This window comes from Camelus ferus, chromosome 15 (genome assembly GCF_009834535.1).
Source record: "Camelus ferus isolate YT-003-E chromosome 15, BCGSAC_Cfer_1.0, whole genome shotgun sequence".
NCBI lineage: Eukaryota > Metazoa > Chordata > Mammalia > Artiodactyla > Camelidae > Camelus > Camelus ferus.
This window is the reverse complement of record NC_045710.1, coordinates 44,835,615-44,979,793: the sequence shown is the minus strand read 5'-3', so window position 1 is coordinate 44,979,793 and position 144,179 is coordinate 44,835,615. Positions and strand designations below refer to the sequence as shown.

Below are 144,179 nucleotides of genomic sequence, written 5' to 3'. Positions count from 1 at the left end.
TCCCAGTTCTCATACTTCTTTGGGCCTTCGCGGTGGTAATGACCCCCAACCCAATGTTACCAGCCCTAGGCAACACCAATCCTTTACGGTTTCCTCGCCAACCCTTGTAAATAACGCCTTTATTAAACACTCCTCAGGGCACCCAATTTGAATGTAGCATCTGTTTCCTGTTAAGATCTCAACTGATAGAGGTTCCAAAAATCAACTGCGTGCTTCTTGCTATCTGGTTTTCTCCATGTACTAGTACATTCCGCTCAGCTCTATCAGCAAACACTCATGGCTTCACAGAAGCAAGCTGGCTGGGAAGATGTTTGCTCAAACTGGCCCAGTATGAGGTGAGGGTGGTGGGGGGCAGAAGGGAAGCAAGAGAGTGTCCTGCCTCAACGCTAGTAAGCACACGGCATAAACACCTAGTGAGGAAGATGCCTAACTTGGTATCCACCTTCCCAGCATGAAGCTGGGGTCTGACCTTCCATTAAGCAAGGAAGTTTTCCTTCTCTGATAACATTGGTTTCTTTGGCTAAGGATGCTTTGTTTTGAGTTATATTTTATTGTACAACCACAAAATAATAATCAAAAAGTTCTTTAGGTGAGGATGCCATTGCTCTGCTTTAACTGCACATTTAATTTACCCAAATTAATGCAGCAGAAGCAGAGTGGAGGTGGAATCTTCTTTCTATGTCATTTATGTCTTTTAATATTGATAAGCTCTTGAAAAGCAAGGGTTACTGAGCATTTCAAGCTGTGTTCCTCTTTCAGCCTTTCGTGTGGGGTTAGGGAAAGTGGGTGGACGCAGTAGGAGTATTTTATTTTTATGACAGTTTACCCTCTCTGAACACACTAATGGGGAAAAGTTCATTTTTAATTTTCTAAAAAGGAGATTAAAAGGGTCTCAAGTGATCTGAAGCTTTCTCTCACCTCTAAAAAAATATCTTTCCACAACTCTCTGGTGCATATTATCTTGTCTACTTGGGATCTACTTTTAAAGCAGGTTCCCCACCAGGCAGATTCAACAGCAGTCTAAGGTACAAATGCCTGATATCCTACTTAAGACACAAACGGAAAAACACAGCATCTGAACTTACTTTTTTGTTTTTTTTTTTTCCCTCTCCCTCATCCCCTTAAAAAAGGGTATACTGGTTTCTTCATTTCTCAGTCTTTTGGCAGCAGCCATTTAAAAGAAAGAATCACGCGGTAATTATTAATTTTGCATGGGATCAACTCTGGCCTCAGCTTTCATATGAGATGCAGTTACATGAAAAACAGACTGTGTTAATTTCATCCCCTCTGTGGTTGCTTGGCAACAAGGCCTTGTTCCAGATCATCTCTTCTTCTTGGCCTGGAGTGATCTCTTTAGGGCGTCGCTTATGCTAAGGCAATCATCACCCTGTTGCTGTCCCTTCTGAATGTGTCCCTGTGGTCCCGATGTTTGGTGGCTTTGCTCCAGTCATACTGGCTGGGGTCTCTAAAAGCCCTGAGCTTGTCAGCACAGAGAATGAACTATGCTCGAGGAATTTAAGATTTAAACAGTAGAGTTAGACAGGAAAGAGAGGGAGCATGAACAATGTCTAAAGCGAGGCTAGAGGACAGTGGGGCAGAGATGGGGTAAATACTAAAGGGATAAATACTAATGCACACGGGGTTTCTTCTGGGGGGATGAAATTGTTCTGGAATTGTGATAGTTGCATAACTGTGACTATACTAAAAACCACTGAAATGTATGCTTTAAAGGGTGAATTTTATGGCATAAAAATTATAAGTCAATTTAAAAAATAGAATGAAAAAAAGCAATGGGTAATGCCTTTAAAAATGTAATGAGAGATTCCATTTACCCTTACTCGTATGCTCTTTATTCATTTACCCCAATAGTAACATCTTGCATAACTATAGTGATGTATCACAACCAGGAAGATGACTTTAGTACAATCCACAAAGCTTATTTCAATTCCACCAGCTTTACATGCACTCGTGTGTGTGCATGCATATGTAATTCTATGCAATTTTATCATATGTGTATGTTTGTGTAATTACCACCACAGTCAACATACAGAATTATTTCATCATCACAAGGATCCTTCCTGCTCCCTGTTTGTACTCGTGCCCCCCCCATCCCTAAACCCTAGCAAACACTAATCTATTCTCCATCTCTATAATTTTGTTATTTAAAAATTTTAATATAAATTGCTATATGTTATATAAAATGTTACATAAATGTAATATTTTGAGTTTGGATTTTTCCTAGTCAACATAATTTGAGATCCATCTAGGTTGTTGTGTGTATCAATAGTTCATTCCTTTTATTTATTTTAAAATTTTTTGGTAATGCAGTACTATTTTATTTATTCTGTCCATTAATAGCTAATACTTAAGAACATTTACAATATTAATAGAACTAAATCTAAGAGAAGTTCAACTTACTTTTTTTTAAATCTCAATACTGGTCATTAATAAAAAAAGACAGTGAAAATAACTGTCAAAACTATTATTTCAAAGACATAAATAATAAACAATAAGCTCATACTGTATAGCACAGGGAACCATATTCAATATCTTGTAACCTATGGTGAAGAAGAATATGAGAATGAATGTACGTATGTTCCTATGTGACTGAAGTATTGTGCTGTACACCAGAAATTGACACAACATTGTAAACCGACAGTACTTCAATAAAAATGTATGGAAAACAGTGAAAAAAGAATGTGGCAATGAATATATGTATGTTCATGCATAACTGAAAAATTGTGCTCTACACTGGAATTTGACACAAAATTGTAAAATGCCTGTAACTCAATAAAAATATGTTTAAAAAAGAAATGTGGTAAAAATAAAAAGATACAATTTGCAAAAAAAAATAAATACCTGGTGTTAGTATGTCTACATATAACTCAGTTTCAAGTGTAAAGTTCTTTGGCTGCAAGAAAGAACAACTTGGTTTAGTTCACCCAGAGGAGTATTTCTTAATGCTGGAATGACTTCTCTTGGTATTTCTTCCACTGTTGATTGTTGGCATAGTTATCCGTGACTGTATGGACTCCAAATAAGAGTACATAGCTGATTACTGCAGCCAATTACCATAGAAATAGGAAGTGGACAGATAATGCAACTGCCCAATATTTTTGAGGCCAAAAGCTTAAGCCTGAGGAGTTTAGCTAAGATTCAGGAATAAAAGCCCACAGGAGATAGAGTGTGAGGCCAGATTGGGAGCTTAAGAAGAAAGCCATAAATCGCTCTTTCTGGCAACGATGATGGTGAATTTTCCACCATTTTCCTAGCGGCTTTAGACAATCTCAGAACTGAGTCTGGGGCACAAGCCTCGCACAGGGAGTGGGGCAGAGAGGAAAAACCAAAGGAAAGGCCAAGGGGCAATGGTAGCCCCAACCCCAGGCGCAGGTACACTGGGACCCTCTCCAGGGAGGCAGAGGGACCACGCCCACTCCTTTTATTTCGAAATAAATATTTATTTTTAGAACAGTTTCAAGTTTATGGAATTATTGTGAAGATAGTACAGAGTTCTCACATACTCCACATCTTCTTTGCCTTATCATTAGCGTTTCATATTAGTACATCTGTCACAATTAATAGACCAATCTGGGATACATTCTTATTAACTGAAGTCCATCTTTGAGACTTCCTCAGTTTTCCCCTAACATCCTTCTCCTGTATCAGGAGCCCATCCAGGATACCATACCACTTTCACAGTTTTATCTCCTTAGGCTCCTCTTGGCTGTGGCTGTTCCCCAGAAACTTTCTTGTTTTTTGATGTCCCTTAAGAATTTTTTTGAGTCCTGGTCTGATATTCTTTGGTGAGGTATCTGTTGAGATCTAACATCACACTTAGTAGTGAGAAATTGGATGCTTTCCCCCTATAATTAGGAACAAGGCAAGGATGTTCTCTCACCACTCCTATTCAACACTGTACTGACATTCCTAACTAGTGCATTTAGGCAAGAAAAGGAAATAAAAGGTATAGAGATTAGAAAGGAAGAAACAAACTCTATTCACAGAAGACATGAAAATCCCAAAGAACTGACAAAAAACCCTCCTGGAACTAAAAAGTGAGTAAAGCAAAGTCTCAGGATACAGTGTTAATATACAAAGTCAATTGCTTTCCTATATACCAGCAATGAACTATTCGAACTTGAAATATCAAAAAGCAATTCCACTTACAAAGGCACCCAATAAGTGAAATACTTAGGAATAAGGCTAATAAAACATGCACAGGACGATATGGGGAAAATTAGAAAACTCTGATTCAAAGATCTAAATAAATAGAAATATTCCATTTTCATGGATTAGAAGACTCAATGTTGTTAAGATGTCAATTCTTCCCAACTTAATCTGTGGATTTGATATAATCAAAATCAAAATCTCAGCAAGTTATTTTGTAGATTATGACAAACTGATTCTAAAGTTTATATATAAGGGCAAAGGACCTAGAACAGCCAACATAATACTGAGGAAAAAGAACAAAGTTGCAAGACTCACACTACCTAATTTCAAGACTAACTATGGTATGAGTCTTTAATAATCAAGACAACATGGTATTTATGAAAGAATAGACATGTATGTAGATCAATGAAATAGACTAAAGAGTCCAAAAATGGACCCACACAAATATACCCAACTGATCTTTGGCAAAGGGGCAGACATGATTCAATGGAGAAAGGATAGTCTCTTCAATAAATGATGATTGAACAAATGGTGATGGATGCCCATATGCAAAAAACCATGAACCTAGACACAGACCTTATTATACCTTATACAAAAAGTAATTCAAGATGTACTACAGACTAAGTAAAATGCAAAACTACAAAACTTCTTGAAGAAAACATAGGGGAAAATTCACATGACCTTGGGTCTGATAATGAGTTTTCAACTAAAACGTCAGTTGCATGATCCAGGAAAGAAATATTAATAAGTTTGACCTTATTAAAACTAAAAATGTCTTCTTTGCAAAAGACATCATTAAAATAATGAAAAGGCAAGCCAAAGACTTGGAGAAAATACTTGCAAAACACATATCTGATACAGGATTTGTATATAAACTATACAAAGAACAGTTAGAACTCAACAATAAGAAAATAAACAACCCAGTTTAAGAGTGAACAAAAGATCTGAACAGATACCTCACCACAGAAGATCTACAAATGGTTAATAAGCACATGAAAAGATTCTCAACATCATTTGTCATTAGAGAATTGCAAATTACAACAATGTGATACCACTACCAACCTATGAGAATGGCTCAAAAGAAAAAAAGAAAACCCAAAACTAAATACCAACTGCGGGGGAGGACAAGGACTTTTGTGGGTGCTCTTTGTCAAATTGGGGAAATTCCCCTCTATTCTCAGTTTGCTGAGTTTTTATCATGAATGGCTGTTGAAATTTTAAGTGTAGATTCATATGTAGGTATAAGAAGGAATACAGAGAGATCCACATATTTTTTACTCAGGTTCCCCCAATGCTAACAGCTCACAAAGCAATATTACAACAAGAATATTGGCAGTAATACAATCCACCAATCTTATTTAGATTTCTTTAGTTTAACTTGTACTCGTGTGTGTGTGTGTGTGTGTGTGTGTGTGTGTGTGTTTATACAATTTAATCTCATGATTAGGTTTGAATATCCACCACCACAGTCAAAATACAGAATTACATAACCACAGGATTTCTCTTATTACCTTTCATAACCACACTCATCTTCATCCTGTTCCTTCTCCTTACAACCCTAATCCTTGGCAACCACTAATTTGGTCTCTATTTCTAAAATGTTGTTATTTTAAGGATGTCCTATAAATGGAATCATACAGGGTGTATCTTTTTGGATGGACTTTCATCAATAGTTCATTCATTTTTATTGCTGTATGGTATTCTATGGTATAGAAGCACCAAAGTTTGTTTAATCATTACCTGCTATTGAAGGACATCTGGGTTATTTCTGCTTTTTGGCTATTATTAGTAAAACTGCTATAAACATTCATGTACAGGTTTTTGTGTGACCATAAGATTTTATTACTCTGGGATAAATGTCCAAGTAATACAATTGCTGGGTCACATGGTAAGTATGTGTTTAGATTTGTAAGAAACTGCCAAACTGCTTTCCAGAGTGGCTGTACCATTTTACTTTCTGACCAGCAGTGTATGAGTGATTCAGTGTTTCTGCATCTTTGCCAGCATTGGGTGCTATCCCCAATTTTGCTTTAGCCATTCTGATAGATGTATACATACTTTTTTTTTGAAAAGCCATGAATGTCTTAAAACAATTGAGCCAACACTAACCAGCTAATGCTCCCTGTATGCCTAACTCCAAGTTAGGCTTTTTGAGTGTGGTGGAGACTCAGCTCCTGCATACCAGGGACAGTAGAGGCAAGACCATAGCATCAGAGGAAGCCAGTTACCCAAAGTCACCCCTAATGGGCTCACCAGTAATTATGTGTGTTGGATGACAAACCCTGAGCCCCTAATAGGAACCCGTGTCAGTGAAATCTCTGTGGCTCTCAGAGGGAAAAAAAACCCCACATCACTGTCTAGATGCAGCAGAGGCTCAGAGTTGGCTGTTTGAAACTCCAGGTAAAAGAAATGGCATTTACCCTCTGGATCTGCAAAAGAGGGTTCAGATTTTGCCTGTGCTTTGCAAAGAAATAGGACAAAGCAACGAAGTCCTACCTGTGGCAAAAAGGGACTGATTTTCAACCTGAGAGAGCACCTATCCCTTTCTAGTAGATTCCATTAAGGAAGATTCCTAGATTGTCATCCAAGTTCAGTTCTCTCATTTTCCTCAACTTCTGTCTATTGTATCAAGCTTAGGGCATAAAGACAGTTGTGAATATTAATTAAACCATGTTATTGTACAGTTATTGGATCTCATTTATCTAAGGAGTAGAGGGCCTTGATGTACCAAAAATATTTGGCTTTAAAAAAAACAACTCTTTAGACAAAGGTCAGTTTTGTCTGGAATGACACAGATCACTGTGCTCTGGACCTCACAGAGGCCTAATGCTATCAGGGGAGTTTCCGTCCTTCCCAGCATACCTGTCTCCATCACTCCCCTTCCTGCCCTTCACCCCAGGGGACATCTATTGTCCACACTCTGGTCTAATTTTTCAAAAAAGTATTTATTTATACCCCACCCTATACCAAAAAACCTTTGAAGAAATTTTAAAATTAAAATATTTTCTTATGCAAAACAGAACAACAAAAAGGAAAACAGAACTAAAATTAGTTAAAAGGAAGCAGAAAAATAGATGTGGCCAAATTAGTATTTATCACCCACAATTTTTATATTTTGCTTTACGGAATGCTCTTGGCTTCTAATACTCAAGTGCAATAACACTTTAAGAAAGCCATCATTCGGCTTTTCCCATATAACCTCTTCAAAGTTTTAGGTTCAATTTATACACCCATATTTTCCATTTCACCATTTTGTTCTTCAATTACTGAGCTTTTAGTGGCTTATCCACTTAAATAAATATCTTAAGAAGGATTTTTTCCAATAGTCTAAGACTCCAGCTGATGTTATTAACCCTTCTAGAAAACTCAACAGATAGCCTCTCTGTTGCTCTCATGGCAAGCATTATTCATCTTGAAAACTTTCTGATGATAACTAGCGAAGATGTGATAAAGCCAGTTTCTCAACAGAGAAAAATAAGCTGATGAATAGATATACACTGCTGTTAATATATGCTACCTGAGATCAGGCGTCTTGTCTCTCTTGTCCATTCATGTGCCTCATACAGTGCCTGAGACAGAGCAGGGACTCAGATATTTACTGAAAACTGTTGAGTGCTGTCTCTGAGCAGGATACTCTTTATAGACATTCTGGGAATATGCAGAAATAAAGGATTCTGGGGTTCATGACTGGCACCCCCCCACAAACCCACCCAAGGCCTATCATGGGCGAATAGTAGTGACAGTTTCAACTTCCTATTCCTAGGTCGTTCAGAAGCCCCAAGATTCCCTTTGTGGTTCCCATCTTCTCTGGAGGCCGTGGAAACCCTGCACAAGCCCACCATATGGAACTGGGAGGGGCATGTCCACTGAAAAGCCTTGGCTACTTGAATGTAGAGATATCTTAGCATGTAGTCACCCCCATAACCATCAACCTCTGGGAATGGCCACAGTGACACCATTTCACGAAGGAAACACAGTAGCAAGAAGTCATGTGTGAAATGACCTCTTGGATCCTTTAAGTTTTATGGTTGTGGTTATCCCAATGCCATGACAAGGCTGCCTCAAACTGAGATGAGATCTCCCAAGCCACAGGCTTTACTGTCCCTCTGGGCCCTGTTAAAGCTGCCTCCTGACTTCCCAGCTGCTGTCCTATCATCTTTTCCAAATACTTAAGTGCCCATTAGTTTCTAGTGCTTCTCAGATGCTGTAGCACTTTCTGTCTGGCTCCTGCCCTCTTAGACAAAAGGCAAATGTTCAGGGTGAGAGAACCAACTGAAAGACCAACTAATAAGTAAATTATATGAGATACACACATTCCATGCTCCAAAACTCTAATCTGAGAATAAAATCACCACTCAGTTTAACCAGACCATATTTCTCTTTTGATAAATACACTAACAGAGGACAGCAGGTATCTCATTCTTGGCACTATTTGCATTTTGGTTCCAAATAAGTTTTTGTTGGTGCTGCCCTGGGCTGTAGGATCTTTAGTAGCATCCCTGGCCTCTGTTCACTAGAATTTGGTAGCAGCTGCCCCCCAAATTCTCCAAATGTTTCCAAATGGCCCTATTGCAAACCACTGGAGCAGAGTAGGCAACACAATTCGAAATCCAGCCTACAAAAAAAGCTAATGAACACATCAGCACAAGGCCAATGAAATTTGTCCTTAAAAATAAGCAAAATGTCAGTAATTGGTGACTCTTGCAGCTTTCTGCAACTTAAAAATTTTTTCCAAATAAAAAGTTTTAAAAAATATTTTACTTATTCATTATTTTATTATTTGATTATTTTATTTTGGTGGGGAAGGGAGGTAATTAGGCTTATTTATTTTTAGAGGAGGTGCTGAGGATTGAACCCAGGACCCTGTGCATGCTAAGCATGTGCTCTACCACTTAGGCTATACCCTTCCCCTCAAATAAAAAGTTTTTAAATAAGTGTGAAAGAGAGAGCTTGGATTCAAGCTTGATTTTTTTTTAAGCTTTATTGAAGTATAATTCATATACCATACTATTCACCCCTTTAAAGAGTAAAAGTCAATGTCTTTAGTATGTTCACAGGTTTGTGCAACCATCACCAAAATCTAATTGTAGACAGTTTCATTCTCCCCCAAAAGAAATCCTATGCCCATTAGCAGTCACCCAGGTTGCCTCCAGGTAACCAGGCAACCACTTATTTACTTTGTCTCTATAGATTAACCTATTCTGGACATTTTACATAAATATAATTGTAAATTATTACATTTACATTACATTTATTAAAATGTAAATGTAATACGTGGTCTTTCATGGGTGACTTCTTTCATTTAGAATGTTTTCAAGGTTCATCCACGTTGTAGTGTGTATCAGTCATTCCTTTTTATTGCTGAAAAACAGTTTTTGGTGAGTGTATATTTTCATTTCCCTTGAGTATATATTTAGGATCAGAATTACTTGGTCATATGGTAAATCTATGTTTGCGATTTTGAAGTTTCAAAAGTGACTGCACCATTTTACATTCCCACTAGCAATGTATAAGGGTTCCAGTTTCTCTGCATCCTCCCCCACACTTGTTATTGTCTGGCTTTTGGTTATAGGTATCCTACCTCACTGCAGTTTTGATTTGCATTTCTCTAATGACTCATAATGTTGAGCATCTTCTCATGCACTTATTAGCCATCTGTAACTCTCCTCTGGACAAATGTCTATTTAAATCCTCTCCAATTTTTAAAAAATTAAGCTTTCTATTTTTAGGTAATTGTAGATTCACATATAGCTGTAAGAAATAATATAGAGAGATCCAAGAATCCTTTACTCAATTTTCCCCATGCAACATCTTGCAAAACTACAGTATAATATCATAGTCAATACTGACATTGAATCCAGAAACAGAACACTTCCATCACCACTAGGATCCCTCATGTTGCCCTTTTATAACCACACCCACCTCCCTCCTGCCCCGACCCCTCCTTATCCCTGGCAACCACTGATCTCTTCTTCACTTCTATAATTTTGCCATTTAGAGAATGTTATGTAAATAAAATAATACAGTATATAACCTTTTGGGATTGGTTTTTTCCACTCGGCATAATTCTCTGGAGATTCATCCAGGTTATTTTATGGTCAATAGTTTCTTTTTATTGCTGAGGAGTTTTCTATCATATGGATGTACCAGTTTAACTATTCACCGGTTGAGGGACATTTGCATTGTTTCTAGTTTTGAGCTACTATAAATAAAGCTGCTATAAACACATGTGTACAGGTTTTGGTCTGAACATATATCTTCACTTCTCTGGGATAAATGCCCAGTATTGCAATTGCTGGGCTGTATGGTAGTCGTATGTTTAGGTTTTTAAGAAACTGCCAAACTGATTTCCAGAGTGGCTGTACCACTTGACATTCCCTCTGACAATGTATGAGTGATCCGTGTCTCCTCCGAGTGACGGCTGGGTGGGGAAGGGAGACCCGGCCCTCCCTGCTGCGCTTGCCCGCTATAGAGCTTTTGCAACAAGAGCTGTGGGAGGAGGGTGAGAAAACTAGCAGCCTGTCCCTCCTGGGGTTAAACTGTGATCCTGGACTGGGAGATTCTGGGGAGGAGGCCCTGTCTCCCTGGCTGTACTTGTCTGGAGCATAATGCCTGAGGTAGAACTTCTAGAACATGAAGCGGGGAGAAGGGATAAAAGAGCCTGTCCATGTCCCAAATGCCAGAGCCCCTTCCTGTTCTTACTGGGATTTCTTCACTTGCAGTATGTCCTTAGGACAATTCTCAGAGATTCATTTCCCCCATATTGTTATTTGCCAGGGATAAGCTCTGCCCAGCTCCTTACCCTGCCATTCTGGAGGCCCCAGCCCCTCAACCTTGATTCTTGGTATTTCCAAGAATCTGATAGAGGGAAGAATCTCCCATCTTGCCCCCAAATTCTAAATTCCCAGAACAGTGCACCATCCCAGATCCTCCCCGGGCTGATGACACTGGAAGTGCTGTCGCCTCCCTGGGGTCTCAGACACCTCCTGGGCTCGCTGAGGAGCACTGCCCAGGTAACTTGGGGCTGGCCTGCCTTGACAAGGAGAATATAGCTTTCTCTCTCTCTCCCTCTTTTTTTTCTAAAGGAGATTGGCTGTGTCTCCACACATTACACTAAAGTAATATAAAATGGATTCATGCTAGACTGAAGCTAGTATAAGGATTTTACACTAAAAATACTGCCAATTCTAGGAGCATGTCTTGATGCACTCAGCTGAGTGGCTTATTAAGCTGGTCACTGATAGAGGAATCAGCATATCAGGCCAAAGAGGGCAGGGACAAGCTTTTTTCTTTCTTTTTTTAATGGATAATACAGTAACATGGTTCACAGAATGACATATAGTAGGAAGTCTTCCAGCCATTCCTATCCCTCTGCCACCCAGTTCTTTCTTCCAACAGGCCATCCATGAAACTAGTTTCTTTTACATCTTCCCAGGTTCATTTTATAAAAGCAACTCTGGACATATATTTTATTTTTCTCAGACAACCTGGGTTTAAATCCCAGTTTTGTCACTCTCAAAACAAGCTGTGTCACCATGGATAAGTAACTTCACCTCTCAGCCTCAGATTCCTCATCTAAAACATGGGAGTAACGGTACCTACTTTACAAGGTTAAGGTAAGTATTTAGTAAGATTGTGTTTAATGGTGCTCTCTAAATAGAAAAGTGCTATACCAACACTGGCTGTTGCTCTAATGGGAGCAGCAACTAAGTACCAGCAGTGAGGTAGAGATTGGCTGTACTTAGCAGGTGCTCGGAGATCAGGAGTCAGTGGTGCCGGGGAAGCACCTGAAGCTGATTGGGGAGAGAGCACATGGGCCACAGGGAAACTCCAGCATGGCTGAAGTAGGCAAGAAATAGGGTCTGACTGGTTTGCAAGGTAAGAACTTTGGGAAGTTAGTGACACCCAAAAGCCACCCTATCGCCCATGTACTGAAGGCAGCCAGCAGGGTTCGAAGTCAGCTGTGGCCCTGATAAAGAGAGTGCCTTCCCCTGGGACGAAGCCAACTTTTGGACCAGTGACAAGCCTGGGTTTAATCCAAAAAAGACTTGGGCAGGTTAGGGTCTTCCAAAGACCATCCAGAAGGACCTGTTTCAAAGATCATCCAGAATGCAATTTATAACAAGGTTAACCCAGGACATATGACACAGGCTCAGGCCAGGAATAAGAAAATTAGGACCCAAATTGAGTTAAGTTTCCATCTGTTTCCAACTTTTTCCTTTTTGGTAGAATGTGTGCAGTAGCAGGGAAAGCAAGAGAAACCAGGAGGTCATGGCAAGGAGTCCAAAAAATGTCTTAGGTCTTCCTCTATCTGGGTTACCACATTGGAAATGTTCTACAGGGAGTCTGTCCTAGGTTCTCATTGTCCCTTCAAACCAACTTCAAAGGATCATAGGGGTGGTGGAGTGAGGGAGATACCAACAGTCTCTGAATAGGATGTGATGGACAAATCTCTGCCCAGGAGAGGTGAGAGAGGTGCGTACAGCAGAAGACAGCTGGGAGGCAGGTGGAGAAGAAGCCAGTTGAGAGACTGCAGTTCCCATTGCTCTTCATCTGTTTTTGGAGGATTTCTACATGCAACAGGATGAACAGTTGCCTGCCATGCTGAGGGCTACCTCTCAGGCCACAGACTGCAGCTTCAGCAAGCCTCTCACCAGGTCTGGCTGAGGCAGGAGGTCTGGCAACTGCCTGAGGTTCGTTAAGGGCTGAGTGAGCACCAAGTCAGACCCCACAGACCAGTAGTACTGACTAAGCCCTCTGCAGTCTTGAGTTTGCTTGTAACAAGAGCTGGGTGTTCACGTCGCAGCCCAGATCAACTCTGGTTGCTGGGGCTGAGGAGTCTGGTCGCTACCACTCTAGCCTCAGCAGCACTTTCCAAGATAGGACCAAAATTCCCCATCGTGAGCTCTGGTATGTTCCAGAAGCCCGTTTCTCACTCTCGCTTCAGTTCCCACTCTGCTGTCTCTGGTTCTCTGAGACTGATGAAACAAGGAACTGAGAAAGAAACAGGAGGCTTTAAAGGGACTGCATCTGTGGAGGACTAAAGGGTGAAAAGGAGGCAGATGGGAGAGTTTTTTAAAAAGGATTTTATCTTTTTGTTATAGTTTGCCTTTTAATAATTGTTTGATTTAAACAAACAAAAAAAAAACTGTCTCTGCCTTCTTTTTTCTCCCAACTTTTTATTATGAAAAGTTTCATTTCTTCAGTAGCCCAAAAGAAGAAGAAAAAAATAAAAGAAAAATTTCAAACTCACAGAAAAGTTGAAAAACACATACATTGACGTCAAAAGAGCAATCCATAAAAATAAACTGGACTTCATCAAAATTAAAAGCTTCTGCTCCTTGAAAGATACTATTAAGAAAAAGAAAAAAAAATAAACCACAGATAGGGAGAAAATATTTTTAAAACACGTTATCTGCTGAAGGACTTGTATCCAGAATATATGGAGAACTCACACAGCAAAAAACCTAATATAGGCAAAAGATTTGAACAGATACTTAACCAAAGAAGGTATACAGATGGTAAATAAGCATGTAAAAAGATGCTTAATATCATAAGTCATTAGGGAAATGCAAATTAAAACCACAGTGAAATACCACTACACAGGCATTAAAACAGCTGTAATCAGAAAAACTAACAATATCAAACATTGATGAAAATGTGGAGAACTATATTGCTGATTGGAATGGAAAATGGTATCATCACTTTGGAAAAGTTTGGCAGTTTCTCAGAGTTAAACATCCCACTCCTCGATACTTACCCAAGAGAAGTGAAAATCTGTGTTCACACAAAAATCCATATGCAAATGTTAACAGTAGCAATGTTTATTCATAATTATAGTGTTACATTTAGTGTTATGTTCATAATTATGGAGTTGTATAAATATAAGTTATAGTGTTTATTTTTAATTGCCTAACACTAAACAATCCAAATGTCCTTCAGCTGATAATTGGACAAACAAAATGTGGTACCTCCTTTTTTTAAATCAGGTGGGGTTTTTTTGACATTGAATTTTATGAGCTGTTTACATGTTTTGAATATTAAGCCCTTATCATTTGCAAATATATTCTCCCATTCAGTAGGTTGTCTTTTCATTTTGTCAATGGTTTCCTTTGCTGTGCAGAACTTTTAAGTTTAATTTAGTTTCATTTGTTTATTTTTGCTTTTATTTCTTTTGCTTTAGGAAACAGATCCAAAAAATATTGCTATGATTTATGTCAAGGAGTGTTCTGGCTATGTTCTCTTCCAGGAGTTTTATGGTTTCAGGACTTAACATTTAGGTCTTTAATTCATTTTGAGTTTATTTTTGTATATGATTGAGGAAATGTTCTGAATTTCATTTCTTTACATGTAGCTGTCCAGTTTTCCCAGCACCACTTATTGAAGAGACTGTCTTTTCTCCACTGTACATTCTTGCCTCCTTTATTGTAGATTAATTGACCACAGGTACATAGATTTATTTCTGGGCTCTCTACTCTGTTCCATTGATCTATGTGTCTGTTTTTGTGCCTGTATCATGCTGTTTTGATTACTATAGATTTGTCGTATAGATTGAAGTCAGGGAGAATACCTCTAGCCTTGTTCTTTTTTTCTCAAGATTGCTCTGGCAATTCAGTGTCTTCTGTGGTTTCATATGAATTTTAGGATTATTTGTCCTAGTTTTGTGAAAAATGCCATGGGCATTTGGATAGGGATTGCATTAAATCTGTAGATTGCTTTGAGGAGTATGGGCATTTTTTTTTAACATTTTTTATTGATTTATAATCATTTTACAATGTTGTGTCAAATTCCAGTGTAGAGCACAATTTGGACATTTTAACAATATTAATTCTTTCAATCCAAGAGCATGAAATATCTTTCCATTTCTTTGCACCATCTTAAATTTCCTCCATCAGTGTTTTATCACTTTCAGAGTATAGGTCTTTCACCAAATATATAAACAGCTCACACAACTCAGTATCAAAAAAACAAACAACCTGATTAAAAAATGGGTCTTCTTTTCCAAAGAAGGCATACAGATGGCTAACAGGCACATGAAAAGGTGTTCAATCTCACTAATCATTAGAGAAATGCAAATGAAAACCAAACAAGATATCACTTCAAACCTGTCAGAATGACTATCATCAAAAAGTCTACAAAGAACAAATGCTGGTGAAGATGTGGAGAAAAGGGAACACTTGTACACTGTCGGTGGGAATGTAAATTGGTGCAGTCACAATGGAAAACAATATGAAGTTTCCTCAAAACACTAAAAATAGAATGACCATGTGATCCTGCAATTCTATTCCTGGGTATACATACAAAGAAAACAGAAACACTAATTTGAAAAGATACATGCACCCCACTGTTCATAACAGCATTATTTACAATAGCCAAGATATGGAAGCAACCTCACTGTCAATCAACAGATGAACAGATAAAGAAGATATGGTTTATATTTACAGTGGAATACTACTCAGCCACAAGAATGAAATTTTGCCATTTGCAACATAAATAGACCTGGAGGGTATCATGTTTAGTGAAATAAGTCAGACGGAGAAAGACAAATACTGTATATTATCATTTATATGTGAAATCTAAAAAATAAAACAAATGAATATATATAACAAAACAGAAACAGGCTCACAGATATAGAAAACAAACTAGTGGTTGCCAGTGGGGAGAGAGAAGGTGGAAGGGGCAGAAAGGGGTAGAGGGGATTAAGAGATACAAACTACTATGTATAAAGTAGATAAGGAATAAGAATATATTGTACAGCACAGGGAAATATAGCTATTATTTTGTTTTTTGTTTTTTTAAAAATTTACATATATATATTTTTTACTGTGTTATAGTCATTTTACAATGTTGTGTCTATTTTGTAATAGCTTTAAATGGAGTATAATCTATAAAAATATTGAATCACTACCCTATACACCTGAAACTAATACAATATTGTAAATCAACTAAACTTAAATAAAAAGAAATGCAGTACATCCATACATTGGGATACTACACAGCAATAAAAAGGAGCAAACTAATGAAATGTGCAAAAACATGGATGAATCTCAAATGCATTATGCTAAGTGTCATGGGTTCAACTGTATCACCCCTTCAAAAAAACAGGAATTCCTAATCCCCTAACACCTCAAGACGTGACCTTATTTAGAAACAGGATTATTGCAGATGTAATTAGTTAAGATGAAGTCGTAATGGAATAGAGTGGGCCCTTACTCCAATATGACTGGTGTCCTTATAAAAGACACACAAGAACCAATGTAATAATAGGCAACACACAGGGAGAACACCATGTGATGTCATAAGCAGAGACTGAAGTTACGCAGCTGCAAGATATGGAATGCTAAGAATTGCTGGTGACACCAGAAACTAAGACAAAGGCATGAACAGATTCTTCCCAAGAGCCATCCAGAGAGCATGGACTTTCTGACAACTTGATTTTCGACTTCTATCATCCAGAACTGTGAGATAATAAATTTCTGTTGTTTTAAGTCACCTAGTTTGTGGTACTTTGTTACAGCAGACTTAGGAAACTATTACACTAAGTTAAATAAGCCAGACTTAAAAGGCATTCAGATGACATTCTGGAAAAGACGAAACTATAGGGATGGAGAACAAATCTGTTGCCAAGGGTTGGCAGTAGGATGAGGAAATGACTACAAAGAGGCAAAGGAGAGTTTTGAAGGCAGTAGAAATATTCTAGATCTTGATCATGATGGTAGTTACACAACTGCATGTGTTTGTCAAAATTAATAAAACTTTATGCTATGTAAATTTAAAATTTTTGAATTTTACTCTATGTAAATTATGCCTGTATAAATTAAACCTGACCCCCTCAATCCAAAAACCATAAGTAAACAAAAAACCTTGTACAGTGATCATCTGCATACCTTTCACTTAGATTCAATGATTGTCAATATTTGCCCATATTTGCTTTACCTATACATGAATTTTATTTTTGCTGAATCATTTGAAAATAAGTTGCAGACATCATGACATTTTACCCTAAATATTTTATCATGCATCTTCTAAGAATAAGGACATTTTTCTACATAAGAGATCTAAGTAAAGTAACAACAATTCCAAAGTATCATCTAATACACAGTCCATATTCCAACCTCTCTAATTGTAGTTAAAATGTCTTTTGTAATTGCCTTTTTTCAACCAGGATCCACTTAAGGATCATATAAAGCATTTGGATGTTATGCTCTCTTTAATCTCTTAATCTAGAATAATCTTCCCATCTTTTTCTTTTCATGACCTTTTTTGTCTATTCCAGTTGTCCTGCAGAATGTTCTAAGACTTCTGGATTTGTTTGATTGCTTCCTCATGTGTTATCAAATTCTTCTATTTCTTTATTTCTTGTAAAATAGAAGTTAAGTCTAGAAGCTTGATTAGATTCAGGTTTCACTTTTGGTAAGTACAGTTCACAGGCAGTAGAGACCTATTTATCTATCTTGTTTGCCTCCATGCAGACCTATTTTCCTGCCTTTCTCTCTCATACTATAAAGGATTTGTATACCCGTGGGCTGTAGAGGCCACAAACATCAATCAGACAGTTCGTCCTAAAGAAGATGAATAATGAAACAGCACTCTTTATCAGCCAATAAATGCTAGGTGCTGGGGATACAGCAGTAGGAAATGCAAACATGGTCCTGCCTCCAAGGAGTTTATAGTCTAATAAGTGAGACAGACATTCATGAAAAAGAAAATCTAGAAAGAAAAGCACAGGAGAATATGGTTCTGTATAATGGGGAAAGCTTCCGTGGGGGTGTACCATTTGAGCTGAGGACTGAAGGACGGACAGGTATCAAGTAGAGTAAAGGTAGGTAGAGACAGGGTGGGGGAGGTGGGCTATAAGAGGTTTATGGATTGGTGGGGCATCCAGATACACTCGCAGGCAATTACAATCCTCTCCAGTGAAGCCATGAAAGAAGTCCATGTGATAGACTTTGGGGGTCAGAGGTAGCTTCATTAAGATGTCTGAGCTGAGGCCAGAAGGGTGAACAAGTCAGTGAAGATAAACAGAAGTAAGATGAGGAAGCAAACAGCTAACTACTTAGTTGCTAGAATTAAATCTGTGTAGGGATTTACGTTCAAGAAAACGGAAGTATTCTTGCCAAAAATTTTAATCTGAGCTAATCAAGATTCTAGACTTAACTTCTAGTTTACAGGAAATAAATTTTAAATCACAGAGGAATTTTAAATCCCACTGCCTTACATTGAAAACCCTAACCAGAGAAGTTTAGAATTATAGTCATACCAAACCAGTGATTTGTGCTGTCATCCAAAAGAACTGTCGAATCCTGGAAGAAAAGTTGGTCTGTTAAAGCTTTTTTTCACTCCATTTCACTTTCTTGAGTATTCAGGTTAGGCTAGGGCTCAAATCCATTCTCCATAGAATAATAGCCCTGGTATTGTTGCTTCTAATATTAATTACAATTTTTTAAAAATTACATTTTCCTGGGGGAAGGGTATATCTCAGTGGTAGAGTGCATGCTTAGTATGCACAAGGTCCTGCGTTCAATTCCCAGTACCTCCATTTGAAAAATAAAATAAATAAATAAATAAATAAACCCAATTGCCTACTCCCCCCCCAAATTTAAACAAACAAACAAAAATCACATTTTCCCTAAGCCACACAGCTAACAAGGCAGAGAGACAGAATTCAATCCAAAGTTGCTGGTTCCCAAGTATTTAACCATCAAATGACACTGCCCCCAGTAATAATGATACAGATACCTTTCTCTTATCTACCAAGGTGAAAGTAAGAGAAAGGGGGGTTTTGTAATATAAGTCAAAAGAAGGGACAGAGATTCTTTTAGCACAATAAGGACACAGAGTGATGCCAGCAGGAGGTTAATTGGCCCAGTATGAATGGTCTGGTTATTTTTAGATACTTGAACAGGAGGCCAAACCACAATGGCCAGAAATTTCTACCCCTCACCCTCCTCCAGGAACAGAAAATGACTGTGCTTTTAAGAAATGAAAAGCAGTTGGGATCTTTGGGAGAAGGAACAGAGAAAAGGACTAGGGGGAAGGGAAATATGAGAGGAGGCAGGAAGGGGAGTCTGCGGGGAGGTCTGCTAACCAGAGGTTGGCTGTTTAAGTGCCATGGCTACTAAACCCCCTTACTCATGGTTGAACAGTTTATAGAGGCCACTCAAATCTCTGTCATGCCATGCACTCTCGGTTAGTTAGAATACGATGCATGAGCCTGATTTAAAAGATTCACTCACCACACTCCATGGTTCTGTGTGTTCTTCAACAGACAACTGGAAGATAGTTTTGTTAGGAACTGTTCCATGATGGGATTCCATTAACTTCTATTAACGTTAGGCACTGTGCTAAGTGCTTTAGTACGTTCATTACCTCTAATCTTCTCACCGACCTCCCAGAAGGGGTCACAGAGACTTAGTTATTCACCTAAGATCACAAAACTGTCAAACCAGAGAGTTTTTTAAGTTCCCCATCTATCACAGCCTGATAATTTTGTAAGATACATAATTCATAAAACACAAAATGAAATTTTAAAAGATAGGCACAATGCAGGCATATCTCATTTTATTGCACTTCACAGATATTGCCGTTTTAGAAATGGAAGGTTTGTGGAACCCCTGTGTTGTCAGATCATGGTTAGCATTTTCTTTTTTAGCAATAAAGCATTTTTATTGTTTTGTTTTTTGAGATAAATAGGTTTACTTATTTATTTATTTAAATGGAGATACTGGGGACAGAACCCAGGACCTTGTACTTGCTAGGCATGCACTCTACCACTGAACTATACCCTCTCCCTAAGCAATAAAGCATTTTTAAATTGAGGTATGTATATATTTTTTTCTTTTAGATACAAGGCTACAGTACAGTGTAAACCTAACTTTTATATGGGCTGAGAAACCAAAAAAAATTCACGTGATCCGCTTTATTGCAGTGGTCTGAAGCCAAACCTGCAACATCTCCCAGGTATGCCTCTTTAAGCTCAACCTTATGATTACACTCAACAGACATTAATGCAAAGACATTTCTAACACTTACTCTGAATGTATGTACCAATCTTGTCACAGAATGGCACAAGTACAGAGTTTCGTATCATGAAGACACATCAGAATCGTTTCAGAATCTTCACCAAATACATGGGCCTGCCCTCCACCCAGACTCTGATTCAGCAGGCTTTGCATAGACACTCTCCCCAGGGGATTCTGATGTCCATCCTTAGTTAAGAATCACTCGCAGCTCTAACATATTACCAAAGCTACTGTTGCCAGTTCAGTGGGAATTCAGAGAACCGAGATCTTCTTTCAGAATTCACTAAAACCAGTACCGGGCAACCTCGGGCAGGGGGAGAAAGGGCAAGAATGTCAGGAAACTGGAGGGTCTCAGGAGTTGCTCTCCCTAACATCTGCATTGCCACCTGGTGCTTTTTCAGTATCTTTTCAACTTAAAACTTTTGCGGTTCAGTTCAAGTATGAAATCTCTCTGAGCAGCAAATTAGAAGCAGTCACAACTGCATTTTTGCAGATAACCACTTCCATCCCAGATGACACCTCTATTATGTTTCCCCCTACCCAGCCTGCCTTAGTAAGAACAGGCCATCTCCTTCATCCTGCATTTGAGGGACTCTGGGAACAGTCTACCCCAAAGGAAAACTAGTTTTTAATTCATCCCAGAAGACAGCAGCTGCTGGGGCAGCCATTTGCAGGAAGGAAGAGCCTGGAGAGAGAAGCACTCCACCTTCCAGATCAGGGCCAAGACGGGGATGAGGCCTCACAGAAAGACACATGAGAGACTTGAGTGCAAATAGGAAGTGCTGGTGGACATACTCCCTCAGCGAAAAAGTCCAGTGACCTAAGTGACCCCAAAAGAAGCAAGGATAGATAAGATGTTTGTGGAAAAAATGACAGTCTGACTGAGCCAAAATATAATTCATCATTTTTTCACAGTAATTACTTTTCATTAGTATTGCTGGTGTGCATGTGTTCCACTGACCCTATCACAATGGTATACAAGTACACACAGAGCTTGACGTGCACCATGGGTACTTTACTCTCTCATCGATCCCAGTCCTTGATGGGTATGTTCAGATAGCAGATACTCAATAAAATTTGGGACTATTCCTCCAACTTTATTCTCTAGAATAGATTGAAAACTCCTTGATGGACAATATATTTTCAGGCTTCATCAAGGGCCTCTACAAATCAATAATAAAAAGATAAATAACTAAAAAACAAACAGGCGAAGAATATGGACCATGTCATAGAAGAGGAAATAAAAGATGTGAAAAGATGCTCAACCTCACTGACTGGGAAAATGCAAGGCAAAATGAAATACCGTTATTGACTCACATTGGCAAAAAGGTGTGATATTATCAAGCTACTTTTGTACACTGCTTGTGAAAGTACAAGTTGGTTGGGCCACTGTAGAGGGCTATATGCCAGTATCTGTTTGCATCTTGAGTTTGAGGGATTCTAGGAACTGTGCTGGAGTCAGTTCATACTGGCTTGCAAGAGCCAATTGTGCATATCTCGTCCCAACTCCAAGTTCAGCAATGTCACATTAGTAGTTTGGAATTGGCCATGGTGGGAGAACTCACACAGTGGAAATATGGCAAATGTTACAAATCAGCCCCTACCCCCTTTTGGGAAGACTGGTTGTTAAACATTTATCCTGCTCCACAGTCTATTTGCCAGTGTCTAGAATCTAAAAAGCACATAACTCATGATACATCAATTCCTGTTTTCTAAGATATATTTGCAGATGTGTACAGGAAGGCTTGTGCAAGAATGCTCATTGCAGCATTGTTTGCAATGGGGAAAAACTGTAAGCAACCTAAAAACTCATTGATAGGGGACTTAAAAAACACACACACATAACAAAACTGTTGTGCATATGGAATACCATGTAGCAGTTGGAATTAATAGGTAAATTTATATAAACTTTTGGGAGGAAAAACTTCTCTACCAACTTAGGTCCGACTTGGGGGAGTAGGCTGTACACGAACTAACAGAAGACAAATTAACAAGAGAAAAATGTGTTCCTCATGCGTGACCACCTCACAGTACTTCCTGTAAAACTCTAGCGTAGCTGGGGGCAAACGTTTACATACCAGTTTTATAGGAGGGGAGGGGTGCCCAAGGTCAGCCTCCCTGATCTGAGTCATGAAGGGTGGGGGAGAGTGCTGGCAGCTAGTACAGCCCTGTTCTTACCAGATATGGGAAGCTCTAATGAGGCTTCTGTCAGCATCTTCTGTCTCTCAGACATTTCCACTGTGCAGTATTCCCTGTATCAGTCTGCTGGGTTGTTGGTCTCTGCAGTACTAATTTAGAAAAGTCCCCAGAAGTGTTGTTGAGGGAAAGAGCAATGTTCAGGACAATACATACAGTGTGATTGCACGTATGTTACAGAAATCCATAAAACAACACTGTAAATATGGGCATATATACAGGTAGGCGAAAATCATTAAGAAAAAAAACTTGGAAGGAGACATACTCAAAGTGACCACAGAAGTTATTGCTGGGGAAGAGGAAACTAGGATGGACTGTATTATTGGTCATAGGGGACTTTAGCCTTAATTGTAAGCCTTAAATATTTCTCAGGGACAATATATTCATGTATTATTTGTGTAAAGTTAAAACCAAACCAAAACAGCTCCTTGAAGCTGGAAATGTCCATACACTTTCACTCAGAAGGCCAAGGTCAGTGCTCTAAGCTCCTGGAACAGGAGGCACCCCCTTACACCTGGAATATAATCCCTCTTCCAGTGGCCTGGGCCTCCTGGGCAGCCCTGCACTTCTCTGGCAGGGTACTCTGGGGACTTTGTGGGATATCAGGCCTGATTAAGACCCTTAACAGCCCCTGAAAAGCACTGAAAAGATAATGATTCTCCTCCCTTCTCTGCATTTATAATTCAAGATAAAAATACTATGAAAGCAAAGAAATCCTACGAAGTCCTGATCTTTCCTACGACTATGGTAATACTTTTGATATTTGAAAAATTTTAAATCTCTCAAAAAACTCTGACTTAGCTGGTAGCACGTGCCTAATTCTGAGTGAGTGGGTGATTTAGCTCCTGGCAAAATAAGGGTGAGAAGTGGAACAAGTCACCAGCAATCTTCAGTCCTTCCCCAGGACAAGGATAAGACAAAAGAATGGAAGGAAAGGATAAGAGTTTAATCCCTAGTTGTCTCCTCAAACCAGCTCCTCAACACAGTTAATTGGCTAAGCTTCCAGGTACAAAGCTGGGTGTGGTGCTTGATCTACAAAGAAAGGCCCCGCTGTTACGCAGCAACCACTTCTCTCCCAGGGCTCACCCAAGGCAACAGGGACTAGCTGGGTCTTGCCCCTCCAGCAGTGGTTCCCGGGCTGCTTGCCCACAGGGGCTGCAAGTTGATTCTCCCAGGGTTAGGTCACCAGTGAGGAGATTTCTCCAGCTCTTCAGGGAACTTCAGAATCAAATTCCCTTAGCTTTTTATTCAACTGTTTCCTATGTGTACAGGGACAGGGAAGGTGTCTGTTAAACTTTCACCTAAAATTACATACATAAGCATCGGGATCATCTTTTCCCACCTGTCTCAGCAAGGGAATTGGGTGGGTCTGATAACTTGCCCACTGGTTGCTCCTGGATTCAGATAACCTGGTTAGTTACTATTTATTATTAATTGTTTATTGTTTACTTACTTCCTGTTACTGGAGGAAAAGATTTTTCTCTGAATTCCCTATAGACCACATTTGAAGTGGTAGTACATTATCCAGCAAATGGTTACTTCTTTGCTTTAATGGATCATATGGTAAGTATGAATTTATGAAGTGATTTGCTTTTCTTCCACCTCAGAGGGGATCTGCAGAAAGGCACCTCTTTCGGTCTGTGAGGTCCAAAGCCAGGTGGACCCTCTGTGCCCAGAGGATATGGCACCTCACACCCCCTCCCACCCTGGCTGGCCACTCCAGATTAGGCTGGGGCTCCAGGGAAGACTGAAATGTTATCCGGCCCATCTGCCTTCCTGGGCCATTCTTTGGCTGATACTGGTTGACAGCAAATATAAACCCTTTGGACAAAGTTCAGTTATGCACAGTAACAGCCTTCACCTCCTTTAAGTCACCGTAACTGAATTCTGCTTTGAGGACAAGAGCAGGTAGAGATGTACATATACATTTTTTTTTAAGAACCATCATTCCTTCCTGCAGACTGCTTGGGGGAGATAAACATGAATGTCATGGGCTAACAAGACAAAGGTTCTTTTTTCCATTCTCCTCCCTTTCCCTTCCCTTTCCAGAATTGAGACCATGGGGGTTCTCTTCTGGAGGCAGGATAGTGACCCTTGAAAGACTTCACCTTCCTTCCCAATCAAGCCAGAATGGGCCCACAGCTCTGCCAGAGATGCTACAGAAATGGCTTCTGGCTTCATTTCCCCAGGGAGGGAGTGAGCCTAGGGGTTTGTTCCATTGTGCAGCCCCATGTTTGTTAGCAGTCATAGGTTCTCTGACTCCAGCTATGTTTGGCTCTGTTTGATTGTCCTCCATGGGAACATGACTGCCTTAATCTCCCTTTCCTCAGCTCTCCGTTTATAACAGCTCATCACCTAGAACCTGAGCCCCAGATGGTGAGGCAGATATGATCTGGGTTTATAAACATCCACCAAGAGAAAAGGCAGGCCGCTTCCATGAAGAGGTGTGACCCTACCCATCCCTGGAAACATGTTCCCTTTCCATCTCCAGATTCAAAGACATACCCCTCTATTCTTCACAAGTTCAATTGATTTAAAAAGCTGTGGCTTAAAACCTTTCCTGACAACTCCAGCCACCTCTGACCTCTCTCTTTATTCAAACTCTCAAAGCAATTGTGTTTGCACCATTCAATTTAGCACTTAATTGGCTACTAACCTGTACTGCTTGTAAACTGCTCCATGGTTACTGGTTTTAGCTTCCTAAGGAGACAGTTCCTAAGAGTAGTAATAATGATAATAATAAGAGCAGCAGCAAACATTTGTATGTGCTGACTTTGTGCAGATGTTACTCCGGGTGCAGTCTACATGTTAACTCACTCTCCCCAAATGCCAACAGAAGTAGGTATTATTGTATTATCATCCCATTTTGACAAATGAAGAAACTGAGGCACACTGTTAAATAAGTTGCCCACGGTTGCACAACTAGTTAATGTTAAGAGCCAGGATTTCACCTAGGTCAAAGAGCTCTTGGGTCTCTAGAAGATGTCTTTTAGACTATCTCCTAACTCCTATTTATCGCATAGTATCTAACCCTGTGAATCAGATTTATCATCCCCCTTTTTGTTTTTATCATCCCTATTTTCAGATGAGAAAACTAAACTTGCCTGAGGTCACAGAGCCAGGACCCTGCCCAGAGTTGTGATTGAAATTTAGATCTCTCTGACTCGAAAGCTTTCTTTTTCCCTACTAAATGGAAACCATTTAATATTTTTTAATTTTCAACTGTCATACCTTTGATATTCAACCCGGTTGTCATACCTCTGGTGCTCTTTCATCTCATGCACAATTGTGAAGACTTCTGCAGGCAGGGGAAGGGAGAAGGATATAAAGATGATGAGATAAGATCTCTACCCTTAAGGAGTTCACAGCCATGGGGGAGACAGATGTACAGACAAACAGATGTACTAAAATGCTGTAGGTGCTGTGATGGCAGCCAAAGGATGAGGACGGAGTACTGAGGGATCCTTGGTTGTCATACAGGGGAGTGAACTCAGACTCCTTATAAAGTTTTTAACTCAGAGTTTTGTGATAGAAAAGATTTTGTGATAAACTCTGTTGACCAGAAAACTCAACTAAGAGCACTCTGAGTATTCTGATTCACTAGATCTCTGCTATAAATAATCCTCTCCAAATCCACTATAAATTGTTGCTATTTTCTTGGTTGCCCCTGGCTCCATAAACCTTAGGGGGTTGGTAGAGGTGGTAACAGACTGTCTTCTGGGAATTCATGAAACTCCTGACACTGAATGAAAAATTCAGTGACTATGTGCATGTCTTTTATCTGGGAAAGAAAAACCACAGCTTGCGTTGGATTCTTAAACACATAAATTGTCACACGGAAGTTAAGAACCACTAAAACGATGCTTTGAAGGTATACCTGAACGGGTAACTATATAACCAAATATATGTGTATAACTATAACTACGTATATAGTGTGTGTGAATATATATGTATATATACATCCCCTTACTTTCAGGTGCATAGAAAGTGGAAGGAAACACACTAAACTGTTAATAGCAACTTCTTTTAAAAGCAGAAGGCAGGGAGAAACACTCTTTTTTTTTTTCACTCTATAGAATTCTGTACTGATTTAAAAATTAATTATTAATAATTTTCAATGAGCATGTGTTACTTTTATAATTAAAAAGTTAAAAAAAAAATCTGATCTATGTTCTACTGTACTGTGAATAGACCATGTTGAGAAAACTGTAATAGTGAGGAAGTGGCTGCTATAAAATTCACAACAGACATTGTTATAATGAATTAGTGGCCAAGAGTTAAGCTGTACTTAGCAAGTATGGGTGATGGTTTTCCACCAAGGAGGAGAATCTTCTGCCTACCTGAGTTCTGTGGACAGTGAGGAAGCCCCATGTGGCAGCAGACTCATCTCGCATACTGTACTAGAGATGAGTGCACTGAGTGGACAGTGAGGCCAAGTTCATCAGAAACAGCATCAGACTCTAAAAGTAAACATCGGTAGCCTCAGCACAGAGACAGGTCTAATATGGCTGCAGGCTGCAAGTGACATTGGACCTCACAGTCCCAAGGTCGTATCTCCATACAAAAATCATCACCATAGGAACCAACATCATCTAAAATAAACACAATGAGCAAGGACATAGGCACTTTCTATAAGTACATTTTATTCTTTTGGTGAATCTGGCAGGTAGAACATAGAGATGGAAGATAGTTTCCTAAAGTCTCTTAATGACCACGGCCTTGTATAAGTCCTCTGCCCTGTCTGTCCAGCTATTTCCCCATTATGACAAGATGATAAAATAGTTTCTACCAAAAGCCTTCAAATCAGTCATTCTGAGATCACCATCAAATTTCAGTCATGGTTCTCAAAATCGATTGACTATGAATCATATAAAATCCCCAAATTTATTTTTATCTCTTTATGTAAAAACAGTATAATAGCAGCATTAAGGATTTTTAACTATTTTCATTTTTCAGCCTAAATTCCTTTTAAACTAATAGTTAATCTCTTATTCTACTTGTGCAATCAAATCCATATTTTCCCCCTTTCCATTTCTCCCCCACCTGCATCCTGTAAATCAACAGAACTTGAAAGCCTAACATCAGCAGGAAACAGAAAACTAGCCAAGAGCAGGTAAGAGAGAAACAAAAGGCCTAATTATAGTCCTTGGTGAGTAAAAGATGCAAATACCCATATTTTATTATCTTCTCATGTACAGGTTTAATATTGTGTTGTGATAATATATGTACTGAACTGGTAAGCCAAGTCAGTTGGCATCGTTTATCTGAGAAGAAGGCCAAGGCAGGTTCCTTTGCAACAGAGGCTGTGAGTGCTGCATGTAGTTGCGATGCTGTGAGAGACGACTGTGGCTGTCCCTAGATAAGGGAGAAGTGACTGCGCTGAGATAAAAATCGCTATTTCTCAAATTCTGAGGTAAAAAACTGTATACTCTGTAACTAAAGCGCAAACTAATTACATTCTAAGTTTTTCCTTCTGCTGGCTGAATCACCATCTAAAATATTTGAAAAACTTGGCTGGAAAGTTGGACAGTTAAGAATTATAAGGTGGCAATTGACCCACAAAAGCCCATCCTTTCCGGCATCCTGTTCTTTTAGGAACATATCCAATTATTTCTCAGCTGAGTCTAGAAGGCCTCCTCCTGTATCATTGTCCCTTCGCTGGTCTAGATATTTATTATGTACTTCAGAAAACAGTATTTTTTAACATCTGTTTAACATTTATTTTCCTTTAATTTCTATTATAGTCTGTTTTCCAAATTTTCCCTCAGATCTAAAAAAAAAGAACTTCAGTAACTAATAGCTTGACATAAGGTCAGTTATCGAAGATTTCAGGTATTCGATGCCATCCTTTGCTTTTCACTGCCTGTGTGCATTTGGGAAAGAAGAAGTTAAACTAAATTTTTAAATGCTGTAATTCTTTTTGAATCATCGTTAAAACAAGACTGGGAGAAAAGAGGTTATATAAAGGAAAAGAGAAGGTGATAATGGTGGAAATTAAGCCTTCACTGATGTAGCCGATAGGAACCAGACCTTCCAAGAAAAGGCAGTCCTGAGAATAAAGCCAAATTCTTTGCTCTTTATCAACATGAAACTCCTGAAGTCTGGATTTTCTGATTTTATTCTGAAAGCAACATTTGGTTTGTCTGGACTATTTCTAAACATACTGAAGTTAGAGTGCTTATTGCTCGAGCAGGGATAATTTCTACAAGGCCCAATTCAGGCTGAAGATTATTTTTATTTTGCCCCACATTTCCTGAACTCAAAATAAAGTGGTTTTAATCTAGGATTATAGAGGTAGGAAAACTAGTGGGGTCTGCTGGGACCCATATGTCAGTCTTCTCTTTCCCTGGTCCTTTCTTCATGCCTGCACTAAAAGTCCCAGAAAATATCCCCAGGGAGATGTCCTAGTTAAAGTAAATGCTCCTTGCAAAAACTTACAAAAACAGATTAGTCCCAGAAAATATAAAAACCATATAATATTCAATCAGGCAAGAAAGGGAGTGACTTCTCATACTTTCTTAGAAGTAATACAAAGTAATATAATATTTCTGGAGAGCAATTTGTAATGTTTATCAAAGTCTTAAAAACTGTACTCTGTACATCAACTATACCTCAATTAGAAAAAAACAAAAATACAAAAAAATTGACACAACATTGTAAAATGATTATGAATCAATAAAAAATGTTAAAAAAAATAAATAAAAATAAAAAAATAAAATTGGAAAAAAAATACAAAAAAAAAAAAAAACCTCGTTTGCTCCACTTCCAGGAATTTATTCAGGGAAAGTTAACTCTACTTCCCCTTCAGGACTTCTTTCTATTATCTCTGTATGTTAGGTTGACAGGCATTTAACTGTTCTTAGTGTGTTCTGTATTTTCACAATAGACTATAATAAACATATACTCCCTTGGCAATAAGAAATTCCTAAATTGCAAACATACCCTATTTAAAACCATTTATGTTCAAAAGTGTTTAATGTTAAATGTGGGGACCAATTTCTTTTTTTATTATTGTTATGATTCTGAAAAACTCAGTACACGTTAACAGTTTTTCCAATGACCTAGGGTTTGGGGATATGATTAAAAAAAAAAAAAGCCTATGTCCACTTTTGTGGCTATTACTTTCATAGGACTGACCTAAATAGAGCTTCAAACCTCACCTTGTGGGCCCATGGACTGTTCCTTCAGGCTTCCATAGACTTTCACCGGATACATGACTCAATACTAACACGGTACCTACAGTTCTTCCAGTGACACCTGGAATCCTGTTATCTGATGAGACACTCTTTTCCTCCATTTTATAGCAGGGGACATTATCTAAATTCTCCTGGATCACATAACAGTAGCCTGGGAATAGAAAGCAAGTTTTAATAGTTCTTTTGCCAAACCACACGCCTTTTCTGAATCTATTTACCATACTGTTTCAAGATGTCTTCTGAAGGGTCCACAGGGGCTCCATTTAAAACCTTGTGGGCATTGAGTGCTAACTGCTGGGACTGGTTTTAATTAGGGAGGAAGCCAATATTTTCAGCTTGTGTTTCAGAAGAGCTCCTAAAATGTCTCCAAACTGATTTAGGAGAAGATGCTTAACAGAAGAGGACTTATTCCTGCCCTGGAACAAACTCATTAGAACTGACATATGCTGTAACCACAGACCAAGAAAACTACATTCTTGGAACACATTACATCCCAAAGGCAACAGAAATTTCTAAATGTTATCAGTGTCAGATGACAAAACCTGTTCAACAAGGACCATAACCTCAATATACTGGTTGACAGCTTCCTCCTCTTAAAATATTCTTGGTGTTTGGTATAACCTCTTTATTAGGACCTAGTTTTTATGCCAGTTTTCTTGAAGAAATTTTATTGAAGAGGTTTTATTTGATGATTCAGGTAAAATTTTCTGAGCTCACATCACTTCAGGAGACATTTTCCCTTCCCACAATCCTGACTTGAGGTAAGTCAGGGGAGTCCCTTTATGATGAGGCCAGTTTAGTTCCAGGTTCCAGAAAAGCCCAAGTTTTTCAATAGGTCAGATCAAACCAGACCTCCCAGATTTAGGCAGAACTAATACAAATGCCTGAATCAGTTCCAAAAGCATCTTAGTTCTTACTAAGGTCAGTAAACCTTTTCTAGGTTAGGCAGGCTCATCTAGGCCTCAGCTCAGGACACATTTGGTCAGCCTTGTATTTTCATGAGTAAAATGTTTTCTCCCCCTTTTCTAATTCTTACATGATTTATCATGTATAAATCCCCAAAATCCTACCCAAGAATAAACCACCATAGCAAGGGTTTCTGAAGTTGATCCCACTCCACTTCTACTGAATCTAAGACTCTGGGGATAGGGTTCTGAAAGCCTCTTTTTTTGTTCTTTTTTTTTTTTAATGCTTTTAGGAGTGCCTCTGTATGCTGAAGTATAAGAACCTCTGCAGGAAAACAACTGTAAGAGTGAATGAAAGGGAGAGAGGAAGAAATCCCACCAAGCAGAGGCAGGCAAGATTGGAATTTCAGGATTTAATACTATTGGGGGAACAAATTTTTTTTTTAAAACAGGTTCCTGGGGAGAGATCATGAACACCTTTGCTTCAGCAACTCCATCATCAGCTAGGCTGGCTGCATCAGGGTGCTGATACATTCTTCTACCTCTGAGAGCTTCTTCAGGACTTGGTTGACCTTGACCTCATCAAATTCCAAACACAGAAATTCGGATTCCTGGAAAACATAAAAGGATATCTTAGACAAGACCCTCAAGATAGCCAAGGCTCTAGATCTGGTGCGACTCAGCTCCAAAGGCCTAGGGTCCCTACCCAGCAAGCCTGACTCAGGCCCCAATACCTAAATGATGTTTTACCCAGTGAAGCAAGCCCACACAGTGCCCTAAATGAAACTACTTCTACGTGTTTCATAAATGCTTAAGAGGTATACAGATGTCAGGTGTTCTCTTTATGAGGCATGTGAGCAGCTCTTCTTGTCTGATGTCATATTTGATTCCATAATAATTTTTAAGGTAAGTACTTAAGTATTGCTAGTTTATAGATGATGACCCTGGGACACAGGGAGGTTAAGAAAAAAGCAGAGTCAGACTGTGAACTCCCAGCTCTGGCTGACTCCAAAGTCCATGCTGTCTCCATGGCACCCTGTACTGTAACAATGGAAGGAGGATTTGGATTGGCTCCGTGTTAGCCTGGGAATTGGGCCGTCTCGCATTCAGTGGTACTAGAAATTATGACACGTTGTGACAAAGTTGCTTGGGAAACATCAACCAGGTAATTGAAAGAAACCAGATCTTGAAACAGCCTTGAACATTTCTGGGGTCCTTCCACTTGCTGCAAGCCAACTCTCCCAAGATTTCCCTCAAACACATTCCTTTCAGTCACTGTTAGGATCAGCCAATCTACCCCAGATAAGGTAGCTATCAAAGAAAAAGGCCTTTGAAATGTGGTGACAGAAATTTCTTATACACTGGACAAATCCTAGGTCCCCACTGTCTCAATTCTAACAGTGACCATTTTCAAGATCCTGAAGAACAGTAATTGTATAATTTTAAAGCAGTTATAAATTCTTAGAGATCACAGAAGTCAACTGCCTTGTTTTCTAGGTAATGAAACTGAGGCCCCAGGCATGTTAAATGACATGCCCATTGTATATCTGTTTGTTGATAGTAGAGCCACCAGATCAATATTCTTTTCTCTATATTTTCCTCTCTAAATACATGGCATTTCTCACCCCGACCCACAGGGCAGGTAAAGGAAGAACAATAAACCTCTTCAGAGGGGGGGAGTCACTCTGTCATTAGCTAAAAGAACCTTCAGGATTTGATTTTGTAAAAGTAGCTTTGCTGATGCTAAGCTATATACTGAGTTTATCCTGATGGCACTGAACATCCACCAGGAGAAACAAGAACAGAGGGAAAGAAGGGGATCCTCAAATGAGTCTTTCAAAGGGGGGAAAGGCAGTTTTCCCCGACTACAAGGAACCTTTTCCTCAAACATGTATTTAAACAAAAGGGGTACAGTCTCATATATGAGCTTAGAAACTGCCAGGTTTTCATTTAGTTGAAAGCAAAAGCAAATTTAAAAAAGAGAAAGAGGAAGAGGGTATAGCTCAGTGGTAGAGTGCGTGCTTAGCATGCATGAGGTCCTGGGTTCAGTCCCCAGTACCTCCATTAAAATAGATAAACAAATAGATAAATAAATCTAATTACCTCCTCTCCAAACAAAAAACAAACCAAAAAAGCAAGAAAACAAACAAAAAAAGAAAGATATTCCACATTTTGAGCCATAGAAAGGGTTATCTCCTTTTGGAGAGAAGAGCAAATTTATGGCAAATCAGGCACTTCACTTGGCTAAACTGAGAACAAGTCTCAGATTTGAAAGCCTCTATTCTTCATTCAGTTTTATTGAGATCTTTAGCCTTACTTTAAAACATTTTTTTAACATTTAGCCTTTGAAACAATGGTCTTGAAACGAATAATTACCAGAGCCTAACACATACATTCAGGGAACTGGCAGAAAAGATGATGTAACCCATGCTTCATCTCAGTGAGATAAGGTCAGTTACAATAATAAATCACCTGGTTCAGTCCACTTATATGGGAGGAAATTGTCAAGGACAATATTTAAAGAGATAGGAATACCTGAGCAAAGTTTATTAATAAATAACCAAGGTCTTTTCTAACTAAGGGTAATTAATTTGTTGGAAGTTTCAGGATTAGAACTATCTTTGATTGGATCTCTAAGTATTAATGAAGTTCAGTTTACTTTTAAGTGAAATCAAACACTACAGAGAAAAGGCAGGCTAAAGAGGCTCCAAAGTTAAATATTTTCCATGCACTCCCAACCTTCACTCCTCTCCCCTTCAAACAACACACACTGACAGTCTTAGAAAGACACGTATAACCAGACATGACTCTTGAAGAAACAGTTTACCTGACATGGTTTAAATGAAACTAGCTTCATCTAATTATGCTGTCAAATATTTTATGTTTTATCAGGAATTCAAGAGCCTTTAAACAGGCTTAACACATGGGGTTTTGTTCAAATTTCACATTTGGCTGGGGTACTCTACAGAAAGTACATCTAATACATTTGAGAGGATCTTTAGAAATTCAGGTGATGCTTTTCAAGCCAGACGCAGAAAGTACAAGAGTATTCCGAAACACCTGATTTTCTCCCTCAATCTTGATCATCCATCTTGATCTGGGCCTAACTAGGCATAATAATGAGAGATGATGACTAAATTCCTGCATTTAGGTATCTGAGTCAAGAGTTAGAACCTGCTTCTTAGTAGAATGTAGACACAGCATGGGGCAGAGCCAGAAAGAGGTTAGCAGATGACTAAGAAGGCACACCGTTAGTAAAAATACATACTTTGTGATCATGGTGAGTACAGCAGTGTATTAAACTCAAGGGTTTAAGTAACGATTTCAAATTTAAAAAGAAAGCAAAGGCAAAATATCCAAATATTCTAAGTGCAAAACCTCAAAAGTCATAAAACCCCAATAAGAGATCCTTGAGAGGCCACCTTTCCCAAACCAACAACAAAAACCAAGCTAGCTTCTAGAGAAGGACATCTTCCCTGTTCCTAAGGAACTCCTTTCCCAGGGAACTCTTACTTGTCAAACCTAAGTCTTGAATGCTTTAGCTTAAACTCATTTCTTAACAGAGTCAGAGATTATAACCAATTACTAGTTTATATACTAAATGAAGGCTGTGTTTGGTTTCTCCAGCCACACACTAAATAACCTCTTTGTGTATAACATCAGTTTAAATGACTTCCTTATCTAGGCCCATAAGCATACCCTGAGCATTTCTTTGGCAAAACAATATGACAGTGACAAAATTCTAAAGACAGAATAAAAAGGATTATGACTTATTAAGCACCTAAGTGGAACCATTCAGAATAAATTCAACAAAGGACAAAACAGAAATCTTACAGCCTATCTTCTATATTATTTCCCATGCAAAGTTTCCACAAAGATTTATCCCCAATTTATTGGTCCTATTTAGTATTATAATACAACTTTGGCAAGTTCCAACATGTGATCTCTTTAAAAAATAGTAAAGTTGGGGAATGGAAGGTGAGAGTGGAAAGGGTGGGTGCTTTAGGATCCTGCTAACCAATACTGATTCAGGAAGGCCACATACAGGCGGCCAGATTTCATAAGGCTTATTCCCCTAATTGTTCTTTTGGCTTCACGCACTGACACAAAGGGATTCTTGCCTGAGCACAAAGTTTTTTGTTTTTTGTTCTGAGCAAAAACTTTTAACCATAAGGCCTATCCCTCTGTTTGGGCTATCCTTTCCTAAACTTAAATTAATCCTCTGACCTGCAGCTCTGCCACTCTGTGTCTCCTGTGTTTAACAACGGGCAAGAGAAAGAGAACATGAAGCAAAGGTCAAAACTGGCAGTGGCTTCTTGAAGAGGAGTTATATAATAAATAAGTTACCCAGGAGCTTTGAACACTGCCCACCAGAGAAGTTTAATACAGTATCATAAGTAAACCAGTGTTCACCACTCATTCCCACACTTCCTGCAGTTTTTTCAGAATTATCTTGCTACTGCTAACTCAATCAGGAAGCCTTCAAATAGATTCTCTGTAGCAAAGGATCTTCCAACTTCCTTCTTGAGGAACCACTTATCTCAAATTAAAATCTTAACAGCTCCCTGAAACCTGTGCTGATTAATCTCCACTTGACCTTTCATAGCCATTCTCCACCCTTCTCTACCTTGTTCCAGGTCCTCTAAGACTGTGTCACTCCCCTGTTCTCTGGCATACAGTTGGGTTCTGGTAAGAGAAGAAAGGTCAGGATATTTATTCCCCAACTCCCAACTCCTCCTCCTCTGCCATTTCCAGTATTTTCTATGTGAGGGTATCGTTTCTTTATTTCCTACTTTACTTTCTGGCCTCAATCACTACTTTAGTATAAACATAAAGATGAGTTTCTTCAGACTGCAAAAGTACATAATCACCAGATACAAACTCCAAAGATGAGCAGAGCGAGGATTTTCGTCATGACTGAGTTGGTAGGAAGGCTGCCCTCCAAGTGATAAATAATAGGATGAACCAGAACCAATATTTGATTTCTTTTATTATCATTTGATATTGAAATCTTATAAAACAGCACTTTGGTATTTGAAAAAAAAAAAAAGCAACAAATAGTAACAACAGCAAAAACAACCGTGGAAGATAACACTTCATTAAGAATTTGCATCAAAGGTCTTCATACCAACACACAGCCTCATCTCTACAACCTGTTCTTATACCCTACATCCAAAGCAATAGATATCTTTTGCTATAGCTTAAAACAATACTTCCAAAAGCAAACTTGTGATTTATGTTTTTTTATCTTGCAACAAAAATTTTTTAGCAATACATATTACAACTAACAGTCCTTACTTAGGCCATTTTTATCCCGGGGAAGTTCTCATTTCAAACATAATAGCTGTCAAGTCCTATATCTACTGTGTAAAAAGCATGAGAAACCAACTTTGCCAAAAGGGAAAAAAATTATGCTATAAATCACAAAGCAAACCATCCTACTGAAGATAAAAAAAGACTAAAATCAGACTCTTTTGGAGGAAAAGACTGTACCTTAATGACTGAGCAACTAAATTAAAATGATTCACCCCAAAACTCAACAGGTGTTCATAATGTGCAAAGAGCTATGTGGGATTAAGAGGAGTTCTTCAAGAACTTAAAAAAAAAAACACTAACAAATGAACATAACAGTGCCTCAGCACACACCAGGTACTTTCAGAGCCGGAGGAACTTCTATAGGAAATGTTTATCCATACTCTTACAATCTCCTAGAAGAGGACAGAGTATTACCAGTGTAGTATAAAAGCATTAACCATCACTGGATAACAATTACTGAGTTTTCTGGTGATGTCATTCAGGCATTTCAAAGGACTTTTTTTTTTTTTTTTATTGACGTATAGTCAATTTACCATGTTGTGTCAATCTCTGGTGTACAGCATAATGTTTCAGTCATACATATACATACATATATTCCTTTTCATATTCTTTTTCATTATAGGTTACTACAAGATATTGAATATAGTTCCCTGTGTTATACAGTATAAACTTGTTGTTTATCTGTCCTACATATGGTTGTTAGCATCTGCAAATCTCAAACTCCCAATTTATCCCTTCTGACCCCTTTCTACCCTGGAAACCATAAGTTTGTTTTCTGTGTCTGTGATTCTGTCTCTGTTTTATAAAGTTCATTTGTGTCCTTTTTTTAGATTCCCCATTTAAGTGGTATCATACAGTATTTTTCTTTCTCTTTCTGGCTTACTTCACTTAGAATGATGATCTCCAGGTCTATCCATATTACTGCAAATAGCATTATTTTATTTTTTATGGCTGAGTAGTATTCCATCATATAAGTATACCACAATTTCTTTATCCAGTCTTCTGTCGATGGACATTTAGGTTGTTTCCATGTCTTGGCTATTGTAAACAATGCTGCTATGAACATTGGGGTGCATGTATCTTTTTGAATTAGAGTTCCCTACAGATATATGCCCAGGAGTAGGATTGCTGGATCATATGGTAAGTCTATTTTTAGGTTTTTTAAAAAAATATTTTTATTGAAGTATAGTCAGTTTACAATGTTGTGTCAATTTCTGCTGTACAGCACAATATTTCAGTCATATAGGAACATACATATATTTGTTTTCATATTCTTTTTAACCATAAGTTACTACAAGATACTGAATATAGTTCCCTGTGTTATACAGTATAAACTTGTTGTTTATCTATTTTATACATAGTTAGTATCTGCAAATCTCAAACTCTCAATTTATCCCTTCCAACCCCTTTTCCCCCTAGTAACCGTAAGTTTGTTTTCTATGTCTGTGAGTCTGTTTCTGTTTTGTAAATAAATTTGTTTGTCCTTTTTTTTTTTTTTTTAGATTCCCCATATAAGTTATATCATATGGTATTTTTCTTTCTCTTTCTGGCTTACTTCACTTAGAATGACATTCTCCAGGGCCATCCATGTTGCTGCAAATGGCATTATTTTGTTATTTTTTATGGCTGAGTAGTATTCCATTTATAAATATACCACAACTTCTTTATCCAGTCATCTGTCGATGGACATTTATGTTGTTTCCATGTCTTGGCTATTGTAAATATTGCTGCTATGAACATTGGGGTGCCTTTATCTTTTTGAATTAAGATTCCTCCTGGATATATGCCCAGGAGTGGGATTGTTGGATCATACAGTAAGTCTTTTGTGGAATCTCCATATTGTTTTCCATAATGGCTACACCAAACTACAATTCTACCAACACTGTAGGAGGGTTCCCTCAAAGGACTTTTGTGAGGACAACCTGACAACAGGAGTTTAAAGTGCTTAAAAAAATTAAAAAGTCCCCACTATCACCAATTCTTACTACATTAAAAAGTAAACTTTATGGAAAAACATGAATTTTTAATCAGTTAACTAGAAACTCAAGTAAGAAAAGAGACATATCTAGGAAGTTTCAGATCTACCACAGATGTAAGTTACTGCAAAACAAATCTAAGGCACCTAACTTCAACTTTCCAAGTGGTGTACACAGGTTTTATATAAAGTAGCAAAAATTTTAAACAAAATAACATCAGATCTTAATTATTCAAAGACCTAATATCTGGGTCTCTGCTGCTTGACTTCCTCCTCCTTTAAGTATTTCTATGAAATGGAAAAAGGATGTGAAATTTAAATTGATTAATATGACCAAATTATAGCAGCTCTGCAAAAAGTTTTATAGAAAAGGATATTAGAGCTATTGGAAGGAACTTTAACGGTGACTTCACGTAACTGCTGTTGAAAATCATACCCATATGGTGGCAATTTAAGTCAGAAAGATCTTCTTATCCCAAATGTTTCCCTTCCTTCAGTAACCAAGACTGCTGTTCTCAGCCTAGATAACGTCTTTAAAACAGAAATACTCCCAGGAGAGGTAATACATAAAGTCATTAACACCTTTCTACTTCTTAAATCAGGACACTTCTTTTCCTCCAGGGAGGATCAACCCAAGCAGCCTGCCTGAAAACACAGGGTACCTACCATTAAGAGGGACTGGGGGAAGTGGGATGTATAGTTGGGCACAAAACATAAAAGAGGTAGGAAAGTACCAAAGGCAAATCCTTCTCCTTATCACATAACCCGTATCAGAGGCACAGATCCATAGGTGAAGCATCTTAAGCCAGTCAGATCCCAGACCCACAGTCTTCATGCCTTTCTAATTACTGATCACTAAGATCACTAAGTGCCAGGAAAACCTAGTGAACCCTATAAAGGGGGCATTAGCAAGATAATCTCAATGAAACCAAAGGCTAAATTTACACACACAAATACTTCTCCTGCGGTGCCTTCATTTTTATTTGTAGGCTCAGGGCCTGTGACCCAATAAGGCAGTGAGATTCCAAGAACACTGCCCACTCAAGGTTGTTTGAATTTCTAAGAAGAGAGAAAGTGGGAGTATGCCAAGAACAGGACCCTGAGATTCTTTTGGTTTAAGATTTCTTAGCTGGAAAAAATCTAGAGCCATGATTTAGAAGAAAACTAGACATGCCTGTTCTGCCAATGTGTGGTCAAAAGGAACATGTATTTTGGCCCAGGCAACCCAACTTGTCTCTGAAAGGGAGAAAATAGTTTTGACCTTTGCAAGAATGAGTGGTTCTTTCATTAGCTGAATTCTATACTGCTAAAACAAGGCCATCACTATTCTCTACCGTCCTCCAAATATTTTAAAGCAGCCTGACATATATTCTGCTCCCCATCAGTGTACAGTGAAAGGTAGAGGTATCCTCAGTCTTCATTTTACCACTAAAAACAAGGTCAGATACTAGCCTCAGACTTCCCAGCTCTTTGATTAAACCCATTGCCCACTAACACCCACATCTGACTCTCAATGTGAACACTTTTAAACCTGCTTAGTGTACATTTAACAGAGTAGAATGGAAACTAATTAGAAATGCCTGATTTTGTACTAATTTACATAAGCACCAATACTCAAGCATTTAGTATTTTAGAAACACCCCACAAAAGAAAATAAAATGAAGCCAAGTTATACAAACACTGAAAGTTCAATACAATTAGATCATTGGCTGATTTCTACAAAACACTGTGCTCTAGCTCATTTCACAACTTTTCATTTTCGGAAGGATTTAATGTTTAGCTCTTAAGGCTTTCTGTATTTTAAAAAACTCTGGCTGAAAAACATTTGGGTAAAAAGTTATTTTTAGGTGCTCTGGTTTGATCTACAGGAAATTATACAGGATTTTGGCTAAGTAGTTCCCATGTGACAATGGATAAAGAATCAGAGGAATAGCTGCTGAACAAATGAAAAGGCAACTCACACTGAAGAAAGAAGTTTCACCTAAATCTTAGAGAAACCAAATGACAAAACTCTTGTAGCACATGAGAAACAGAGTATCACTAATTTTAGTTTGAAGTTCAAATTGGGGCCCCTCATCATTCCTGATCAATTACATTCCAGGGCAAACTCATTTGCAAACAACTTTGACAAACAAACTAAAATATATTTACATGAAAGGAATAGATTAAAAAAAAAAAAAAAACTCATCCAAAGCAGCTTGTTTAGGCAGTATCACTAGTCAGGTAAGAACAAAGTATGCAACAGCACTTGCTTTCTAAGGGGTTCCTGATAACCTACAGGTTAAGATGGGGGAAACACCTTAATACATCCAATAAAAAGACAGGAGTGTAGCAATGCATTCATTGATAAACTTCTTGGCAGGAGAGGAAGGCAGAAAGGTACTAATCAAGCCAATTCTGGAACTGCAGATTTTCTCCAACTAGAGGACAGTGCTCAGTCTGCCAATAGCACCATCTATTTATTTCCAACTTTCTCAGTGTGGTTTCTTTTAAGTCATTCATGACAGCACAATTAAGCAGAATAGGCACAGTTAGAAAGCTGTTCTTCCCTTGGCCCTTCTTCAGAGAAAACAAATAAACCAATGTAAGGAGGGCAAAGGTTGAAATGCCTAAGGATAAGAGGACTTTTAAATTCAGAAAATGCTGATTTGGGGAGAAAAGATTTTGGATAAATTTTTTTGGGGGGGGGGGTCAAGGTTGTAGGGGAAGGGGATTAATTTTGTTGGGTTTCCAGCTAACTCCAAATACAGTAACATTCTGAGGCCCTGGAGGTTGGAACCTTCATGCTAACAAGTGAATTTGCAGAGGACACAATTCAGTCCACAACAATCCCCAGTGCTTGGAGTGTACTGTGTTTATCAAGCATCCCCTAAGTGTTTGTGGTTGATGATGATGATGATCTCACACATGAGTTTAGGTTTGCTGTTCCTACTGTACAGAAAAGAATTTCTAATAGTCCAGAAACAAGAAAAACACACACACAAAAGCTATCTGCTGATTGTTCAGTGTGGCAGAAGCCGTATCTGGCCTCATCCTTACTGAACTTGACTTTGAAATGTCATCTAATCAATAAAGGCTTCCAGGAAGCGAGTTGGAAAATGGCACAAAAGAAATCTTTCCCAACCCTCACCCCCAGATTCTACTAGGTACCTGGCCTGCCACGCTGTGTCCCAAAGTCCAGCCCTGAAGACCGACTCAGAATCTGGCGGGGATGAGGGAAGAAGACAGGATTTGTAGTCACTGCATGAAGTTAGTCACTAGCTTCTCTAGCTCAAATAACTTACTGCAAACTTCTGGAGGTGGCAGAAAGAGAGGAGTTGCATCTTTATTGTCTAGGGTTGAATTCTGACACCACTTAGGCTGCTGGGGCCTTTGTTCATTCATATACAATAATCGTCATCCCTCACATTAACATGGTGTTTTACAGAAAGCCCTTTCACATGCATGATCTACCTCATCTGATCCTTAGAATGGCCCTGTTAACTAGGAAGAGACCAAGCAAGAGGTGAGCTACTTTGAAAAACTGTAGAAGTAACAGACCTTGTCCACCTAACCCCCAAATCAGATCTTTTCAGCTATATTCAGCAGGAAGACTTCATCAGATAATGCGATGGACTTTATGGACGTTGATGTACCTCTGATCCAATTTACGAAGGAAAAGAAAGTAAGACCTCATTTACTTAAAATTGCCCACAGTTCTAGACACTAGGATTAAAAGACAGAACTGGTGAAGAGAATTTCTTTATTTGTCACATTCATTCAGCATGCTTTGGAAGTAGTGGAAGGAACAGAAAAGTCTGAGGGGGATTCGAGGATCTGAACCCTGGGTAAAAATGAAATGCCTAAAGAACGAAATGCCTCAATTAAAAAAAAGTCAGCCTGGAAGACAGGAGTAGGAGAGATTGTGGGGAAAGTGTGATAAATCTGAAGACATTAGCAAATTCAGGGTGACTGAGAAATTACACTAATGATAATAATATTAATAGCAATGATAACTAACAATGGCTAACATTTACTGAAGACATACAAAATGCCAGGCATTACACCAAATGCTTTACATTTTATCATTTTACCATTTCACATTGGCGAGGATAATTTTATCCCATTTTACAGAAGCGGAAAATGAGGAAAGATGAGCAATGTGTTTAAGGCCACACATGTAGTAGGTGGCAGAGCTGGTTTTAAACTCAGGTCTGCCTGGCTTCAGAGTCCAAGCACTTAACCATTTCACAATCCTGACTCACATTCATAAGTAATAACATAAGCACCATTATTAATAGTCACTAAGTACCCACATGTTAAAATTATTCTATGATTCAGTTAACTTTAATAAAGAGAGAAAAGCTGAGTGATGACAGTACAATAACCCAAAGTTAATATGCAGAGATGCATATTATAAAGAGACTAATTTCTTATTCTGAGGGAAGATGGCCTTTTTTTTCCTCTCTGTGTTGGTCGCAGCAGGGGGTGGGGCAGGCAGGGAGGATTCATTTGTATATATAGCTCCTTGTCCCCTCACCAGGAGTTGGAGGTAACATTTACTTTTGTTGTTCTGTTGACTGTGTGGAGCCCCTTCTCCATGATCACTTCCACTCCTTTGTAGAACCAAAATATATGCCTAAACCTGGGGTTCTTTCCATCTATAATCAGAAGGAATTCCCAATTCTGCCTTGTTATCTAACCCAAGAACACTAAATTATTCATCTTGAAAAAAATCACATCTGCATTCACAGGCACTTTTGGAATGCAAAAGGGTAAGTATGATCATCTTGCAATATATACAAATATCAAATCATTATGTTGTATGTCTAAAACTGATATGTTATATGTCAATTATATCTCAATCTTTTTTAAAAAGGAAAGAGAACTGAAAAGTATTAAAAATATATTAAATTATGAGTTTACACCTTTAACATCCTTCATATTTGGCCAACATCTATTCTCTGGGATACCAAGCCAAGGGTAAACAGGACTGGGTGGAGTGAAGGAAAAGAGTGCCTTTGATAATGCCCAAAACAGCACAGTACACTCATGTAATCAAGGCTTAACTGATAACCACCTAAAACAGAGAGAGTGCAGACAGCATATACACTGTTACAAATAAAAATAAACAATTAGTGTCTACCCAAGCAATAGAAATAAAAGCAAGAATTAACAAATGGGACCTAATTAAACTTACAAGATTCTGCACAGCAAAGGAAACCATAAGTAAAATGAAACAACCTATGGAATGGGAGAAAATTTTTGCAAACGATGAAACCAACAAAGGCTTGATCTCCAGAATATATAAGCATCTCATATGACATAATAAGAAAAAAACAAACAACCCAATCCAAAAATGGGCAGCAGACCTAAACAAGCAATTCTCCAAGGAAGAAATACAAATGAACAATAGGCACATGAAAAAATGCTCAATATCACTAATTATCAGAGAAATGCAAATCAAAACTACAATGAGGTATCACCTCACACCAGTCAGAATGGCCATCATTCAAAAGTTCACAAATAACAAATGCTGGAGAGGGTGTGGAGAAAAGGGAACACTCCTACACTGCTGGTGGGAATGCAGTTTGGTGCAGCCACTGTGGAAAACAGTATGGAGATTCCTCAAAAGACTAGGAATAGACTTATCATATGACCCAGGAATCCTGCTCCTGGGCATATATCCAGAAGGAACCCTACTTCAAAATAACACCTGCACCCCAGTGTTCATAGCAGCACTATTTACAATAGCCAAGACATGGAAACAGCCTAAATGTCCATCAACAGATGACTGGATAAAGATGTGGTATAGTTATACAACAAAATACTATTCAGCCATAAAAAATGACAACATAATGCCATTTGCAGCAACATGGATGTCCCTGGAGAATGTCATTCTAAATGAAGTAAGCCAGAAAGAGAAAGAAAAATACCATATGAGATCACTCATATGTGGAATCTGAAAAAAAAAAAAAAAAAAAAAAAGAAGAACATAAATACAAAACAGAAACAGACTCATAGACATAGAATACAAACTTGTGGTTGCCAAAGGGGTGGGGGGTGGGAAGGGACAGACTGGGATTTCAAAATTTGTAGATACTGACAGGTACATGCAGAATAGATAAACAAGATTATACTGTATAGCACAGGGAAATATATTCAAGATCTTGTGGTAGCTCACAGAGAAAAAAAAATGTGACAATGAATATATGTATGTTCATGTGTAACTGAAAAATTGTGCTCTACACTGGAATTTGACACAACATTGTAAAGTGACTATAACTTAATAAAAAAAGTTTAAAAAACTAGTCAAAATAATGCTTACTCTACTTTGTAGTCTATTCTTTTGTTTAAAAAGAACACATTTACCACTCTATCCAAGATTATGTCAATAAACCAGAAATATGAACTATCTAAGTGGGGTCAAAGAAACGGGACAAAAATATTGGTGAAAACAATTAACTATTTTGAAGGAAAGAGTTATGTCTCCAAAAGAGGTGTAAGAAAAACATCTTGACAGTATGATTTATGTTTCCTCTATGAAATAAGTCTGTGTTAATCTCCTCAAAGTGATTTGGCAAGTTCTTTGCCAATGGAGGAAGCATGAATAGAATATGGTCTTCTAGCTGAGATGCCTCAGTCATGTTTTGCTGGTTTCTGAAGAATTTTAGCCACATTTATAGAACAGAACACATTTAAAATTTTTCATTACATCAAGTATATCAAAAATATGACACTCATATACTCTTTCCCCAGATTCACCATTTGTTCAATTATTAATACCTTGCCACATTTGCTTTGTCATTCTCTCTCTCTCAAAATCCTTGAAAGTAGGGGATGTTGTGACCTTGTATTCTTAAAAATTTTAGTGTACATTTCCTAAAGACAAGACAGTTTCTCATATAACCATGGTTATATAATATTGATAAACACTACTATCTAACCCAGTCTATATTCAAATTTTATCAAATGCTTAAATAATGTCCTTTATAAAGGGTTTTTTTTTTTCTGCTCAAATCAAATCCACAATCACATACTAATTGCATTTAGATGTCATACATCTTTAGTCTCCTTTATTCAGGAAGAGTTTCTCAGTCAACCTTTCTTGTGTTTCTTGATTGTGACATTTTTTTTTAAGAATATAAGCTAGTTATTTTATAGAATGTCAACTGGGGTTTGTCTGATGTTTCCTCATGATGAGATTCTATATGCATATGAATGCCTATCTATTCCCTAGTTCCTATCCCCTGTGATTAGTGAATATGGGTTCTTAAGTCATGCAAACCTAAATTAAAACTCTACTTTCTAGCTGTGTGGCTGGCTAAATTTAGTTTCCTAATCTGTAAGATGATGATTTTAACAAATTTAATGGATAAGGTTGCTGTGAAGATTTAATGAGATAATGCATTCAAAGCAACTTAACACAGTTAGGGTGGGGGAAAAACTGTATCTTACACCTCTCTGATTTTACCACAGTACCTCATACCCAGCAACATTAAAATAATATTGGTTGATTAAGCAGCATCCCTATTGACTCTAGGCTAGAGTTGCCAAGAACATGAACTTGTTTAGGGCACTGCTAATAAATACCCTGACTAAAAGCAGGGTCAGGAGTTCGGGTGCAAACTCTGTCCTTCCTGTAAACTCATCACTGTCAATCCTAAGAAAAAGAGAATACCCAAATCAAGCAATTTTCTTACAGTCAAATTGAGACATAATTTTAATATTCAACAATAACATTGAAAAATCAGGAAGTCCACAGTTAAGATGCCAGTCTTACTTCATTTCCATAATTTCCCTTGCCCATAGCAAGAGGGCAAGGGAGCTCGTTTGCAGAGCATTTCCTATTGTTTTAGTATGATAATCGTATCCTCCCCACCTTCACTTAGAAAACACCAATAAAATTATTCTACATATGTTAAATCAGTCCTGTGTCAGAAATTGAAACAAAACGGATTATAGTAACTGAACCATTTCTTCAAAATATGGAAATACAAACCCACTTGAGATTTGGGATCTAATCTAATTGGGATTTTTCTATGTTACTAACTCAGATTATTTCATCATTTTTCTATTTTCCCCCCTCTGTCAATTAGAACTTCAAATAAAGTCAAATGATTCCCTAGGGGTTAAAAAAAAATGAAACAAACAAGAAAATTCCTGTGTCCCACATTTCAAACTGTGAGGAGGGGCCTCCAGCAAAGCAAATGGAAAATTATGTTCTCAACACTGTGCTGAGATGAAGATTTACACCTATAACCTGAAAAGACAAAAGAAAATTCCAATGCAAAGCCTTTATCTTCACCAAAGAAGAGTAAAAATATTATAGTATGAACATTAAGACAGAACTTTCAATAATTCTGTCACTTATAGGACACAGAACCTTAGTCTGAGTCTGTCTTCAAGAAATATTTAGAGTGAAATGAACTGTTTTAGAAATGGGAATTCTCAAGTGGAGGTTAAATCTAAACTTACGACAATGATTATGCTATATCATGAAGGTCACTATTAGCCTTTGTTCCTTAGGACATAATGGCTCATAATTTGAAATTTCCAGAAAGTAATATATACTTTTGTAAACATCTTTAAATTCAAGGAGAAAAGCACTTCTCAGCTCACTTCACTGCATTACTCATAAGATCTCACTCAGTATTATGTTTAAAAGTCTAGTATATTTAAAACATTTTGAAGGTTAGGGTTAGAAAGAAGTATGTAAATGTATGTAAATTTTGCCATTTTACACTCAGTTTCCCTCTCCCTCTATAGGAAGATCAAGAAATGAGCCCTCTCTATCATTGCATATGGAACCCAAAGCAATATTATGGAGGGAAAAATCTGGTTTGAGAGTTAAACAATTTGGATTTAGATACAGCTCCACTATTAACAGCTGTGTGACCTTGGGAAAGTCATTTAATTTTCTTGAGTTTGGTTTCCAAATCTAGAAAACAGAAAAATAATATCTATCTTATAGGACTGTTATAAAGACTAAGACAGCACATATGCAAGCACCCAGCACTGTATCTTGTGTGAACAGACTCTCAATAAATCTTAGTCTCTCTCTCTACTCCCTTACACACATCCTGTCCCCTGACACTTTAACAGTTCTGCTGAACACTTTAACTACAGCTCGGTTTTCTTCAGAACAGGCACTTGGCTCTTAAGAGTGACAAATAGAAATGTGGAAGACTCCTGGGGTCTGATGTTGTCCCAGAGAAGCAAAAAAGTTCTCACACTGGGAAACAGCACCAAATGCTTCAGGCTATGACAAGCCCCAAACAGTAAATCAACTCCTGCATGTCTGTACAGTGTTACTTAACATCCTGAGTGCTTTGTGTTCTTTCAACAGTCTTTTTCTCCCTGCAAGGATCAGGCACACTATTTGCCCTCTTTCCCCTTCTTAATAGAGGTCTTTATTCAACAAGACCACCCAATGGATTCAAATATTAGGAATCAGAAGAGGCCAGGCTCAACCACGAAAAAACTGGCAAAGTCTCAGGACTAAACAGTAAGCCCTTCTTAACCTTTCAGAATCTGGATTTTGTGCTTTCTGTTCTTGGAAATAGCAGACTTGCTGATGCACTGGTTCAAACATATCTGTGTATTTCCCTTGCCTACATTACCATAAAACTCTTACCATGTCTTCTTGCTGAAGTTCAGAATCTTAGACTTTGATTGCAATCTAACAAAGCAATACTTCCAAACCTCTCTCACTTCATGGTACAGACAGATCTTAACACATGACACCTCTGAGCTAAAGGGACTTGAAAGTATTGATGGCTACAAAGCAGCATTGAGAGAAAAGGCATACAAAGATAAACCCACTTGCCACCTGACTCGGAGACTTTTTACCCCCTAAATAGAATTGTTCCAACTCCAAGTAGCTCTAGGTCAATGTCCACGCTCCTTCACAGGGCTGACCACTCATGTCAAGACCAAAGGAGAAAGTCAGAAACACAACCAACATTTGATGTGGGGCAGTAGGTTCTCAATATAAGGATCACAAAACACTAAATCAGTGAATTAGACATCAGATATAGTTCTAAACCGAGGATTCAGTGGTAAGCAAGGAGCCTCTGCCCTTGAGGAGCTAACATTCTAATGGAGGAGAAAAGGCAATAAATTAAAACAATTTAACAGGCAATTTCACTAGATCGAATAGTTTTGATACCCTGAGAAAACCGTTAGCCATCTCCCAGGTAGTTTATCTGAGGAAGTAAAGAAGACTGAATAAATTATAAGAGACTGACCCAGTTCTAAAATTCAGTTCTCACATTATTGTCTCTTTGCTGTAGACTTAGTGTCATTGCCTCTGTCCTTTGGTAACACATACAAAAGCAGGATGAGATCATTCATAGGAAGCTAATGAAGACTCAGCATAAAATTACAGAGCACAAGACCAGAAATCAGATGATCTAGGATCTACTTCCAGTTCTATCACTTAATATTCATGTGAACTTAGGTAATTCATTTAAACTCTCAAAGCCTGACTTTCCTCATCTATTCTATCCCACTTTGTAGGGGTTTTAGGAACTTTAAATGAGGCAATATAATAAAAGAACTTGAAAATATTTAAAACATTGGACAAATACCAATTATTATTGCCTAATCAGACTATTTATAGGACAGCAGGTGAGAAAAGAGACAGTAACTTACATTTAAGGCCAAAATGAATCCCTAGTCCTGTATATTAGATGTTTTGAAAACTTGGCTTCCATTCTATTGTCCCAAAGGATCACCCTTTGGAAGAAATGGATCCTAAAGCATCATGTCAAGTCTCAGACAGCCTTCTTAGTGATTACTCCCCACTCTAAGCCAAGATCAGAACATTACTTTCTAAAAGATACTTCATTTCTTGGTAACTTTATCCCATGATTAAACATCCTTACATTATGAGTTTTCTCACTGATTACTATCAATAAGGAGGTACGAAGTAATTATGAAGTCACTTCTCTTAGCTGTTAAGACAGACTATCAAGGATCTTGATAATCTCTTTCTTCTCCTTGGAAGACTATCCTTTCATTTTCCTTGGTATCTCCATGACCACCATCTTAAATTCAATTGCCCATGGGGCAGAGGGCCAACGAGAGAGCCAGAGCAGGCTGGGGCAATACAGGGAGTGAGGAGTGGCGGGATTAAAGTGGTGAATACAAGTATCATTTAAAGGGACAATGATTTCTCAGCTCCAGTCTGTTACTTATAGAAAAGTAGGCCCAGTGTTGACCAATCTTTGTTATTTCAAAAAAGTCTAGAAACCACATTTTTGTGTGACACCCCTGAAATTTTATTTGCAAAATGCTCAGTCACCTGGAGTTAGTATAAATTCATAGTGCGTATTTCTTCTGCCAGTGAAAAGATGAATCATTTATTTTAAAAGTATTTATTGATGCTGACATATAATTTATGTTATTTTGATCTGAGGAAGTAAATATTAAGCTGGGCCTTGCAAACTAGAGATAGGAAAGAGAATATTTCAGGGTAGGCAAACATTATTTGCAAAGACATTGAGGGAGAAATATGCCTGGCATGTTGGCATGTTGGGGTAGGAAGGAGAATGGGTAGACTTGCTTGGTCAAAAAAGAGAATTCCTTTAGAGGAGGAATGGGATGCAGATGGGAAACAATTATGAAAGACCTTGAATTCTAGAGTAAAGAGTTAAGATTTTAATAGATAACCTTTAAAAGATAAAGACCATTATGAGGAGGGGGAATCATCGCATTTCACATCTTGCCAAGAGATACATGTTGCTATTCTTCCCACCTTTTTCAAAACAGAGGACAAGGCTGAATGCTGACCCATGAAACCTGGAGTTCTAAAAAATTCCCAGTGAATGCCAGTTTAACCAACCACACTATAAGTCAACTCTGTTGGCACTGTGGTGGTCAAGGCTTTCAAAGCAAAAAGTAAATGATCTCTAAAGGGCTATTTCTTTCTGATCAATAAAACATTTAGAATTTAAAACTCAAAGGGTTACTGGACAGTTTGGCACACTGTCAGGTTAATCAACAGACAGAGCTCTCATCAGACTGTGTATCAGCCTGCATGATGCTGGATAGGGAAGGCTGGACTCCTAAGACTTCCACCAGGGGCACCAGCCCCAGAACTCTGTGCCACCATCCATCCACATTCAACAGGCAGCTCATGTTTCACCATCAGAGCCATTTCTGTTTTTTTTTGCTGCAACAAATGATTCTGAGGCTCCCAGTCCAACTGATCTTCTCAGTAAAGTTCCTGGAGACAAGTTGCCAGAAGAACAGAGCTATGGACTTCTACCATGACCTGTGATACTAAAATACCAAATACCAAATATATGGAGTTTGTTTGTTTAGACCAAACACCCTAGAAGGCAGAGTTGAAAAAGGTCACATACACATAGGTAAGGAACTTAAACTTGATCACAAATGTGGAAACCATTAATGATTTTTAGCCAGATAAATATTATTATGAGAAGATTTTAAGGAATACTAACCTGGTGGTACTATCCAAGGTGGCCTGAAGTGGAGAGAAAGACTAAAAATACGGAGAATAACTTAAGCAAATGCACAGAGTTGGCAATGAGCATGGTAGGTCTGAAGGATTGTGAGGAGGCCAGGCTGGGCCTCTCAGGGCTTAGGAAACCCTCAGAACTGTTATTAGTCTTTATCTCTCACACACACAGATGCATGTGCACATCCCCCATACAACCATCATAGTTCTCTTCTTCCCAGAACACAACTTCTGTAATATACACGTGACCAATATTTACTACCCGCTTGCAAGCTCTATGTGACCCCGCAGCTATGGTGCTCCTCAACATCTGGCAGCCTCCCTACATCAATAAATTGAAAATCTTGGAAGTAAACTATCTTACCCCAAAAACACAGGCTCTGCCTGGGCAGAGCCCATCTCTCCAAACCATGTCACAAATACCTGTTTAGACTACAGATGGACAATCCTTGTTCAGGGTTCCCTCTGATTTAATTAACTGGAGGTCAGTGGGTAGGGTTGAAAAGCTGGCATGGCTTACTACTCAAGTAGCAAGAGCTACTAAGAGCTAGGGAAAGCAGCGTCTCTTGGGTCAGCTGGCAAGGTAGGGCCGGCAGTGATAGACATTTTTTGCTATAGCTTGGGAAGAGCAGAAAATTGACTAGGTAGAGCACAGAGAGCTTTTAAAGCCAAGTGGATGTGATGGCCATTTAAGATCAGCAAACATGTAAGGTTAACTTATACCCAATGGAAACAAACTGTTCATTTGACTAAATATGACATCTGTTTATGTGTGCACATGTATGCACCATGATTCAAGCAAACTACCATAGATGTATAAATCCTTAGTTTCACACAAGTGAAAAATCATTGTACATTTTCCAAAGTTTTTTAAAATTAGTCTTTTAAATATAATCCCCTAATGCTGAAAAATTAAATTTAAACTCAAAGCAAGCAATTGAGCCTATATTCTGACAATCATATAGAAATATATTCTCTGTGTTTCTTCGCATTTTGCACAATTCTTAATCTACTATATTGTACATATATGCTTTCTTTACATGACTGTTTCCTCAAAGTAGAAAACAGACTATGTTTGTTTACAGTTGTATCTCTAGCCTCTAGAATTGTGCATCGGACATGGCAGGCACTTCTAAATGATAAAGAGCGGTTGGTGGGAAATATATAAGAATGGAACAAACTAAGGGATGTTTTGAATTCTGTCAGCCTGTATTAATGTCCCATAACAGTTTCATTGAAAAGAATACAGGTAGAACATAGACAACTTTAAAAGTTTAATTGTTTAGAACAGTTTACTACAGATGATAGAAGAATCCATTTCTATCCACATTGCTGATTTCAGTAAACATGTACAAAGACAGCAAATTTTTCCTGAGCTTTCAACATCTGTGAAACAAAATTATTCTTTCTAGTCATTTTTTAAGAACATTTTTTGTACAATTAATTTTATTTTATTTACTTACTTATTTATTTCTTTTGGGGAGGAGGTAATTCGGTTTATTTGTTTATTTTTTAACAGAGGTACTGTGGATTGAACCCAGGACCTCGTGCATGCTGAGCATGCACTCTACCACTGAGCTACACCCTGCCCCTTCTTTCTAGCCAATTTTCAGGGGTAATACAAACACGAATCAATTTGTGAAATTGCTCAATTGATCCGTTCAAGGAATTACAGAATTCCAGTAAAAGTTGAAAGCTAAGACTACTACATGCAAAGTTATTAAGGTGTGACTGTTGTTCTATATACTGTCTTCACCCACAACAAGATCATCATAGTATGAAAGAGATGTATATACACAATAAACTACAATTCAAAATAAAATGTCAAGGATGTAATAGAAAAAGGTTTAGTGCAGGTTTTATGAATATACATACAAGAGGGATATTAAGTCTGACTGGAGGAATTAGAGAGTCAGAGTCATGAAGGAAATGGCACGTGTACTAGGGTTCCTATAGAAAGAAACAGTGATATTTCAAAGAAGAGGGAACAGTTTTTTTGTTTGAGCAGAGTTTTTGTATAAAGTTTAGAAGTCCAGTCTGATGGTAGAAGAGTCAGGATGAGATAAAGCCATGGTGAGGTTACATAATAAGGCATTAGGAGTTCAGGTGATGGAAGCCATTCAAGAGGAATTAAATGGTCAGGTGTGTCTTTCAGGAGGCAGTGTGAAAGACTAGAGAGGCAAAAGATTAGGGACCAGGTGAAGAGGGCCTGATCTAAGGCTGTGGCCATGGTAATAAATGGATAGACAGGTACACAAAGTACTGGAGACATACAGGACTAGGTAACCAAATGGATTGGAGGTAAGGGAGAGAAAAGTAATGAAAATCATGAATATTTCCAGTCTAGGTTGGAAGTATGATCGTGATGCCATTAATTGAAACAGGAAGTGAGAAAGAAATATGTTTAAAGTAAGAATAACACACATTCACGTGTAGAAATGTCTCTATTCATAGTTTAAAATATTAATAACCTGCACCCCGAAATAGGTTTTGGATGCTAGGTATACTGCGTAATCCTAAAGGAAACTTAAGAACAAAATGTTATTCACACTGAGGACATTTATGTAATACATAATAAATGACAGTGTGTCCATTGTTTTCTGTAAAGTCTAAATATTTTTGATAAGAGGGACCATCCTTAACTATTTATTAAGCACCCAACAGAAATGTTTAGTTGAGTATGAAATGCACTAACCAGAACAGACTAAAATTTTCATTTCAAGTTATTTTGACTAAAAAAAATTTCAAACTACATTATAATAACCCCTATCATTCTGAAACGAGCAATTGTGGACTTAGAGTGGTCTAGAAAGGTTAAGAGACTGTTGTTAAAATTCATCCCTACTCTTGCCTTTAACTCTACGTGGAGCAGCTCTCTAATCTTTTAAAGACCACAAACTACATCTGTTAATTCGGGTAATAGTATTTGCCTGCCTACTTCTGAGTCATTTGAGAATTATGAGATAATGTTCTTGTAGCTCTCTGAACTGCACAGATGAAAGGCCTTAATTATCAATGATTGGTGGAGTTATTCTAATGTCATTTTTCCTACCTCAGGTTTACCTAAAGTCTGTGCTTGGAAGAGGCTACAAAATTAAAAAAAAAAAAAAAAACACTTTAAAAAGTCTTGGCTTGTCTAATCTAGATTTAGGCCAGTTACAACAATTATAGTCTATGTAGAACATTTAAAAGAATACTAGTTAGACAAGATGTGTATAAAAATAATGGTTGCCATCTAAAGAATAGAAAATCTTTTAGAAAACAACTGATAGTGGTATATTTTCACTTAACTACAAAAAAAATCAAATGAGTCTTTTTGAGATGTCATAAAACTGAGTATTTTAAAAATTAGGAAGTCATTGTATAAGTTACCTCCTCTTCTGACTTATGACAATTGCAGCTGTCCTTAGAGCTGATCCTATAAAGAAAAACAAAACAAAACCAACCCAGAAACCATTCAAAGTAGTAAATTTTGCTTTATTTAGGAGAGAATAAAGAGATTTTAAATTAAATTTTAAATGTCAGAATTTCAGTAGCCAATCAAGCTGAATACTCTGAATGCAATGTGTCCATTAATGAATGATCAACAAATAGGAATGGCTTCATGAAAACTAAAAATCTCTGTCTCCAGTACCAGGCACTGGAGATAGAACAGTGAGCAAGGCACCCACAATGCTAGTCTTGGCATTCTTTGGAAGTATACTCTTTATATGTCAGGTATGGTGTGAGGGAAAATCACATAGAATGCCAGCTACTTCTGCAAGAGGAAATTTGAGGTGCACAACTATTTATACTTCCCAGGAAGGAGAATCCTTTGGGGTGCTTATTTCAGACCTTTTGGAAAGATCATATTCACACAGTTATTACTTTTCAATGTTTCACATTCCATCATTCCTTACTTATTTATATGCTGCATAAAAGCCCTATATCAATTTTCAGTGAATTTCCAGTTCATTCAATTTTTTTTTCTGCTGCTGTCTGACAAAGGCAGAAGCAGGAAGAATTTTGCTTTGGAAAGATTTCTTTTTAAATGAGGTCTCCAGGAATGTAGGGTGAAGGAAGAATGGTTTGTCTGACTTCCTACCATGCACACACTAGCCACTGGGAACATGAAAGTATTAAGACTAAGCCCTTGTCTTTACAGAATTTGCAGTCTCCTAGAGGAGACTGACACATAAATAGATCCTGTCTATAAAATGAAGTACAACAGGAACATGTGTGGGAGGCTATGCAAATTACTTGTCACATGCAGTACAAAGTTAACTGTTTGGTAGGCCGATTTTAGTTCACCATTAAGAAACACACCAGAAAATCCCCATTTGAGAGAGAAAAATACTTTAAATTAAGGTTTTTTACCTTTGGTCAATCACGTCTCCAAATAGGAAGAGGTAATTAATCTGGTTAATCCTTAAGTCATCTTTTTTTTTCTTTCTTTCTTTCTTTTTTAAATTGAAGTACTAGGGATTGAACCCAGGACCTCATGCATGCTAAGCATACACGCTACCACTGAGCTATAAACTCCTCCCTCATCTTTCTTTTTAAAGGACAAGTACTGTACAATACCACTTATATGTGAAATCTAAAAAAGCCAAACTCATAAAAAATAGAGTAAAATGGTACTTATCAAGGGATTAGGGGCTGAGGGGCAGATAGATGTTATTTAAGGGTACAAACTTACAACAGGTACTAAGTCCTAGAGAGCTAATGCATAGGATAGTAAATATAGACAACAATATTGTATTATAATCATCAAGCTTGATAAGGAATAGATCTTAAATATTCCAACTACTAAAAAGAAATGATAATTTTGTGAAGTGATAGAGGTGCTAATTATTGTTACAATGGTAATATATTACCATATATAAATGTATCAAATCAACATGTTTTGCCCTTAAATTTACAAGTTACATGTCAATTTTTAAAATTCACTATTTCTTTTATAATATTAACTCTAACAATTATATCAAGCAAAATAAAATTAATTTTGTAATTTTATCACAAGATTGGAACAATGAATATTTCCCCTATCTTAAATCAAATTAAATATGTACCACTAGTATTTAAACAACATGAAACTGAACTTGTCACATAAGAATTATTCTTAACAAATAGTACATGCAAAATTATTTTTATTCATCAAAGGAAAAAAGGTCTTCACTCTTCTTCTCATCCAGTAAACAGATGTTTCTCAATTTTCTGGCTTTAGATTTCTTATCTCCTTATTCTCTCTCTGGGTACAAACTCATCGCCATGACAATCAACTCTCTGCAGATTACTTTCATTAATAATGATTAATAATTTCTTCCCTGAAACATCTCCTGAGTACAGTTCCTATATTTCCAAATATACACTAGGCATTGCCAAAAGCTATCCTGCTAAGGCCTTAAACCTATTATATCCCCCAAAATGAATTCTGATACAATCCAATCCTGGGTTGAAATCCTAATTCTGTTACTTACTAGCTATGAGACAATGAGTGAATTACTTAAATTCTCTGAGCCTGTTTCTCCCCTGTAGGATGCAGATACAAGTAGTTCCTTTAGCAAAGGCTTATTATTTTATCTAAATAAGATAATGCACTAAAGATGTGAGCATAGTGACTGACACACAGAAATCATTAACAAATACTAGACATTTTCTCTCTCAAATTTACTCTTCACCCTGTTTTCTCTATTTTTCCAAAGATCATCATTATCCTTCCAATCCTAATCTCAAATCTCCATGGTCCCCTTTGACATCTTCTTCTTTCTTGTGGTTAACATCCAATTAGCTGTCAAATATTTCAGTTCTGCCCAAATAAATACAATTGAAATCAACAAACATTTATGGAATGCCCACTATGTTTACAAACATTGTGCTAATGTGTATGGGGTAAGAGTAAGACATAGAATCTGCCTTTACGAATGGGCTAGGAGCTGTAAATATGAGGCCAGGTGAGCAGAACTATAACCAATAAAGAATAGGATATGAATTCTAGCTCTTCCATGTATTATGAAGCCTTGGGAAATTCATTTAGCCAGTTTCATTTTGTTCAACTGCAAAATGGGAGTTGCAATACTTACCTCACCTGATTATATCCAGAATTAACTAAGATGGCATAAACAAAGGGCTCTAGTCAGAGGCTGAGACATAACAGATGGGCTTATTTTTCTTTTTAACTCAGAGATTCCTTAAAAATCAAGTTGCTCAATGGAGGTAAGGGGATGGGGAGTAGGGTGATGCTAAGGACTGTGAGAAACTGTAGAGATTTCTAAATTGCCTTTTAAAGGGAATGGCCACTATTCCATTGCAGCCAAATATTGCCATATAGGAACACAAGCCAGTGACATATAATTTTTTATTTTAAGACAAGTCAGAAAGTTCGCATTAATGTGAACTCTCCAGTTTTTAAAAAAGAGTGGCACATAATTTTTAAAGTTTTTTAAAGTGTGCACCAAATATAACATCTGCTAAAACCTGTGAGTCCCCAATTTGCAATCTATGCCTTAATGGTTCAGAAGGAAGGGAGAGGCTGCAAATATAGTTCCCTTGCTAGAAGTTTCAAAGACTTAATGAGAGTGGAAGGTAATGCTTTTGGTTTCATCACTTGGTTCTTCTTTTTTCCTGTGCTAAGAAAATGATAACAGACAAAATTAGATTCTATTGTTGATAGACAATGTCAAACACAGACAGCAAAGACCTTAATACCATTTAATATTCTGGATCCAGAATATTGTATAATACAGATTTGACTGGTCTTTGTGCTTGGTTCCTGGGAAAGCATCTAAAGCCTTGGGATTTCCCCAGTGATAAAAAATGTCCTGTTATTTATGGTGGGCCCTGATAGTTTACACCAAAGAGGTGACTCACTGTGGGCCCCTAAATAGCTTATGATAAAGAGATGACTCAGGATGGGGACAGATCAAGCAGAAAAGACCAACCATGTGATCAGAGGGTTGATTTTGAGTCACTTAATATCAGCCCAACCTCTTTTGAGGGCAAGAGGGCTGGTGATTGAGTTCAATCACATGGCCAATGATACAATCAATCATGGCTAGGTAATGGGACCCCAACAAAAACTCTGGACACAGCTCAGTTGAGATTCCTTGTTGATGAACATATCAATGTGCTAGGAGGGTGATGAATCCCGATTCCAAGGGGAGAGGGCATGAAATTTCTATATTTGGAACCCTCCTAGACTTCAGCCTATGTGGCTCTTCATTTGGATGGTGCTGATTTGTATCCTTTATAATTAAATGGTAGTAGTAAGTATAGTGCTTTCCTGAGTTCTGAGTCATTCTAGCTAATTATCAAACCTGAGGGGGGGTTGTAGGAACCTCCTACATTTGTATCTAGTTAATCAGAAGTGTGGGTGTTCTGGGACCCCCAACCTTGCAGGCTCTGAAGTGATAGCAGTCTGTTGGGGGATTGTGCCTTTAACTGTGAGATCTGCACTAACTTTGGGTGGTTAATATCAGAACTGAATATTGCAGTATACAAGAGCATACCTTTTAAGTGTAAGATTTAACACTACCAAAACATTTGATAGATCTAAATTGTTGGTGCCAGAGAAAATTCTAATCTCAGGAGTACTTAGGAGCCTAAACTCATTTATAGCCTAACTCAATAGCTCATATTTCAGCCACAAGTGATAATGTTAGCAAAGCAGGTACCAAATGTTACATTAAAATGACAAATTGGAAATTATTCCTTTCTTAGAGCAAAATAGAAAACTAACATTTATTCCCCCTTGAAGACTTGTCACAAGTCTGACAGAAAGAAATACAACCAGTGAGAGTTTATCTTTCAGGCTCCAGCAATATATATTATTATTTATTTTCATTCAACTTTAAATCTTTGTCCTTCCCATCATTCCCTACCAGCTCTCTTCCCTTCATAGGTAGGACTCCCACCTGAGTCCTAACATTTTTCACTCCTAACACTGCTTGAGATCTATTTTCTCAAGTAAAATTAACTGCTTGGCCTTAAACAATGAAGGCTCACCTTCTATCATATATCATTTATTCTCAGATTATTCAATTATTTTGGCTGTCTCACTGAAAACCTTCCAGTCTCCCACATCTGCCCCTATCCTTTCTGCAGAGTCCAAAAACACATAAGGTTAATATCATGTAAACACCAGAAAAAGTAAAGAAGCCAGAATATAAAATATCTGCCCTTTATTATGCAAAGCCAAGTTTTCCTAAATCCCAAGTATTACAGTGCTAGACAAAAACTATTTAATAAAGTTTGACTGATTGATTTTGACAGTGGTATTTCCATTTTCCAAAAAAGGTCTTTAGTATCCTTTCAAAGTTAATTAAATTTTATTTCTTAATGAATTTAGTCATGTTTTCAAGAATATATACAACATAAATGTAGAGCTTTAAGAATAATAAAAACACACAGTGCCCAATGATCCAGCTGAAGAATTAGCACACCACCAATACCTTTGAAGGTGCTGTATTTCCCCTTCCCAACTGCATTCTCAAATCTTCCCCTTGGAGGTAAACACTATCTCTGCAGTGACTTCTGGGAATCAGTTTAATTTCAAATGTTTACTTGCTCTTATTTCTTAAAGAGACTACCCTTTCTCCATTAAATCATCTTTGCATCTTTGTTGAAATCAAATGACCATGTATATAGGAATCCATTTCTGAACTCTGTATTCTTTTCATTGATGTATGTGCTTACCCTTTCTCAGTTAACTGGGACCATAAACCAAATGACTGTGATTTGATGCCTACATTATGGTCAGCGTGTTTCACCATTAACTGGATTTGAGACAGTGATCAGCATCCTATAAATAGAATATGGGACTACAAATCAATAGAAATTAATTCTAATACAAATCCTATCATCAATGAATGGAAGTCATATACCTCCATGTGTCTTGGGGATTATCATACTTACTACATGGGATTGCTGAAGGTCAATTGAGAAAACAGATAGAAAAATGCCTCAAACAGGTCACACAACCAAAATATTTTTTTCTAATTTTTCATTTAGGCATCTAATTTTAAGTATTCATGAATTTTCATCCTTTCCTCCACATCTGAATGTTGAAACTTGAATCTAGGACTTAAGTAATAACAAATAGCCTATCAAAACTTTTATACATTTAGCCTTGATTTGCATTCCTGATCAGTCATCATAGGAGTGAAGCAGCTATAGTCAAAATTTCCCCTCGTTGTCCCCTGGGAATTTAAACATTTTCATAATCATTTTCATACAGATATTTTGCCCTGTTCTCCTCCCTCAAACTATAGTGTAAGTATTGAAATGCTAAACAAAGATCATCTTAAGAGAGCCCAATGGTAAAGAAAAAAGAGAGGATGGGGTAGGGATTTTCTTTCCTACTGGTAATTTCAGGAAATAATTGTGAGATTAGAAATGATAATTCAAGAATCCAGTTGTCTTCTCTCCAACTTTATCTTTAAAAAAAAAATGGGGACAAGAAGCCTTAGTAAATTCAGATTAAGTCTGAATAATGTTAGTTTCATTGTCTATAACCAGACAAAACTGAGTGAACAATATCACTGTTAATTCTGCTGTACTTCTACAGTGGTCACTGGGAAGACCACCGCACCAACCTACCAGGTTTGTCACATACTCCTTCCATGACGACTAGCTACTTTCCATTCTTATTTTTCTCTTTTTCTTTCATTTTCTTTCACACCTTTTCTAATTTTAATTTAATAATCAAATTGCATTACAGAATTCAAATCATCACAAAGAATTTTCTAGTTAAATAGTTTCTCTTCTGAATTACACAGAAACATCCAAGTTAACTTTTGCCTTGAGCTATAATCTATCAAAAGTTTTAGTAAGAGGACTTTCATTAAAAACAAATTAACAAATATAATAAACATCATATCCTTATTATCTGAATAATACTATTCTTGAAACAGCATTTGAAATGAAAATAACAAACTCCAGGTTCACCTTAAAGTAAGTGCATACAGAATGTCACTATTGTAAATTTCTGGGTCATGTTAGCCTGACTTACATAATTAGTTTCGATTCACATATTTTGAATTTCTTCATCCTTTTGATAGTATTTCAAGTTTCATCACCTACTTGCCTTATAAAAATAGCATATATTTTTACAATGACAAATACTGATATAAGGCTGACTACTCCTTTGAATTACATGTTTGCATCCATCCAGTGTAGAATAACTTTAATAACACTACATGGGTTAAAGTAACTAGAGTCTCAAGTTTCTGACAATCTCACTCAAAAGACATAAATCTCCTTTAAAAAAGTTCGAAATATTGGATAAATACATAAATATATAGCTAAGCTCATAAAAAAGCAAGGGGTGAAAAACAAAAAGACAGCTGAAAATCAGTTGATTTTTAATGATCAGCCAATACAGAAGACAAAGCCTTAGGCCCATACAAGGCAATGAGGTAACAGACTCCCAGATAAAAGATGCCACCTTCAGAACTTTCCCTCCTCAGCAAAAGGATGAGTAAGCTCCACCGCCCCGCTCCCCCAAATCTGCTTTCCAAAAGAGAAGGGAAGAAAGAGGTCACGTGAGTTCTCAATCTCAAATTACAAAACACAGAAGAAAAAAGCCACCGTGATGGTTAATTTTATGTGTCAACTTGACTGGGCTAATGGATGCCCTATAGCTGATAAACCATTATTTCTGGTTTGTATCTGTGAGCGTGTTTCCAGGAGACGTTAGCATTTGAATGGGTAGAGAGTAAAGATCTGCCCGCAACAATGTTGGCAAGCATCATCTAATCCACTGAGTGCCCAACAGTACAAAAAGGAGGAGGAAGGGAGAATTCTCTCTCTTCTTGAGCTGTGACAACCCTCTTCTGCTCTTGGGCCTGGGAGCTCCTGGATCTCAAGCCTTCAGCCTCAGATTGGAGAAGTACCATTGGCTCCCCTGGTTTTCAGCTCTTCAAATTTAGACTAAATTACCATACCACGGGCTTTCCTGGTTCTCCAGTTTCCAAAGAGCAGATGATGGGACTTCTAGGCCTCCATAATCGTGTGAGCCAATTCCTGTAATAAATTTCCCCTTGTTTATATATCTATATATTATCCTGTTGGCTCTGCTGCTCTAGAGAACACTGACTAATAATAGTCACCATGAGTGAGAGTAAGTAGAAATAAACTGCCAAATTCAGACCTTCAAGAACTTCACAAAATGGAATCATAAGACACACAGAATGAAGAACCAGATATTTTAAATGATCAGACACACTTAAAAAGAGCCAAAAAGAATTTTTAGAAAAATATAATCACTAAATTCAAGTGACTACTATAATATCAAAAGAAGATGCTAAAAATGGCTACATTGATGTCAGAATTTATACAAAAGAGATTCTTAAGTTCACATGTGTATAGAAAATTCTACAAGCAAGCAATGCAGGCCAAATCTTTTACCCAAAAATATTTAGAGTAATTAATGTAGCAACATTGCCTTAAGGGATACAGTCCTGTGCTCTAGAACTTGGTATTTTGGTTTTACTATAGGAAAAGCTGTCTTGTTCATTTATTCAATCATTTAAGAAATATTTACTGAGCACCTTCTATGTGCTAGGCAGATACAAATAAAATTAAGAAATATTTAACATCTCTCAGTATCAAAATGAGAGATGATACTTGGTTTATGGTTGTAAAAATTTTTGATTTTTATGTCAAGTTTCAAATAAGACTAAATGACCAAGAATTACGCCAAGATTGTGGAGACTTTCATTACTATGTTTAGTAAAGAATATACGGTTGGCAGTCAGAATACTGTTGCAACTAATATACTGTGTGTCAATTTCTCACCTCCTAAATGCTGACTTCCCTTGCTCTACTAATTTCATAGATTATAAGAATAACACAAAAATAGATGTGAATAGGCTTTTAAATATTCTATAGAGATAGAAGGCATTTATCATATAATATTTTAAAAGGAAAAGAAAAAACTTACTTATGTGCTTTGTTTTATATTGGTTGATCCATCTAGTTATGTTTTAAAAGAAAATCTTAAAGGACATCACTGGGCAACAATTCTCCATAGGTGTCCCACATTTCTGGATGTTTTGCGAGCTGAAGAACTGACTATTTTTGTTCCAGACTACCATTTCAAAAATGTTAGTACAGCAAGCAGCTTTGGAAGATAGACAGTCACCCTTCGGAGCAGAAGGCAGGTTTGTTTATTGCCTAGTATGATAATATCTCTACCCAGGCAGGGTTTAGGGTTCCTCTCCTATAACACAGACAAATGCATATGCAGGTGTCACCTGACCCTCTTTGCATCACTCTGGTAAAACTGGGACTTCGGCAAATGGTGCGAATGCTGGTGCTCTGCCTGTTGCTACTACCACCACCAGCAGTAATAAAGTCCTTTGTCTTTGGCCCATGAATCTGCCAGCATCCATAAAACTGTGGTAGATTAATTTGTTAGTTTGTAAATAGGGTAAAATCTCAGTCTCTTCACAATTCTTGAAAGACCAGAACCACAACAATTCACCTTTATTCTTTAGTCAGCACAGCATCCTGAGTAAATGGAGACACTCTGAGTTCATTAACTCTGTAAAAACCCAATGTTCTTGTCACAGCAAACAATGTATTCAAATGTATGTATTATTCTGCTCCAAAAAGGTCTTCAGTGACTTTATAACTCAGTGTTATTGACCTATCAGAGCTCTTCAGCAGGGCCAACCCCACTATTTTGTCATGAATATTTCATCATGAAATAATGAATGAAATAGAAAATGTCTGAGATTTAAATTTCTCATCCCAGGCTTTCCTTCACTCTTTCGGAGGATTTTTTTTTTTTTTTTTTTTGGTAACATTACATGCAACTAATGTTAGTATTTGAAATAATCTTTTGAGTCCAGAGAATTTGAGTCGTAAGAATAGGAAAAAACAGCACAATGAAAAGCAAAGTGTAAAGAATCATACAAATGTGAAAACTGTCACGTCTAAACATTTTAGTAGCTAGAGATTTTTCCTCATAAATACATGCCACCAGACACAAGAAGATGTGAAGGAAATTTATACAAGTGCATGCTTGCTATTGGAAAAACAACTCAAAGTTCAGAGCTCAATTAGAACAGTTTATTATCCAGGGATGGTCCAGGTGTGGCATGTTTAATAGTTTCATCTTTCCTCAAAAACAGCTGGTTGAACAGGTGTGCCTTTGTTACTTGTTGCTCTGTCTTGTAAATTGAGTACAGTTGGGAGGCAATGTCTTATTTTACTATGGGGTGACAATGACACAATAGTACAAGTAGCAGATGTGTTACTAGCAGCACCCCACCAGGATAATATCTGAAGACCTTAACAAGTCTCATAAATGTATAGGCTCTATAGAACCAGAAAAATCTAAAAATAAACTGTAATACTTTTGCTGTTGACCTTTGATAAGGCTCTAGAAATTGAAGTCTAAGAATTAATTTTACAGAGATGAATTTTATTGGTATTAATAGAATGTCCAAATGTGTTTTGGAAAGATGAGACTATAAGCAACGAGCGCTCTGTTCTACCTTTCTCCTTGTTCAAGGAGTAGTCTTCATTTCCCATTAGGTACTACTTTTTATTTTTCATTGAGCTATGTTACTTTTCTACTCTCACAACTCAAATTCTGTGGACCCAAAAAGATGTTTCAAATACTAACATTTAATTGCATACAACATTTAAAAAACACATCCCATAATACTAGAAAGTGTAGGCAAAGCCAAATGAGGATACAGATAAAATTTAAAATAGTTGAGAAAAATTTGTTTCTCAAGTTTTTGAAATAAATAAAAAATAAACCTTGGACTAATAGAAAACCACCTGGTCAATGCAAGAGCTGGACCACAGTTATGGTTACACCAGTGTATGCATTTTTCAAAACTCATGAAATGATACACTTAAGATCTGAGCACTTCAGTATATGCAAATTTTACCTTAAAAATCATAAACAAATCTAGTTAATGAAATGCATATAGAAAAACTTAAGGAAGAAGTGTGTCGATGCCTGCAACTGACTTTTGAAGTATATTTTAAAAACGGTGGATAGATGGATGGAGAGATAGTGATAAAGAAAAAACAGCAAAATGTTAACAATTGTAGAATACACATAGCGGGTACAGAGGTGCTGCCAGTATAATTATTTCAAAATCTCTGTATGTCTGAAAATTTTTATAATAAAATAATATGGGAAAATTACTTTAAAAAAATCAAGGTAGATGGGGAATTGAGAGCAGACACTTGAAAAATATATGGTATATAGATCATTATCGGTTTGCATTCTTCTACATCATTCATGATACATAGAATTACATTTCTTAGAATTTGGTTAACATGTCCACTAGTTCTACCAGTTTCTTATATTTATTTTAAGTTTACAATGTATTTTCTTTCATTTTTTTCTCAAGTATAATAACTACATTGCCTCGGGAAAGCTGCTTAAATTCTCGTAAATTTCTGCATGCAAAAGTAATTTTTAAAGTACTTTGAAATATCTGAAAATTGCTCCATGAATAGGAAATGTACATTTTGGTTTGTGTTAGAATTACTTCTAAAACATCTGACATTTAATAAAGAACACTAAAATTCTTGGTTTTCCAGGCCTCATTTTAAATGGACAAACTTAAATACAACAAAAAATATGACAATTATAATACCTCATTCACAAAAATCTCTTTTCTCTAGGGTTAAGGATGTGATATCAATGTGATATCCATGGACATGCCCACTGTTCCTTGGAATTTGGTCAAATGTGTTTCCAGATGTTCTGCTGGACTGCATAATGGCCAAACCAACCATTTCAGTCATCCCTGAAATTCAATTGCTGAGGTCAGCCAATCCCACAGGAATTCACTGGGTTCCTTCAAATAATTGAAAAGAAGGAACAGGCCATTTCTATTCTATTTTCTTAGAGTCCCAACCTTAGGCTCAGTTCGTTAGTCTCAAAAATGCATTTGGTGGGGGAAGGGTATAGCTCAAGTGGTAGAGCACATGCCTGAGGTCCTGGGTTCAATCCCCAGTACCTCCACTGAAAAATCAAATAAATAAATAAATCTAATTACCTCCCCCCACCAAACCTCCCTCACCAAAATGCATTTGGATCACTAGGAGTTGAGAACATTGTTTCTCTCATCCACTGGAAAAGCAAGGTGGAAGCATTTCCCATTTCTTCTCATTATGTAAAACCCCATTAATAAAATTATTATTCTTTTTTTAATGGAGCTACTGCGGATTGAATCCAGGACTTCATGCATTCTAAGTGTGCACTCTACCACTGAGCTATACCCACAACCCCTAAAAATTTGATACTTAAAAAAGCAAGTTAAGTACCTCCCAAAATATACAGACAAATTACTTTCCATTGGCTGATCTTGGTCTTCATTTCTTTTCCAGAGGTCCCAACTTCTCATGCGTTCATGTTTTGTTGCTATGGATAATATACTACCTGAAATGCCCTGAATTACTAGGAAAACGTTTCTATTAACTCCATTTGTGTCATTTTTTTTTCCCCTGTAATAGCTCCCACATTCATCTTCCTCTCAATATTTTGGGACTCATATTTTAATACTCTAATGCAGTAAGGAGCACACACCTTTCTAAGGAGGTGAGGTAAGCATCAGAATTATAAAAGATACTGAGAAATGATACTTTTTAATCAATCTCGGTTTCATGCCCAGGACTCTCTGAAAAATAGAATGATCTTCCATTAACATGTTGTTCCTCTGGACCAACTGACAAAAAAACAACAGTGATTAGTGAGAAAATAAACTGTAATGATATAAGGAAATTCAAAAAAAGAAGAGCTGTGTGACTATGCTGATGCATAGCTCACGTCAGTTCTATTTTTCCCCCTAATCTTTGTCTACCGTCACCAAAGTTCTTATCAATAATACCCCAAAGACACTATGCTAAAATTGAGATAAAGCTGTGTTGAAATTTATTCTACTCAATGACAGTGGAGGAAATCATGGTGAGTATGACAGACTCCCATCTGTTCCTCAACATCATTGTCCCTTCTTCCACAGTAATAAGTTGGACATGTAACTACCCAGAATAAAAACATGTCTTTCTCTTCCTTGCAGCTAAGTATGGCCATGCGGCTTAGCTCTAATCAATGGGATATAACTGTAAGAACTGCTGTGCCAGCTTCAAGGAATCTTCCTTAAAAGACAGAAGACAGGTAACTTTTTCTCCTTTCTTCTTTGACCCTTTCCTGTTGCCTGAGATGTGGATATAATGGCCTTTGGGGATATGAGGACAAGGATCACATCCAAGAACAATGGTGTGATCCAATGGAACTGTCTGGAATTCTGAAGACTATGTGGAACAGAGCCTATCTCTGGACTTTCACATAAAAGACAAATTCCTATCTTTTTAAAGTCTTTGTTAATTTGGACCTCTGTGACCGACAGCTGAACTTAATCCCATCTAATACAATAAGTAAAGAAAAATAAGATGGTAAAGAGATTCCTTTAATTGAGTTGGAAAGTCATTCCACTAGAGCAGATTGAAAGAGGATGATACATACTTTGAGAAGGAGATGAAGAACTTCTAATTCCTCATTAATGAGGCAGGTTTCAAGGGTTGTTTGTATGGCATAAATAAGAGTCTTTTAAAGAGTTAGCTCAGCTAAGTGGATCAGCTAAGTCTTTGGGATATTCACAGAAGGCTGATAGTTGCTATGAAGCCTAATCACATTGACGGCTTGACAGGGTACATGAGCTCACTGAACCATTAACATGCTTTACTGAACATATGGCTTTAAAAACCTTTGGACTATTGACAGTGTTGCTTTCAACTAATTCTGGGAAGCCCAAATGGAACCAATTATGATATAACTGTAGAAGACTTAAAATCCATTCCTAAAAGAGTCACACCTAAGACGATCTGTAAAAGATCACTCTCAACAGCATAACAGGTCTAAATAACCAATGGGATACTTTACATAATCACTCTCAGAAATTTGTCAGTTTAAAGAAAGTATCAAGAAGCTTGAAAGATTTTAATGTCATAGAAGACTAAGACCACAGATGAACAGAAGAAAGTCTGTTATAAATCACTTTGATTGACAATTATGATGCAACATGAAAAATGGTAAACCTTACAGAAAAGCAAAAGTTCTTACAATTCTATAAAATGAGTCTACATTTTTAAACATTTGATGCTTTCTACAGATTATGAACTGAGATTAGAGAAGCGTATATGGTTCACTGAAACTTTAGAGACTTCAGATGGCTTAAAAGTTTAAATAGACTTTTAAGATAATCAAAAAGTCCAGAGTATAAGCTAATTGCTTGTTAATCTGGAAGCCTTTCATGAGATACACTGAGCCTAAATAAGGAGAGTAGGTAATAAGACAGGTAAACTGCACTAAAAGCATAGAGCAAAGGGTAATTTTCTCTAACAATCTGTAAATTACAATCTTCTCACTAGAGGACAATGATATAAGTACAGACAGTCCCAGAGTTAATGATGGTTAGATTTATGATTTTTCAGCCTTACAATGATACCAAAAAGATACACATTCAATAGAAGCTGTACTCTGAATTTTGAATTTTGATCTTTTCTTGGACCAAGCAGGCAGCCACAGCTTCCAGTCAGCCACACAATCACAAGGGAAACAATACATTTACAATCATTCTGTACCCAGAGAACCATTCTGTTTTTCATTTTCAGTATAGTATTCAATAAATTACATCAGATATTCAACACTTTACTATAAAATAGGCTTTGTGTTAGACAATTTTGCCCAACTGTAGACTAATGTAAGTGTTCTGAGAATGTTTAAGGTAGGCTAGGCTAAGCCATGATGTTAGGTAGGTTAGTTACATTAAATGAATTTTCAACTTATGATGGGTTGTAAGTTATCAGGACATAACCCCATCATAAGTCAAGGAAGATATGTAAATGGAAAATATGATTCACAATCACAAACATTCAACTTAGAGATTTTTAGTACCTGCATGTATCAATGTATGCTTGTACTTTAATCCCATGTTTGTCACTGAGCTTCCAATTATAAGGAAGAAATGTTAGTTCCTTAAGGAAAAAAAAAGTTGAATTTCAAATAGCAGTGGCATATTCAAGAATATCAATTATGTATTCTCCAAGGAGAAAGAAAATCAAATGTAAAGGAACATACTTTTCTCAGCTTTGTTCTTCCCAATGATAAGAAATACAGTTTTAACTGCCACATGACATAAGTCAGTTTACAAAATGAAGTCTTCACAGCAAGGCATATGATCCTTTATCCCTCTCAGCAGGCCTCTTCCTAAGTGATAAATTCTTCCCTAAACTGAATTTATTCAAAGCTGAACAATAAAATGCAGTAGTAGAGAGGACAAAGAAAATGAGGGGAAAAGGGGGGGGGGGCGGGATTTTTTCTTTTGTTTTTTCAACAAAAGCAGATACAGAATTGTATAATGTATATATACATTGTGCTTAAGGATATATTTTTTAAAGCCCTTAGGGTAAAATAACTGAAAGAAAATACACAAAATACTAGCAATTTTAGGGGTGGTAGAGATTATTAGTACTGGAGATTTCCCTTTCTTTATGTTTTTCAAAATTTCTCCAACATTAGTTTTATCACTTTTATAACTAGAAAGTGAAAATTAAAAATAAGTTAAAAGCAGGAAAAGCCTTTTAAAAATTAACCTTCTCTTTGGAGGGAGAATAGTGATACTTCCAGCATACTTATTTTGCACTGTGGCCTAATGCTTCATCTACCTTGCCAGCCAGAAGCTTGAGAGAAATGCAGAATCTCAGGCCTCACTTGAGACATATCGAACATACATCTTAATAAGATTTCTAGGTGTACATTAAGCTAGTGAAGCATTGTTCTAGAGTATTCATCTAGAAATAGACACCTATGTTGATTACTTTCTACCTATTAATCCATCAGTCTTTCCTATCAATCTATAATGATCATGCTTTTGGGTTTACCTATTAGATATAGTCATGTAATTCAGTAAATATTGACAGTAAAAGACAATAATAGGAATATATTAATCATATCCCTAGTTTGCATAATGTTTTTAAAAAGAAAGTATAGTTCCAAATTTCAAACCCAGGCTACCATTCCATATTACTTTAACCACATCCACTGAAATGAACCAAAAGCAGAATATGAATACACCAGAGAGTTTTTAAATAAAGTCTGAAACCCATTAATGAGGAAACACTAGAACCATAGGGTGGCATGATATTGTGGTACTGGAATGCCTGAGTAAGTTCTGCCTCCACCTTATTAAGGCAATTTCATTCAGTTATTTTGAAATGCCCATCTAGGGCAGGGTTTCTCAATCTCAGCACTATTGACACTTTGGGCTGAATAATTCTTTTGTTACAGAGACTGTCCTGTGCTTCATAGCATCCCTACTAGATATCAGTAGTATCTCCCCAGCTAGAACAATTAAAAATGTATCCTGACACTGCCAAATGCACCCTGGGGGCAACAGGACTTTAGGGACCAGGGTTCCATTCCTTCTCCCATCACATATAAAAGAAACAGTCTGGTGAGAATTGGCTTCTGCTCATTTATGTATAGGATCTACAAGGAACAGGCTCCAGATCATGAGAAGAATGACCTGTTTTCTCCTGTATAAACTATGATTCAATGAGCAGTAAGAATAGCATAATTCCTACTTTCATGGCCCTTAAAGTTAAACAAGCAACTGGGATAGGTATTATAAAAAGGGAAAAGGAGGAGCATGGAAGGTAGCGGGGGGTGGGAGGGGGACTAACCCAGACAGGGACATCAAGAAAATAATCTTTCTAATCAAGGAACATTTGAAGTATTGTTTGGCCTTAGAAATAAAATGAGGTGTTTCTATTTCTTGTAAACACCTTTGGAAGGTAAATACATTAACTGGCCTGATAGCTCATCTTCAATCAAAGGGTTGTTTTTACCAGTGGTACCATTACCCCTGTGCCAACATATAAAAATACATAAAAACAGCTCTGTTATTACTCAATTTATTTTATTAATAAAACAGGCAGCAGAAAACACAAATTAACTTTACAAATGTAATTTATCAAGCAAAGAAAACTGGAAGGTTTTTCATTATAAACAAAACAGAGATCGAAATTTTTTGATTCAGAGAGTAGAAATGGATTCATTTAAAGCAAACCTAAAGTTATGAATGAAAGAAGTTTCAGGCTGAAGCACATGATGTTCGATGATGGCAACTACTGACTAACCGTAATGTGCATCCCTCCATTAGTCAGGGATATTAGCCAGGAAGAGAAAAGTTTCTGGTGGTGTGGACCTAAAAGATCCCCACAATCTCTAAGGAGTAGGGAACACAGCAATGTGAAGAGAAAAATGGTGATCAGTGATCAAGGAAAAATTCTGTACTAAGGAACATAACACAAACAATAAGCAAGCTGACAGTGGTGTACTAAAAGCCTCAGCAAGGTAAATCAAGGCTGGTGACACATGATTCCAAGGATTCCAACCTTAACTTTCTTCCTGAAATATTTTAATTTAGTCTTTTGGATTTTGATATTTAGGTACAGTATGTCTAATTTCACCATAAAAAATAAAAACAAAGTAGGATTCACCCGACATAAATTGCTGTAAAGGGAAACTGTACTCCAAAAGCAGAGAGAGATTTCATGAATGATTCTTCATAGAGAGAGAGCATGGTTAGGGAAGGAGAATGAGTTCTGGAGCCAGGAAGAACTGTGCTCAACCCTCTATTCTCTTAGTTGAATTGTACGACCTTGAGTATACTGTTTAACATCACTAAACCTTTTTCCTCCTTTATGTACCTTAAAATATTATTTTAAGAACTGGCACATAAGAGGCACTCAACAAGTAGCTATTGTTACAAATATTATGGAATTGCTAAATTTTTCCCAGGAGGACTTTTGATCAATAAAACTACGTATTACTGTGGCAGAAAATACCTGACCAGTTAAAAATTCCTTAATTCCTATCAAATTCTTGGTTCTAAGGACTTCTTTTGTTCAGTAGAAAGAGTTTTAAATTAAAAAGAAAGAATATAACTTTTTAGATGTTTAATTTTGTTCACTCTTAGAAGACAGGAAATACTACCCTCTGGCATATCTCACACTTAATACCACACAGGCAGATACATTCTTTTGTTAGATAGGACTGTGCTTTCCTATATGTCCATAACAACTAGTGAAAACTGGCCAGCTATGTTCAAGTTGTAACCTGGGCTGTCCAACTCTGGTGGTATGATGCAAGGAGCAGGTTAATTCCTCTGATATTTAAAATGCATGTGCTGTGCTAGAAATGCTAGAAAATCAGCCAGCACCACCTAACTCTACGATGCTACTCTCACTTCTTCTCTATGAATCAAGTTAGCTAATAAACTCCTTAAATAGAGGCCATCAGGTAAAAGAGAAGAGCACAAGCTTGTTCTCTTCAAGGCAGTAACAAAATTACTGAGCCTTTTCTGAATTAGATCTATTCTTTATACAATGTCCCTGTGTTTTCACAAGCTGTGGAATTTAAATAAATGTGCAGGCTTGGGATGTTTCCTAAAGAAAACATGAAGCTTGTATTCTCTGCTTCAAGGAAAGAAGAAGGAAAGGAAATGGCATCGAACCCACCTAAGCAGAGTAACTTAACATCAGTTTCAGAAATGTGCTAACCCAACTTCAGGCACAATTTTCTGGCCCTTCAAAGACGGGAAATGAATGCAAGTGTCCCGGAGCTGATTCCTCTTGGGAATGCAGGGAAAGTTAAAATTTTCTCCAAGCTTTATTTACCTACTTATGTTCTTAGAAACAGTAGAAGAAAATTAATATAAATTAAAAAAAAGTAAACACATACATACATTTGTGTGTGTGCATTTATAAAGTCATTGTCTTCCATGAGAAATCAAGTTTTAAGGAAGGCTGCCAACAAATCTTATTTTTTAAAAAAGAAGAAATAAAATGCGCTAGATCACAGAAAGTTGGGGAGAAAAACCATAGTTATTATTATAATAAATTCTACAACAAAATTCAAAACCATTTTGGATTTCTCAGTTATTGGGAATTGCTGCTATTAATAACAGTATATTATACTTTCTGATTCATCAGTTTTAAAAACCATTATCTGTACACAACTCTGTCAGTCAGACAGAATTAGATCTACTTTATATATGAAAAATTGAGAAAGATATGTTACGTGATTTGCCTAACACTACAAAACTAGTTAACGGGCTAGCCAAAATTGGTACCTAGGCTTTCTAACTCCTAGGTCTTTCTACTAATCTGGTAGTTTCAAAGTTTAGCCCCAGAATCCTCCTTCAAACTAAATCTTTTGTGGAAACTCTACTAATTCTGTAGATAAAACCGCAGCTGCTCTGACTGAAGTTGATACTGTGGCCGGAGCCCTGTACACCTCGCTCCACTTTTATTCCCCCATGATGGACTTGGAGGCACTTCTGGGCACTTAAGAAGATGATAATGACTCAAAACAGACAAACAAACAACCTCACAGTGTAAAATACCATCATCAAAGTTCATCTTTCTGACTCATTCCCTATGGGAAATCCACAAAGTTAGTCTAACCTGAATATGAATAAGACTAATAACCAACAAAATAACACTTCTCATGCTACCACATCTGAGACTTTTATAGTCACAAATATGTACTGACAGAAGTAAAAGTTACATCTGATACGTGCCATTCCAAAGATAATGGATACACAGGGTTTACTAATTACTGAACGACTTCCATGTACTGTGTCATGTAACAGGAAGAGAGGAGGAGGATGTCATTCTTTAGCAATACTGTCACCTCATTTACAATTCTGACATAAATACACTAGCTAAACCATTTATTTCCGAAGTTAAAAACAGACACCTTTCTTCAAATAAAATTTAAATAAAATCTTAAACAGAAGGTATTTTATGCTATTCTAGTGAAATGGGGCAGAGCAGAGGGTGGTGCGAAGATGAGTTAGCCAAGCCTCTATAAAGCAGCCGAAGGCTCTAGGAACACTAGCATGGAGGAACAGCTGGCCAAAGTAAAGGATTATTTCTGAAAAGTTCGCAGTATAAACAGTGAGCAGCATACACTGTTGATAGACTGACATCTGAAGCAGAAGCAGAGGCAACAACACTTGGTTTTTAGGCATAAACCAATTTACTTGAATGCAAAGTACAGCACAAACTTCCTGTCCACACCCACCTGAATAACCATTATATAACATATTAACTCTGTATGCTTCTGCAAAAGTACTATTGCCAGAGGCACATACAAGGTTCAAAAAAATACTGTTTCTTAAAATACCAGCACAAACTTTCCAGGGTTTGAGCAGTTATCAACAGCAGGTCAAGTTTATTAATACCAACTGCCAAACAGAGAGCAAACTCAAACTTAATTTACATTTGAAAATAAACCTTAAATATGGAAGAGAACCAGGGTGGAGATGTTTGACAGTCTATATAGAAAACCACTAAACAATGAGAGATTGCATCTACAAAAAGCACCAGGAAAGTCAGAGCTGATGTCAGGTTAAATCATGTAAGGTCAGAAAAAACAACAAGCCTGCATGAGCTCCAGGGAAGCCATTATCAGCTCCACTCCTTTCTCACCACCGAACGTATTACATCCACTAAGCTGGCTGTTGTATCCAAAAATATATCCTGAAATTATAATACACGATAATTTAAAGACTATGTGGTCTTCTGAAAAGGACAGCAAGCTGAAACGTGACTTTGTTTTCTTCTTGCCTGTGCTACAAATTACCCATGTGAGATAAAGTAAATGTTTTTTCCTCAGCCTTTCATTTGTTAAAAAGGGTTCTAATAGCTACACTACTTACCTCACAATATTGCTGTAATTATATGATAAAATAATGACATCAAAGCATGATTTAAAGTACTAAATACCAGTAACTTGTACACTGTGAAATATATCAATTTTATCAACTAGTTATAGTCAACAGAAGGTTTAATTTATCTTTGTTAACTAAACTTGAAAAGATTTTATATTGATTTACCAATGTTGACTCAAGAAGAAAAATCCCTATACCTGTATGCAGGGAAACGAACCCATCATGACAGCCCCAGATTAGACACAAGCTCTGGTTCTCTCTCAACATTACAGACACAGAACTGAGAATCTTTACCAACCAGAGGTCACTGTCAATAAAAACTTAGTTCAATAGCCTGAACAATTTTTCAGTTGAGCTTTGAATTCTAACATAACAAATTTTGTATTAAAATAAGAGTGGGGAGACATTTTGTGAAAACTTTTAGAGAAAACACTAAATGAGAGGTGCCACTTTTTTGAAAGAAACTATATCAATATACAAAATGATATGATTCACTTAAACATGCAGTGAGTGAACCCCTACTCCACTCTAAGGCCTTGTGCTATGGAAGTCTGTGCTCTAGTGGTCTGGTCCTGCAAGCAGTTTAATACAAATTTTTGTCTATACCAAATACTGAAACATTGTTCTAAGCTTCCTGCTTGCTGGAAGAACTGAAAGAATTAAATATGTGAAATAATGTTTTACAAAGAACAGGCACTCATTAACAGTTTCTGGCTGTTTCATCATCAAAGATGCTGATGATAAAACATGTGATTTGGGCCTCATGTGCTAACTGCCTCAAGTGTCACTTGGTTTTATTTAGTATGTGACTAAACTGAAGCTCTAACAGCCCAGCATTCAAACACATAGAATTAGACTTTTTTTTAAATTATTTCTCAAACGGCAATATTTTTTACTATTTCTCAAAGGGCGACTTCTGGTGTTATGTACATTGAGAAACTTACCCATTAAACACATATGTGGTGACTGGCCATTATACTGCAGCTGCTACGTATTTTATAACAACTTCCTGGTCAAGGTAGGAATGGCCCAATTGTAAAATGATGAGTTCAGCCCTACATCTGGGAACACTTAGGAGATACTGAGGAGAAAATGTTAGTCACGAGAGAGAGGTTAAACTAAAAGGCTGTGATGGAGAGAAAGGCTGGAAAAGATATGACAATTATACATACAGCACATATGATGATGGAGGAAGCAAAAGCAGCTAGTCTGAAGGGAGAGGAGAATGGATAGAATGTACAAAGAGAGCCTGAAAGTGACCCATGCAGAAAGGAGAGACAAAGAGAGAAAAAAAGAGGGTCAAAGAGAGACTGACTCCTGGAACAATTCTGGGGCTCACTAGGCTCAGTGCCAGTCCACGTGCACCTTATAATATACCCTTTACTCTTTGACATAATTTGACTGTGATAGTTAATGGAAACCAAAAGGACCAAACAAAATCACAGTCTCCTACCTGACATTTCCACTTCAACAGGCTGAATTTTAAATTCATAATCTTTTGATACATTTTCTAACTCCAGCTTTCATCATAAATTGCAGGGGGAGGCCGTCACCCCCTTTTATGGATGTCCCTAATGTGATATCTGTTGTATCTGTTAGATGACACACTGTGATTCAAATTTAACAATTACATGTAAGTAACTTGAGAGCAGAGCAATTCAATTAATCAAATATTTGAATTCTTACTATGCAAGGCATTTCTGTTTTCTTTTTTATTGAAAAGTTGATTTACAGTATTGTATTAGTTTCAGGTGTACAGCAACATCATTCAGTTATACATACATACTTTTTCAGATTACTTTCTATTAGATTATGATAAGATACTGAATATAGTTAGTTCCCTGTGCTATACACTTTTTAAGAAGTAACTTTTAAAGAAGGTATTTTTCTGCTTTTCCCTCTCAAAGCTCTCATAATTCAACATTTTCACTCCAAAAAATATGCCACACTTGCCTTTGTTCAGTAACTGAGGAGAAAGGTAAGTAGAAGCATAATTAAAGCATATTCTATTAGCAGAAATCATCTAAGAACTACGGTTTCCTCACTCACCTCTAGTAAATTACTCCTTATACCACACAGTCTTGCTTCCAAAGAAAAAGGGAAATAAATGAGGTCCTATAATATTCATGCAATTTACTAACTTAAAGTCAGTTAAAAAAAAATACTAACTAGATACAGAGAAGTCATAAATGGCCCAGGAATCTAAAAATAAAATTTAAGGTTATATACTTTTGTTCTGCCTTGTTTTAAAGAAGCTAAACCAGAGGGAAAAAGAACAGCAAGGGGAAGTCTATATGAGTGTACCAGGTTCCACTAAAGTAAATAATTCTCAATTTCAAAGAACACACTTTAGACTTTGAAAAACAGATTTATGAGTCAGTATTTCTAGCACAGTCAAATCTCAAGGAATTCTTCCTAAGAACAGTTCACAAAATCCACCCATTCTAGGCAGTCTATAATCATCTACCAATCAATCACAAGCATATTCTGAGTATTTTCTCTATGTTCAGTGTAAGGTATATATCAGACAGTTTCAGTATTCAAAAAAATCTGAATTTAACTAGAAAAATAAGAAACCCTACGGTGGAAGAACTTGCAAATTATAAAGGGACATGTAACTGTTAGACTGTGTTGCCAGAATAGATGAAAAGATAGACCAGATAGTAGAAAAGGCTGTTTCACAGAAACAATAATCAACGAAGTGTTGCTGTCAGTGTCATAGCAGATGTTCCGAAAAGCAAAGTTAAAGGATGCTAAAACAATTCAGTTTCTGTTTATGTTAGACACAGAAAATCTGAGAAGAGATCACCAGAATCCCACCATACAAGCTTTTTTCTTCATGATTCAATTAGAGATCAAATTCTAACTCTTCCTCAGAATGCAGAACCATTTTTATTTTAAAAGCCACCAAAAACCACAAAGTGAAGACCTTCAAAACATTCAATGCAAATGTGGCATCACCAAAATTTAGATTAACATAAATGGCAATAGGCCCCCAGAGAAAAGATGAGCCCAGAGAAAGATGATATCCCTGGTTCTTCAGTTTAGTGTAAATGAAAAACCAGATATAAGTTAATTAGTTTTAATTACCAACAACTTTCTCTGATGAAGCACATTTAAGAACAAGTGGTGTTTCTCATCTGTATCCTACCTATGAGAATCATGCTTATTAACATGCTACAAGTCAAGCCAATTACTGAGATGGAAAAAATAATCTATGATCTTTAGTAACAGAGGTGAGTGCTTAGAGGATCAAATATGAAACAGTTTCTACTGAATGCATTTGAGTTTCCAGGTAAACTTGATTAAAAAAGAGAAAGTACTCATTAAACACAGTAGCAATTACTATCCAGCACAAAAGAGGAATAACGGGAGATTGAGAAACCCTTCTCTAGATCTAACAGGAAATATAGGGGTCAGAGAAATGGCCTAATGTAGGAAATTCTTGGGGATGCAATCAGCAAAATCTGGAACTTAGGAAACTCTATAGGACAAATGACCCAATTTCTTCAACTGTAAAACGCAAGGAAGAACAGAATGACGGGCATCTACAGAGTAAATGAGACTTAAGAAACATACCAACCACAGGTAATGTGTGGATTAGACCAAAAAAAGCTTTTTAAAGAGGTTATACAGTTGGGGAAATTTTAACATCAGACAGTTGGTGTTGCTAAGATACAACTGTCAGTTCTTTTCAGGTGGGATAATAGTGTTGTGATTATACATATAAAGAGATACAAGGTTTCCGCAGATTAGATGACTTTTGGAGTTTGCTTCAAAATAATCCAATTGAAGATTCTGATGAGAACTAAATAGCTTTATTAGTCAATTGGAAAAAAAAAATCTATCAAAATAATGGCCCTAATAAAACAGCTGGATTCTTGAATTATAAAAGACACACATTTACGGTTTACATAAAGCTTTGAAAACTAATTTTTTAAAGTAACTTTTTGCTAAATTATTGCCAAACATTAAAGTGTGTCAAAACTGGAGATTAAGGCCCTGTAAATTTCAGAGAAAGCTATGATCTCTCTTCTCTCAGAAAATGCCATCCCTTCCCTTCCACTGTAAAAATAAGACCTTACAGCAGACCTACACAGAGGCTTAAAGACAGAGTGATCATGCTGAAAATCTTGTCTCTGTAAACATTCTTATATAAAACCACAACACTGGAATCATCTGGGCAGCAGAACACTCCCTGGTGACTATTAGTTCCTACTCTACTCTTCCTAAATAACCTGACATTATTACTGGGTCTTTAAAAGGGAAGATTTTCTATTCCAATGTTTTCCTAAATGCCCCAAACAGGCTAACATGAACTACCAAAATTAGGAACTTAACTTAGTTGCTACTACTATCCATTTTCAAATTAAGGTACAGGACTTGAAGACATTCCTGTTCTTTTCTGTCATAAAATTATGCTAAAAATTTAAATGTCTCCAAAATATGCAGAGCAATGCCCATATTCCAACATGGTTCTAAAGGAGGTGTTTCTGTGTTTGCCAGTAATTTTTACCTGACATGACACACAAGATAGGAAATTATGAGTACATGGCATGTTACTAAGACTAAAACAACCATTCTTAGTAGAATAATTACCTATGCTCTTCCAAAGAATTAGCAATAACATAGTCAATTCACTAGATCAAATTACTATAGAAATGGCAAATATTAGACCTATGGTTTTATAAAATTTTACAGCTCTTGATTTTGTACAAGAGAAATATGAGTTGAAATATAGGATGCTACACCTATATTTGCATAATTCAGAACTTATCCATGATATAATTAGACATATTAAGAAAGGAAACACCAGACTATACCCTATCAATGATGGTGATCTAAGGTTTTAGGCTAGTGACTTTTGAGAAAACTATGAATAATAATTGCACGTGATATAACAGTACTAAGATAACAGTTTATCATTAAAGAAATGCAAAAAGAATTAAGAGTATACACAAAACAAGGTGGTACCAAAATAAGCAGCAAAAGAGAGAACCAGAAACTCCCCAAAAGAATTTTGACTAAAATTAAGAGGAATTACAGGTGACAGTGGTAGTAGATAGCCTGTGGATGGAATGAATCTTTTTTTTAAACCACTTAGTTGTTTTTTAAATGTGACAGGCACTGAGATACATTTATATACATATTATATATCTTATATATTCATATACATAATGTACACTATCTTTAACCTTCAAAATAACTTTTTAAAATATATTACTTTTAAAGTAATTTAATGAGTGAGAAATCTGAGGATCAAAATGGTTTAGTGACTAGGCCAGTAAGTATCAGAGGTGGAGTTTAAGTCCAAGAATGGTGGGATACAGAATCTACCATTCTTCTTCCTCTATACCTTTCATGACAACATCATCTTCTTAGAAAACACAGGGGACCTGGCACCAAAGGGTGAGGTATACCACCAAGAAAAACTAGTCCTAGGAGGCTAAAAGTGAGGGAGAGCACCGATCACACAGCAACAGGCAGCTAGGTGGGTTGCTGAGTTATGACGTAAGGTCTGATTGAATTCAGATAGGCCTGTGTCTGAATCCTGGTTCTGTCTTCTACCAGTTGTGTGATCCTGAGCAAGTTACATTACCTTTCCATGCCCGAGTTTTCCTATGTGCAAAGTAGGATAAGAACAGTACATCCTCACTGGGCTTTTGCTAACCTGTCAGAAAGCAAATGATATCTTTGTTATTACTATTGGCTTATTGGCTTAGCACCCTTTCCGAATGTCAGCTAAAAAATGTTGCTTGCCACCTGGTTCTACAAGAATTAAGTCACTAGCAACTGTAGTCACTGACCTTTAAAACACTCTGAAAGGAATGCAGGGTAGAGAGCAGGAATGAGGCACTCTGTGCTCTGGAAAAAAACCTGGCAGAACAGGCCTGTAGATAGATATTTTTAGGAGAAAATTTTATGAAACCAATTTTTTTGCATCTTGTCATACCTAGAAAAGCACTAAAATCATTAACAGAGACATCTGCTCCTCATGACCAGCAGCAAACTTCTCCCAAGAAGTGTACCTGATTGCACGTACCTCCTACACCAAAATCATACATATACTGACCTCTCCCTACATCTTCAGAGCAGTTCCTCAGAGCTATCTGAGAAGCTATCTCCCAGGCTACAGTCCTCAGTAAGTAAAATTGAACTCACAGCTCTAACGTTCTGCTTTTTTTTCGGTTGACACTTGGTGAAGAAGAAAAGAAATTAGATATTAGATAAGGTATTAAATTAGGTATTAGATAAGTTTGGGTAATAAATAATATTGTGGTAAATATTCTGGATTTTCAAAATACCTGCTGATAAGGTAACTCATATTAATTACATAAGGTAACATCACATTACATGCTTACAGGAGCCTATAAACAAAGAACATTCTTATGAGATTAGACAGGTAGGGAAAGGTCTTGTTTAAATTTGAATTTATATAGGCCCTGAAGAAGTGTGATCCTCTGAGATATTCATAGATAACTTCCCAACAGATTCAATACAAAATTCCTATTTTACCTTCCTGGAATGTAACCATCGACAGGGAGGATACGTGTATAATTTACTTACCTATAGAGTACAGCCACATACCACATATATTATTCACTAGGCTTATAATGAACTCTTTAAAAATCTTGTAGTCATTTTCTTTAGTTGAAAAGATCTAGGTCTAGCTTTTCCTTGTGCAGACTGCAAGTAAAATAAAATACTGTCCCCAGCAGATTTAAATCCAAACACAGTACAAAGATTTCTTCTACACCTTCATCACCTAAATATTGCTAATTATTGTATACAACATATATGGAGAGTATTTTATGACCAGAAAATATTAAGACAAATATTTATTAGTAAATTTGAAAACCTCAATGAAATGGTAATTGTTTAACTTTTTAGAATGCTGTCCAACAATAAGAAAGAACCTAAAACATTATCAGAGTTTAATTCTAAACCTCATTCAATTTCTTAATTAACCTTTTTCCTTATTATTAACCTGATGCAGTATAGCATTTTTCCTGTACACATGTCAAAATGAATTATTTTCAAGCTGTTCAGCCTTTTGTATGACATTTCAAAATAAGCAAAGAGAAAATAAACATTTTTTAAAAGGATTAAAAATAAAAGAAATAAACATTACTACTTTAAAGCTTAGAATGACTCTTTAGGAATAGGAAAACAAACAAACAAGGCATGTGAAAAGATGGAAAATACTAAAATGGATAAAAAATAAGAAATACAAACATCTGCATCACACAAAAATAATCTCCAAGAACATTTTTTGTGTATTTTGGGGGGCACTTTTTCCTATGCAAGTAAATACATATTTCTAAAATTTGGATTATGATGGTTGCACATTCTGAATGTACTAAATGTCACTAAAGGTAGATTTTATGTTATGTGTATTTTATAAGAATAAAAATTTTTTGTAAAATTTGGATTATACTTATATACCATATATACAGTTCTGTATTTTGTTTTTTTCTCCACACTGAACATTATTTCATTTTCCAATATCATTAAGTAATCTGAAAAACACTGATTTTTAAAAAATGACTATAGAGTTCTTATAATAACCTGTAATGGAAAAGAATATGTGTGTGCGTGCATATATGTGTATATATATATATGCACGCACACACATACAACTGAATCACTATGCTGTACACCAGAAACTAATACTGTTAATCAAAAAATAAAAACTAAAATAAAAAATAAATAAAATTTCAAAACATAACAAAGAAATTTTTTTAAGTAAAATAAAATGACTGTAGAAATCATACAGTAGATCTAACCAATTATATGGTTATTCACTTATTCTCCCTCACTGGCCCCCATTCATTTGCCAATTATTGGAATTCAGTTGTTTCTAATTTTCTATCACATAAATCCCATAAGAATATTTGCATAAATAAATATTTAGAGAATCTCAGGTTGTTTCCTTAGGCTAAATTCCTATAAGTACCCCTTCTCCCCTACAATGAACAGACACTCAAATTTTCTTTTAGTTAGTACGTATTTTTAAGTAATAAAAGTTTACACTGTGCTACTGGTTTCTTCCTTTGTCTCATTTTCCTCTCTCCACTCCTCAGAGGTACCTACTATTCTGAACTTTATATTTACCATCACATGCATATTTTTAAGTGATCTGGATGTTTTTAAACATTTTTATAAATGGTATCTGTGAAATGCATTTACTTCCTTTCCTTGCATAGGAATCAAACTCAGCTACCAACACTTATTTTGGAGACTGAAGACCCATGGTTTTAGCCCAACTCATCACTTTGCTTTTTGACCCATTTTAGGCTCACAGACAAGTTTATCTTCCATCAATGTGGCTAACTCTTCTGAGTTTCTATTTTTTATTGCTATTATCATTTCCACTGGAGTACAGGGGGCATAAAGTACGAATTTACAAGAATCATATTATTCAAAAGTACCCCCATACTCAACTGTTTAAAGGAAATAAAAATGTGAAACTATATTTAAAACACATTTTACAAGGCGGGGAGAGAACAGCTCAGTGGTAGAGTGAGTGTTTAGCATGCACAAGGTCTTGAGTTCAATCCCTGAGTACTTCCATTTAAATAAATAAATAAATAAATAAATAAATAAATAAATAAATAAATAAATAAATAAATAACCAACCTAATTACCTCCCCCCCTCACAAAAAAAATTTTAAAAATAACCACACACATTCTAAAGAAAAACACCTAAACAGACTGCTAAAAATATTTTATCCTCGTAACTTGTTCACTAAGTACCTCAATTTACACTGGTCCCCACTTCATGTAAAAGGAAAGGGAGCAGTGGTAAATAATATTAGAAGATTGATCTTAAACTATCTGACTTACAGTTTCTACAACTACCCTCTTTCATTACTAAAATTCAAAAGGTTAAAAAAAGCAAAACAATTTTTCAAAAACTATGAATTAGCAACTTTCTTAGGGTCTCACAGAACAATCAAAAACTACACTACAGGAAAATTAATAAAATAACCTACAACCTAAGTTAGATACTGTCTGTCCTAAAGTGTAAGAACAAACACACATTCACAGGTTAGAGTTCTTTCCCTCTAAAATAATATATCAAAAAGAAAAATTCATTCAATCCCTACTTTATTCCATATATAAAAATTAACTCAAAATGGACCAATGACCTAAATACTTATACTGACCTACTGCTCTTCAGCTAAATAGGGGTAAACCTGCATGACTCAGATTGGCAATGAATTCGTAGATCTGACATTAAAAGCATGAACAATAAAAGAAAGAAACAGATAAACTAGACTTCATAAAAATTAAAAACTCTCATGTATCAAAGGTCATTACCAAGCACATGAAAACACACTAAGGAATGGGAGAAAATATTTGTGAGTCATGTATCAAATAAGAGTTTAATATTAAGAATATATAAATACATTATTCAAAAATAAAGTTAATCTGAAGCCAGAAAAAAAAAATCATACTTATTTCAGAGGGCTGGTAAGAGAACTGAATGAGTCAATGCATAAAATATGTTTAGAAGAGCATCTGGTACATGGTGAGGATATAATAAATAATAGCTATTAGTTGTTCTGATAGTAAACACTCAGTAGATATTTGCTAAATTGATGAGAATTCAAACATACAATAACAAACCAAGAAGAACTAATTTCATTAATTCCATACTTGTTAATGTTATTCTATCCCTCATTTTTTCCCAGCAAAAATAAACTGTGGCATATATTTACTTGTTTTTTTTTTTTTAAAGCAGAAGTAATGGTGTACAAGTCAGAGACTTGGTCATACAAAGCACTGTAGTTTCCTGCTTGCTTTTTCTCTCTTGGATCACTCATATGGAAGAAACCAGTTGCTATGTTACACTGTGGCCAACAACCAGGAAGAAACTCAGGCCTCTTCCAACAGCCATGAGTAAGCCTGGAGACAGATCCTCCAGCCTCAGTCAAGCCTTGGGATGGCTATAGTCCTGGATGACACAGATGTGCCACTCATGAGAGACCCTGAACTAGACTCACTTACCTAAACTGCTCCAAAAATTCCTATCCCAACTCCTATGTGAAATAATAAATGTTTGTTGTTTTTTAAGCCTCTGATTTTGGGGGTTATTTGTTATATAGCAGTAGATAACTAATACACGGATTCTTTCCTTATCAACTCATTCAAAAATTTATCACACCTACTTTAATATTTTGAGGTTATAAGGAATACAAATATTAGTGGAAAACTGTGGGCTTCTTGAAGCCATAAACTAACAAGGCACTGTGGTGGACTTATATTGGTTTTGTTTGTCCAATATGCCTAATTCCTTTCAGAAACTACTCCTCACCTATCCCCTGTGGTATCAGCTGTCAATCTATACCTTACCTTACCCCTGGTTAAAGAGCTGGACAAATAGTGCAAGTTTAAATTACCTTAATTTCTGTTAAGAGTGACTTTTCCATAGGTGGCCATGTGACGTAAGCAAGGAAAATAAGAATCTCAGCCTTTAATAAATATATATATAAAGAGAAAGAGAGAAGAGAGAAATACCTCTTCCCACTGGTATTGCTAAGCTGAAAAGATAAGTCTGGGCTTGAGAGCCATCATTTTACCTTCACAGGGGGTAAGATTATTTACAGAATAACATGAACAGAGCCAGAGAGAACCAAGAGGTATCTGAAGTCAGGAACCACATTAGGCTTCCTAAGTACATAAACTGCTAACCTCCTTTCTTGCTTAAGTTAGACACTAATATAAGTGCTTTGTTTTTCATTTTAAATCTAAGTTGTATCAAATGTTAAAGAAAGGTTCAAGTATCTTGAGAATTCAGATTCTCTGATCCAGTTGAGATAACTAGGGAGGAATTCATGGCAGAGATATTCAGTAATATGAACTCTAAAGAAAAAAAAGTATTTAGCCAAGCAAAAATGGGGATGGATAAAGAACATTCCAATAGCAATGGAAAAGAATATGCATGTATAGAATATACAGTCCCAGTTGGTTGGACTGTACAATATAAATAGGTGATAGATTATGGTTACTGGGGCGGGGGAGGGGGTGGGAATGGATAAATTGGGAGTTTGAGATTTGCAGATACTGATGACTATATATGAAATAGATAAACAAGTTTCTACCTTATAGCACAGGGAACTATATTCAATATCTTGCAGTAACCTATAGTGAAAAAGAATATGAAAAGAAATATATGTATGTATATGTATGACTGAAGCATTGTGCTGCACACCAGAAACTGACACAACACTGTAAACTGATGATACTTTAATTAAAAAAAAATAAGTGACAGAACATGGAAATCTTATATTATATTCTTAGAGGGCCAGGTTGTTTTCTCCAGACTAAGGGAGTGTGTGAGGGGGAGTTATCTAGCATAAAATAACTGGTCAGACTCATTTTGTGATCAATACTGTTTGGATGTCACCACTCAGTTAGCTATGTACTCACCAGCTTTATCATCATAATTCAGTTCATGTCCCTCTACTGTAACCATAGAGTATTAAATGACTTATTAAAATTCAGATATACTTCCTCTATTATTAGCTTCCTCTAATCTACTTAGGTTAATAACACTGGCAATGAAAAGGACATTGAACTTATTTTATTAACCTGAGCTTGTTCCTAGTCTCTACCACTCATTATTACTGCCACCTGTATCTTCGGTGATACCACTGAGGTCTCTTTAATTAACTATAGACAGAGCTATTTAGAAAGTTCAGAAGCATGATAAGCCTGAAACTTAGCTTCTAAGTTCAAAAGTTCCACTTTCTGTCTCTGCATTTGAGAAATCCTTTTTTAAAAATCCACCCAAAAGTGTTAAGAAAGACCTTACACCATATACAAAAATTAACTCAAAATGGATCAAAGACCTAAACATGAGAGCTAAAACTATAAAACTCCTAGAAGAAAACAGGGGGAATGTTTCACAACACTGAATTTGGTAATTATTTCTTGGACATGACACTAAAAGCACAGGAAACAAAAGAAAAAGACAGATAAATTGGACTATACAAAAATTAAAAGTTTTTGTCCATTGAAGGATATTATCTAGAGAGTGAAAAGAAAACCTACAGAATGAAAGAGAATATTTGCAAATCATATATCTGATAAGTGATTGATATCCAGGATATACAAAGAACTCCTACAACTCAACAGTAACAACAAACAGCCAGGTTAAACAATGGACAAAGAATTTGAGTAGACATTTCTCCAAAGAAGATATATAAATAGACAATAAGTACATGAAAAGATGCTCAACATCACTAATCATCAGGGAATGTAACTCAAAACCACAATGAGATACCACTTCACACCCATTAGAATGGAAATTAAAAAAAGAAAAGAAAGAAAGGAGGAAGGAAATAACAAGTGCTGATGAGGATGTGTAGAAATTATAACTCTTGTGCATTGCTAGAAAAAATATAAAATGGTTGCAACCACTGTAGAAAACAGTTTGGCAGTTCCTCAAAAAGTTAAACATAGAATTACCATATGATCTTGCAATTCTACTTCTAAGTATATATGCTAAGCAGGGACTCAAACAGGTATTTGTACACTGTGCCCATAGTAATATTATTCACAAAAAATCAAAAGATGAAGATAACTCAAATGTCCATCAACAGATTAATGGATATAGAATAGAGAGCCAAGAAATGAACCCACAGACCTATGGTCAATTAATCTTCGACAAAGGAGGCAAGAATATAAAATAGAGAAAAGACAGCCTCTTCAGCAAATGGTGTTGGGAAAACTGAATAGCAGCATGTAAACCAATGAAGTTAGAACACTCCCCTCACACCATACACAACAAACTCAAAAAGGCTTAAAGACTTAAATATAATAAGACAACACACAGTAAAATTCCTAGAAGAAAACACGGGCAAAACATTCTCTGACATAAATCTCAGCAACATTCTCCTAGGACAGTCTACATAGGCAATAGAAATAAAAGCAAAAATAAACAAATGGGACCTAATTAAACTTAAAAGCTTTTGCACAGCAAAGGAAACCATAAGCAAAACAAAACAACAACCTACGGAATGGGAGAAAATATTTGCAAATGATGCAACTGACAAAGGCCTAATTGCCAGAATATAGAAACAGTTCATACAACTTAATAACATAAAACCAAACCACCTAGTCCAAAAATGGGCAGAAGACCTAAACAAGCAATTCTCCAATGAAGACATGCAAATGACCAACAGGCACATAAAAAAATGTTCAATTATCGCTAATTATCAAAGAAATGCAAATCAAAACAACAATGAGGTATCACCTCACACCAGTCAGAATGGCCATCATTCAAAAGTCCATGAACAATAAATGCTGGAAAGGGTGTAGAGAAAAGGGAACCCTCCTACACTGCTGGTGAGAATGTAGTTTGGTGCAGCCTCTATGGAAAATAGTATGGAGATTCCTCAAGAAACAAAAAATAGACTTACCGTATGATCCAGCAATCCCACTTCTGGGTATATATCCAGAGGCAACTCTAATTTGAAAACATACATGCACCCCAATGTTCATAGCAGCACTATATACAATAGCCAAGACATGGAACCAACCTAAATGTCCATCAACAGATGACTGGATAAAGAAGCTGTGGTGTATTTATACAATGGAATAGTACTCAACCATAAAAAAGAATAAAATAATTCTATTTGCAACAACATGGATGGACCCAGAGATCATCACTCTAAGTGAAGTAAACCAGAAAGAGAAAGAAAAATATCATATGATATCACTTATATGAGGGATCTGAAAAAAAAAAAAAAAGAGGACACTAATGAATTTATTTACAAAACAGAAACAGACTCACAGACATAGTAAACAATCAAATGATTACCAGGGAAACGGGGTGGGAAGGGATAAATTTGGGAGTTTGAGATTTGCAAATGTTAGCCATTATATATAAAAATAAATTTAAAAAACCAAGTTTCTTCTGTATAGCATATGGAACTATATTCAATATCTTATAATAACCTTTAATAAAAAATATGAAAACAAATATATGTATGTATATGTATGACTGGGACAGTGTGCTATATACCAGAAATTGACACAGTGGAACTGACTGTACTTCAATTAAAAAAAAACATATTAATGGATAAATAAAATGTGGCATATAATAACAGTGAAATATTAGTCTTAAAAAAGAATGAAATTCCAACAGAATGCTACAACATGAATGAATCTTAAGACATTATGCAAAGTGGAAAAGCCAGTCACAGAAGACAAATACTGTACGATTTCACTTATTTAAGGTCCCTAGAGTAGTCAAATCCATTGAAGCAGAAAGCAGACAGAGATTACAAGGGGACAGAGAAAGGTGAGAATAAGGAGTTACTGTTTAATGGGTGCAGAGTTGCTGTTCGGGATGATGAAAAGGTTCTGGAAATAGAGAGTGTTGATGGTTACACAACACTGGGAATGTACTTAATACCACTGAACTTGTACACTTAAAAGTAGTTAAATGGTAAATTTTACGTTATGTATATTTTACACAATTAAAAAAGTGCTAAGACTAGGCTTGGGCCAGAGGCCTTCTGCATTCATCTTGGAAGTAGAGCAGTGGCATACATGGAATGAAGCCCACAGCCCACCAGCCAGTACACAAATACAAGACAAACACAAGCAGTTTCAACACTGCTGGGCAGGATACACTGCCATCCTGATTTTAGCACAAAGGACTTACACCCAAAAATTGTTTCCAAGCCCTCTTTAAGGCTTAGTTTCCTGGCTCCCTCTCAAGAATCCCATCTGTCTACAAGAATAGAATCAGAGAGCCTGAATGGCAAGAATCTGAAAGAAGTCCAACACCAGGGGCTGCCTGCTGGCAGGCTACTAGTCAGAAACTGAGGACTTCAGCAGCATCAAAGCCCTGTTCTCCCAGGGTCAACGAGTTTGCAAAGACAAACATTCATCTCTTTCTCCATCTTTAATTCTTTATACTGAAGCATAATATACATACAGAAAAGGGTATATCATAAGAAACAATGATTTTTTTAAAGTCTATCAGGAAAAATTTAAGCTCAATAATCTCTAATGCGTCTTTTCATAAACTGGAAGTTTAAAAATAAATTACTTCAGCACAAACAGCATTTTCTTAACTGCCAAATGTTAATTTCTTTTGATTGATTTTTTCCCAAGTGGAAGGGCTAGAAAGAGCCATCAAAAAATTCAAGTTGTAACACTGTAAATTGACTACATTTCAATAAAAATAAGAATTAAATTTTAAAAATCTCAAGTTGTATATTAGATGGTCAATTAAGCAATAAGACTGTTAAACAAAGACTACGGTTACCAATTCATACTAACATATTCATGCAAAAAGAGAGTTATCCCCAATTCCTCACTTTGTTTCATTTTCTACATCCCTTTCAACCCACCTCAAAGCAACTCATATACATTAAAACATTTCTTGTATCTGCTCACTTCAACTACTAAAATTATCTTCATCTTCCTGGCTAGTATTATCTCACCTGGACCCCTACAATAGCTCCCTCTAAGTGTCATCCTGCCTTCCCTCTTTTTCCTTTCAGTACTATAATGATTTTTATTACTTATCCCTGGGCTTGCCAAATTTTGAAACATGTTACAATAAAATTTAAAAAGGATGATTGTCATAATTGTGGAACAGAAGTAGAAAATTGGAAGGAAAGTTGTCAGAAATCCATGTAGCCCCATTTTGAAGAGGAGTATTAAATTTTCTCTCTGTTCATTCTGGATACCTAACCTTGCTAACAGAACAAAGGGTGAAGCTTTTGGTTCTTTGTTTTTAACTTGAGACCCCATTATACTTAACTACTATAATACAGAGATTTGGAAGCAAGAGAATAGCTCTTAATGTGCAAAAAACCAATTCCAATCTTAGTTATTTCTTTTCTGGGATCTCAGTATCACAGCTTCACTTCTGACTATATTATAATTCACCCTTCACACGTGAATCAAAGTGATCCTATTGAGGACATAAATCACATTTCATGACTCCCTTGTTTGAAATCCTCTAACGGTTCCCTATTACACTCAGAAAAAAACATCCAGGTATCTTACCAAAGCCAACTTCCTGCCCTTGCTGTTCCCTCTACACGTATTTTGTGCTCTCGTATCAGCCTGCCTCCTTAGAGAAAACTTCCCTCTCTCAAACAAAAGCAAAAGCCCTTTATTTTGGGGTGGGGTCTGGGCATCCATAATTTTTTAAAGCTCCTCAAATGATACTGATACACAGTGATGCTGAGAACACAGCAGTAAATGAATCTTGCTGTTGCTTACAACAATTTTTCTGCCGATTTATTTCTTGGTACTTCTCGTTGCCTATAGTTTAAGAAACTGGAAAACCATGTAGGAAGTGGTTTAAAAAAAAAAAAAAGAAATGGAAATCATCAGGAACCTGTATTAACCCAGTGCTAAAGGTCATACCTATGCGTTAATTGCAAGGGTTATGTTCATAAACTCTAGAGAATTCACACAACCTGTGCCAACTTTTTTGTTGTTCTTAGTTCATGACACTCAGCTCTGAATCAGAGTTGAAGCCAGAGAAATTAAATGCAAATGTTACCTCCTCAGAACTGCTTTCCTCAACTTCCTGGGTAAAGAGAGCCATTTCCTCTTCAGAGCTTTGATAAGGCTCTTCAGGCTCTGATATACAGTCTCACAATAATTACTACTATTTTTTGTTTACTGTAAGCTCCTTAAGAGACGAGACTTGTCTATATTGTTCCTCAGCACCTACACAAATATTTACTGAACATTATTGTGCCAGGCAGCATCCTAGACATTGAGCATATAGCAGTGAACAAAACAGTAATAATCCTTGCCCCCCTTACATGCTAATGTGGACCACAGACAAGATTAATAAATAAAATAAAATATACAGCATGCTAGGTAGCAATAAATGACAAGAAGAAAATATAAAGCAGAAAAAACTACCTATGATGATAAAAGATAGATTGGTGGTTGCCTCGAAATTGGGGTAGAGAGAGAGATGGATTGTACAGGGGCATGAGGAGACGTAAGGGATGATGAACACATTCTGCCTCTTAACTGCTGTGGTGGTTTCACAACTGCATACACCAGCCAAAATTAATCAAATTGGATACTTCAAATGAATAGTTTATTGGATGGAAGTAACAGCTCAATAAAATTTTCAAAAAATAAAGGAGAAAGTGGAGGACTAAACCTTTAGAGAGATGGTCAGTCAAAGTCTTACTGAGAAGGTAAATTTTTTAAAAAGACCTCAGGAAAATGAAAAGACTAACTGCAGATTCTGAGGGAAGACCAATCCAGAAAGAGAGAACAGCAAATGCACAGACCTTAAAGAGGGAGCATGCTCAGCATGTTCCATGAATCAGCAAGGAGGCCACTGTGTCTAGCTAGATAGACTGAGTAAGGGAGAGAGCTATTAATCTGATTATGAGAGGAAGCCCCTAGAGTGAGATGAGAATCATAAATATATTAACTGACTTAACCTTTAACAGAATCACTCTGTTGACACACTGCTGTGAGTTGAAAATAAGCTAAAGAGGAGATGCAGAGAGGTCAGCTAGTAGGGTATTATTATAATCTTACAGAGAAGAGACTGTGATCTGAACAGAGTAGAGGGGAGTAGTGAGAAGTAATCAAACTAAACTCAGCAAGATTTGATGATGGACCAGATATGGACATGAGAAAAAGAGAGGATATGAACTGGAAGAATGTACCACTGACAGAGATGATAAAAAATGCAGGAGGAACAAATTTGGGAGGCATAGGAGGAAATTAGTTTGGGGTATACTCAATTTTTTGATTAACTTTTTCACATTTAAGTAGAGTTCTCAAGTATGTCATAAATAGACAATCAGGAATTTAAGGAAGAAATCCAGTTTGGAGACATAAATTTGGGAGTTGTTAGGCTATAGATGGTATTTAAATCCATGAAATTAAATGAGATCACCTAGGAAGTGCATTGTAGATAAGGAAGAAAGAGGATCAAGAACTTAAGCCCAGGAACACTCCAACACTGGGAAGTTGGAGAAATAAGAAAGAACCAGCAAAAAAGATCTAAAAAGGAAAACAAAACCAACCAACCAAAAAAACAAATTAAAAAACAGACTAGAAAGCTAGGAGGAAAATTAGGCAAATGTGATATCCTGGAAGACAAGTCTTTTAAAGAAAAGAGAATTCAAGTATGTCAATGTTGCTCATGGGTCAAGTCTCAAAAGGTTATCATTTAAGATCAAAATAAATGTAAAAACACTATATAAAAATTTTTAACGAAGATTTGGCTAAAACAAACACAAGTACTAAAAATAAAAAACACAAGTACTATATTAATAGTAGAGGAGCAATCGTTAATACATCAAAAATACTAAATTATTATTACACAATTATTACACAATTCTCATATAAAATATATCTCAAAATGTCTACATTTTAACTGGTAAATTATCAAATACTGAAAAATTCTGATTTTAATCGTTTCAAAACTAGATGAACACTTAAAACTTACATTTTCTTCCAGTAGCTATTACCTATTCTGCTATGTAATTATTCATTCTAATTAGTAATGTTAAACAGAAGTTTTTTAGCATTTTTTTTTTGGTAAAACATTTCCTTCTGTACAGGTATTTTTTTGTAAATAGCTAATTCAGAGTTATTCAGAATTTAAATATTAAAGTTTGGTTCTCTATGTTTGTTTCTTAGCAAAAATAAACACAATGAAAATCACAATGGGTTTCAAGGAGGACCAAATTTTTTATTCTTTTTCTTTTCTGTGCTGTCAAAGCCTTTTAGGCACATCCTTCTATAAATTATATCTTGGAACTGTAAGTTTAGGACCACAACTTTAGAAAACAAATTATTATCAAATGCATCTTAGTGCTACAAAAAAGGATTGATCCATTCAGAATTAAAGTTTTTTTTTTAAGTATTTTTATTTATTTATTTTTTTAGAGGGGAGGCAATTAGGTTTATTTTCATTTATTTCTTTTTCTTCTTTTTTTTTAACATTTTTTATTGATTTACAATCATTTTACAATGTTGTGTCAATTCATTTATTTATTTTTCTAATGGAGGCACTGGGGATTGAACCCAGGACTTCATGCATGCTAAGCATGCACTCTACCACTGAGCTATTCCCCACCCCACCCCCAGAATTAAAGTTTAAATAAACCCCATGTTCTAAACCTGATATAAAATATAAAATGGAAAATTCCTTAATTAAAAAAATAGATATTCTAAACTGACTTAGCATCCTCAAGCTGTTAAATGTCATCAATTCCTACTGAAAAAGGGTGGTTTGTTTATTAGATTCATTTGAATAGTTTCTCTGGAGGCTTTCCTTTATCACTTGCTAAATGTGAAAATCAACCTTAAATACAAGAATTACCAGAAACAGGCCAAGCATTACAGACTGTATAACCAAGTAAGATTATCTAAGCTCCACTTCATAGCTATTTGGAGAAATGCAACATGATCTCAAAATAGTAACTAAGTGTTAATAAAATAAAATGTCATTTTATTTACTCTCTATATCCTATCCTTACAAATTTCCTCATATATTAATACACATACTTACAAGGGTGTATATATATGTAAGAGAGAAAGGGAATGAGAGAGAGAGAAAATGTCTTTTTTAAATTTGGCTTTTTCTCCTGACACAAAGCAGGTGGTTGTGACACTGCTCAGGCTTGTTGGAGCTACACTAGTGCAAAACAGAGCTCAGCATAAATTGATTATTAATCACAGGTTTTAGCAGGTTCTTACTCTATACCAGCCAGAATTATACAAGGAGATTAGCGTACTTCGTTTTAGAAGGAACTGTGGAAATTAAAAATAAGCAACTACTTTCCTTTGAGGTTAATTTACCTTTGTTTTAGACAAAATGTTGGCCTTTTAATACAGAGTCTAACCTACCTTGATCCTCTAAATTAGAGTAATTATATCATTGTATATACTCTCTTGATATGTAATATTCTCTCATCTAACTGCTTAAAAGTGACAAGACTGAGTATATGATGAGTTGGTCAGAAAAAAATTAGACCAGTAAAGACACAGCCCAAAACTAGGGTGGCGCTTGGGATACTAAAGCTAGAAAAGACAATAACACCAGCCACTCTTCCCCCATATTCCTCTTCCCCCTGCCTCTGGCAACCACCATTCTACTTCCTGTTTCTATGAATTTGCCTACTTTAGATACTACAGATTTGTGGACTCATACAGTATTTGTCTTTTTGTGACCACCTTATTTCACTTACCATAATACCTTCAAGGCCCATCCATGTTGTAGCATGTGACAGGCGAGATATTCTTCCTTTTTTTAATTATTAAGACTTTATTCTTTTAGAGATGTTTCAGGTTCACAGCAGAATTGAGCAGAAAATTAGAGAGTTCGCACATAGCCCTCCCCACCCACATATATATATACTCCCCTATTCCTCAATATCCCTCATCAGTGTGGCATATTTGGTACAATTGATGAACCAACATGGACGTTATTATCAACCAAAGTCCATAGTTTACATTAGGGCTCACTTGACGTTGTACATCCCATGCATTTTGACAAATGCATAATGACATGTAGCCACCACTATAGTATCGTACAGAATAATTTCATTGCCCTAAAAATCCCCTGTGCTCCATCTGTTCATTCCTCCCTCCCTCCCTCTCCCTAAGCCCCCGGAAACCATGATCTTTTTATTGTTTCTGTAGCTGTGACTTTTCCAGAATGTCATTTGGTTGGAATCAGTTTGTAGCCTTTTCAGACTGGCTTCTTTCATGTAGTAATATGTCTTTTAAGTTTCTTCCATGTCTTTCATGGCTTGATAGCTCATTTCTTTTTTTTTTTTTTTTTTACTGCACTTATTTTTATACATATGTGAACTATTTATTATTTCCAATAACGTTTAGAGCTTTAGCTTTTTAAACTTACATAGTTATCAAAGGAATAAAGCCAGCCACAAAGTAAGAATTAATTCAAAAAGATACATACACCCTATTAATAGCAACATTATTTATAATTGCCAAGATATGGAAGCAATCTAAGTGCACATCAACAGTTGAAGAGATAATGAAGATGCAGCATATATACATATATGTAAGGGAATACAACTCACCCATAAGAAAGAAGGATATTTTGCCATTTGCAGCCCTTCATTCACTTTTTTTTTTCATTTCAAAAACCAGAATTTTATAACCAGCATAAACATTTCCATTACATCAAAAACATCAAAATACCTAGAAATAAACTTAACAAAGGAGGATACCTACACTCCAAAAACCAAAATGACACAAAGAAATGGAAAATTTTCTTGTGCTCTTAGATTGAAGAATCAACACCATCAAAATGGCCACACTACCCAAACCAATCCGCAGATCCAATGGAACTCCCACCAAAATACTCACAACATTCCTCACAGAACTAGAACAAACAATTCCAAAATTTATAAGGAACCACAAAAGACCCCGAACAGCCAAAGCAATCTTCTGTGGGTCTTTTTTTTTTTTTTTTTCTATCTTCTTTTTGTTCTCTTTTCTTATGGTTTGATGACTAGAGAAGGTTCTTTAGCATTTGTTGTAAAGCTTGTTTGGTGGTGCTGAAATCTTTTAGCTTTTGTTTATCTGTGAAGCTTTTGATTTCTCCATCAAGTCTAACTGAGAGCCTTGCTGGATAGAGTATTCTTGGTTGTAAGTTCTCCCCTTACATCACTTTAAATATATTGTGCCACTCCCTTCTGGCCTGCAGAGTTTCTGCTGAAAAATCAGCTGATAACCTTATGGGAGTTCCCTTGTATGTTATTTGTTGCTTTTCTCTCGCTAATTTTAATACTTTCTCTTTATCCTTAATTTCTGTCAATTTGATTACTATGTGCCTTGGTGTGTTCCTCTTTGGGTTGATCCTGTGTGGTACTCTCTGTGCTTCCTGGACTTGGGTGACTGTTTCCTTTCCCCAAGTTGGGGGAATCAGTGATTATCTCTACAAAAATTTTCTCAGATCCTTACTCTCTCTCTTCACTTTCTGGGATCCCTATAATGGGAATATTAGTGCACTTCATGTTGTCCCAGAATTCTCTTAAAACTATCCATTTCTTTCCATTCCGTTTTCTTTTTTCCGTTCTGCAGTAGTGATTTCCACTAATCTGTCTTCTAGCTCACTGATCCATTCTTCTACCTCATTTAGTCTATTCTTGGTTCTTTCTAGTGTGTTATTCATTTCAGTGATTTTATTCTTCAACTGTTTGGGTATTCTTTATATTTTCCAACTCTTTGCTAAAAAGTTTGCTCTGTGCATCTATACTCCTCTTGAGTTCTCTGAATATCTTCACCATCATTACTTTAAACTCTTTCTCAGATAAATTGCCTATCTCCTCATCACTTATTTGTTCTTCTAGGATTTTATCTTGTGCCTTGGCCAAGGAGATATTCCTTTGCTGCCTCATATCGTCTATCATTCTCTGTTTGTGGATTCCTTCCACAGGCTTTGGGATTGTTGCTTTCTTATTTCTAGTATCTGCCCCTGGTAGATGAGGCTGCACTAGAGGCTTATGCCTGCACACTGCTGGGTGAAGCTTGGTCCTGGACCTCTGGTGGGTAGGGACTTTGTGGCTTAGGACGTCTGCAGATGGGTGGGGCTGTGTTCCCACTCTGTATATTGTGTGGTCTGAGGCTTCCCTACAGGCTGCTGGGTGGGGTTAGGTCTTGATGCTAATGATCCAATCAAGATGTCAGCCTCCAGGAAAGCTCATGTAGATGACCACTCCCAGAATGTCCACCACCAGCTTTTATGTCCCTTAGTAAGCCACAGTCATCTCCCACATCCCCCAGGAGACCCTCCAAATCCAACACGCAAGCCTGGCCCAGGTTCCTATGAAATCACTGCCTCTGCCCTTGGACCTGGTGCACGCGAGTCTCTGTGTACCCTTTCCAAGCTAGTGGAGTCTCCATTTCCCCCAGTCCTGTGAGGCTCCCAGAGCCAAGCCCTGCTGGCCTTCAAAACCAGATGTCCTGGGGTCTCCTTCTCTTCCCAATGCCAGAACCTGGGCTGGGGAGACTGACGTGGGGCTTAGAGCTCTCACTCCTGTGGGAGGGCCTCTGCAACTTAACTATTATTCAGCTTGTGGGGGGTATGGGGCCCAATTATATGGCGAGCACACCCGTCCTGCCATCCTGCTGTGTTTATGCTTCCAATTGCAGAAGATCTTTTTTGCTAGGTTCTAGTCTTTTTTTCGATGGTTGTTTAACATTCAGTTCTGGTTTCACTGTAGTAGCAAGGAAAGAGCTTGTGGCCCTACCACTCCACCATCTTGACATCCTCCATTAGCCATTTTTTTTAAAAGGGCAATAAAGAAACTGAGTTTGATATTTCAGGATCTCTATAGGCAAGGCATTATCTCTAAATGCTTATAAAAGAACAATTGAGTAAAAGAAAGGAGAAATAATTTATTACTAAATGGTCCAGAACGGAAGCTGTGGCTAAATGTTTCCTCTCAAAACGACTTACTGGTCTTGAAAACAAGAAGTCACAAAAGAAAACCCAACACATCTTTATAAAATGTCAAAATTCAGTCTCAAAAAAAAAAAAAAACCCACATTCGAGACTCCATGAAACATATAAATTATTTCCCCAAAAGTTACTGTTTTAAAAAAGGACACACTCCATTACAATTTCTATTCAATTTCCAAGAAGGGAAAACACAACAATGATGTTAATGAAGTAAGCAAAACAATAAAAACTTACCTAAAGATACATGCTAGATTTTAATAGTCCTCAAGGCTTGGGCCCCTCAGTGATTTAGGACCAAATATGAAAGGATCTCAACTATATAAGCAAAGCACTGACGTTCTTCTCTTTGGACATGAAATGTTTGCCTCAAAGTTTCTGTGTACTTTTACAACTGAACTCATGTTTTATTCTTGCAAATATTTTATTTCTGTTGAAAAGAACCATTCTATAAGACAGGTAATTAGGTCACTAGTGCATAGTTATTTCCTCTAGCTCTGCATAGTTCCATAAATGTATCTGCCTTAGTTACTTCTCTACTACTTTGGCATCGTCATATCCTAAAGGCATTATATATTGTGGTTAATAAAAAAAAAAAGTTAATGTATGCACTTGGCTCCCAATTGTCAAATGCACTTTTTGCACCAAAGAAAGGACTAACGCAGACAAACTGAGCAATAGAGAGAAATTCAAAAAGGGAGGGGAAAACAAAAAAATACCCCCGACCACATCCAGTGCTTGAATAAACGGTCCCCAAGCACTTAACAAATAATGGCAAGCAGAAGTAACGTGCCAACATATATTGAATTCTCACTGTAAAATTTTGATACTAAGCTCTATTAACATTTCAAATCAGAGTATTTATCACATAGGTTCTCAACCTTGGTTGAATATTGAAATCACCAGTTTTAAAGATTACTGATGCCCAGGTCCCATCCCCACAGGTTCTTATTTAATTGGTCTGATGTATGCCTGAGTATGACAATTTTTAAAGCTCCACAGGTGAGTTTTTATGTGCAGCCATGACTGAGAACCACTGATTTAAAATGCATAATTTAAAGACAGTAATTTAGTTGCTTGGGGTACATGAACACACACACACACACACACAAACACACACCAGAGTTCAAAAAAACTTGGTCATTCTTCTTGGAAGCAACCTCTTGATATCCTAGGATCATGAATTCTCTCACAAGCTCATCTAGTGTCAGCAGTGTGAAAACAACTTTGACTGAGTTGCCTACATGTGTTCTAAAAACTGGTTTGGTTTAGTGGACTATCTCATAAATAACATTCATCTAGAAACTGACAGAAGTACTAACCAAGGATCCAGGTCTCACAAAAACATTTCCTGTAGGATTTGGGTTGTATATTTTACTGTCAGCCAGGTTCTACTATAGTTTACTTTTTTCTTTATAACTTTTATTGACTTAAGAGTATATTTGCATTAAAAGGATTTTGCAGGTTAAATGACATTTTCAATCATTTTCATGTCAACCATTTTCTTTACAACTTTGGAGTATAAACAATGCACAATAAACTGCATACCTAAAGTATACAATTTTATAAGTTTTGACATATGTATACCATGAAACCATTGCTAAAATGAACATAACATTTTTACCACACTTAAAAATTTTCATGCATCCCTCTAATCTAATCTAACCTCCCTCTACTCTTATCCCAAGGCATCTGCTTTTTGTCACTATAGATTACTTTGCATTTTGTAGGATTTTATATGAGTAGAATCATATATTACACTAAAAAAAAGTTTTCATCTGGCTTATTTCACTTAGGAAATGATTTTGAGATTCAACTATCTTGTGTGTATCACAAATTTTTTCCTTCCTATTACTGAGTGATATTCCTACCTATGCTCTCAATTACCTCATTGTATAACCGACATGTTTTCTTGGCACAGACTATTGTGAAAAGCTAATAAAAGTTCCTAATTGTTGGTATCAATGGTTTTTGGAAAAAATCAGTTTGGTGATCCCCATTTTAGTTTTCACTTTACCACTTAACAGCTACGTCTGAAGCAAGTCACTAATCTGTCTCATATACCTTCTTTAGAAAATGGGGATATCCTACCTCATCTATGTAATTCACCTTAGATGAGTGCTTAAGGACTCTGACTTCTAAGACCTACTAATTCTATTGAGATAGGTAAATCTTCAAGAAAGACAGCAATGTCCATTTGTTTCATATTATCTCTGATCATTTGTAGAGTGTTTAGATTTACTGATTGGCAAAAATCATTCAGTAAAAAAAAATATTTTTGTCACTGTAGCTAACAAAATGGAAGAAAAACCATAGGAACTTAAAAATAGATTTAAAAACTGCTGTAGCAATACCCAATAGATTCAGATGGTATATAGGTTACTAAAATCAAAAGGCACATTATAAACCCCAGTTTAAGAAATATTAGGAAAACATCAAGTTAAAGAAATACTATGATTGCTTTCTAGGAAAGTCAAAGTAGACATGTACGTTTTCATATTCCTGCCCAAATGATAAATACTTCAAGACAAAATGAAATAATCACTACCGACAGAATAAAAAATAAATAGCCTATACAAATGGCTGGTGAAACTTAGATAATCAGTTACACTTTCTGCACCTTTCTAATCTGTCAGATGTTTGGACTAGGAACAACAGGAGGAAAGTTGTTATAACACAATGGTTAAGAAAATAAGGGAGAGGGTATAGCTCAAGTGGTAGAGTGCATGCTTAGCATGCATGAGGTCCTGGGTTCAATCCCAAGTACCTTCTCCAAAAATAAATAAATAAATAAACCTGATTTACTCCCCACCCTGAAAAAAAAAAACCATTCAGAAAATGGACTTTAGGATCAGACAAACCAAAGTCAATAAAGGCAATTAGCACTACTGCAAAATAACTGAATAAAAGGTCCCCAAAATATATTTTGAAAAACAATTTTTTTAAAAAGAATTATCTTTTAAATTAAAATTAAAGGCATTACAGAACCACAAATACTGAAAATACCCAAGAAAGTCCAAAAGGGAATATGTGAGGGAACTTGTCAGCTAAACAAATGTTCTCATCATTAGAAGAAAAGATATAAATTTCTATTATAGGATGTAATAGAAGCCCTTATTTGATTATTTATCTAAAAATAAATCTGGTTAACTAAGTCAGTGATCTGGGTTTTCTCTTCCTAAATACAAGTTGCTGCTTTTTTTCCCCAAAAGACATAACTTGGTCATTAAAAGCCTGATCTGGCAGTCATCTTGAGTACAAACTGAATGACTTAAAAAAAAAACATGTAGATGTCTGCTATAGTGACACTGGAAACTGCAAGGAAAGCAATACTGTTTTGTAAACAATCAAGATCAATTAAAAATTATCTGGAGGCTCAAGGACAGAAGTAGTATACTTAGGGTATTTAGGAACAATACTGTAATTAAAATACACTGCTTCCTATGCCTGCCTATAAAGATGAGTTTTGTGAGATAGTTTTTGTTCTGTTTTGTTTAATCTCAATTCCTGGTCTTTACTTAGCATCCTTATCATTGCATTGGAGATTCTGGCCAAACGCCAAGAACTCTGAGCTCTAACCTAAGTGGAGCAGTGGCCAACTTCTGTGCAATCAACAATTACTGACCCATTTTGTTCTTCTGAGATAGCTGCCAGAGGCTGGTTTTCAGACTATCCACAGTTGGGAATATCCAAAATTTCAGATGATTCTATCTTGGAAAAGGGATTCTAAGAAACAGAGTCTACTGCTATTATCTCCGCAAACAAAGAGTGTTACATAAACTCAATTTGAATGTATGACTAATATGCAATGGAAAATATAGTTGACAAAGGGAAATTGACTGAAGTTGAACTCACCTGTCCACTTTTCCCTATTTCCAGCTCCACTATGGCAACAGGAGTGTGTATCTGAGCTGAGTGCCTTGACTGCGATTTGCCATCAACTCTCCAGCTCAAGCCCCGAAGCCCACTGTCCCAGCGACTTTGGTTCATGAGGCTCTCTCGGATTTTTGTCTTATGGCTCTTCCAGAATTTGGAAATGACAGCAGCTTGGTCAGATGCGATCCCACCTTGCTTTTTGGTTTGAGCAGTCAGGAATGCCTCCAGCTGGTTGAAATCCATGTCTGCAGATGCAATAGACTATAATGACAGAAAAAGTAATAAATTTGAATCCGGTAGATAACTAGAAAAAGCTTCTCAACTACAGATCACATTTTGAGTGATTTTTAATCACTGAATAAGCTTTCAAAAAGGGTCATCAAAAGACAGTAATGAGAATAAGCTCTTCATAAGTATAAAAATATTCCCTTTGAAAATATCAAATTTCAGAAAAGCTACTGTTAAAAATTCCATGTCACTCAAATTCTCTATCAATAATGAGATTCTATAAATATGCAGTTCCATGGTGGGGAAGTAACAAAATAACAAATAAAAAAATATATATATAAAAATAAAATAATAAAATAAGAGAATAAAATTAATTAGTTCTCTGATGAAATCTTACATAATTTCACAGTGCCTTATAACCAGGCTTGGTTTGATATACTATAACTGTACAATGCCTTGTCCATATGAAGTACTAAGTAAATTTTGTTAAATGAAGGTGTTATTTTAGTTTTGTAGCCCATTTTCAACCAAACAGCTCATATTCAATAATACTACTCTGAAACTGTATACTACTTTGTGCTTTTCCATACATTTTCAAATCTTAATTGCCATTGCTGTTCTGAGAACAGTAAACAGCTAAACTGAAGTGGGAAATCATCAAAGGGCTGGGGCAACGGAGCCTTGGATAGGACAGTGATAGCTGATGATCTGGTCCCAGAACAAACTTTCCCCTGCCTGCCCATGGGGGTTGGTATGAGCTCCAAACCAACATATACTTTCTACTTTCTTAGAAAGTACCTCCTTTCTCTGGGCACAGTGATTGAGCCAAATGAATCTCTCAATTTAGAGCAGGGGTAGAAATGATCTTGCCTCTTCAGGTCATGGTACCAGAACATAAGGCTGTGCGGTTGCAGACAACCATTTTGATCTTTTGACAAAGGCCTGACTGCAATAAAATAGAATGAAACCAAGCAGAGATGAGAGTGGGTTCTAGTGGAGTGATATCCGTGTTCTGTAATCCCCAAGGCTAGGTTCCTGCAGACCTTCCTTCAATTCCTTATGTTATCTCAGCATCCTTTCCACCTGCAGGCACCAAAAAATCCCATTTAGTATTCAAGATAGTTTAAGCTGTATTCTTATCATTTGGAAATAAGAATCCCACCTAAACTTGAGCAGAAGCAGTGAGAATGTAAAGGTAGGGTGTGTACAGGTAGAGTGTAGGCAGAGTGGGTGGAACTGGAGCTGAAATACAAACAAGCTGTCTCTCATTTCTCCATTAATATAATAATTGTATGATAAATATTATAACATAGAATAAAGATATTTCACATTACAATTCAACAAATATTTACTGAATATCTGCCTATTTCCAGGTATCAGGACCCCAAATCTCTGGCAACGCCACTCAGTAGAAACACTAATTTGTATAATATACTATAAATAAAATTATCTCCATTGGCATTTTGATTCACAATATCGCCATCAACACAGGTGATTTTTATCATTCTTTTCCTCAAAGCATATCAAAAAATCCATTTTGATTTAACTTCATTTGTGATAGAGGTTATTTTGGTTGGGTTCCAGTTAATAATATCTTGAACTGGGGTCAATTCATCCAAATTTAGAATAATTAGAAATTAAATGAGGCATTGATTTTGGTTCCAGTTCAAAGTCATGAATTTTCATTTAATTCAAGAAATATTTGAGTAGTTACCATGGAACAGACATTAAAGGCCACCTCTATCTACTAGTAACCTAAGTTGGCAGCCTGGTATTCACTTATCCTTGATTCTTCCCTCTTCTCCACAACTTGAGTTAGTGGTTCTCAACACTGGCTGCACATCAGAATCATGAGATACAATTCTAAAATATGAGTGCCCAGAATCTACCCCCAAAATTCTGATTTCTACAAATTCTAGAGTGGGGCCCAGGCACTGGTATTGTTTAAAAGGTTCTCAAATGATTTTAATGGGCAACAAAGGCTAAGAACTAATGCATCTAGCCTTTTTTTTAATTAATTAATTTTTATGGAAGTATAGTTGATTCACGATATTATATTATTTTCAGGTGTACAGCACAGTGATTCAGCATTTTTGTAGCTTATACTCCATTGTAAGTTATTATATAATCTTTTAATCATCAAATTCTACTGATTTTTATATCTGATTCTCTAATAATATGTCCCCTCTGTACTATCCCCACTACCTGATAGAGGCCCCATTATCTTACACCTGAACTAGGCTCCTCAGGTCTACCTTCTATACCACCACCAAAGTGATCTATCTAAAATATCAATAGGATCCTATCACTTCCCTGTTTAAGCTATCCAACAGCTGGCCACTACCTGCTGTAGTGGTTATTAGTCAAGATGTTGTGAAACATTCTACTATGAGGTATATTACAAGTAGTGCTATTACTAGTAGTAGAAGTATTGAAATTTGTGAAGACTGATTTTCACATGTATAAAACAGAGGATTTTCAAGGCTATCTTTTTTTTTTTTTAAACCGGTTTACTAAGAAAAAAGCCACCATCTTAGGTATTCTGTGGTTTTTAGCATATTCAGAGTTGTGCAAAAGCCACTACAATCGATTTCAACACAAAAAGAAACGCCATGGCCAGAGTCAGCAGTTAATCTCCATTCCCTTGACCCCAGCCCCTGGCAACTATTAATCTACTTTCTTTTTCTATAGATAATGGATGTTTATATAAGTCAAATCATGCGATATTTGGCTTTTTGTGACCATCCTAAAATTAGCATTATGTTTTCAAGGTTCATCTGCATTGTTCGTTCCTTTTTTGTTTGTTTGTTTTTCTGAATAAAATTCCATTGTAGAATATAGCACATTTTATTTATCCATTCATCAGTTAACGGGCTTTGAGTTGTTTCTACTCTTTGGCTATTATGAGTAACGGTGACGTGAATGTGCACATAAAAGTTTTCTTATGAAAGTTTCAATCCTCTTGCATATATATTTAGGAGTAGGAGTGCTGAATCATATGGGAACTCTATGTTGAACATTTTAAGGAACTGTTCAACTGTTTTCCCAAGTAGCCATTCTATTTTACAATCCAGAAATGTTTAAGGGCTTCAATTTCTCTACATCCTCACCAACACTTGCTATTGTCTGCCTTTTTTATTTTAGCCATACTAGGTGAAGCGGTATTTCATTGTGGTTTTGATTGCATTTCCCTAATGATTCATGATGTTGGGCATCTTTGTATCTGCTTATATGCAACTTGCATATCTTCTTTAGATAAATGTCCATTCAAGTATTTGCTCAGTTTTTAATTGGGTTTTCTCATATTGTTGAGTTGTAAAAGTTCTTTATATGTTCTGGATGTTAGTCCCTTATCAGATGTATGATTTGCAAGCATTTTCTCTGATTCTGAGGGTTGTCTTTTAACATTCTTGATGGTGTCCTTTGAAACACAGAAATTTTTAATTTGGAAGAAATCCAATTTATCTATTTTTATATTTTGTTGCTTGTGCTTGTGGTGTCATCTAAAACACAGTGAATAAACCAAGGTTGTGAGAATTTACACCTATGTCTTTTCCCAAGTGTTTTACAGTTTTAGCTGTAACATTTAGGTGTTTAATCCATTTTAGTTAATTTTTGCATATTGTGTGAGGTAAAATTCTAATTTCATTCATTTGCATGTTGATGTCAAAGCACCATTTGTTGAAGAGACTAATGTTTTCCCCATTGAATTGTCTCGGCACCCTTGTCGAAAACTGACCATAAGTATAAGGGTTTATTTCTAGACTTTCAATTTTGTTTCATTGATCTATATGTCTTTTCTGCCAGGAAAACACTATCTTGATAATTGTAGCTTTTTGTAAATTTTTGAAATTGGGAAATGTGACTCCCCAAGTTTATCTTTATATTAACAATTTTTTTCTTCATTTTAATTCTGTTTCCTTGAATGGAGGGGAAAAAAAGAAAATTACAAACAAGAGAACTCTGCATGGGAACATATCATGTATGTATTACAAACCTTTAAGTGTGTCACAAAGGAATAAAAATTGAAAACTAATAAACTAGGGTAGTGGTTCTCAACAAGGTACTATTGCTCCCTCAAGGTACTTGAGAAATGTTGGGGCTATGTTTGGTCTCATAGCGACTGGAATGTTGTTGGCATCTAGTGAGCAGGAGCCAGGGATGCCAGGCATCCTACAGTGCTCAAGAAAATAGGGTTGGCAAATTTTCTGTAAAGATGTTACCATCTCTGTGACACATTCTTCTTTTTATTTGCCCAACTCTTTAAAAATGTAAAAACCGTTCTTAGCTCATGCGCTCTACAAAAACAGACAGTGTGGCCTGCAGGATGTAGTTTGCCAAACCCTCCCTGCTCAAGAGCATCCTACAGAATGAGCTGACACCGTCCCACATGAATTGGTAATGTCCAATCTAACATTATGTGGAAAAACCTATTTATAATTACCTGGGTCTAGAAATTAATCTTTTTCTTTTTACATAAAAATGTGTTTTTTGCACAGTTTTAATAAGTACTAAATTTGCCAGGAATGCAATATAGTTTGTCCTTTTATTTGGTGAGAACTTTCAACATGTGCAAAAAGGGGATGAAAAGACAAGGTACAAATCGGGAGAAAATATTTTAAGCCACATATCCAACAAAGGACCAGTATCTAGAAGAAGCAAAACTAATCTATGATAACAGAAATCAAAACAGTGGTTACCTGAGGCAGAGGTGGGGTTGAGTGGGAAGGGGAAGGAGGGAGCTCTCCGTGGTAATAATAGAAAGCTAAGGTGATGACAGAGGTGTGAATTACACAGGTAATATAGATTTCTCAAAACTCAAACTGAATATCTAAGTACTATCATATATAAATGATACTCAGTTTTTTTAAAAGCAAAAAATAAAAACAACTTCTTACAAAAAAGATATCATTTCTAAAAGTTACAAATTCAAATGAAATACTGAGATTTTGTAAAGTATGTAACTGACAAAAGAGTAGTATGCAGAATTTACAAAGAACTCCTTCAAATAAAAGAATACCACCTAAGAACCTGACCAGAAATACAAGCAGACTACTCAGAGAAAAGGAACCCTAAATAATCAATCAATCAATAAAAATATGCTCAACCTAACTAGTAATAAAGAAAATGTAAACTAATACCATTTCCCCTCCATTAAACTGCCAAAAGTAAAATGTCTCACAATACTGAATATTGTTTCTTCACTTCCTCACCAACAATTCTTACACACTGTCGTGAGAACATAACATTTTGAAGAGTAGTCTTGCATTCTCTACCAAAATTTAAGATTTACGTATTCTAGACCTATGTATTCTACTCACTTCTGCAATGGAAAAGCCTTAGAGGAACTCTTAGAACCATGCACTCAGAGTCCTAAACAGGAATGGTTATTGCAACAATGCTGGTAGCAGTAATAAATAAGAATCAACCCTAATGTTCAGAACTATAACCAAAAAAATGGTTAGTGACATTCAAACAATGAACTAATACACAATAAATTAAGTAGCTATATCTATTAACATGGATAAAGCACAAACATAATGCTGAACAACAATAACAAAAAATGCAACTGCACACAAATATATAAAGTATGATACAATTTATATGAAATTTTATAAGATGAAAAATACTATAAATTTAAAATTTATATGTAGTAAAAATGTAAACTTCTGCATGAGATTGATAAACACATGATGCAGTCTAGTGATTATTTCAATGAGCATGAAATCTGAGAGGCATATAGAGGGCTCTAGTAGTATCTATAATTTTTTAATGTTTTTAATAAAACTTTAACTTTGGAATAGACTTATAGAAAACTTGCGAAGCTAGTACAGAGTTTCAATATACCACACACTCAATTTTCCAGGCTATAAACATCTTACATTAGTATGGTCACACCTGTAACAATTAATGAACCAATAGTAATACATTATTAACCACAGTCTAGACTTTATTCATGTTTCCTTAGTTTTTACCTAACGTCCTTTTTATGTTCCAGGATCCCATCCAAGTTACATTACATTTAGTCATCATGTCTCCTTCAGCTTCCCTCAGCTAAGATAGTTTCTCAAACTTACCTTGTTTTTGATAACCTTGACAGTTTTGAGGAGTACTGGCCAGGTATTTTGTAGAATGTCCCTCAGTTTGGATCTGCCTCCTGTTTTTCTCATAGTTAGACTAGGGTTGAGGGGTTTGGAAGAAAGGTTAGAGGTAAACTGTCATTCTCATCATACCATATCAAGGGTATATGCTAGCAACACGGCTTACCACTGTAAACGAAACCTAGCTCAAGTAGTGTTTGTCAGGTTTCTTCACTGTAAAATAACTTTTCCCCCCTTTATTATAATCAACTCTTTGGTAGGAAGTCACTGTGCCATCAATCTCACTCTGCTTAGAAATAACTCTTTTTCCAGTTATATTATATGTGGGTTTTTTAATATTGTAAAAAATATATGTATTGCAGGAATATGCCAAAGCAGTAGTTTGAATGGATAGCTATTTTTTCAGTGACTAAGTTATGTCCAAGAAGAAAGAATGATTAGGAATTAACCAAGATAATGCATGATTATATAAATATTTGCTTCTCCAACCCCTTAATGGGAACAGTAATTAAGAATTTCAAAAGTTATGCAATCCCCCAACTTTCATTAAGTAGGTGAACTGGAACACATTGCGCAGATTTAAATTCATCATCATTTCTGAAGAAAACAGACTGATAAGCATAGGAGGCTAACCAAGAACTAACAATAGTTTGATCCCCATAGAAACTACTCACGGTAAACAAAAACAAACCTTTCCTGGTCAACAGCTCTGTTAAGGTTCCAAGAATTTGCTATGCCATAATGGGCAGATGTTACTTTAGCTAAGTCTATAAACTACAGAATGCTACCAGTTGTCAGCGCAAAGAAATAAGACCTTGAGAAAGTAAAAGTAATTTGCCTCTAGTAACTATTAATATTAGCTTGTTAGTAAAGGGTCATACCAAGAGAATGTGTTTTCTCCTGATTTATTTCATGAGAATATTTTGTCAGAAATATGTATTTACACAAGGATCAAATACCAAGTCAAAAGAAATTAGCTGCATTCCTATGGACTCTTAGAATATGATGAGCTACAAAGCAAGTGAAATTGTCCAAAAAATGATTTAGGTAAATCAGTGTTTTCTAACCCTCTTAAAAGTCTTCTTGTTTTAAAAAAACTAAATACTTCCCTTGAAATTGTTTATGCTATTATTTTAAGTAGAACATAGTCTAAAAAGTAAGTAGAAATAGTCCAAGAGAAAAGCAATTCAGTTTTGTCTTTTATTTACCTTCAGTACAATAGTGAAGTCTGATTTACTGTACTTACAGTTAGTTAGAAAATGGTTTTGCTGTTTGAAACTCTTACGGCTTCAGTTTCCCTAAAACTAAATGAAGGGGATTTGCTAAATGATCTCTATGTACTCCTACCCCTAGTATTAACATTCCATGTTGCTGTATCTATAGATTGAACTACATAAAATTGCCAGTATTCAACTGCTTGTGACTTACAAAAGTGATAATTTGAAATGGTTCGACCTTGCTAAATCTCCTAGGCTTTATTCCCTTCTGTAAACTATCTTTGGCATCACTTAGCTTTTGTATTCTCAAAGTTGAGGCACTGAATGACTCTCAATTGACATTTAGGATTGAAAGTACTTCATTAGAAAATGTCTAAGGCCTATTTTATCCCTGATGAAAAAGGTGATAATTTGATATGGAAACTCTCCTTATGTTATTACTTCACAATTCAGTTTTGAATTTTTGCAGGATTTGTGCTAGCCCATTCATTTTCATGACATCACTTGTTATCACTGTATAATCAATATCATTGAATTTCAACCAGCTTCCTATCAGGCCCTGTCCTAAGTTCTCAAAAAAAGATGAAAAACATACGAACATGTCTTTGAAGAGCATACAACCTGGTGTGTAACCAAAAGCACAATGTAGCATCCTTGGCTTTCCTCATTTGTCAGAAAATCGACAGCAGTATTACCCAAAGTGCAGTCTGCAGAACAGTGCCAGTTCACAAACTTCATTACATGTCCACCCTGAGGTGACTGTAGAAACTGAGAGTAAACACTCAGAAATTTTTGTGCCAATATGATGGTATTTTATGTCAAATATTCTAACAATAAAAAAATTGAAGCTTATGTTTTTATATATTTTTGGCACGGGATTAAAAGTTCTAAAAATAATACACACATACACTACAAAACTGGTCCTCAACAGACATCATTTAAGAAACACTGGTGTGGAGGGTTCTACCGTTTTTGCAATTTAGGTCAGCTGCATTTTAAAGTAAAAACACTCATCTCATATCAGGCTTCATCAATTAATAGCTAATGGCCACATTTACTATAATAAAAATCCTGGCTACATTTAAACAGAGGCAAAAAGGGATACCAAGAAAAAAATAAAGTGCTGGCCATGGATAAGTTGGAGAGATTAAAGTCAAAGCTAAAAATAAGAAAAGAAAAAAAAATGCTAGTACTTTTATACTGGGGAGAAAGAAAAATATTTCAAGTTGACAGCGAATTTTATAAATCACTGTTGTCTATGTCTGGCTCTTCTTATAGGAAAAAAAATAGCTATAATCAGAATTCCTCAACTTACACAATTTAGCAAATGAAAATTAGAAGAAAACTCCAGCAAAAAGAAGAGCTATGGAGTGGATAGGAGAATTCATTCCTCACACATCTGTGTAATTAGTCCTGTTTCTTGCCATTTGTGATATAGTAATAAAGTCTGTTTATCTGATGCCTCCAAATCCAGGAATTACCAGAGACGTGGTGCGCAAAATCCAGCCATGTTTCATTTGGCACAGGAAAGCACAGAAGTGCAATCAAGTCATATTTCAAAAAAATCATATTTCAAAGGCAAATTCATATTTCCCATTATTAGATTTAACACACAGCTGACCAGTGCATCTACTGGGTATTACTGCCATCTTCTGCATGCTAATTTAACAAATTTACATATTAAAAAAGAAAATACTTTGGTTTCATAAGACAAAAATTTGGCCAGTGATGGACTCCCCTAGAGCACCTCCGGATACATCCCAAAGTTCAGTGATTTTTTGTGCAACTACTACGTAACAGTCACTGTGCAAGGAATTGTCCAGTTTCCTGGCTGCCCTAAAATCCAATCAAGGGCAGACAGCTGAACAGCTAACCAAGCCCAAAATCTGGTGATAGAGAGCTAGGTGGGAGTGAGAAAATACAAAAGTACACACTATATTCAAGTGAGTGATTAAACTGGTTATTATACCCATATCATCTCACAGAACACCCATGCATGACAAGTGAAGACTGAACACCTACAATTTCAAAACAGCCTTGGGCAATTGGGAAGTCTTTGGTATCCAGTAATTGGTCACTGTGCGCATACGAATTTGAATCACGCGTTCCAGGAGGTATTCTTGCTTAGCTAGTAAGTAAACCTACTCAACTTCCCACCAACATTTTCAGGGCAGCTTTATGGAACTTGTTTCCTTAATGAAATCAAACCATGATACTTCAATAAAGGCAAATACTTATATCCCCCTTTATATGTCAAAAATTCTTAGAAAAGTTTTTTTAAGGCAAAAAAATAACACAATATTGAGGGGAAAAAAGGCAATGGAGTCTCCATGTGAGAAGGGTAGCTGAACTTTGAGGCTGCAACTCCTGTCCCTGAGATTTATCTTGCCCTTAAAGATAACTCAGCCTCTTGCAGCAGCCATTTTTTTTTACCATTAGTAACTCTGGTGTATTTTTAAACATCTATCCCTACTCAGATTACACTTGGCTCTTCAAGTTCTTCCTTGGATATGTATACAATTTCATTCTTTAGTCTGAGTTGGTCAACTGATCAACAAATACGTATTAAGTGTTCAAAGCTTAACACCATGGTGAAATACCTGCTCACACAATGTTTACAGTCTCATAGGGAGATTACAGATCACATCCATGATTTTCTCTATTCAAGTAGTTTCAGATCTGGATTTTGAAAGAGTCCCACTTGTCAGTTAGCCTCGCATACAAATCACATGGCTTATCCAGATAGTCTTCTCTATTAGATATGTAATTTATCAGAAATTATCAGCTTGAAATTACAGAAATTAAAGAAAATATATTTCAGAACATTTTTACATGAAATTTTATTTCCATGTTTATGCTTCCATATTAATAAAAACTTGATCACAGTAATTTCAGAATTTTTAATTACATTCACGTACAGCAAAATAAATACACCTGCTGTTTTGAATATTCACAAAAACTTTTTTTAGATATCAAATACTCTTAAGTCAACTAGCTGAAAAAATAAAATTCAGGCAATAGTAAGTACAGAAGAACTACTCAATCTCTCAATTCCTTATCACAAACATAAAAATGAAAAATACAAGGAAGAAGATAAGAGAAAGAATAGAAAATAGTAAAAAATGAGTGTTAGGACTTCTGGGTGTTAGATTTCTCTGATACAGCTCAGAGGCAAGCAATTCCCACTGCAGAACTCCAGAGAGACAAAAAAATGGAAAGTCCTAGGTACTTTTGAGTGAAAGTGGAGTTGGAAACTGGAGAACTGGCTGAAAATCCACTTAACCCAACTACTACCCCATCACAGCCCTCGATGAAAGACTGGGTTTCCACCCTACAGAGTAAACTAGAAGGACTCTAGGCAACTCAAGGCAAGGGACTTATTCTGAAAGCTGGGAGATGAAGTATAACTCTACTTAAGGATTGATGGGCTACCCAGTCCCCTTCCACCAGTGACCCTGCAATGCAATTATGGCATGAACTATTCCGAGTTGGGCCAATTTTCATACGTTAAGGGCAAAATCCTTCACAAAGAGGATACCACTTCAGACACCAGCCATGGAGCTGGGGGATTCCAAGCCACCCATACTTCTGACCTACTGGCTATAAATTTGGGGATTCCAAGCACCTGCTTAAGCTAAATAATTCAGCAAAACAAGTCATAGAACTCAGAAAAGCACCATAGTTACAATTACAGTATTATTATAGCAAAAAAGTACATAAATCAGGACCAGCCAAAATAAAAGATGCATAGGGCAAGGTCTTGAGCGGGAATGCAAAGTTTCCATGTCCCCTCACCAGAGTCAGGATACATCACTCTCCTGGCACATCAATGCATAACGATACATGCAGATTACTGTTTGCCAGGAAAACTCATTAGAGATAAAAATTCCTGTTTTTATTGGGGTTTCATTACATTGGCATGATTATTTGTTTTTTGGCAATTGAGTTGAGTTAGAGCCACCTCAGGCCACAGCTGCATTACAAATGTCCCTAGGCTTTCTGGCTAAGATGGTTTAGATAACAGAATTGCTTTAAATTACTTACTGGCTGAACAAAGAGGAGTCTGTGCCAAAGCATTTAGTTCCCGCTGTACATGAAGCAAAACCTCTCATATTGTAGCAAATATAAGAAATTGTTTTAATAAACAATTCACTTGGGACATTCTTTGATTTTTTTTTTTTTTTTTGATACCAACTAGTTTGGTTCATGGGGGCCATGACTAAGGAACATACTCTAGTCTCTTGGTATTATCCTCCTGATAGTCATTATCATATAATCTCCCTGGTGCACTATTCTCTCAAGGGTCTTAAATATGTGTTCATACCCATCAACAGTACATCAGACGGTCTCACTGCACTTAGAGAAACAGAAACAGAATGAACAATGAGATAAACAGCAAAAACAATTCTTCCACAGACCTGACATGATGACCTACAACTTTCACAAAAAAGAACAACTTAACTCTGGTAGTGACCATGAATGTGCTAATATCAAATTTTTGATTAATCTCTCATGTATGAGAGGATGACCAAAAGAGAAGAACTGTTAAATTAATTAAACAAGGAGGCCTTTAGACTGAGGTGGCTCTAATACCTCAGGTAGCCTATGTAAGCAAACCCAAATCTAAGCCTGAAATGCCTCAAGGTTAACATATCAAAACTTAAGGACAACCAATCACAAAGAGCCAACTAAGCTTTCCCAAATAAGGCAACTGCTTAAGCTATAGCCAATCATCAACATCATCATAATCATCAAATAATTTCCTTGCTTTGCTTCCACCTCTTCTCTATGAAAGTTTTTTCCCTAGCTCCCATCAGCGGTGAACTCCTAACTACTTCAGATTTGGCATTGCCCAACTGGAATCAATTTTTGTTCAATTAAACTCTTAAAATTTTTAATATGCCTCACTTTATCTTTTAACAGTCATTACTCAGGCTTTGTGTGTGTGTTGGGGGGGTGCATTTATGACCTTTCTGTGAAATAGAAAGCAGGGTACCTTCACTGCTCCAAAAGGCTTCTTTTAAAAAGTCAGGATAGAAATAAGTGTTCTGTACACACACGAGCCATTAAGAGAAAAAAGGTTCACATTTTAGATGTCTCCAGTTTCACTGCAATAAAACAATACTTCGTAAAGTAGCCAGAAAAGCTGCATCGACTAACGAAACTATCTGAGGGTGCTCTCAACAGCAAACAACTAGTGGCCAGCATTTGTTTGCTCTGATTTTCCAAATAAAGCAGTTGAAAACACAATATAGATGTGCATTTTGTCCTTCTTTCCATCTTTAATTTTTAGGAAATATTTGATGTCAGATTAAAAGACTCAGCCTAAGAGTACCTCAGAATGAGGACACAGGATTTCAGATTAGAAAGATCTCCTCCCTAGATGCAAAATCCTACACAAGTTGCCAAACTTCTCTGAACCTCCATTTCTTCTGTTTTCAAATGGAACTAGTAATACTAATCTCAAACGACACTGACAAGATTTAAATGAGATAATGTGTGAAAGCATGAAATGGTATCAAACACATGGTAGGCACTCAAGAAACATTTTTCTTTTTTTCTTCCTTCTCTCATTTAGGATTTTTTCATGAGTAGTTTCCTGCTTTACTAAGGGCAGATAATTCTTTAGAAATCTTTATTTACAACTCTTAAGAAAAGTGAAAAAAAGAACATAGTTATTTGGGTTTGTTAGAGAATGGGTTTAACAATAAACTCAAAATCCTAAAACAGAAACCACAGGCAGTTTGGGCTTATTTCATAACAGAAACTCAGCACACTGACAAGTGGAATGCCCTTTTCCTTGCTTTAAGTTTCCTTTCACTGGTCTACCTTTAAGACCAAGCAAGATTTTACAGCTGACATTAGTTTATAAAGACTTCAACTCAGCCAGCAAAGCAGTCAATACAAAAACTAAGGTAAGAATCCTTGATAAAAGTGGAAAAATCAGTCTCAAGGAAAGACTGCAAATCCTGTCCTTATACAGAAAATAGAGGATTTCACTCAAGCCAGATGACAATTTGAAATGTTTTAGTATGGTAGTTCAAGGAGGTACCGAAAAGTCAAAGTTACAAAAGCCATCTTATAATAAAAACAAGAAAGGTTATAATCAAAGGGAATAAATCTGGAAAGCCATGTTTTGTTTTAATGTATAAGGGGGGATTCAAAACATGCTACTATTTTCATTTTTAATTGTCTTCAGTAATTATTTTAAAGTGAATATTTAGGGGAGGGTTGGTGTTTTTGTTTTGATTTTCTTTTTTAAATAACAAAGATTAGGCTGACTATTTAAATCCTTTCCCTAATGCATCTTTAGTGCATCTAAATTAACATTAAACAGTTGTTTACAGAAATCTAAATATCATTCTTAAAGGAAAAATCAAATAGTTCCCTGACCTTTCAAAATACATTTGAACTAAAATTTTTGTAAGTCATCTTTTCCTATCCATTTCACTATGAAATAAAAATTTCAGATGTAAATTTTTACTTGAGGAAAAACATAAACTTCCATTTTCCTTCAACCAAAAATTATGCATCTTTGTTCAAATAAAAATTACAAGTAATTACTTTTGAGGGGCTAACTTTTAAAGCACCTCAAAAATTATCCTACTTATTATTTGTGATCTTAAAACCAAGTTATCTGATAAAGATCAGTGGAACAAACTTGAGAGTTCAGAAATAAACCCTTATATTTATGGTTAGTTGATTTTCAACAAAGGTGAAAAGGCAGTTTAATGAAGAAAGGATAGTCTTTTCAACAAATGGGGCTGGAATAATTGTGCACCCATGTGCATAAAGTTTAATTTAGATTGTGGTCCTCAAGTTTTCATTATCACATTCTTAAAGAGTGTCTCCAGATATTTTATACCTAATTGGGCCTTCACTTCAAAAAATTTTAATGCCACAAATATCCTGATTATCTGTTTATGTACTATAGATCTACCCCTGCTTTATTTATACATAAAAACAGTAAGATTTTTCATTCCTCAAGAACCAATTCTCTCCTGCACTGAGAATGCATGAGAACATTAAGTCACAAATACACAAAAATTAACTCAAAATGGATCATATACAAAAATTTAAAACCTAAAACTATAAAACTGCTTAAAAAAAAAAAAACAGAAGAGAACATCTCTGAGAACTTTTGGTTTGCAAACAGCTCTTAAGCACAACACTAAACGTGCAACCCATGAAGGAATAAAATTATAAACTGGTCTTTTTCAAAATCAAATACATTTGCAGTTCAAAAGACAATTAAATGACAAGCCATAGCCTGGGAGAAATATCTGCAAGTCATATTTCTCATAACAAATTTGTATCCAGAATATATATATTTTAAGTTCTTATAACTCAGTAATAACACAAAATGAATTTAAAATGGGTAAAAGATTTAAATAGACATTTCACTTCTGTACCTTTGGGGGGATATCCTTTGCATCCATGACTAAGCCATAAAAAACCTTACGGTTGGAGTAACATTTTGAATGAGTATATTCTCTGAAGCTGGGTTAGAGTCCCAAGCGTCTTTTTTGTAAGGTACCTCTTGGGCTGGGAGTTCTTCCTGGCTTTGGTTTCAAGGCCTCTCTGTTCTATGTTTCGAAGCCTCTCTGTTTTCTCAGGCTGCGAGTTCTTGGGTTTTTGTTCCAAGGACTCTCTGTTCTCCCTACTTGATCCTGCTGCTGCCACGGAAACTTAGTTGACTGAAAAGTTGACTGAAATCTTCCTTCTCAAACCCCTGCTGACTATATGCTCTGCCACTACAGCACTAACTCGATAGGTTTCCTCTCTTGTTGGCATGACTTTTCTAAGAATAATTTAGAACTTCAAAGGCTTCTTTGGGAAACTCAACATCTCCCAAGCTCACTCCACCAAGACCTTCCCCATCCCATTCCAGCCCAACTCCCTAGAGTCACTGGAACTTCAGAACCCTGCTCTCTCCCTCTAGGGACTCAGGGACCCAACAAAAGCAACCACCTGGCTAAAAAGGGTAACTGGAAACAAAGTTTAGCCCACATCCTCCAGAAGATTATACATCAAGACAAAAGAAAATCTTAGAAGTCTCCTCCACAAATATTGGTAAAAAGCTGTAGCTCTTATATTGAGTAGGTAACAAGTTGTTCCATTTACCAGAAATACAATTCAGTAAAAATATAAAGTGGGACAAAGGTGAGAACTAACTCTTAAACATAAACTAGTGAATTCTGTATTACTGTATTTATGCCAGACTGAAAGCTAAAATTTTAGAACAAAAGTCATAAAGCTCTCTACTTGTGTATGTCAGTCTATCCATATATATGTTATGTATATGTAGTATTTTCCTACCTCCAGATGGTATTACTAAATTAACAAAAAAGTTCTAATTGGCTTAGGGAAAAAAATAAGCACTTATATAAATTAAATATTCCTTAAACTCTCAGAAATATAGGAACTAACCAAAATGTTTTTCAAGTTCACATGACTTGAAAATAACATGATTTGGTAAATAACACACCTTTAATATTGTTGGTTTAATAAAACCGGAATGTCCTCAGAGTTGTCAGCATTAAGTATAATGCAGACATACATTTTATTCTATTTGAACTTACTAGTCAAATTAACTAATATTATATTTACTAGATGTTTAAGATTATAAAACTTATGGTTTGATCTCAAACTGAGTCATTATTCTGACAAACTATTTTAATAATAATTGTGTTATAAAAATGATTGCTTAGAAATAGTGTCCAGAATCTTTTTGGTAACTTGAACTTTAAAGTTATACTATGTTAAGTGATAGATATTTACTGAGTACCCAGATCATTCCTAAATAAGATAAAACACTTGAAACATTAATTACTGAATATAAGTTTGAGTGTATATATTTTTTGCTTATTTTTACAGAGAGACTAAAGATTTTAGGTCTGTTAATCAACATGTTCTTCCTGTCACACTGAGAAACTGTACTATGAAAACAGCATATACATTTAGAAGTTGTGAGAGAGTGTATTTATAAAATGTGCTAATCTGCTACAAAATGCTAGTATATGAAAGGCAATTCTGTTGTCTACTACCTAGTTTCCTCTATAAAATAAAGGTTATAATGGTTAAAAATTATCATCAATTTTATATGTAAATGGACTACTAAAAACCAACAAGGGTTAAGGGAAACATTTCTGTATGAAAAGTATTCAAGGAATGTAGGATATGTTTTTGCTGAGGGGGAAAAAAAAGGAGTAATTTTGTCCTAAACTAGTTGTTTAGAGATCGTTTAAAGATTGCTCCAGAGAAAGGAAAGTGAAAGGACAAAACCTAAAATGATACAGAAAGTAATAAAGGGTCTGTGGGGAAAACGAAAACAAAACCAAGAGCAAGAGAAATTTATCTCATGTGGTCAAGTTGGTTAAGACGGAATGAATTTATTTTAAGATTTTAAAATGAACTTTAATATCAATACTGTACATATGCAAACTAAACTGGGTTTTTTCCCTCTCTTAAAAGGACAAAGTTTATTGGACTATTGGCCTACACTTTACCTTTTTCTTTACCTTTTAAATAATCTACCTAAGGAAACAAAAACTCTGTGTCTATTGGAATAATTTCTGATGTTTTATATGTCATTAGTTAAGAGAACTGAGCCTTCTCTTCTAAAAAGTGACCTGTGATCTATTTAATCAAGTGTTCAAGCCTTTTGACATTTTGACAGCTTTTAATATCTTGCCTTCCCCAAATCAAATCCTAAATAAAATCTTGATCTTGAACTACGAGATTTCCCGGAGAACACCTGGAAAACCTCAAAGGATCTGTTCTTTCACCTTTTAAAAAGAGAGCTGTCTGAGATAATTAAGTTTGTTTGATACGCTAAATTGCATGGGAAACACTGCCAAATAAGAAGTGATGCTTAACCTTCTCTCGGTTATATTTGTATGAGCACATGTTATTAATATAGGTTCTTCAGAAATTACATAAAGTTCCTAGAAATTTGTTAATGCTCTTGATATCCTTGATATGTCCTGATATAATGTTATTAGTCATAATTCTAGTTATCTTAAAATGTGTTGTCACAGAAACAACCAAATTTCTCATCAACTGCATTATTTTTATAACGAACTCTCATCAGATCTATAACCATGGCCATTTAAAGTCTCCTGTCACTCACATATAGTTATTGTTTTATTCTGAGGCTTTCTTGAAAGCATTTGTAATCAGCTACAAACGAGAATGCTTTATCTTCCACAAAGGGACTATTTTAGAAACTCACAGAAAGGACTATGACAAATAACCTGAGATACAGGCTTCTGACAGCATTGCTTACATAACTTTGAGATCAAACTTCTGGACTGAACAAGAATTTCCAGAACTCTAGTGAAGATGCTGATGGGTTCATACAACCGATAACCCAAGATAAAGCAGAATGAGAATTAATTACATGGGACTAAATTAACTGATAAAGAGTAATTATAAGGTTTTTTGTTTGTTTGGAACATTGCTGGTTCTTTAATGTTCTATTTTCTGGAGGTAAAGTTCCCCTTTCTCTTTTTTCTTAAACTATCTATAACTCACAATAATTTAGTAGATTATACCTTTGTCAACAAAAATAAATATGTTACCTTTTTCTCCCTGCCTGATTCCACTAGTTTCGGGAACTCTTACTGCATATTCTTATTTTCACAGCCATAACATTTTCATAAGTTCAGTAAGAATTTGTTCTCCCTGTAACAGGACACAATTGGAAACACTGGTTATATTAACCAAGACTTGGACAGAAATGCCACATTTGAGAATGATGACCATTGAATTAAATATGACCAGACAGTTTTAAGGAACCATGGTTGATTTATAGAGCCAATGTTTACAAAGCCCTCTTGAAACACCAGCCTGGTATCTAACTTACAGTGTTACCAGCCTTATAGGTGACTTAGGAAGGTCACTAGTGGCAAGCTCAGGAGCTTTAAGATATTTTGGGGACCACAAGAAGAGAAGAATATACCCAAATCTATAGATTACTGCAGATGAAGTCCTGTGGTGAGTTCTTGGCTTGGCTTTCTGGCCTCAAGAGAGTTTTAAGTCCAATTTGAGATCCCTTATAAAAGTCCCAGCAAAGCAAATTTTAAAAGGTCTATGTGGTCAATTATCAACCTTGCTGCATTTATGTAAATAATTAGGCCAAATTTAAAGAGATGACTTATTTTATAAACAAGGATAATCTTACTTTGATATCATTGATCAAAATGAGGGTGATTATAGAGAGAAATTTTATAACTGGAGAGAGAAATATTTTTTTCAGTAGAAAACGAAAACCCACTCTTATGGGTTATTAGATTCTATTTCTGTTCATTGTCTTTGAGCTATTTTTCACTTCCATGTAAGCTGGATCCTGCCATCGTGTTCCCATTTTTTTCTCTCACTCTCCTGACTTAGTATCACTGACAACTAAAAACTGACTACCCAGATCCTTACTGAAACTCTAGTTTGTCTTGTCCCAATGCCCTGCAAACTAAAGCTGGACAACTTTCTATAAACTTAAAACTACTTACTACTTCAAGTTTGGACCATTCAGGAGGTTCACCAAATACCTGTACCTTCCATGCTCTGCTCTAGTAAATAACCAGACGCTGATGTCTCACTCCACTAACTAAAAATGATGCTGAAAAACATCTAGAAATGTTCTCAACTGGCGGCCCTCTGGACTCAAAAAATGTGTTTATAGTCTACTCCAAACATTAAAAATTTAACAGAAGAAAAAAATCTTTCTTTGTTTCTACATTCTAATTTATGTTCCTCTTGCTTTTGTGTGTGTGTGTGTGTGTGTGTGTGTGCGCAAGTGAAGCTTCTAGGAAAGTTTCAGATGGAGGAAATGTGAGGACCCACTCTGACCCTCAGAGTTGATGTAAAGATTATATTAAAGTGAAAACATTTGAATTAAGATATAGAAAGAAATCTTATCTAAACTTTCCTTACTGACTAAAGCAGAGTCTTCAAAAACATAGCTGCCTTTAATTCCCCCCTCTAAAGAAGTTTCCTGAGAATTCAGCTGCCATGAAGACAGATGGCCTATGTCTTAGCGTCAGAAAGCCCAATGGAACCTTCCATACCTTCCCACTGAAGCTCTAAACACAACTACCACCACCTTTGTTAAGTTTGGTATACAAACTTTTTATCTCTGGCTATTGAGCGCTCCCTCATATATACCATGAAAGCCTAAATAAACTTTGTTTTTTCTCCTCTTAATCTGTCTGTTATCACCTAATCTGCAGGCACAACCACTGGATCCAAGTTGGAAAAGTTTTCCTCTCAGCAACATCAAGCAAGGAAACGGGGAAGATATTCTTAATACAGTCTAGTCAATACCAATAACCTCAACACTTAAAACTATGAACACTCTAGAGAGTAGTATTTCACTTTAGTGGGCCCTTCACTAATCATAAAGCCTAAATGACAAATCAGTGAATGCTACACTACCCTAGCCCTTCATTGTCCACTTTGTTCACTTCTCAGTTGCATATCCTTAGCCTTCTCTCTTAACTGAAAATTTCAATCCATAACATGCTAAGCCTTAGCATACCTGAAACTTGGTCCTTCTCCAAAGAACCCTAAAGACACATACCCCCTCAACTCCCTTTGTTCCAGTTGAAGCAACCATCCAATTATTATCTTAATTTTGCAGGTAATCTTAGAAAGAAGTGTCTTGAACAATGGATACAAATATTTTGGTCAATATACAGGTGAGCTCAAGCATAAGATGACCAAAAACAAAAACAAAAACAGAAACAGAAACAAAAACCCTTCTGGTTTATCCAGCAGACTCTGAGAAGTCTACCTCTAAGAGACTGACCAGTTCTGGATGCCAGAACAAAAGAGAAACGTTCAAAGAGTATCAATGCTGAATCCTGGTAACTCTCAAAATTCTGCCATACAAAGAAGACTGTCCTGGGAGTTGGATGGCTTCCTTATATTGGAGAACTCCTATTTTTCTTGAACTCCAATAGCATTCACCTGGAATTTTAATAACATGTGGTCATGATTGTATAGATAAGGTGGTGTCCCTGAAAAAGCCAATATCTGACAAATTCCTTTTCCAAAACTGAAATTTTTAATTAGTTCTTTAGGATACTGAAAAAAAAAAAAAGCTACATATGACTCAGTTTCTTACAGGATTGTTATCACTGTAGATGAAGTGTATTCCACTGCAGATGGACATGGCTCTCAAAGACAAAAAAAGTAAAACCTAACTTCATAATGAGGGAACTCTTACTTGCAAATTTTGCAAATATTTGTTTAACTTAAAAAACACTAACTCTACAACTGGCCTTTTCTTTTGGCTGTTGAGAACCCTTGTAATATATTCCGTATCCAGTGGATCTAAACACAGATCCTTGAAGTAAATTACTTTCCTGAGGATAAAGAGAATTAACACTTTACCACATAGTGGGACTTTAATATAATAGATATAATTATTAAATACATATCATATGCCAAGCATTATTTAGGAGTTTTACATATATTATCACATATATTAGATATATTGCTGAATTACAAATTATTTTTCTTAATCTGCATATAAAGAAATTGAGGCTCAGAAAGATTAAGCACCTCACCCAACTTTACCCAATTAGTAAACTGTAATACTGGGATTTTCAACTAAAGTCCTTCTGCCTCTGAAATCCTATTACTTCTACTAACAAACAGTCTCCTAAAATGCACGAATTCACTAGAATGGTGCTAAGTGACCTCCAAACCTCATGTTCAGTAACCAACAGAATGGTTTCTTCTTTTAAGTAGGAAGATGGCAGTTGATGACATCTTCTTGTACTTACTGTTTCCCAAATATCCCATGATCTTTTACATCTCCAAGCTGTGGCTCAAGATGCTTCCTCTGGTTGTGATATCCTCTACAACCCCCAACTCTTCTCCAACTCCTTTAGAACACAGCTCAGGAAATTAGTGGTTTCCTCCTCTTTATCTACACAATACCATTTTTCTACCTGTTATGAGTGATTAAAACTACAGACTAAAGAGTCAAAATAACCTGTGTTCAGTACTAACACTTTCCACTTCCCTAAGAAGATCTTGGGCAAGTTATTTATCTACTCTAAGACTCAACTTGTCATTTCTTATATGGAGATAAGAATATCTTCCCCACTGGATTGTAGTGAGGATTAAATGAGAAACTCAGTACAAGATATCCTATGTATCCTCTATTGCACACTTTTCCAGGCTATCAGATTCTAGTCCAATTAAGTGTCTTTGTGCTATTTAGCAAGAAAGTGGTAGATTACTAATAGATATGTAAATTATGTCCTGTCAAATAGTAATTTAATTACTATCTTGGAGGCGGGGAGTGGGGAAACACCAATCTTGTCTAGTCTCAATTTACAATTCATGTAATTCCTTTACACCACAAAAATCTGTGCTGTTTTGATTTTGCCTTTGAGTGGCTTATATCTGCCTGGTTGCCTCATATGAGTAAAATTAATTCTTTAACGTGTGTTCATTTTGTAGGAGTCACAATTTGACTTTTTTGGAAAAATTACATTTTAACAGTACTATCATCATCGTTATCATGATGACTCCCAATCTTGATCTTTTCTAAACTCCATACTCCTTATATTCAAGCCCACTAGGATCCTCGCTTGAATGTTCCAATAAATGGTTTTCTTTACCTAGAAAACTTGTTCTTCCTTATAGCAGCCAGTCTCCAAGATGACCCCCAATGATCCTGTCTCTCCTGACTTTTTGAAGAGTCTAGGTCAGTTGTTTAGCAGGATCATTCATTAGAGTAGGTTTATACATTTTGGGGGACAGAAATATTATATGTGAGACAGAGATGTCAATTTGTCTATTGATGATGCTAACTTTCATCCTTTGACTAAGGTGATATCCACTGCTGACTCTCAATCCTTCTGTTGTTAGGGTTTCCGATCCACCAAAGCTACCTAGCATCTATTTTTTCACCTCTAACTATACTTACTTCAAATCCTTTCTAATCTCTCCACACTCCAAATCCTCCTTCCTACCCTTCAATCTCTGCAGGGAATCTATGTCTTAATTCACTACTAAAATCCAAAAATGGCTCCTTCAACCTCATCTCTACTTCTAAATGTCCTTCCAGATACAACAACCAAATGTAATGTGTGGTCTATGATCAGATTCTGGTTTGAATAAACCAGCAATAAAAGACGTATCTGGGGGCAATTAGGGAAACACTGAAATATTAAGAAATTGTTGTCAATTGTGTTAGTTATATAATCACACTGTTTTATGTAGTTCACCCATGGGGATAGTATTTTAGGTATTTTCAGCATCACTAATGTTTTGAACATACAAAGTCATTAAAATCCATGGTAGTCCACGTTTCACTTCTTCTCAATTTGTGATATTTCTGGAATATAATCAAACATACAGTAAAAAAATAAAAAAGGAGGAGGGGGCGACCAAGTTTAGGAAAAGAGTTTATAAATGTGTATATAACAAAAACAAATGTCACAAAGACTTAACAAATGGCCTGGATTACAACTAAAATCAACTCAAATATTAAATATTTAAACACATCCTAAAAGGTAAACTATTCAAGCTTTCCTTTACTTCATCACAAATGTTATAATTCTTAATGAAAACAAAAGACAGGCCAACAAATCACTTTTTAAATTTCCCTTCTAGCTCTTCTTTATATGCATATATGATTTCTGATTCTAGGTGTAGTCACAGTATAAATATATATTAAAGCATTTAATATAAACATGTATACACAACTCAAGACTATTTGGCACTTGCAATTAGATTCTATTCTGGGTAAATACAGTGTCAATGTCATGAAAGAAATTTAATGACACTCTCACACAATCAAGCAGTCTCTAGGATTTTCAGAAATAAACCACCAGATCAAAACGTAACAGCAATACACCTATTAGAATGGACAAAATCCAAAACACTGACACACCAAATGCTGGCAAGGATGTGAAGGAATGTGAAATCTCAGTCATTGCTGGTAGGAATGCAAAGTGCTACAGACTCTTTGGAAGACAGTTTGGCTGTTTCTTATAAAACCATACATACTCTTAACTATACGATGCAGCAATTGCACTCCTTGGTATTTACCCAAATGAGCTGAAAATTTATGTCCTCACAGAAAACTGCACACAGATATTTACAGCAGTTTTATTCACAACTGCCAAAACTTGGAAGCAACCAAGATGTCCTTCAGCAGGTGAATGGATGAACTGTGGCACATCTAGACAATGGAATATAATTCAATACTAAAAAGAAATGAGCTATGAAGCCATGAAAAGACATGGAGGAAACTTAAATGTATATTACTAAGTGAAAGAAATCAATCTGGAAAGGTTACATTGTCTATGATTCCAATTATATGACATTCTACAAAAGATAAAACCATGGAGACAAAACCATGGTTGCCAAGGAGAAGTGGAGGGAGAGATGAACAGGTGAGTCCTAATGTAAATTATGGTGTCTGGGTGATAATGATGTGTCAGTGTAGGTTCACCTATCATAATAAATGTACCATTCTGCAGGAGGTGCTGAGAATGGGGGAGGACTTTGTGTATGGAAACAGGAAGTAATGAGAACTCTATGTACTTTCTGCTCAGTTTTACTGTGATCTTAAAACTGCTCTAAAAATTAAGCCTATTTACATTTTTTAAAAGGCTATGAGTTTCAAAGATCTTGGTTATTATAAAGAAAATTAAATGCATGTTTTCATATCAGGAGACATACATGGTCAAAAGAAAATTATTAGTCTGGTTTTGTTTTTTATGGGGAGGAGACAGAACTGTTTCCCAGGAGCAGACTGTTACCTACTTCTTTGGCAAAGTCAAAAGTTAGGAACAAGCCTGTACCACAGCTTAAATACATGTTCAGTTCCTATTCTATTTACTGCTTGCTCTCCCTGTGCAAAAAACAACTTGATTTAGTAGACTTCAGAATGAGAGCATTCCACAGGTTTGACTATGTGAATCTGAAAATGTCAAATTCATTTAAAAAGATTAAAGATTCTGATGGTTATTAATTCCTCAAGAAGACATTTATATAAAAACTAAAAGTAAGCATAAAGATTAATTTCCTCTTCAAACATGACTAACAGTTTGTGCCCCAACCCATTCCCCCATTTCAAATGTTGAAGCCCTAATCTCCAATGTGATAGTATTTGGAGGTGGAGCCTTTGTGTGGTAATTAAGTGGGGCCCTCATAACGGAACTAGTGCCAAAGAAGAGGTTATGTGAGCACATAGTGAGAAGGCTTACAAGTCAAGAAAAAAGGACTCAGAATGAAACCTACCTTGCTGGCACTTGATCTTAGACTTCTCAGGTTCCAGAACTCTGAGAAATAAATTTCAGCTGCTTAAGTCTCCCAGTTTGTGGTATTTTGTTATGGCAGCCAAAGCAGGCTAAGACATAGTGGAAACCAAAAGCAATTCTAATGGCTTGCCCCAATTAGAACCTAACCCAAACCAATGCCTTAGGACCATGACTCCCAGATTCATACCCATTAATTTTTGAAGTGAATTTACTATCAATGAATACAAATTCACAATAGGATAGAAAATAAAAGGAAAAGGTAATATACGATGGGAATCAAAATTCAGTATTTTGTCCTGTGGAAAAATCAACCTTATAATTCAGATCCATCTCCCATCTTTTGGATCACACCTGTTACTTTGCTTCCTTCTGCAGCACTCATATGATCATTTTGTTGTTTACTGAAAGTCTGACCTAGGTAAGTAGCAACAAAATGTTGTGAAATTCAAACTGATTAATTTTGATCCTTCCAAGCAACTTTACTGATGAAAATGAAGCCTTATTGACAAATGTGTTGTGGGTCAGGTGTTTTAAACCAGTAAACTACAGGCTCTTCTACATTTCATATCCTCCTCAATACTTAGCACAATACTTTGCACACAATTTAATGAATATAGAATGAATGAAAGACTGCATACTTGTTTCATCACCTGATTACAATGAATACTCCAATTCTGCATCATCTATCATTCAGAAGAAAATGACTATGCGTAACCTGATGGAGCATTAAAAGGGTTTACAACTTAACAATGAAAGAATTTTGACAGATATTCTATAAAAAGTGGTATTTTCTGTTTCCAAATCCACTAATCAAACCAGCTTTAAAATCCTAATATTCTGATCGCCTGAAAGAACAGCCTAGTATCGGCTTCAGCAAAGTTATCTTGAGACTAGATATCCTGAATGCAATCTGCTGCTTTCCATATTACCCAGGTCTAATTACAGAACATTACGTTAGGATTAGATTAAATTACACCATTATTCAACAAAAATATCTACAATTTTAGTCACTCCAGAACAAGTTTCGATGCTAATTCAGAAATCATGCAAAGTCGAGTGATTCTATTAATTTGATTCTTTTTTAAAAAAATTTTTTTATTGAAGTACAGTTACAGTGTGTCAATTTCTGGTGTACAGCACAATGTCCCAAGTCACGCATATACATACATATATTTTCATATATGAATTTGATTCTTAATCATCTTCCTCCAAACAGATGTCTACACCCATCTTAACCTTCTCCCAGGTAATATACAATCTTTGGCCAGATGTCTATATAGGGCCTTTTAAAGTAATTACAACTTACAGTATCTCTGGAATTACTCCACATTTGCTTATTTTAATCAAATTCAAGTTGCATAAAATAGCAAAAAGGGAAAAAAAACCTCACAAACTTTTATAAGATAATAAAATAGCCACAAAGCCATAAAAATAGGAGGGAAACAAAACCTAAAAAACCAGACTAAGAATTTAAGATTCTGTCTTCAGAGCAAGTCTATAGAATACTTCCTGCATTGGCCCAGATTCCTCCAAAAAATAAGCCCATGTCATTGTTAAACACCAAAAATCACCAAGTTTTCTAATGCCATAATATGAAGCATTATAAATCAAGACCTGTTCATTTTTTGTATTAAAAAGACTACAAACCAAATCACTACCTTCTACATTTCTTGTGCAGTCTATTATATAGTAAAATGATAACAAGTATAATACTCAAGTCCAAAACACTATGCAGAACACATCATAAGAAAAAAAATCATTAAGTTAAATAAGGGTTCAAAAAAACTAATTTTCCAGTTTGCATCTACATAATGAAGAAAACATAGTAAATCAATAAAAGAAATAAAGGAACTAGTAGCAATGCCAGTTTTGGACTTGAGATCTTCCTAGAGATCAAGATGAAAAAAATTCATGCAAAACAGGGAGGTAAAGAAAGGTAAAGCAAACTCATCAATCATCCCTCCCCCACAAAATAAGGCTGGATTGATTTAATTCTCAGAAACAATGACCAACAGAATGTATTTACAGACACTTCAATACTTCTGTAAATGGCAAAACTCAAGAATTTAACACATTTTAAATGATTACAAGTACGTATTTCAAGCATTATAATTAAAGAGAAAATATAGCTCTGAGTAAACCCAGAATTTTCTCCAGTAAAAATCTTTCAGGCTTAGGATCCCCTCTATTCTTGGGAGAATCAAACAGTGATTTGGATCTGTTGTTAAGCGGCCATTTATGCCACAAGGAGAGCACCTACTGTTCAGGATGCTTCCAAAGTACACTCTGCAGTAGAAGCTCACGGTTACTAACTGCTCTTCATTCTGCCAAGTTACTTCTACACAGTAACTTATTTATCTTCTATGTCCTTCCAGTTTGGGTAGGACTTCTATCTCTGTCAGCAAGGGGAAAAAAAAAAATCCATGATAAAGTACAATAAAAGTTTCCCCCTATTAAACACTCCAAGCAACACATTAGCCTTTAACTTCATGAAGAAAGAATTTAGCCTTTTCTAAAAGAACATTTTGTGGCCAGCTCAGGGATGTAAGTGTGGGAAAGTCTCCAGAAGCAATTACAAAGTTAAAAAAAACCAAACAAACAAACAAAAAAAAAACATTCTTCCCTTCCTCCTGACAGACCATAAAGCCTTCTCTTGGGAAAGAGCACATGATTAGAGCAGTATCCAATTCGAGGGCCTAAATTAATATTTATGTAAAAAAAAATATACTGTTCAAGAAACAGAAGTGCTTAGAGGTCATCTTTTATAATGAGAGCTCCAGTACCAGCTGAAGTTCACAGGTCTGCAATAGGAGACAAAGTCTTGATCCTGTGGAAATATAAATGACTTAATAATAAAGGGAAAATAAGAATGAGAGAAAAGATAAAGAAAAATACTGCACCAGCTGTACTAGTTAACAAGGCCATTAAAGAACTATTGGATAGGCTGTAAAATGTATGATGAGAGATAACAGGGTTATAATACTTGAGAAGAATAAATCGTTCTCAGCTTCAAAGTGGAACATCTCAGTTATAAAGGCTCTTAAAAGAAAGACAACTCAGGGAACAGCTTCCTTCCTCCAATCTATTTGTCAGGACAAAACAGAGCCCAATGAAACCATATAAAAACGTATAAAGTCAACTTTTCTGAGATCAAAAATGATTCTCATACAACCTTATTACATTGTTCAGCCTTAAAAAAGAAAGAAATATGGCAATATACAACAACATGGATGAAACTTCAGGATGTTAAGTGAAATAAGCCAGTCAATGAAAGACAAATATTGTGTGATTCCACTTATATGAGGAATCTAAAACAGGCAAACTCATAGCCGAATCAAAGAATGGAAAGGTGGTGCCAGGGGCTGGGGGAAGGGGAAACAGAGTTAAGAATCAACAGGTATAAAGTTTGAGTTAAGCAAGATGAATAAGCTCTAGAGATCTGCTATACAACATTGTACTTAAGAGTCAGCAACATTATACTGTATACTTAAAATTTTGTTTTCTTACCATAATAAAATAAAATCTGAAATAAATAAGAAGGATTCTCTGTCTATGGAAGAGACGTAATGAGAAAATAAAAATAATGGTTACATTTTAAGGATAAAATGTATACTCTATCCATAATAAGGCAAAAACTGGAAACTTCTCAAATCTTCACCAACAGTAGAATGGATAAGCACATTGTGATACATTCTAACACTGGTGTATTCAGCAGGAGTTGGCAAATTTTTCCTGTAAAGGGCAGACGGTAAATATTTTAGGCTTTGGCAATAATCCCTGTTGCAACTGCTTAACTCTACTCTTATAGAGTGAAAGCAAACATATACTTTACCGTGGACAGTGAAATTTGAATTTCATGTAATTTTTATGCGTCACAAAAAAATTCTTTTTTTAAAACCATTTATAAATAGAAACTATTCTTAGTTCACTTGCCGTACAAAAATAGGGTAGAGGGCCAGATTAAGCCTGTGGGGCATGCAGCTGACCCTGCTCTACAGCAGTAAGAATGATCTACAACTATATGCAATACTGGACCTCATAAATTATATCGAGTGAAAAAAGCCAGACACAAGAGTATGTACTGTAGAGACCATTTATAAACAAAGTTCGCAAACAGGAAAAACTAAACTATGGTATTAGAAGTTAGGAAAGTGGTTCCCTTGGAGGGAGGAGCCTAGTGATCAGAAGAGAGCATAAGGAGGGCTCTGGAGTGGCAGTGTTTGGTTTCTTGTTCAGAGCGCTGGTTAAATGGGTATGTTCACTTTGTGAAAATTCATTAACCTGCACACGTATTAGCTGTGCACTTCTCTGCATGTATGTTACATTCAATATAACAAGTTTTTAAAAATAAAATGTAAGTGTTTCTTCTAGGAAATTAGCTGAAAAGCCATAAAAGATATAAAGACTCACTGACGATAGGAACAGATAAAGGGAATCTAAAGAAAAGTAAATCTGATGTATGATATATATGTAGAAGTAGAATCCTCAGTGTGGAATCCTCAATAGAAAAATTAAGTCACTGTAAATCTCTACACCAAGAAATTTATTATATACCAAGAAAACCTGGATGGTAAAAAAATATACTAGGAGATTCTGTCCTAAACATCAAATTTATATAAAATTAATATGTTAACATCTTGTTACTTGATTATAAGTAAAATCTAGTGGTTTTCTTTTAATAAAATCAAAGATACTAATAATTTAACATTCATTATCCTAGGAAAATGTCTGTCATTGATTTTAAGGGATCAGAAAAGATTATTAGAGCTGAAGGGAAGGAAATATGTAAAAAAACGAATACATTTTCTGCCATCATTCCTTTATGCACATATTCTTGTTTACTGTCAAGATAACTCAGTCCCCCTTGAATGTAAGGTCCAGGAGGCAGGAAAATTGTCAGTTTGCTTCAATGATATTTCCAGTCCCAGGTATAGGCCCCGGCATATAGCAGGTACTCAATAAATGTTCATTTGAATAAACAAACACTTTTTAAATAACAAACACTTTTTAAATAAGTTATAAATGATTTGCAAATGATTTATTTCTTAAGAAACATATTCCTGAAAAACATAATGGAAATTTAAGGTAGTTTCTTTGTTTAGAAATAGGTCTCCAGAAAATTGTGGAAGAGACCAGATGTCATGACAAAGAATATCTTTCAGAGATAATCCCATACTGGCATATAAAGATATCAAATTCAATCATATATAAAGCACACATAACACAACCCATACCAAAATTTCTGCAACTTAGTATATGACTTTTTAAAAAAGGAACTAGTTGAAACATAAATCTTTATATATTTTTAAGTTTTTTTTTAATTGAAGTATAGTCAATTTACAATATTGTGTCAATTTCTGGTGTATAGCATAATAGTTCAATCATACATATACATACATATATTCAATTTCATAATCTTTTTCATTATAGGTTACAAGATATTGAATATAGTTCCCTGTGCTATATAGTATAAATTTGTTGTTTATTTTATATATAGTACTTAGTATCTGCAAATCTCGAACTCCCAATTTATCCTTTCCCACTCCCTTCACCCCCTTGGTAACCATTAGTTTGTTTTCTATGTCTGTGAGTCTGTTTTTGTTTTGTAAATAAGTTCATTTGCCTTTTTTTTTTTTATTTAGATTCCACATATAAGTGATATCATATGGTATTTTTCTTTCTCTTTCTGGCTTACTTAGAATGACATTCTCCAGGTCCATCCAAGTTGCTGCAACTGGCATTATTTTATTCTTTTTTATGCCTGAGTGGTAGTTCATTGTATAAACATACCACAACTTCTTTATCCAGTCATCTATTGATGGACATTTAGGTTGAGAAACATAAATTTTTATTAAAGATGAACCATAATGGAAGTTAAAATTTATAAAAATTACATTCTAAGTTACAACAAAGCCAAAAAGTACAGGGTTTTTTTATTAGGACAAAAAAACTTTGACTTTTCGTATTTTTGTAATCTATAAGAATTATAAATAAGGATCCACTCCAGCAGAACACATCATTTAAATCTTTCTTATGGCATTTACCATACAGTACAGGATTCTTTGAGACACAGACTGTGACATTCACCTTTGTATAGCATATTAGGGACTCCGTAAATACAGCTGTCTCTCAGTGTCCACAGGGACACCAAAATCACAGATGCTCAAATATCTTATATGAAATGACATAGTATAGCTTCCCTCTGTATCTTCAGATGTGGAAGCTGTGAATAAGCATGACCAACTGTATTTCATATCAATCAAAGATAGAAATTTTCTTTAAAATCTTCCTACCCAGGAACTCCTTCAACCCAAGTTAATTTTCTAGACCTAGAAATAGTTGCTTTGAGAAAAGGAGAGTCAAAAATAGATCTTCAATTAATATGGATTTTGCTCGAAACTAAGAAAGAAAGAAAGAAAGAAACTTACAGAACACCTCATTACAGGTCATTTGAGCCTACTAAAATATTCTGCAAACTCTAGCTGATAATCTGCAGTTGCTGCTTTATCATGTGATGTCCAAAGATATAAAAAAGTAACATCTTATAAAATAGTTGTTTGCCAATCTTTCAGAGAAGGAGGAATGTATAAGTTAACTAAATTCTCAAAAATGATCAATGAAATTAGCAAAATTTAGTTACACAAAAACTAGAGCTCTATAGCAAAAGAAATCTGTTTATAGAGCTTTAAATTTTCCAGAAAATGGTATTTCTAAATTCAAAATATCAAACCAAATATTTAGACTTCTTTTTGGATAATAAATTCTTATTGCTGAGCAGCCAACCTTGTTTTCTGAACTAGAACATTCAAGAGAAAGAATATTTTAAACATTATGTTGCTTCCAGCATATTTTATCAGTGTATTAGCAAGCCAGTATGCTACTGCCACCTAAAGTAGAAAAAGGGAATTACGGCTTATAGTTAAGACAAAAAAAGACAAATGAATCCTGAAAATAGGTCAAATGTTTTCAGTCTCTCCTATTCACGTCTCCTAATCTAAACATTTTAAAGCAAGATATTTTGCATCCATTTTTTATACTCAAGTTAATTTATTACCACTTAATATTTGCTGTCCAAAATGTATACAGGTGAAGTTCATTCTTAAATTGACTCAAGTATCAAAGATACTGCTTTACACGTTTTTCTTCATTTGTAAAGAGAGGCCAATAATAGATTAAAAAATATCATATACAGTAAAATCTTTCTACATCATACAATAAATCCAAAAACTCTATTGCAGAAGGAAGAAAGCTCAATATTTAAAAGCATTCTGGCTTTTTCACAAGAATGAGGCACTGTATACATGCCACAAGATAAATTTCAATACCATTCTTTGACAATGAAAAGAAATCACTAATGGGCAGTCAGCTCAAGTCATTCAGTAAACTTGTTACCAAGTGCACTTTTAAGCCTCTGTTTTTACTATAAACGCTTTCCACAAAATTTTCCAGGTTATTGGAAACTAGAACCAAATTGCGCTTTTAAAATAATACATACCAATAATAAAATGCACACCCATACACACCATAGTATGCAAAACATTAAACTACCGGAATATTAAAAAATTAAGTGGGGTATCCTTCCACAGAATTGAACATCTTTTATTTACATCAAACCCCAAAACAGGCCAGCAATATAATGTTTATCAAAAGCCTCTACAAAAAGCTCTCACCAGTGCTGAGTACAAATGTACTAAATTCCTGAATCTGAAGAGTAGTATAAAAAAATATCAGTCAAATTTAAAAGCCAAATGCAAAGAATTATGCATTGTATGCTCCCCCTTGTGTTTAAAAAAAAAGAAGAGAGACTGCTGATGATGGGTTTCAGGACATGTAACCCCAAAATATGGCACCTTGGCATAATGAATACCTTAAGGAGAAGGAATCTGAGAAAAGGCAGGGCAGGAAGGTCACTGACCTTCCTCCACCCTTTCCCACTAAAACAGGTCATAAAACCCACATATGAGAGGTGCCTCCCTATACCTAGAGGAATGGAGCATCAATCCTCATCTCCAAAGACAAAGGAATTACAAGAAGAACCCTTAGGCCTTGCTAAATTTCCCTCAGTTTACTCAATTACTCCATTTTCTTAACCTATCATATTCCTCCATGACTGTCCACTCTTCATCATAAAATACTCAGGTCTAACTTTCTTTGGGTCTTCATTTCCTTATGAAGGCTCCCATGTCACATAAAGTTGATATTAAATAAATGTATACACTTTTCTCCTATTAATCTGTCTTTGTCAGTTTAATTTTCAGACCCAGCCAGGAATCTGTTCCTCTCCTACACTGGCTAAACATAGCATATTGTTCATGTTAAAAGAAAACTCTTGGAAAGTAAAATGTGACCTAGTGAAAAATTCAATTAAAAGGTTAAAGATAAAGTTGAGGAAATCTACCAAAATGTAGAAGAAGAAACAAGGAAACGGAAAATAAAAGCAAATTTGAGAAATCAGAAAGCTAGAAAGAGAACAGAGGAAAAAAAAGACAAGAAAATAATCAAAGTAGTAATACAACTTTTCCCAGAGCTAAAGGTCATTAAGTCTCCAGAATAAAAGGGCACACAGAGGACCAAATAATGAAATGAAAGAAAATCATACATCACTGACATTTAATGAAATAAAGGATAAAGAGAAAATCCTAACAGCTTCCAGAGAGAAAAACACAGGTCACATTCAATGAAACAATAATTGTGACTCAATTATTTCACAACCTAGAAACATCTCCTCAGCCAAACTAGCAATTAAATGTGAGACTACAATAGACATTTTTTATGACTTTAAAAAAATTACCTCTCATACAGCCTTTGTTACGGAACTACTTGAGAACATGCGTCAGGATCTGAGAAGAGGCACAGTAAGTAAGCTGAATCCCAGTGAGAAGATGGAGCTTGGTCTGGTCATGATGCTCTGACAGCCAAAATGGCCCCAAAGATGGAGCCAAGAAACTTAAAATAGGGTCCCAGAGCAGCCAAATCTTCATCCAGGAAAGACATTATCATGACTTTAGTCAGCCACGTTCATGAGAAACCTCTATCGTAGGACCAGGAATAGACAACCGGGAGAAGTCAGTTCTATACTATTTCTATCTTTTCCTTTTAGTCCACTACATTTCAAAAGAAGGACTCCCCTTCACCCCTTTTTCTCTTTGTTCATGTTGTAGAGTGGGCTAGGAACTACTCTAAACTTCCTATAGTTTACTTAAGTTGGCACAAAGTACTCTGTGACCACCTTTTCAAAATACCTGTAACCATTAGCTTAATGTCTATATTCTCCAGGAACTACATGACCCTCAGAGCAGGGACTAAACAGTGATGTTTACTGCTGTATCCCAAGCACAGTGCATAGTTTATAATTAAGATGCCTAGGAAAGTCAGGTGGTAACCACACTGGGCGCACCCTCTCATCTCTCAGAGGCCACCGAGTCCCATAAAGTGTAAATGTGTTGAAATCTCTTGCTGGCCAATGACCAACTCTCTCCAAGCTGAGTTTTCTTCATTGTTATACAGGCCTAAGTATCTGTATATTGTTTTTTATTTTAACTTTTAGGGAGTCAGGTGGAGTAAATGGAGAATATCTTCAATTAGTACCTCTAACAGAATTTCAATTATTTTTTCATACATGCTGCTTAATGAAGATGCATTTACTGTTCATCATGGGCTAACCACTTCTTGAGGTTCTGCAGGACATGTGAAAATGACAACCAAGATGTACTGAAAATTCTACTACACTAGAGAAGAGCAATAACCCATTTAGTAGGTGATCTTCCTGTCATGGAAGCTTCTTGCCAGCTCTAATTTTCAATGAACACATTAAACACAATGGTGAAAATACCAATTTTTAAAAACCTACTCTCCATTAAAAAATGTTTGTCTAATATGAAATTTAAGTGAGGAAATACAACATCATCACCAACAGAGGGCAGTAGTGAATACAGAACCTAAGTGTACAAAATGTGATCTAGCTTCATAGTTAAGATCTTTCTTTAGGATTCTAATAAGCTAGAATTAAGGAGCATACTTGCAAGGTTATCAGCATAAGCAAGAATTAGAGAGTATGCAAACGCAAATATATGAGAAGTTGAAATTACAAATGAGAGCAAAGAAATTAGATCAAAATGGCAGGGTATTTATATGGGATGTCATATAGGACTTCCCTAACTAAACACACCCCTTTCAATTCACTGATTTCACTGCTTCTTGAAAGCTACCAAAAACTAAAACTGAAGCAAGCAGACAGTCGGCTTCATGCATCTGCAAGCAGATGAAAGATGTGCCCTTTTACGACCAACAGGCAGAGCTTGAGAAATCAGTGTCCCAGCCAAGTAGGGTAAGAAAGCTCCATTTCAAGTGGAAAACAGGGACCAGTACAAACGTGAACAATCAGTACACTACACCTGGGCACACAACGTCAAGGCTAGAGGGAAGGGCTACAGCTCAGGAGGCACCTGAACTTGAAATATAGCCTATGGATGAATAAATGCCGGCAGCTGGCAATTAAGGAGACTATTAACTGTGTACCCACTACCTAACCCCTGATGGGAGTTACACATCCCTTCCTTCCTTTCCTCCTACCACTGTTGTCCCTCTTCATTTTCACTCTCTTTACAGAACTTTATGTTCTATATATGATTCAAAGGTATGGTCACTAAATGAAAACTGAGGTACTACTCCATTTTATCCTCTGCTTAAACTCCTGCCATTTTTTCTTTAGTATTTTTCCTCACTGCTTTACTTCTAGCCTGCATATTGAATTCAAGATTGTTGAGACTCCACAGACAAAAGAAAAACACTGTTTTGACCTCTGCTGTCACCAACATGTAAAAATGTACACCCTGCCCACTTCATACTCATTAGTATGGCTACTATTAAAAAAAAAAAAAAACATAAAATAACAGGTGTTGACAAGGATGTGAAGAAACTGGAACCCTTGTGCACTGCTGGTGGGAATGTAAAATGACACAGCTGCTTCTGAAAACAGGATAGCAGTTCCTCAAAAAATTACAAATAGAATTACCATATGATCCAGCAATTCCACTTCTGGGTATATACCCAAAAGAACTGAAAGTATGGTCTCAAAGAGGTATTTATACACCCATGTTCATAGCAGCATTATTCACAATAGCTAAAACGTGGAAACAACCTAAGTGTCCACTGACAGATGAATGGATAAGCAAAATGTGGTATATACAGAATGGACTATTACTCAGCCTTAAAAAGGAATTTCTGGCATAAACCACAATTCGGACGAAGCTTCAAGACATTATGCTGAATAATATAAGCCAGTCACAAAAAAGGCAAATACTGTATGATTCCACTTACATGATATACTTAGAGTAGTCAAAATCATAGAGACAGTAAGTTAAATGGTGGTTGCTGGGGGCTGGCAGGGGGCAGAAGGGGTGGTTATGGGGAGTTACTATTTAATGGGTATACAGTTTCAGTTCTACAAGATGACAACAGTTATAGACACAGATGGTTGTGATGAATGCACATTAAGAACGTATTTAATACCAATGAACTGTATACTTTAAAATGGTTAAGATAAATCTTACGTTTTGTGTATTTTACTAAAATTTTTAAATTGAAGGGAAAAAAATAACTACCCTGCTAAAAAATTAGGAATAAAGGTTAGTAGGAATAAAGGAGTAAAAAGTTGTTTCACTTTTTATTGGGTACTGCCATACATTAATTGATCAAATTGGACTATTCACCATTTCTTGAACCTGTCTACATTTTCCTGCTCCATCCCAGCTATTTTCTTAGCCTAAATGTCCTATATGGCTGCCCCTCATTTCAGTCTAAAATTTTCTACACTTCATTCAAGAGCAACAAAAGTGGCATCTCCAAGAAATTTGCCAAAAAGAATACCTCTTTTCTGTCCACAGTAGTCCACTCAGACCTCTGTTTCCAAATACTCTGGCATCCTTTTACCAATGCTTATTTGTGTATGTTCCCTTTTATTGCAGATGGACATTCTACCACTGCTCAAAGCCTTTTTGTTTAAAAATCATGTTTGCTTTTTTTATGTTTTCATAATAATTAGATGTTTTATTCCTCCGAGCTGCTTATAATGTAAATGAAGACTGGAACTAGATGTCATATTGGGCCGTTAGTTTCAGCCCTTAAGTCAAAACAATCAAAGGCTCTCTCCCTTGGTACCTCAGAGCAATCAGCTGCACAGGGGCAGTGCTGCTAGGCACAGGGAAATCTTCTGTTCCACTCCAATATCAAGACAAACATGCTACTCAGAATCCACTCAGAAAATTGAACTGTTCCAACTTCAGGCAGAGGACTGACAGCAGTGAGAGTAAGATCTAAATATTATTCAGCAATGTATTTTAAAGAAAATAAGGGAAAGAGTTTTCAATACAATCTCTTCTCTCAGTATCCTGCAATTTCTATCTCATAAAAAAACAAGAGTCAAAATATGGCCTACCAAGAAGAAGGAGCCCCTAATATTTAGAGATCCTAAAACACTGCCTATACAAGTGCTGTTCTTACTTTTTGGCCTTCATCCCTTATCCTCATCCCCCATAGGCCTAGCAAACACTTCAGAAACCCACATAAGATGTCAAATTCTCTAGGAAACCTTTTCTGAACCCTTGAAGAGTAAGCTTTGATAGAAATAGAAGGCATTCACCAGTGATTTATGATACCAACTAAAACTACTTAAAATGTCTAGAATCACATGAGATATTACCTCTTACATTTCTAAGACAATCTTTATTTGTGTGAAATAACTATCTATTTAGCCTCCCTGAGCATGTTTCCTAGTTTTAAAATGGGTGTCCGCCACATACGGTTTTTTGCAAGAAACAAATTAAAATGTAAAATGTCTAATAGAGTTCTTAATACAGAGAAGGCCCACAAAAATAGATAATTTTTACAGATTATCTCTACAGTATACTTCATTATTAGATTCGGTACTATGACTAGTTCTCCTCTCAACCAGTGTGGTTCAATATGGTAGCCATTAGCCACATATGACTATTGAGCACTTGAAATGTGCCTAGTCCAAACTGACATGTGCTTTAAGTGTAAAATACACCTCAGATTTCAAAGACTTGGTAAAAAAAAAAATTATATAAAGGATCTTATTAACATTTTGTATATTGATTACATGTGAAGAGATAACACTGTGGATTGATTGGGTTAAATAAAGCATTAAAATTTATTTCAGCTTTTTCTTTTTACTTTTCTAATGTGGCTACTAGAAAATGTAAAATTATACGTTTGGCTCTCTCATTACATTTCTATTCTACAGGCTGAGCCACGCTTTACTTCAAGCTGGGGAACGTGCTCTTTACCATACAGTGGATTGCTTGACAGGGGTTCACTGTGGCTAATCCTGCTCACTTTAACACTCCTATTAAACACGTCTACAACCCGGGAAAGCTGATGGCTTGATCAGTCTTAATGTTAAAAAGTACTGAGCGTACAGATCCGCCCAGAGAACGCGAAATTGTTATCCACACAACAACAGAGAAGTGTCTGGAGAAAAAAACCCCGAGTCCTCCCCCGTGGCTGTCGGTCAGCACTGCTGGGGGTAAGCCCTAAGAAAGTGAGAAGAGGCGACAGAGCGAGCGCCCGGGATCTGAAGGGGCGTGATGTGGAGCCTCTAGAGCAGATGTCTGAGGAGGGAAGCATTTCAGCTTCTTAGGGGGACGCGTCTGAGGGTGGCAGGGAAGAGACTGGCCTCCGCAGCCCAGGCGGCGGGGAAGAGCGGTACCTTAAGAATCCCCCTCATCTTCGCCAAAAAGGGGCGGAACTCCTCAGGCGGCACCTCCGGATAAAGCTGGCTCCGCAGCAGCTCCTCGGTGATGCCCGGGTGCCCGTGGAAAGCGTCCTGGGCCAGGCCGCTCAGCAGCCCGCTCAGGGCCTTGGAGCTCTCAAGATCGCCCGCCATGGTCAGCGGAGGCCACGCCCCCAACAGCTGAGCGCGGCCCCGCCACGGCAGCCGAGAGGAGCCTAAACAGCTAGGCAAAACCGCTCGAGTTCCTGCAGGGGTCGGTGTTGGTAGCTCCCAGCTTTGCAAAACCCAAACCTTAGGTTGCCACTGCGGAGCAATCTATCCATTCAGTTCCAGAAGGCTCACTTTGCTTCCGCAGATCTCCTTCATCACTCTAGGCCCTACTCAAAAGAAAGATCATTTGGTGGAGATCGCTTGAGATGGAGTAGCATCCATGGAGTGGCAGTTTAACTTTTGGATCGCTGCTTCTCATTACAAGCTTGGCCAAACCATTATATGAATACGATCCATCACTCAAATCTGATCTCTGCCTAATTCTTACCTGTGTTCCTTTTGTCCAAGAAAATTTAACTATACCCTGATAACATGTTTGCTTGGGTTGCTAATGGCCTTTTTATATACATGTGTCTTGTCTTTTCAGCTAGATTGCCTCTGATCCAATGCTCCTCTCCAAAACAAATATTTTGTTAACACTTTCTTTACTATCCTGAAATGAAGTATGTAGATAATATAACTTCAATATATTACTTATCCACAAAAAAGAATGAGTTACTGATACATGCCACAGCATGGTGAGCCTTAAAAGCCAAAAAGCCAGAAATTGTATAATCTCATTTATATGAAATTTCCAGAATAGACAAACCCATAGAGATAAAAAGCAGATTAATGGTTGACAGCAGCTGGAAGAGTCAGGAATGGAAAATGACTATTAATGGGTTTCTTTTGGTGGTGATGAAAATCTTCTAGAATTAGTGGTTATGCTTGTACCACTTTGTGAATAGATAAGCCCACTGAATTGTACACTTTAAAAAAAGATGAATTTCATAGTATGGGAATTATGTCTCAATTTAAAAATCAATATAACGACCTAACTGTAATTTATGATAAAAATTAAAGGAAAGTAATTTATAATATATGCATTTCAATGTGTAAATGTTAGATTTCAGGCTTAGACAATAACAAACTGGTAGGTTTTTCACCTACATGAATGTCCCCTGCATGGCAAGATGCCTTATATCCTTGGTGTCTGTCCAGTCTGGGCCATTCTTCCCCCTCCATTATGTGACAACTGAAATACCCCTTCAAGGTAATGCCACCTTGTTGAGAATAACTGATCTAGACTACTTTAACTAATATTTATCTAGCATTTGCCTGAATTGAGGAGGTATTCTTTATAGTAGAAAAGATAGAAGATATTTCTTTCCCTAAAAAAATTAATTTTCTAAAATGCAAATTCAGAGATGCTTTCACAGCTCCAAGAAGAGCAAACCTAGAGATAAACTATACATCATGTTAAGTATACCTGCAGGAGTTGCAGAGAATGGGTGATGTAAGGGAAAAAGTAATACAAGGGTGGTGAGTGAATAGAAAGCACTATTAAGCACATGACTTCCAAATTACCCACCAGAAAGGTTACCCCCATTTATTTCCATGAAACCTTACTACCACTGACTGGTATTCCCTTTATTTTAATTTAAAAAACTTTTATTGAAGTATAGTTGATTTACAATGTTAGTTTCAGGTGTACAGCAAAGTGATTCAGTTATATATATACAAACATATATTTTTTTCTTTTCAGAATCTCTTCCATTATGTTATTACAAGATGTTGAATATAGTCCCCTGTGCTATACAGTAGATTGTTGTTGTTCATCTATTTTATATATAGTAATGTGTGTCTGTTAATCCCCATCCCCTGGTATTATTGTTTGCAGTCTTTGCCATCTGATACATGAGAAATATTATCTTTTTGTTTTAATTTTAATTTGTATTTATTAAATTTTAAGAGTGGATATGTTTTATAAATTGAGATTTAATTGACATATAACATTATGTTAGTTTCAGGTGTATAAGATAATGATTAGATATTTGTATATATTGCAAAATGATCACTACAATAAGTCTAGTTAGCATTCATCACCACACAGTTACAATTTTTTTCTCGTGATGAGAACTTTTAAGATTAACTCTGTTAGTAACTTTCAAATACACAATACAGTATTATTAGCTATAGTCACCATGCTGTACACTACATCACCAGGACTTATTTATTTCAAAAATAGAATTTTGGACCTTTTCAACTGTTAGAAAATAAAATCCAACTGAGAAAGTTTTAAAGATCATATTTGCTTTATTCAAGGATTCACGAGTAGGGAAGCATCCAGTCTTAGCTAGAAAAGTACTCCAAGGAGCGGTACAAAATAAAAGACTTTTATAAGCAAAGGGCAGTGAGAACAAGGAAGGTATACCTCAAAACAAAAAAGCGGGTTGGTTATTACAAGATCACCTTCTTTTAGGGGCTGTCAGGGATCTATCAGGCAGATTACTTAACTAGTGCTAATTAGGTGATTTATGATTGACTGGTTTAAGATTCCAATTCTGGAAGAGCTGAAACTGTAATTAAGTCTCGGTTTGGTGATATGGGGCTGACTTAGCATAAGTGACTCCATGTGGGACCTGTTGTCTTGTTTTTAACAACCACCTTTATGGGAGGACTGTTTAAAATATATTTATTGACCGCCTGTCTTTCTTCCCATTTCCTTACCCATCTTCTATAGGGGTTTCTGTCACTTCAGCTATTTCTCAGAGCTATTCATACATTAGTAATACTAATGTTTGTCACCTACATTGCAATACTTTCCTCAGGTTTATATAGTTGAATCTATCAATCTGCACAGAAAAAGTCTGAAAAGTTATTCAGCAATGTGGTTATAGAGCATATCTCTGAGTAATTGAGGATGGTTTTTATTTGCTTCTTTCTGCTTACCTGTTTTTTTCTAAATGTCTACAGTGTATATGTAATATTGTTGCAATAAAGTTACTTAATGAAAAGATGAATCAGTATGTCCTAAAATCAGCATTTTTAATAAAAAGCTTTAAACAGCCTATGTGTTCTACATTACTGAGAAAAGCCATGCACTTTACATAGTGTTTCTTAAACATTTTGATAAAATTAGATGCTTCCACAATCTGATAGAAACCTCAGATACTTCCTCCCTGCAAATACAAATACACACCAAATGTAGTCTACAGTATCTAGGGGTTAATTTACCCCTCTGACGTCTTTCCTAAACATGCTTGCTTTCCACTGGCTCAAAGAACACTCCCTTAGTACTCTCAGTTCTAATTAATCCTCATAAGAAATAGATTACTCTTTTAGAAACAGGGAAATTCTGTACATCACTATCATTATTTAATTCTTATTCAGATGAATATAATACTTGGACATATAACTTGTTAAAAATAAAAACAAAGACCCAAAATGGAGTCACTTATGCAAAGCCCCACATCACCAAAGGGAGATTTAACTTAATTACAGTTTCAGCTCTCCCAGAAATGGCATCTTAAACTGGTCAATCAGGAATTGCCTAATTAGGTTAGGTAATCTGCCCGATAGGGTCCTGACATCCCCTAAAGGAAGGTGATCTTGTAATAACCAACCGGCTTTTTTGTCTAGTAAAACTTCTTTGCTCCCAATTCCTTCTGTCTACAAAAGTCCTTCATTTTGTACCGCTCCTTGGATGCTGCTTGATTTATGAATCATTGAATACAGCCAGTAAGATTTTTTAAATTTCTCAGTTGAGTTGGGTTTTTTTTTAACACACAGCCTGCCTAAGCCTACAAGTTCCAAACACCAAGGTGACCAATAAAAGAAAATCATCTCTGTGCCACCAGAGGCTGCTATTGCCAGTGTAACTGTTCCAGGTTGGTAACAGCCACATTTTTAAAATGCCTTTCAAAGAAAAGGATCAAAGTACAAAGCTTTATTAAATCTCAAAACACAACCTGTTTCCCAGATGACAAATCTGAGCACAAGCCTTTACAAGAATTGCTTAAGGAGAGGCAACAGCAAGGGAAAAACCCTGAGCCTTGGCTCAAAGGAAACTACAAGCACCTAACTAGCAGCCCTCCTGGTAAACAGGTTTCCTTTTCCTTGTGGCCAAATAGCTTCCCATTCTAAGTTCCCTTAAGCAACTAGTCGCTTCCCCTATTAAACTATTCCTTTCATGGCTCACAGGCTGTCTGGTCCCAGGCCAGCAA

At 36.2% G+C, this 144,179-nt stretch overlaps 1 protein-coding gene and 1 pseudogene across 1 annotated transcript; both read right to left on the bottom strand.

Annotated features, from left to right (window-relative positions):
* Window positions 1-2,874: 2,874 nt before the first annotated feature.
* Window positions 2,875-3,264, bottom strand: LOC102507564 (annotated as a pseudogene).
* Window positions 3,265-30,759: 27,495 nt separating this feature from the next.
* COMMD1 (copper metabolism domain containing 1) lies at window positions 30,760-140,111 on the bottom strand. Its single transcript, XM_006191336.2, has 3 exons — window positions 139,900-140,111; window positions 101,316-101,597; window positions 30,760-31,100 (listed from the first exon to the last, which is right to left on the bottom strand). The coding sequence occupies exons 1-3, from the start codon at window positions 140,074-140,076 to the stop codon at window positions 30,993-30,995; spliced, it is 567 nt and encodes a 188-aa protein (XP_006191398.1). The 5' UTR covers window positions 140,077-140,111; the 3' UTR covers window positions 30,760-30,992.
* Between the last annotated feature and the right edge of the window lie 4,068 nt (window positions 140,112-144,179).

Coding starts and splice junctions, on each gene's coding strand:
- COMMD1 (XM_006191336.2), bottom strand. CDS start 140,076: ATGGCGGGCGATCTTGAGAGCTCCAAGGCCCTGAGCGGGCTGCTGAGC. Junction 101,598..139,899: donor AGATGAGGGGGATTCTTAAG/GTACCGCTCTTC, acceptor CTGTCATTATAG/TCTATTGCATCTGCAGACAT. Junction 31,101..101,315: donor AAATAGGGAAAAGTGGACAG/GTGAGTTCAACT, acceptor TATGTTTTCCAG/GAATCCGAATTTCTGTGTTT.